The sequence below is a fragment of the Manis pentadactyla genome, chromosome 2, assembly GCF_030020395.1.
Source record: "Manis pentadactyla isolate mManPen7 chromosome 2, mManPen7.hap1, whole genome shotgun sequence".
Classification (NCBI taxonomy): domain Eukaryota; kingdom Metazoa; phylum Chordata; class Mammalia; order Pholidota; family Manidae; genus Manis; species Manis pentadactyla.
The window spans coordinates 215869891-215977384 of record NC_080020.1 but is presented as its reverse complement, the minus strand read 5'-3'; the positions used below and the strand labels follow the sequence as shown (position 1 = coordinate 215977384).

The following is a 107494-nucleotide window of genomic DNA, read 5'->3' as shown; positions in this document are numbered from 1 at the left end:
CAGAAACATACATATGAACATTTGTAGGAAGTTTATTTATAATAGCCAAAACCCAGAAACAACCCAAAATGTTCATCAGTTGAATGGGCAATGGATGTATGCCCATTCAATGGAATACTATTCAGCAATTAAAACAGATTACTGATGCATGTACAACATGAATAAATCTTAAAAGGCATTATGCTTAGAGAAAGAAGCCAGACACAAAAGACTACATAATATATGGTTTCCATTTATATGAAATTCTGGAAAAGGCAAAACAATAGTGATAAGAAATAGATCAGTAGTTGCCAGGGGACAGAAGTTGGTGGGAGGGAATTGTCTGCAAAGAATTACAAATGAACTTTTTGGAATAATAGAAATATTCTATATCATGATTGTGGCGGTGCTTGCATGTCTGCATACATTTGTCGAAACTCAATGAATTGTACACCTAAATTTTGTGAATTTCATTGCCTATGAATTACATCTCAATAAGGCTGACCAAAAAAATCAAACAAATAACTCACTTTATACATACAGGTTAACTGCTTCCCCTGTGCCTCCAGCATACATAAGAGTTTGCAATCCCTGACTAGTATTTCATGTCTCCAGAGTTCTTTCAGATACTTTATTTAATGCAGTATGCTAGTGGAGATTTGGAAACATGAGAATTTGCCTTTTAGAATGTGCCGTCTTGGCACCCAAGAAGAAGCAGAAGTTATGCAACTTGTTAAAGTGTAAAAAGAGAGGTAGGGGACGTAGGGCAAAGCCAAGGCTGCCACCAGCTGCTGCAAGTTAGAAAAAGTGTCCTCTTCTTCAAGTTAAAGGCATTTTAAGTTAGTATTTATTTATTTATTTTTGCACAATATATACAGTGGTATGTGCTGTTTCAACTCCATGGCTTGGTCTAGGCAGCCTTCCAGCATCCAGCATCCTAGCATGAAGCATCCTTAGTTGGGTGTAGGTTTACTCATACCCTTGCTCTCTCACACACAGCCCAAAACCACTATGAACTTGCAACAACTTCACTCTTCCGCCAGCCTCCTAGGTGAACTGACTGTGTCAAGTTTAGAGTGGGGGGAAGGGTGAGTGTTAGAAGTTGAATCTCTGAGAGCAGCAGATGGTGAGAGAAGAGACCTCAGATATACCACAATGTATATGAGACAAACATGGCTGTACACCGGCTATGTGCTAGTTAGTGTGTACAGGGATTTGCTCTCAAGTCTGTGTGTGTAGATGAGGGTTTACATAAATGGGGGCTCCTCCATCCAGGCCTGGAATGTCCACAATCATTGGCTTATTCTTATTCAGGTTGGTAGTTGTCTGGCTGTGAATGTTGCCTCCTTCAATGTGGTGCTCCGGTGCAGTGCACAATTTGAACCACTGTACCTGGTGGCCCTGGATAAGAATCACTAAAATCTCTCCTTCTTCCTTAAGAGAAACCCCTCAAAGAAACAAGAGGTAGGGGTGTCAAATCTCCTTTCTTCCCACACCTTCCCAAGTGCCAGTTATATGTCTCAAGGTCTCCATGCCAACTTTTCACACAGTACCAGGAAGATCTGTAAGGGGTAGATGAGTATCCTTTATTGGCTTCCTCCATCCTTGGGGTGCAGGTACAGCGTCTCCTGTGCCTCATACCTGACCCCACCCCCAGGAGCTGCCTTCTTCCCTCTGATGCCTTCTTTCCAGGAAGAGCATGCATGTGAGTCATCGTAGCTCACATGGGTGCTAACAAAGGGCAAGAGACCTTGGCCTAGCATGGCCCCTTTCTAGACCCTCCCTTTTAAATCTTGTAGATGCTGGGCCTCACAGAAGGAATAATTTTCTTATGCTTTGATACTTAAAGACTCATGTTTCCATTATATCTTGTTCCTTTTTTTTTTTTAAGTAACAAACATATGTTGAGCAACTACTATCTGCCATGTACTGGCTAGGTGTCAGCAATATTTCAGTGAACAAAACAAATATATGTATTCATTCCTTTATCTAGTACACCTGGTTTTTTAAGTCAACCTATGGACAGCTGCCTTTACCAGGTACTTTCTCCTCCCAGACTTCACTTTCAAGGTAAATCATTGCCTTTAAAACTAAGGTCAAGTAGTGAAGGTACATACCACCAAATTGCTATCAATGGTAGTTTTATGGGTGATTTTAAATGCCCTTTGTTTTCTGTATTTTCTAAAGTTTCAACATTTGTTATTTTTGTAAGAAAAAACAATAGAAATTACTTAGGAAAAAAAAACCCAAAACCTCAGTTTAAATATCCTTCTGCAGGGAAATGTTCCCTGACCACCCCTCTCTCCAGTATGACTTAGGGATCCCTCTTCTGTACACGCAGGCATTCTGCATTCACCTCTCTCCTAGTCCATAAGAGAGGCACAGGAATCATTACCGTGTGTCTCCTCCCTTGGACTGTGAACTGGAGGGTGGGGACCATGTCTTATTCATGTCTGAATTCCCAACGCTAAGCAAAATGCTTGGTGCTCAGAGTTGGGAAAGTGTCAGCTGAATGAATAAATGTGTGAGGTTATCAAATTACAGCCTAGTAAACAAGACTGACGTCCAGGCTGGAGCTATGGTGGTGGGGGAGGCAGTGGGTCTTAGGCCCCGTTATGGAAGCACAGCCTTTCAGGCTCCAGGTCAGACTAGAGAGGGCATTTTATGCTGAATCCTCTGAGACTGGCCTAGAGCTTCTTAAGTCTTGCTGGTGAGAATGAAATGGGGAAGGTTGCCTGGGGCACAGCTTAGCCTGTCAGAAAGAACTCAGTAACCCTAGTGGTGGAGTACCATAGTTTGAAATTAGCTATTGATTTGTTTGCTTTTGTGTTATGTGTCACCCCTCATAGTGTATATACTCCATGAGGATAGGAATCTTATCTGCCTTGTATCACAAGGGTTCAGACCAATGCCTGGCACATAGATGGCCCTCAATAAATATTTGTTGAATTCATGTTGAATGAATAAACTCACTCTAAACCAAACCCACAAGAGAGACCAGATGCAGCATTATTCATTCATCCTGTAAAATATAAGTGACAATAGGCCCGAAGAAACCCCAGTCAGCACATTCTTTACTCTGTGGGAATTTGTAATTCAGAAGCCAAAAGTAGATCTTAGATGGACTAAGGGAACTTGGAAGACCTTAAGAGACCGTGTCACGGACCTGTGGCACCCTGATGAGTCACACTTTCCTACATGGGGACAGACATCCCTTGCCAAACAGGATCCTGCCTTGCCCAATGCTGCCATCTCTTTCCTGTCACTGTGGGAGAAACACTGACGGTCTGCGTTCTCTCGTTCCCCCATCTCAGTGCTCCTTATCAATCATAATGCCAGTCCTTTAGGCTTGACCTCACACTTAAGTAATCAGGATTACACAGTGTTCCTGACTGGTTACATTTTCCACTGTGGCTTCCCAGTGAGATTTCAGTCACAATTTCACATATCCTGCTAAAGATGAACAATCCTAGACCCCAGATCAAGACCTTTCCAGAGTTGCAAAATCACTTATTGTCACTATACCTTGTTTTCCCTATCTTTTGAAAATGAAATAATACCTTTTCCATGGACGCCAGAGGGTTTTTTTCCTAACTAACTTCTATTGTTTTTTTCTTTACAAAAATAACAAATGTTGAAATTTTAGAAAATACAGAAAACAAAGGGCATTGAAAACCACACATAAAACCACCATTGATAAGCAAAAGAAACTGAAGTCTAGGAATATGAGTGGCTCAGAAGTTGCGTTTTGAGACTTACACTTGAAGTTCCATGCCAGATTTGCCACTAATGAGCTACATGACATAAAGTCATTTTGTCAGATACTCAGCCCAGTGTCTTGTTCTTAATAAGCCTTCAGGAGTATTGGTATGGCTGTATGACCATGGAATGAACTGATACACCTCCCCACTTTCCCAAGGAGCATGCTTAAGGAAGTTGCTTTTTGGATGGCTTTTATGCTTTTATATTCTTAGTGTGGTATATAAATCTGAGTCCATAGCTGAATGGCTTGGAAAAAAAGAGGGACTTTCAGAAGTTGTGTAGTAGGAGGATGAAGAGAAGAGACCCAGCAAAGGAAAAAAGTTTTGAAGGAAGAACAGGTCCAGCTAGTCAAATGCAGGGATCTAATTAAGTTTTGCTTTATGGTATGATGTATTCCTCTTCTCCATCTTCCCATGAAGCCTTCAGTAAAATCTCATTAGTCATAAATACTTTCGAATCTGAATGTATTGGGGAGAGGCAAACAAAGTACTCAGTCTGGCCTAGATGTGTATGATGTGTACAGGGAATGAAAGCAAAAGCCAATCATCTTCTGGTTATATTATCAATTTAGAAATTAGGAGGTGAATTGTGTGATCCTACAGGGCCTTCCAGCCTTAATGGACTTATGATTACATAAGAAACAGAATGTTGCCAGGAAATTCTGATACAGCAGGTTGGGGTGGGGTTTGGGAATTCCCATTAAAAAAATAAATGTTCCCAGATGATTGTGATGTACACCAACCTATGGGCATGACTGCACACATACTCATCATAATCTATAATCTACAGGAAAATCACCTTCCTCCCCAATCCCCAGCAAGCAATACTGCTGACAAAAGCAATTGGGGTGTGTTCAGAAATGTAAACTCACATTAATATTATTCAAGTAAAACACATTTACAAAAATAGTGTTGTGTCAAAGGGGGAAAGAACACAATTGGGGCTGGGACAACTGTTTAACCACATGCAAAAGAATGAAGTTGGACCCTTACCTCATACCATGTTAAAAAAAAATGACTCAAAATGGATCATAGACCTAAATGTAGGAGCTAAAACTATTAAACTCTTAGAAGACAGTATAGGAGTAAATCTTCTTGACTTTGTATCTGGCAATGGTTTTTTCAGATATATCGAAAGCACAAGGGAAAGAAAAACAAACAATAATTGGACTCTGTCAAAACTTAAAATTTTTGTGCTTCAGTGGACATGATAAAGGAAGTAAAAAGAAAACCCCCAGAATGAGAGAAAATATTTGCAGATCATATATCTGATAAGAGACTTGTAATCCAGACTATACAAATAATTCTTACAAATTAAAAAGATAACCAAGTTCAATACTGGGCAAAAGATTTGAATATACTTTTCTCCTTCAAAGAAAGTATACAAATGGCCAGTAAGCACATGAAAAGTTGTTCAACATCCTTAATCATTAGGGAAATGCAAATCAAAGTTGCAAACAAGATACCGCTTTACTCTAAAATTAAAATTACAAGGACAGTAACATGTTGCTGAGAATGTAGATTACTACCTCTTACATATTGCCACTAGGAATTGAAAATGGTGCAGCTACTTTGGAAAACAGTTTGGCAAAAAATTAAACATGCAGTTACCATATGGCTCAGCAATTCTATTCCTAGGTATGTACCCAAGAGACCTTAAACATATATTCAACACAAAAACCTGTTCATAAATGCTCATAGCAGCACAATTCATAATAACCAAAAGCAGAAACAAGACAAATGCACATCAGTGATGAACTTATAACCAAAATATGGTATATCCATAAAATGAAACATTCGTCTATACAAGGAATGGAGTACTGATCCATGCTACAGCATGCATGAACTTGAAAACATGCTAAGTGAAAGAAGTCAATCACAAAAGACACATATTGTATGATTCCATTTACGTGAAATATCCAGAAGAGGCAAATTCACAAAGACAGAAAGTAGATTATTGGTTGGTAGGGTTTAAAGGAAGGTAAGGAAGGTGGAAAGGGGTGGGTTGGGGATTGATTGCTAATGGATACAGTTGCTTTTGGAGGTGATGAAGCAACTCAGACTATACTAAGAATCAGGGCATTCAATACTTCAGTAGGTGAATTTTATGGTATGTGATTTATATCTCAATAAAGTCATTATAAAAATGTTGCATACACACTATGATCATACAAAAAATTCCTATACAAAATTGGACATTTTAGATTATGCATTCTATCGCTTAATGAACAGCACACACTGCATTAGTCAATACTTCTTTTGCAAGTGACAGAAATCCAGTTTAAACTGGTTTAAGAAAGAATAGAATGCATTGGCTCATATAGCCGAAAATTATAGGGCTTGTTGGCTTTAGGCATAGCTAAATCTAGAGGCTCAAGTGATGTAATCCAAGAATCCCTTTCTTTTCATCTCTCAGCTTTGCTTTCCCTTGGCTGGCTTCATTCCTAGGCGGACCCTCTCTAAATGGTGGCAAGATGGCTACCAGCATCTAGAGGATTACAACCTTCCAATTTAGCAGGGAAAGAAAGTGCCTTTCCCAACAAAAATCCAGGATTAGATTTAGACTGTTGTGGCCTGGATTGTGTGTAGTCAGAGGTGTGATTGGCCCAACATTGTGATAAGAGACAAACTATAACTAGTTATTTTTGATGCCACACATTTCAAAACTGGATTATTTAAAACAAGTGATCTTTGGGTGTTTTGGAAAAGAGAGATGGATACTTGGAACCCACTTTAATTAACTTAGGAAAATGTATTAAAACTCTTAATTAAAAAAAATTTTTTTATTGCAAAAGTGGCAGATCAGGATAATGCTTGGGTGATTACATTTTTATTTTTGCAAGGCAATAGACAAGTTTTCCATGATATCCTTGTAAACAAAGACAAGATAATTGAGTTAGGTGGAATCATGGTTCATTTGATCAGCCATTTCCAAAAAGGACTGACTAATGGCTCAACTTGGTCGATATTGGGCCATAAAGATGTCTTAGCCCTGACCTGGTTGATCTGTTTATCAATTACTTAGGTATAATTAAAGAAATCATGCATATTAGATGGAGGGAAGATACAAGGCTAAGAGTGGTTAGTATGTTAAATGACAGAGGCAAGATCCAAAATAATTTTCTTTAAGTTTTTATTTTGGATAATTTCAAACATTCACAAATATAGACATTATCATACAATAAACCCCATATACCAATCATCTAACTTTGACAGTTTTCTACTCACAGCCAGTCTTGTTTCTCTACCCCCATCAACTTCCTCTCCCTCATTTCATTTTGAAGCAAATCTCAGATATCACATTTTTTAAGAACAAAACTCTATTAACACACCTAAAAAGGAACCTTGATAATTCATTATCATTCTCAAATACCCATTGTTCAAATTTACAACTATCTCATAAATATAGTAATATTTTTACAGTTTACTTGTTTAAATCAGGATCCAAACAAAGCCAACACATATGCCACTTTTTCCTTGCAATTTATTTATTAAAGAACCAAAATAATCTTGATAAGAAAATGATATTTCATAGAGATAAGTAAATGTACCACTTAATTTAGATATTCTGAAATCTGGATCATATCACATGTGGAAGAAACATAAAATGTGGGAGAGTTTTTGGGGTGTCTTTATATTTTTTTCTGCTTTTCTCCTGAAGCAAATCCCAGAGTCTCCCAGGAAAGGAAGTCTTTTCTTTGCAGATGTTGGGAGATGCTGGTGCCCAGATCAACCTTCCTACCCAGGCAGAGATTCCAGAGCCCTGACCATCGCCAGTCCATCAGAGGTGATCTAGCTCACTTCAGAACTAAAGCCTCAGGGATGAGGCTGTGGCTCTGGATGGCGAGGGCAGCGCAGTGGTGGGAACCCCAGGTGAAAGAAAGGCAGCAAGAAGCCACCCGCTGAGGAGTATGCTAGGGCAGAGCAGGGCAGGGCTGGCCCAACCGGTTCAACCCAGCCGGGAAAGGGCAAGTCAGATCTGGCTGAGCAGAGGGGACTGGGGAGGGGTAGCGGTGCTGACTCAGGGCCTGGCAAGTCAGGTGACAGCATGGTGACAGCTGTTGCCTGGGTGTTTTTAGAAAACTTTGGCTGCCAAAGACTCATGCACTGCTTCTGCACCTCTTCAAAAGCAGGCTGAGAAAATAAGGGCATCTTCTCTATAAGCTCTCGGCATGGGGAATGAATATCTGGTCGCTCTGTTGATCCTTGCCCTAACGTATCCAGAAAAATAGGAGAAGAAATTAGTCAAGAGGCCTCTGAATCTCCTTTGAATCCTCTGAAAATAACTCATCTTTTCCTTTTAGTTCTTCTTAGGTACCTTGCCAAGAACCCAGTAGAAAGGTTAAAAAAGCAGGTGCTGGAGTCTGGAGCTGGAGGGCCTGGGATCAAAACTCAACTTTATCACTTATTTGTGTGACTTCAATTAAGTTTCTTAACTTAGAAGAAAAAAGACATTTTTTAATTGTGGAAAATCTAAAATATATACAAATCAGATATAAAAATATAATGAATTCCCATATACTTATTGCCTAGCTAGATCAGTTATTAACCCATAGCCAATCTTATTTCATTTCCTCTCCCTCCAATTATCTGGAAGGAGATGCCAGGCAGCATCTCATCTACCCCTTTTCTTGGAGCTCTTGTTTCCTCATCTGAAAGTGGGGATTATAACAGTCCCTACCATCAAGTATTCATATGAAGTCATGCAAATAAATGGCCAGCACAATGCAGGAACTCAGCAAATGATGACTTGTATTATTAGATAAAATAGAAAAATAGAAAAATTCTCTGCTACCCGCCCATCTCTCTGTCCCTCTTTCCTCCTGGTGACCCTTCCTTTTAGCATCTGAGGAAACTCTCCCCTGTCAGCACTAGGCCCATTGCTGACATTACAACAGGGTTAAGATGACTGCCCAGCTGTCCAGGCTTGGGGTTGGTATGGGAGGAGTGGGGAAAGTGGGGGGAGGGGGCAGTGGGGACAGGAGAAAGAGGGATCAAATGTACAGCAGCCCTGTGTGAGAGAAACTGGCTCATAGGGCCTAAATTTGAGCAGAGGTGTGGCAGGTCCAAGTGGCAAGGTCAGCAGAAGATGGAAAAGGGAAAGTAGACGTGGTGGGAATGTCAGGCAAAGCTGCAGTCATCCTGGGAATTCTGCCAGAAGCAATTGTGACAGACAGATCTTGGTTGCGACACAGACTGACGTTGGCAAATAGAAGCAGAAAATAAATGTGTTGAAGGGCAATTGGGAAGCTCTCAGAGTTACCGGGAAGGCTGCAGACGAAGGGGCTGGGGAGCAGAAGGAGACACGTGTGCCATCTGTTGAGGCCAAACAATGAGGCTGCCACTGACCCCACTGACGACACCACAGAGATTCCACAGCCTGCAGCACAACGGTAGCCCACAGTGGCCTTGCGTTACCATCTGGCTCTGGGGCCCACAGGTGTCCTGGAAGCCAGTGCAACTGCTGTACCCCACCGACTCCTTGGTGCACACCCCACTGGGCCTGCTTCCTCATGTCACCAGCACCTGAGTTAAGGTTTTAAGCTGGTGCTGCAGACTGGTAAAGCCAGCTCATGTCTCCATGGCCTGGACGTGTGTTTGGGGTGCAGTCCAATGGGCAGCAGGTGCTGGGGAAGGGAAGATAGCATGAGGAGGGCTCTGCATACTAAGAACTCATAGTGGAGAGTTTCCTGCTCAGAGGAAGGAGGGTCAATGCTGGTCAGCCTAAGGACTGACTGATGTGCATTACGCCAGGGAGTGAGTGTGAATATGGGTAAGGGCTGGGAGATGGGTCGAGGGGAGCAAGGCAAAGAGACATGGTCTCCACTTGGCTGTCAGGAACACCAGAGCCCTGAGTGATGAGGCAGGGCAATGGTAGTGGAATGCTGGATGCACACGCTGCATGGGCCGGCTTCCTGTTGTGGGTATTTTGGATGACAGAGGTGGCTGCCGTCTGATATTATCTTAGTAGTGTCTAACTCAGTTGGCATGCAGCATAAGGGCTGTTGATATCCCATGCTTCCACCTTCCCTCTGACTCCAGGAAAGTGGTGGGTAGCCCGTGAATGACTGGGTGCTTAGTCCAAAGAGCTAGAACCAGATGGGCGACAAGGCTGGACAAGGGCTGAAGGTGTCAGCTGAGAGCTGAGCACCAAGCTTCTTAACAGACAATGAGCTTCCACGATCAAATAAATCTATCATAAATTTAAAAATTTGCATAGCTATGGTTATGCTATGTGGCAATTAGGTATAAAAGCAAACAGATTCTCTATTCCATTTATTAAACCAAACCAAATATTTGGGTTTTTTTACCTCACTTTGCTATTATTATGAGATCTGTAAGGAGTGTCAATATCAATTTCTTCTATCTCCAAGTACAATTTAATCTCTTCCTCACTTTTGTTTAAAAATTTAGACCTGCGGGGCCGAGCACTGAGTTAGTCATTTTCCTCACTTCTTAGCACACTGACCACTGACATTTTTAATCTGAGCCCTCAAATTAAAAATTTAATCTTTTAAACCTCTCATGTTATTTCATTTCATATTTTTCCCTTCCTCTCCTCTCCTTGCCCTCCCACTCCACAGGTTCCCTTTCTAATGTGTTTGAGATTTATGTTATTAAATATGTGTGAAACTTCATAGAGTGTGTCTTTGTATCATAGAGCATATTTTAGTATGATTTTTATTCATGAATAATATTGTTCTAGAAATCATTTTCTGCTTCCTCTGTTTCAGTTCTCCATGTTGCCGAATGTGCATCTGGTTACTAGCTTAATGTTGCCATACAGTTGGCCCTTGAACACCACCAGTTTGAATTGCACAGGTCTGCTCATATGCGATTTTTTCAATAAATATATATTGGAACATTTTTTGGAGATATGCAACAACTTGAAAAAACATTTTCTTTTCTCCAGCCTACTTGATTGTAAGGATACAGCATGTAGTACATATAACACACAAAATATGTGTTAGTTGACTGTTTAGGTTATAGGTAAGGCTTCTGGTCAAAGGTAGGCTATTAATAAAGTGTTTGGGAAGTCAAAAATTATATGCAGATTTTCACCTGCATGGGGTTTGGCGCCCCTAATCCCTGCATTGCTCAAGGATCAGCTGCATGGTATTTTACAGCATGTGGGGTATGCCTTCTGTAGGCCCAATATAGAGTACAATGAATTATTTTCTTATGTGGTGGATGATAGACCCTTGAATGTTGACACAGCTCCTCCTTAAGCCTAATCCCTATAAAAACTGAGTCCTGACTCTGAACTCCTTACACCAGGTTTCCCTCTAAGTGGCGGTTTGCACTGTATATGAGCACATATACACATCAAAATTCATGAGCTATAAACTCAGATTTGTGCATTTTATTGTATGTGCTTCAATGTACTAGGAAGGCATTGTTCTTTGCTTTGCTTTTGTGCTTGTTTATTAGTAAACTAAACAGAAAACAATCCTGACTTGATCTGAGTTGTCATGTTAGCCAGTTTTCAAATCTAAGCCAAGTCTTTGTGATCTGGACTAAAGTCAATGTGCACCCACCACATTTTATTTACTTATTCACCTAGTACCAGACACTTGGATTGATTCCAACACCTAGCTTCCACAAACTAAGCTGTGATGAACCTATGTGAGAATTTCTCTTGGACACACTCAAGAGTGGCATTGCTGAGGCATAGGCACGTACATCATTTATTATATATTGCCTGGTTACTTTCCAGAACAGCTGGACCAGATTGCACACCACTAGCAAGGCATGAGAATTCTTGTCTGTCCACATCCTTGTCAACACTTGGTATTGTCCATCTTTCTAATTTTTGCTGTTCCGATGGGCAGAAAATATTATCTTATTGTTGTTATACTTTGAATTTATTTTTTACAAGTGAACTTGAACATTTCTTCATATATTCTTCTTATACTTCTGTGAACTGCCATTCTTCTCCTTTGTCGATTTTGAATTTGTATATGTAAGAAGTAGTTTTTATCATAATATATAGAATAACTTTAGTAACTTAAAAAGTGGTTACAATGGAAAGTTGACTTGGAAGGTGGTTTTTTCTCAGTCAGGTACCAAATCACTTCAGTCTTAGAGAGTATCCCAATTGGCCCTTATGTCTCTAACCTGCTAGTGGTACCCTTATCTGGGCATTTCCATAGGGTTATGTCCTCACCTGAAACATAGTGTTCAATTATGGGTCCCACATTCCAAGAGGGACATCTGTAAGCCAATATGGTGGTGCTGATAGTTATCTGAGAGTTGTCGTATATGAAGAAAGTTAGGTTGGAGCAGTTTAGAGGAAATACCAATGCTATTGTTCAATAATTGAAAAGCTGTCCTGTGAACATGGGGAAAGGGTCATTCTGTGTTACTCCAGAGGGCAGAATTAAAACAAGTGGGTGACTAAATCACAGGGATGAAAAGTACAGCATAGGGAATATAGTCAGTAATATTGTTGTAATTGTGTGGTGACAGATGCTAACTGCATTTATTGTAGCAAGCATTTCATAATGCATATAAATGTCGAATCACTATGTGTACACCTGAAACGAATACAATATTATATGTCAACTACACTTTTAATTTATGAAATTAAAAACTAAAAATAAAACTAATGGGTGATGTTACAGGGCAGCACACTTAGACTCAGTATGTCGAACACGTTTCTGTCAGAAATACGCAGCCTGCAATCAGTCCTCTTGGCATCAGCAGGCTCCCTGGCATGTATTCACACAGAGGCTGGACTGCCACTGGGAGGTTAGGGCTTTTCTCCCAGAGCAGGAAATTACTCTAGATGGCTTCTAAGATTTCTTCTAATGCAGATGCAATTCAATCTAATTAATATTTATTGAGCTTCTATCACATGCAAGGCACTGGGATTATATGCATTATATTATGGGAGATGCAATGGTGGTGCCTTAGATGGTTTATTTCTTGCAGGTGGAAGAAAATGAAATGTTTAAGGGACTGTTAGCCCCACTTTCTTGAATTATTTTAATCTTCACAATAGCTTGATTTGGTTGCTACTGATAACCCCTTTTCAGAAGAGGAAATTGAAGTTCAGAATGATTAGTAATTGTCTAAGGTGACCCAGCTAAGTGAGATGGAATAGAGATTCAAGTCAGATCACTGTGACTTGATTATATCATGCCATGAACTATGAATTTGTAAATCACAAATGTAGCTTCATATTTCTAGGCTTGGAACAAGATTAAAACATTCCCCTTTTGCCACTGTTTTTTTGAGTGTGATGGATCTTTCTCTGGTCTTGACCCTTGAGGACACAGTTTTCTGGAGACATATCTAAGGCTGAATTAGTTTCTGTCCCATTTGCATTCCAAGTCTCTCCCTGAGCAGTCCTTGGTCCTCATTTTGCCAATGCTCCCCTGAGTTCTGTCTTTTCTAACTCTGCTCTGTCCTCACTTGTAGGTACTTTTACCTTTTTTCCCCAATCTTCTCATGTAAGCCAAGTTGCCATACCCTGTGCTCTCTGCTTCTGTCTCTCTTTCAGTTTATCTAAAGTCCTCTTTGCTCTTTAGAGCTGAGTCCTGCTGCCATAAATATCCCATTTCCTCTGATGGGAGGAGTGTGCCTTATAGCCCTATTTTGCATCTGGTTTACTACATACAACCTCATGTTAAAAGAGAACTACTATGTCTGTTTATTTCTTGGTGTTCTCCATTTTTTAAGTAGCATGAATTGAGCAGTTATTAATATGTATTTGAATAGCCTATTATTAGAAAATAACCAATCATCCTTTGCCTTGGATGGTTCTTTTGTTTTCCTCTAGATATTAAAAAAAGAGGTTAATTTATATAATTACATTTTAATAGGTAAATATGCAGTCCTTGGTTGGGTAAGGTTCCTACTTGATCCGTAGTCACTTTTAGAAGAGGCATACAATTGCATAATTGTTCGATTATTGAAGTCCTTCCCTTCTAGGATACCCCCATGGATTAATAGAATGTGTTTCATGTCTCAAAATATGTGATTTTGCTTTTTACTTATGTCCCTCTAGATTTGCTTTTGTCAATAAGCCAATGATCCTCAAGTAGAAACTGTTTTTTCAGTTCTTGCGGTGGCAATAACATTTCTGAGCATTAACAAAATATCAACACTGTGTTTCATTTAATCCTCACATAGCCCTATGGTAGTTTCTCTTTTGTTTTGATTACAGATGAGGAAACAGGTTTAAAGAGGTTAGGTACTTACTCAAGGTTTCTTTTTAACAAAGTAACAAATATAGAACTTTAGGTTTAGCAGACTCAGGTCCATGCTTTAACCCAACTGTGCTGGACCAATTGCTCCTATGTACATAGGTGAGTTGGGATTCCTCTGCTGGAGTTGATGGTGGGAAGTTTTTCTGGGTGGCATGTTCTGCTGCCTTCAGTCATTGAGTCCTTCTTTTGGTCTCCTTACTCCTATTGATGATATTAAATCTTTGCAAATCAAGCCTGTTGTGATTCTTGCTTCTCCCTGTTTTAATCTCTCATTTCTGACTCTTCTGACCTATTTCTGTTCTTAGTTCAATTTTCTTGGCACCATTTTTCTTCTGGGAAGGCTTGTTGCTTTGATCATATGTAAGTATTCTACCTTCACTTGTAATTTTTCTGCTTTCTTTTTCCTTATGAGCAATTTATTGGTTTTACCTCTTAATAATAGTAACTTAATATTTGCATAGTGTTTTACACTAACGTACTTTTACTTGCATTATCTTACTTAATTTTTGAAAAAAATCTCATGCAATTCTATATCATCTTGACATATAAGGAAATTAGGCATAGTGAAGTTAGATCAATCACCCATTGTCACAGAGCTAGTCAGTAGCAGAGCTGTTTAAATCTACATTTTCTGACTCCAAGTTCAGTGTTTGTTCCACTATCTATATCATAGTTGCTCTATTAGTCTTAACAGTATTTCTTATTCATGGAAATAAACTCTGTGATGGACTTAGGTGAGCTCTCCATGTATTTTCTAAAGTTAATAAAATATTGCTCCAAAGGTATTTTTTCCCATCCCCTTCTTTTGAACTTTCAAAATTTTCCCCCAACATTTTGAAAATTTCTCCAAATTAGTATTGTTTTCCAGGAGGGGCAGGGTGAGGGGTAAGTGACTCTCTGAGTTTCATTTGCTTTTTTCCTTCTATAAACATGTTTTGATTTTCTGACATATTCAAGGCTCTGTACAAAGTAATGTATACAATAGTCACAGCTCTCAAGGAGATTCCAGTTTGCTAAAATATGTACATAAACATCTTTCATAAAATATCAAAAATGTATCATAAAATATGTTTAAATACAGAAATATGGGAAGAATATCCACATGGCTATTCACCAAAATGTTAATAGTAGTTATCTCTGGGGGGTAGAATTTTTATTAATTAAAAAAATTTTTTTTGTCTTCAGGTTCTGTTTCTAAAAATTAATATATATCAAAATATAAAATATTTAATTATGAAGTAGAAAGGGGAAAACAATTGATTTTTTAAAATATTATGGGAGTTCAGTATAGAAGTTCCTCCTGGAATGAGTGTTGGGGAAGATGCCTGTGGTGAGGACAAACAACCTGAAAGCTGAAGGGATGTTGGTGGGGTGAGGAGAGGATGCATTTTGCATGGAGAACCACATTAAACTAAGCATGAAATCAAGAAGATGCATAGTAACTGTGGGAAAGACACCAAGTTCAGTTTGCCTGAAGATTAGTGTGTGGGACGTTGGATAGGAAGTAAAGCTTGTCGGCTATGGACTGGAGCCCCTTAGGTGCCAACTGAGGAAGCCAGCATTTCAGAACTGAGGTATCCCTGGAGAAGACTAGAACAAACACATCTTGGGGAAGGCTCATGGGGCAATAATTCTCTAACAGAGGTAGAACGGAGTCAAGATACCTAGGTAGAGAGGAAGAGTGGCAGGCCATGGTGATAAGAACAGAGGTTGCCTCTGGGCAATCAGTAGTTAGCATCAGGAAGATCTAACAAGACCTTCCTCATGGAAGCCCTGGGGGAGCTTGGGAGTGTGAACTCAGGAAATGGGAAGTAGTAAACCAGCAAAGTCCTTGAGACTGGAAGGGTAAGTTTTAAGGCAAAGTGATGGCTTAGCAATGGGGATGACATTCAAGGGAAGATTCCATTTCTTAAGAACAAAAAGAGCAAAAGGCAGAGGGATTAAAGAGGAATAAACCAGGTACAGAGACTGGAAAGCACATGCAGGTAGAAGGATAAAGATGATCCTGAGTCACTACCTTTTGAGGCCGGGATTTTTTAAAAGCTATAGAAGCAGGTCCTGAAAAGATGAAGGTGAAAACTGGAAACATAAGCTGGTCAGCTGTTCATTTCTAAAAAATATACAGAAATACTACCTTAATAGTATAAATATATAAGCATACCTCTTTTCTTTCTTGGTTTTATAAATATTTGGACTAAATTCTTTGTAAAGCAACTTTTAAAAAGGCATAAACCTTAAGCTGGCACTACATTGGCATTTTCTTTCATTAAGTTTCAGCTTTGATCAAATAACTTTACAACTCTAGGTTTATCTATTAGGCCTACATAGACCCCCACTGTATTTTTTTCTACAGAGATCTTCCATGCCTTGGTTACTCCAGTTGCCTTCAGTGGTAGATGCGGCCTGATGCTGAGGCCTCTCTCCTGCAAAACCTTTAATTAACTTTAGGGAAGCAGAACAGTATTGGCTGAGCCACCCAATTCTCACCTTCTTGCAATATGAGGTCCTATGGAAGTTTTCATTCCTTTTCCGTTGTCCTGTAGAGTGGTGGCTCTGGTACTAACAGGTGTCCTCTGGCAAGCCCCTAACCTCTCTGCATTTTAAGACTAGTCTGCAAATGATGTACATGTACAGGAGTGGAATTATGGCTTAAAAGACATGACACTTCTAAAATTCTATCACCCTAACCCAATAATAGATACAATTTAATAAGTGTAATTAATTCTTAAAGATTCAGACTATGAACTCCATGGAGAAAAGGCTCTAATTAATAAAGATGTTGGAAACAACTGGGGTAAAGGATTTTATTAGATTTATTTTTCATTTTTAGTTCCCCATTATCCCCCAAATTTTTGCAGTGGACTTCATAGGTTCTCTACATTTAAAACTCATAACATTTCTAAAATGCTTTACAATGCTGGGGCTTGAGTTAGTTGGATTTATTTTGAAAGGAAGAATCACGCTAACACTAAGAATTTCCTGAGGTGCTGAATGTTGTAACTCTTAATTGATGACAGACCTGTGAGGAGCTGACCGTAGCTCATTTTGTGATTTGGGTAGTCTCTTTTAGAATTATTATCATAAGAAGACATTCCCAACTGGAGAAAGGATGATTCAGAGGATAAGGTTTAAGTTTTAACAAGAGCAATCACAGAAATAAACTGAAGATCGAAATTAGAGAAGACAAGCATCTGAAGTATGGGAAGTATTGGGAAGGAAGAATGCTAGTCTTTAATGAATGGGAGACTGAAATGTAACACCCTAAGTGCCTTAAAGACTAATTTTAAGTACATATTAAATACACAAATATTTTGGCCGTGGGGGGGGTGTAAAAATGTAATTTCTGCTTCTGTATTTTGCTTTCCAGATGTGTCAGGGTTTCCTCCTCCATCAGGTTGAACCAGCCCACCAGATTCAACAACTTTTGCAAAAACATCCCAGGTGTCCCATGAAGCACACAGAGAATGGTGGGGCAGGGGTATGAATCTTTAAACCACAGAAAGGAAGAAAGGAAAAGGGAGGTATTTAAGACTGATGGGGAGGGAGGTAAGGAAGAATGCACAAGGCAGAATCATGGTTGGGTGGGGTTGGCTTCACTATCTCTCCGTTTTGTTGGACCCCGGTGGTTCTATTTGGCGGCAGGGAGGGGCCCTGCTTCCTCTGTATAGCTCTTGGGCTCTCCAGTGTTCCAGAAGGACGGCCAAAGGCCTGCAGTGGGTTCTCCGCGTAGAGCACAGCACCGAAGTTCCACTCGGCAGGGAGGTGCTCCCTGCGCCCAGGTGTTCCTCAGTCCTCTCCTCGCCCTGAAAGGCAGATTACATCATCCCAACCGAGCAGCATGGCCAGTTTTTCCATTTCAAATTCCTGCTCTCTTGAACGCCAACTCTTGCTCCTTGAGTAAGACGGGATGGGCTGTTTTCCTTATCACCTCTTGCCACGAGGGAGGGTACTCCAGGATGCGTCTCATTTTAGCAAAGAGGCTATTAAATGACCCACGGCGCTACTTTTTCTCGCGTTTACGAGTTACAGCTTCACATGAACACACGGCCATCCAAGCCTGTCGCTGCTCCAAGACCGTAAGTGCCACAGACGCGACAAACACAGCACAAGGTATCTCGGCGCAGCGGGGAGGGAACCCTGGGAGGGTTAAGGGGGGGTTCAGAGGGCTTCTCCAGCGTGCCGCGCCTGCGCAGTCACTTAGCTGCTCCTCCCCCGCGGGGCGTGCTCGTAACCCCGCGCACCCTATCAGGCGGCCTCAGGGAGCGCGCCCGAGGCCTCGCCCTCTCGCGCCCCTCCCCTCTGTCTTGTCTGCCCGGCCTTAGGCTGAGGCTTGGAAACCCAGAGCTCCACTCCCGCCCCCGTGTGCCCCAACACCCTACAGGGCGCCTGCGCAGAGGCGGACCGCCAGGCGAGGAGGCGAGGCGGGCGGGTGTACGTCCTTGCGTGCGTCTCAGGCAGCGCGCACGCCGGCGTGAGAGGGCACGGGGAAAAGGTGGCTCTGGCCGGGGAGGCTCTCCTTGCTGTGGCTATGTATGAGCTCGTCGGCTCGGCGTTCTCCTTCGCTGCCATCGCCGCGTTCTAGCGTGGAGTTTCTGCTCGAAAGGGAGACAGGCCTCACACCCGCCGCGCTCCCTCGACGGCAGAGCTGGCTTGCTTGCCCGTGGGAGCGTCCCGGCCGAGCAGCTGAGGGGGGAGGGGAGGCCATTTTGTCCCGACCGACTCCCCGGAACCGGGTGGAGCGGCTGGGAGAGGCTGCGGAGCTGCGGTCGCCGCCCTCGGACGTACCGGACGCCGTCACTGTCGGGGCTTCCTCGACGAGGCCGTTCGTAGGTCGCCCGAGCCCTCTCGATTCCTCCTTACCAAGCTTCCCTTGTCCTCCGGCCTGAGAACGCCTGAGTGAGGAGTTGGCGGTAGTGAGAGGGACCGATCCCTTGGGGCCGCCGGCGGCGAGAGCCTGAGCCGCTCCTCCCAATGGCGAAGAAGACGTACGACCTGCTTTTCAAGCTGCTCCTGATCGGGGACTCGGGAGTGGGGAAGACCTGCGTCCTTTTCCGTTTTTCGGATGATGCCTTCAATACCACCTTTATTTCCACCATAGGTAAGATTTGTGGGAGGGTGGTGTACTGTCTGTGTAGCTGTAAACCGTTTCTTTTATTCTAGACATCTTCCCGTAATAAACGCCTTTGTTTCAGTGATTCCGATTCCAAGCGACAGATTCAAGTTACTGTTTGAATCCGCATCGAGCTTACTGGGGCGGGGTCTTCCATGCTTTCCATCCGGTCTTGTGCTTTCCAGCAGGTCTCCCACTCTGCTCAGTGCTTGCTTTACAAGATATGCAGCATTCTCAGCGTTCAAGAATCCTATTTCTTTAAGCGACTGAACTGGCTTTTTCCATATTTGTGTGGCGTTACTACAAGTACTATATTTGTAACAGATTAATTTAGTGGTTGGGATCGAAGCAATAGAAGTCGTCTGGATTTATACTTAAGGGCAGAGAAGATTCCATATGGTCATAATTTAAAGTACAGCTTAAGGATTTGTGAGAGGAATAATTAAAGCAAATTAGAGGGGGAAAGCGAGTTGCCCTCGTTGACTAATCCATTGATGTGTCAAACAATCGGAGGCTCTCCGTGCTTGGGGTGGGACTCTATGGCATGTTTGCCGCACAGTGCTTTTGCAGATATCAACAGCAGCAGTCAGTAATCTAAGGGAGATCAGTTTCTGTCCTCAAACCCGAAAGAATGACGTTCCCCCTTCTAGTTTACGTTGACGCTAGAATTTACAGCAATGTATTTGGCCTGTCATAGCCCTAGGACTTCTCATGTACTTTTCAATCATGTTTCAGAATTAGTGTGCAAGTAAGAGCTAAAGTTTGACCTTTTTAATCGGTTTCCCGTTGAGAAAAAGAAAAGGGAAGGCTCTAGGAAAGTCCTTTTTGACTCTGATTAGAAAATTTAGTAGCGTTAACACGAATTCTGTTAAATGGATTGTATGTGAAACCCATCCTCCTCCCCGCCCCCAACACACCACAAATGTCTTAAAGGATACACGGTTGTCTCTGTTACTTGGAGCCCACGACTCAGCACTTGGGGCAGTGCAGTAATTTTCAAATGTAATTATTCTACATCGAGACGAATTTAAAAAGCAACTGCAGTCGTCTTTGAACTCCGGGAATTAGCAAACTTAAGCTGATTTCAAACAATTTATAGTGTTACTGGTTTTACTGATTTGGCTTTCTTATAGCAAATATTTTTCAGCTACTTACTTCGTTCTCATAAAACAAATTATACTAAAATTGAGCAAGTGATCGTTTAAAATTTTCATTTTGCTCCCTCTGTGTGTGTTGGGGTGGGGGTGGGGGTAGTCATTGATAATCATAATCATTATTTCCGGAGTATCATACTGTTCTCTTGACCTGTTATGAATTTCGTGAAACTTAGAACTTGTTTTCTGCTTGTGGGTTAGCACTTCCTACCGCTAAGTTTGCTTTTAATATTCCACTTTAAGCTGTAGCTGGGTGGGTCAGGTGGTTAGATGTAAGCAAATATTTATTGAGCATCTAATGCTACGCACTGTTTAGGCACTGGAGATAAATGAACAAGATGCACCCCTTGAGGAGCTATCTAGTGAGGACAATGACAATAGAGTGTGGAAAGTGCTACAACCGGGGTAAGCATAGGGAGGAGGAGTAACTAGCATAAATCATGGGGAGTCCGAGTAAACTTGCATGGAGATGATGTCTAAAATGAAGGGTGAAGGACAAATAGGAATTGGGCTAGAGGGGGTGGGATAGGGCCCTTCTGGAAAAGGGACATAGGAAAAACCTTTAGTAAGATCAGGGATTTAATTCAAGTGGCCAGCTTTAACAGCCATTGAGATGGGTGGGGGGTGGAGAGTAGGAAGCAAAGCATTAACTCCACCTCATCTATTCTAGTCTTTTTGTAAGGGATACATACCCACAACTAAAACCCAACCCTGTAAGTAATGACTTAATCTGAGGCAGTCCTTTTACTAGGGGCAGTGTGTAGTGGTTTTGGATCAAGCCTGCTAAGGTTGGTATCCTAGTTCCACAAGTTACTATTTGATGGGACTTTGGCAAATTACTTTTATCTTCAACTTGTTCGGTTTCTTCTTGAAATAGTGTTAATAGTAGTGCCTACCACATAGGGAATTTGTGAGGCTTTTATGGGTCAGTGAGAGTAAAGCACCTAGCATGGTGCCAGGCATACTGTAGGAGCACAGTGTATATTAGCTACATATGGAACATGTGACCCTTGTGCTGCTGATATGTGGCAGAACAAGTTATTTTATGGATTAAATACCCTGTCACACAGGTGACAATATTTGGTCATCCAGATATTAGTGCTCTGCTGAACTCTTTTACTTTAGACTCCGAAACTTTCATTTTTGACAAAAAAGTTTGATATTTTGATATATATGTTGAATGTAAACTGAGAAATGAATTTTTTATTTTGATATGTATGTTGAACGTAAGCTGAGAAATGAATATGTACATAAGTATGAAGTTCTGAGTATGGCTTAAACATTGCAAATACAGCTCTGTGTGCAGGTTTAGATGACTTAAACTACTGCTAAGAGAAGATAACATGAGCCACATAGAAAATACTTTTTAGTAGCCACATTTAAAAAAGTAAATGAAGAATTTAATAATATGTTTTAATGCATTTTATCCAAATGTTATTTTCTGTAACCCAGATTAAAAAATTGCTGAGAGAGTTTACCTTTTTTTCTTCCAGTGTGTATGTTATACTTACAGCTCATTGCAATTTAGATCAGGCTCATTTCATGTGCTCAAGAGTCATATGTGGCTGGTGGCTACCATATTGGACAGTGCAGGTCTGAACAGTCTAAACCAACCAGTTAGCTAACGTGCAGATGACTAGAAATACCTTGAATGTGTAGTTCTCTTAGGACATTTAAAATTTTATCAGTTGACTAGGGTTGTTTGTTTTAAAATCTAGAGCATTCTCTAATTATGAATGATAGTGGAATTTGAGTTTAAACAAACCTCCTGGGGTTTAAATAGCAGTAGTTAACTTTGTAGGGGTTCAGAAGAGCCAAACTGTCAATATAAGACAGTTCTTCATTATTAGCAACAATCATTTAGTTACTTATCAGCTGTTGATTCTTGGAAAAATAATTTTTATGAGCTTATGGTGCTTTCTTAAAATGCCCACAAGTATATATTTTCCTATATACTTTAAATTCCCACACATCTATGTCAGAAATTATATATGATATAGTCAGATTTATTGCGAAATAAATCAGAGTTGCAAAAACAAATTACTGGTATGTTCCACACACACCAGTCTCAAAATGAATCCAAGGGCACTGGATCATAAGCTGCACAAGGGTAGAAATCTTTGTCTTTGTTTTTTTTTGCTGATAGATGCTAAGTACCTGGAAGCATCTCTGCATGTATTGGTGCACAGTAAATAAAGAGTGAAAGAAGGCAGGACCCTCTAATATAGAACTGGGGTAGTTAATTTTAATATTTTATTTTCTACCTATGTTTTAGCATCATATATATAAAGTAGATTGGGATCAGAATTTACTTAAGACTATTAGCTGTTTGGTGAATAGAGTAAATTTAAAACTGGTCTTGGAAATCCAAAGATTGTTTGGGCAGTATTTGCTGTAAAGAGTTACTAGCTTTGGGAGGAGCATATTTCAGCAGTTGATTTGGCCATAACCCTCTTGGCAATATCAGCTCAGGAAAGTACACTTTAGTGATATGTTACATGGACTTGTCCCAAAGCAGAAATTTTTAGTGGGCTGTTATACTGAATGGGCCACCTTTTGGTGGTGGTACTCTCCCAACACCCCTAGACTCATTATTACTTTTTCCATAGGGAATGCCTTTCATGGGAAATGGAGTTTTTGGGCTTCATGCAAGAAATGAAATTGGTAAAGGATCTTGCCTGTAGGAGAGAGAGGATAAATACATGCTTTTTGTTGTCTCTCAAGTGTTTTTGCTAAACTTTGCAAGAGTAGGATGGTTCCACTAACTTGCATTTAAGAACTGGTTGATTAAAGTGAACTGAGCCCATTTTACATGGGGAGGCTGCTTTTTAAAAATGAGCTAAACTTTTGTCATATTAAACGAGTCTGGACTTTAGTGTGATACTCAGAGTGGCTCATGATTCAGGAATGCCAGAGCACCTAAGGAATTTCTTTTAATTTGAACATACATGTTGAAATACATTTTTAGGGTTGATTAAAAATTTATCCAGATATTTTCCCAAAGAAGATACACAAATGGCTGATAAACACATGAAAAGATGTTCAACATCACTAATCATTAAGGAAATGGCAAATCATAACTACTATGAGATGTTACTTTGTACCCATTAAGATGACTGATTTATCAGAAATGAACTTTGTCATACAATTATCTGTTCAGTTAATCTGTTCAAGTCCTTGCTTTCAATTCATTTCAGTGTGTACATAGAAGTGGAGTTGCTGGATCATATGGTAATTGTATTTTTAATTTTTTGAGAAACCACCAAAATGTTTTCCACAGTGGCTGCTCCATTTTACATTCCTATTAGCATTGTGGAGAATAGTTCCAATTCCTCCACATCCTCACCAACACTTGTTATTGTCTCTTTAGCAGCATTATTCACAATAACCACAAGATGGAAACAATCCAAATGTCTATAAAAAGATGTATCCATTCATGACATTATCCATACATACAATGTAGTATGTACTTACAATGGAATATTATTCTACCTTAAAAAGAAATGAAATTATATGCTACAACGTGGATGAATCTTGAAAACACTGCTAAGTGAAACAAGCCATACACAAATGTGCAAATAGTGTGTGAAATCACTTATTTGAGGTACCTAGAATAGGTAAATTCATAGAGAAAGTAGAATAGTGGTTACCAGGGCCTGGAGACTGGGTAATAGGGAATTATTGCTTAACGGGTACAGAATTTCAGTTAATGGGGAATTATTGCTTAATGGATATAGAATTGCAGTTTGTGAACGTGAAAAAATTGTGCAGATGGATAGTGGTGATGGTTGCATACTGATGTACTTAATGCCACTGAATTGTACACTTAAAAAATGACTAAAGTGCACGTAAAGACAAATACTGTGTGATTCCACTTCTGTGAGGTATTTGAAGTCAGATTCATAGAAACAGGAGAATGGTGGAAGGTACAATGATAGTCCCCCAGGGACTGGGGGGAGGGGAGAATAGGGAGTTGTTTAATGGTTTAGAGTTTCAGTTTTGTAAGATGAGAAAGTTCTGGAGATCTGTTACACAACACTGTGTGTATACTTAACACTGCTATTATTAAATATACTCAAAACTAGTTAAGATGGTAAGTTTTGTTGTTTTTTTGTACCACAATTTTAAAAAATGGTTTAAATGGTAAGTTTTATGTTATGTGTATTTTACTACAAATAAACCTCTCAAAACAAACAAAAACTAGCCAACACAGGAACCAGCTCTCTTAAAGAGCATTTGATCACATGTGGCCCCTCCTGTTCCATATGATGGCTACTGTTAACCAGTGGTCATTGCATCGAGAGGACCCTTTTATAGTACTTTCCCATGCTTTAGTAACACTGGCCTAACTTTTAGATACTGAAAGCAGGTTTGTCTTTTTGTTGTGTGTATCTGCATAGAACTCTTTGGAACGTTAGAATCATAGAATGTTAACGCAGGAAAGAACCCTGCAATGAATTTTACTCTGGAAGCTGAGAATGGTAAGGTGAAGTAACTTCAAATGACTGTATGCCTAATAGTGAAAGAATTTAGACTACAAGCCTGATCCAGCCTTGTTCATGGTCATGTTTCTCATTCTTAGAATTTCATTTTGTTTGAAAAACATTAATGATAGGGTAATACTGCTACTCATCAATTTCCATTTGAAAAGTAGAGTTGCAGGGTTTTTGTCGTTGTTGTCCTTTTGTTTTGTTTTGACAGGAGTGGGGAAGTAACAAGTCTCTGCACCAAATATCAATGGGTTTGTTCATGTTACTTGTCCTTTGCAAACTTAGAGCTTAACAGAGCATAGCCATGCTATAATGGTAGGGATAATTATTTTCTTTTGAGAATTACAGTGTATAATGGTGTACAAGATGTGGGAAAGTAAATACTGATATTCCTGTTTAGTTTGTAAAAGGGAAAAAAATGATGGGAGAAATGCTGGCGATCTGTTTCATCTTTTAACAGTACAAGGTTATCCAGTTAGTGCTGTGGTAGCAGCTGTCATTAATGGAGAAGTAGGGGTTTGTTGAGTGTTATTTCAAATAAGATGGTTATTTAGTACAAAATATAAATTGTGTCTAGCTAAAGAGATCTGCATGAGAGTGCTGCTTATGGAGATGGTTCAGGCATAAAGGAAGAGTTTAAAGGAGCTACAGAGGGTGTTGCAGTTAATAGAACATTGTCTGAACCCATAAGGCTGATGAGTCTTGTAAAGGTCAGGGATTTGTTTCCTTCAAACAGATGGATATTGAGGGTTAATGGAGTTAAGTTCTTTAAATTGGGATGTAGCAAAGGAATTTGAAAACATGGTTAGAATAAAATTTTGGTGAAGAAAATTCATGTGAAAGGAAATCTGAAATGAGAAAAAAGATTTTCTTTGAAGACACTGCCATATATTTTAAGTTACAAGCAAAGTGATTGTTTACCCTTTTTTCCAGAGATGAAAAATGATGTTTTTTGAGGAAAACAGAATCGGTGATGGAACACTTAAATTTCCAGTATGACCCAGAAAGGTTATAAAACATTAGAAAATGGAAAAACCATTATTCCGGAGTCCCAAAAAGTATAGCATATCAAAATCAGAGCAGAGGACAGTGTTGATTTGTTTCTTTCATATCAATAGCAATGCTTATGCAGACTTTTTTAATTGAAATTTTTATTAAGGCAATTGTAGATGCACATACAGTTGACAGAGAGATCCCAGTACATTTTGCCCAGTTCGTCCCAGTGGAAACATTTTGTGAAACTACACAGTGTATTATCACAATCAGGATATTGACATCTGGCACAGTACACACCAATCTTATTTAAATTTCCCTGATTTTACTTGTACTCACTGTGTGTATGTGTATATGTATTAAAGTCTCTGCAGTTTTATCACCTGAGTAGATTAATGCCGCCACCACAGTCACAGTTCCAAGGGACAGGGATCCCTCATGTTCTTTTTAAATTATACCCCTTTTCCTCCTCTCCAAAAATTGAAATTTTTTTGGAGAACATCCTTCATTTATAAAATTTTATTATTTCACAAATGTATAAATGGAAATATACAGGATATTACCTTTTCAGATTGGCAGTTTATTCACTTAGCATAATTACCTAGTGATTCATGAAAGTTGTGTGCATCAGTAGTTTTTTATTGTTCAGTAGTATATCATGGTATGCATTTACCACAGTTTTTTTTAACCATTCACTTGTTGAACATCTTGAAGTTTTGGTTGTTAAAATTAAAGTGGCTCTGAATAATACGTGTATAGGTTTTTGTATGATCATAAGTTTTCATTTCGCTGGGATAAATGCCTAATAGTACAATTACTGGGTCATGTAGTAATTGCATATTTAGGTATAAGAAACTACCAAACTTTCCAGAGTACTGTTTTGGCTGTACTACTATGGCTGTACTATTTTACATTCCTGCCAGCAGTGTTTGATCCAGTTTCTCTGCATCCTCATCAGCATTTGTTGATGGTGTTATTTCGTATTTTAGCTATTCTGGTGTGTAGTATTAATTTCATTGTGGTTTTAATTTGCATTTCCCTGATGGCCCGAGGTGTTGAAAAATATTTTTATGCCCTTATTTACCATCTATATATCGTCTGCTAAAATGTCTGTTTGTGGTAGTTGCCCATTTTCTGATTGGCTTTTTTATTTAAACTGTTGTGTTTTGGGAGTTCTTTATACATTTTAGATAATAGTCCTTAATTGGATATGTGGTTTGCAAATAGTTCCTCTTAGTCCATAGTGTGTCTTTTCTTCTTCACATGGCCTTCCACAGAGAAAAATGTTTCATTTTGATGGCATAATTTATTAATTTTTTTGTTTGTGGGGCATGCTGTTGGTGTCTTAAGAACTCTGTCTAATCCCAGATCCAAGATTTTCTTCTGTTTTTCTCCCAAAAGTTTTCTATTTTACATGTGAACCTATGATCTGTTTTGAATTAACTTTTGCATATAGTGTAAGATTTAGGTTGAAGTGCCTGTGGTATGGATATCCAGTTGAGCCACTAACATTTATTAAATATGCAGGCTGTTTTTTTTTCCATCTAGTCAAGTTAGATGATACAGATGTTCTGAAGGCTTCAGAGATTCTTTGTAACCCTATAGGAATAAAGTTGAAGAGCATTGACTCTTTTATAATAATTTATATTTTGCCTTCTGAAAGGTTTTTAAAATTAGTTTTTATTAGTGGTATATATACACATATTTGAAATAAAATACTACTAAAGGTTTTATAATAACAAAGGTATCTCTTACCCCATCCCCTCTTCACCCCTAGTTGTACTCTTCAGAGGCATCCTCTAGCTCTATATATCCCTGTATTTTCAAATGATATACAGCCATCTTTTGAATCATTTATTTAATATTAGATAAAAAATTTTAACCTTTTATAACTTCATACCACTCTTTATCCCAATTTTTTGTTAAATTGATATTCAAGGGTTATATTAATATGCCTGTGTAAATATTCCCTGTTAAGCCAAGTAGTCTGTTATGACACTATTTCCTTTCCTCTGAAGTTAAAAGTTCTCATTTGATTTATTTCCTTTTACTCATTGTTAACCTCCAACAACCTCTCAAAATGATTTTCTACATAGTTAACCATCAGAGAAAGAACCTTTTTCTTCCTGGGCACCTCTCTTCTAGATCTTTTCTCCTCCTTTCTTCAGTAGTGGATGGTTATTAACTAAGCTTGGTGTACAGCAGTTGCCTTGGGAATTCCCTTAGCCTCTCTCCTGTGTGATACCACTTCTGATTTACTGCCTTGGATCATATTATCCTCTAGTACATTCTTGCAAGAAAGGGTGCATGGCAAAGGAAATTTTTGAGAACATTTTCCATGTTTGACAATGTCTTAATTCTTCCCTTTTCACTCAGTGGAAAGTTTGACAGGGCATAGGATTCTAGGTTGAAAATAACTTTCCCTTTGAAAGCATTACTCTGTCTTCTAGCTTCTAATGTTGCAAGGCCAATACCATTCTGATTTTTTATCCATTACTTGTGGCCTAATTTGTCTCAGGAAATTTTTAGATTAAAAAATTTTGAATTCCTGGTAGCAGATTTCACAATGATGCCTTAGTGGGTGTCTTTTAAAATAAATCTCTCATTCTGGACTTTTCCAGGTCCTTCATTTCTTGCAGGTTTTTGGTGTTTTTTTTTTTTCATTTTCCCTTTTTCCTCTATTTCTTGGCTTTTCCTTCCAAGTTTTCTGTGTTGTTTCTCCCTACTCCCCCCATCCTCTTGTGTTTATTTTATTCTATATTTTATTTGAGAGGCCTTCCTCAAATGAATAGTGATTTTGGGATGTACATTCATAATTAAGAATGGGTCATTAAAAAGGTGTTTGCAAGCTCTGTAAGCATGGGTGGGGATTTTTAATCTCCCTAATTTTAGTCTCTTCTCATATTCCATTGAGCCTTCTTCCTGAATTCAGAATATGTCTGTTACAGATTTTCTGAGAATAAACCTTTAGATGACTCCTAAGTCTTGAGGATTGGTAATATCTGGCTGTGTGAGATGGAGGCTAGGTCTTAGAGTGTCCTTACATAAGCCTTTAATCAGGCCCTTACTTTCTGCCTGGTACCTGATACCTCCTCTTGCTAAACCTTTCAGGGGTCTGAGATACGAATTGGCTTGCTCCTCATTGGTATATTCTTCAGTGGGCCCTGAGGTCATAAGCTTTTTGTCTTCATCTATTGTGGTTAGAGTTAAAATGTCTATTCATTGAAATGAAGGTAGAATTTATTTATATATCTTCTTTTCCTTACTGTTTTGGTGTGACTTTGGAGAGAAAGTGTCAGAAAGATCTTTCTTCACTATCTTAACTGAAGTTTGAAGTAATTTTTGACTCCAAATTATTTTTCTGTCCACTTTTTAACGTACAATATCCAATAGAGTTAGGGACGAATGATATTTTGCTACTGTTTTTGTAAATGTCCAGTTTATCCTTATCTAGGATGTTGATATTTAGGATAGGCAAATGAATATAGTAGGGAATCAGAGTAGTTCTACCAACTTGAGAATAGTGTCATTAAAAAAACAGCTTTAATTTAGATGTATAATTCTTGGTTGATTTACTTGGGAAAAAGAGTATACAGTCATACTTTGTTCAGAATGCACTAAATCTTAAATTTCAGTCTCCTCTTGATGCATACTGTTTTACAGGATTCTGAGTGACAGATGATTCAGCAAATTCAGAATCTCTCAGAGGATTGCAGTGTCCCATATATTCTAGCACTTGGCTTTGAATGATAAGGTATCTCACTCTTGTTTTTTGCTGGTGAAACCTCCCAGTAAACATTTGTCTTTGTAAAGTATAAGCATTGGGTTTTTCTACTTTTTATATATTCAGTCTTATAAAAAATGCCTTTGCCTTCCTTAAATTAATAGATAAATGTGAATTTATATAAATTTATAAATGTACATTTAAAGAAATCCAGTAATGTCTTTTAATATATTTTGTGTATGGGGATATATGCTCAGCATAGTAAGCGGACAAGAGTGCTACTATGGAAGGTAATATAATATCAAAATAATTGTTCAGACATTAGCTCTTTCCTAAGTAAGAGTTCTAAAGACTTTTTCTCCTTTTGAAGAGTTTCAAACCTACAGAAAAGTTAAGATACTTATTATAATGATACATGCTTACATGCTTCTTCTAGATTTATCAATTGTCAGTTTTTTGCTACATTTGCTTTTATGTCTCTTAACAGTTTATTTTGTGTATGATGTGTCTGATTCAACTAGATTAAAGATCTGTATTTCAAGGGGAACATAGTCATTAAAAAAAATAAACTAGGAAATTGAGATATAAGCCTTTGCATTTACTGTATATATTTAAAAAATTGAGTTTTATAGTGCATTCTCAGCATCAGGGCTGCAACAATGAGTAATACAGATAGATGGTCCCTTGCCTTTGTGGCACAATTTCAGCTCTAGGAGGGATTTTGAAAAGTACCAAGGTAACACTACTTTCTCAGCACCCGAAGTTAGAATCTGATTCTTAGTACCTTTGCTGCTTCTAAGACATTTCATATTGTGGGAAAATAAAAGCTTTGTGCCACCTTAGTTTTCTGTTTTGTTTTCTTATCTCCTATATAGCTTTATACCTCAAGAAAGATAAAGAATTTTTTTTATGATGGAGAATTTTAAACAACCAGCTAGTAACACTATATATATCTAGAGATTAGTCTTCCATCAGTCTCTGAGTACAATCCAAACCAAGGCAAAACATGTATTCACAAATCCCCTAAATCAAAGCCACATACAATAGTAGTTAGTGTTTTCTTAATGTCTTACTTTGATTTTTAACGCCATTTGATTAAGCGCAAAGCAGTTGAGAAGCAGGAGACTGCTGGTATACAGGCAGTATGTCCAGCCAATGGAAATGAGATCAGATAGTCATTTAGGTAGGAGACCTGAAAACTAAAATGAAGATTAAAGACTATTATTATACCATGCAGTACAGATTTGTGAATTGATGATTATCAGTGAGAAGTAATTATTTTATCTTCAGTAGTCTGTTCAGGTAGAAAGTGATGTATTTTGAAGATGTAAGAGAAATGACTTAAGTTTTGTTGCCTTACATGTAGTCAGAGCTTAACTTTTTGGACTATTTTTTCCACAAAATGCTGAATAAATAATCTATTATAATGAACATGATTTATCTTCAAAAAGATAAAAATTGGGATGCATTGATGGGAAAGTGAAGCCTGAGAGTGAATATAATCTAAAAAGATAATTATGAGCCTGGATAAGGTTAACTTAAGGACATACTCAGTGCTTCTCAAGTACTGGGATTGTTGGAGGGTTGTCATTTGGAATGTGAGTGAACCATTTTGGGAATAAATACAAGAATTTTTCCATATTGAATGGTACATTTAAAGAAATAGTTCCTCTATTTTGAGTAGTTGCAAAGAGGGTCCACAAATGTGCAAATGGCTGAGCCGTAAATAGCAGCTTCATGAAACTGGCTTTATATCTAACCTTAAACATGGACTTCAAGAGGTCAGTTATGCTCTTACCTCAGTATGCTTCCCTCAAGAATAGTGGGCTTTTTGAATCATAAGTCAGACAGGGTTTGGCAGTTTGTATTTATTTGTACAATAAAATATTCTAATAAAAACATTAAATGGTAATATATAACACAGGTAACTACAAATTAAGCAACACATGGGTTGTTTACTTTTGGGGCTGTTTGTGACTAATGGTTAATGTGTACTTAAGGGAATTAAAATAATTTCAGTGTTAACCTGATAATCTCCAGTGTAACTAATTTTTTACACTATGTATGACCTCCCCCCAATTTTTCTTAAGTTTATCTTCTAAAAAATTTTCCCTATGAAGATGTTTTTATCTTGTAGGTATCACAAATTACAGGCTTTTTTTTTTTTTAACACAGGGCATTGTAAACTTTTCTTCTTTAGCCACCAACACACACTTTCTTGAGCTGGTTTAGACTTCTTTCTAGGTTATGCTTTTTAGCAAACACTGTTTAAGTTATTGGTGATGAGGCAGTATATGTGTAAGAATGTTCTAACCCTTTGTCCTAGGTTGTGGTCTTCTTTTTAATGATGATTTCCACACCCAGAAGTGAGTGATAGAGTTAAGCAGTTTGTCCTTTCCGCACCTTCTTCAGTCTTGGGTAACATCGCCATCCTTGACATTCTGCCTACCCTTGGAATACTTTAGCCCCATAGAGTGTTCTGCCAGTGGACTATTTCCTCAAACATTGTGCCTTTTTTCCCGATCTTTCATTGAATTTTTTAGTAAGTTTACTAAGTTTAAAATTGCTTGGTTGAGTGAAAACTTTTTAGGGAAGTGTATTCTCAAATGCATTCTGTTTTATCATCTGCTATTAGGTGAATTTATTTGTTGATTGATGGGAATGAGTAACTGGAAAAAAAAAACTGGAAGTCTTAAACATTAATTTTAAGGAAAACATAGTTAAAATTTCAAGAGTAAATTAAAGATTTTTGTTAATTTATTCTTGACTCTTCTACTGTACCACGCATCTTCCAGAAAGTAGTGGGGTCGTGTGCCTCCTTGGTATTACATGATCATATGCTGTTCTGTAAATTTTGAAATGCATAGAATAGTATTACAGCTTGACTCATCTTCCTTGCTATTTGTCCGTTAAATTTTCTCACATAACTGCCATGGTCTGTTTAGTGGATGATTTGTTTCAGGGAGTATTTGGCATTCCTCAGCCATTGTGAAATTTGGTTCTATGATAGGTTGATTTTCTTTAAAGATGATAAAGAATGATCCAGTTTTTGAACTGTGCAGTGACTATAAAGACAGTGGTTCTAAAATGTGGATCTCTTAACAGCAGTACCAGCATCACCAGCAAACTTGCTGGAAATGCAGGTTCTCATGTTCTACCTCTGGTTTATCAAGTCAGAAACTCCTTGGGCAGGCTCAGCCATCTGTGTTTTGACAAAGCCCTTTAGATGATTTTGGTTCAAGCTAAAATTTGAGAACCAAGGTTTTACTTTGTAAATAAATACATCACAGAAATAGTTGTATTTTTCTTTTCTTTTTTTCCTTCCCCTTTAATGTAGCTTGGAGATCATTCCTCATCAGTGTGAAATAGGTGCTTCATAATTTTAACTGCTACATAGTATATTTTGTTTTATATTACAATTTAGTCAAACAGTCCTCTATTTATTGACATTTTGGGTCTGGAGCGTCTTGTTTAGAAATTCTGTAATGCCAGCTGTGAAGGGCCTTGTATAACCTGGCAGTAAGCCATAAGCTTTCATCCTATAGACAGGGTAGCAAATGGCAGGATTAGATCTGTGCCACATATTTCTGATGCTTGCCACTGGCTAGGTGATTGACTAAGGGAATATGTAAATAGGAGTAGGTCTTAGAGGCAGGATAGTAAGTTTTTGAGTTAAGATATGTGCTTTTAGGTTATCTAGGTTGTAAGGCCCAGTAGACATTTGTGTATTATGTCTTGAGAGGTAAGGAGTGGAATCTAGTTTGGAGAAATAAAAGCAGTTGAAGTCATAATAGCTCTAATGAATATGGGAAGAGAAGAGAACCTACAAAAACTGTAAAGAATACCAGTGTTTAAGTGTAGATAGGATAGGAACCCAGCAATGAAATTACAAAGTAATGGCCAGAGTGGTAAGGGTGGCATGGCACGGTGTAGTGAAAAGACATGGATTAATTAATCTCTCTGCTTCTACCATTTAATTTAAGGAAGGTTTTTTAATCTTTTCTGAACCTCTCTTTAGACAAGGGCTAATATACCTTGCAAAACTGATTGGGTTAAATGGAATAATATGACAAGTAGTGCAAGGCCTGGACCATGATAGATACTGGTTCAGATATTTGTTAGGGCCAAAAACCTTGGAGTTATCCTCTTTCACAAATTCCACATTAGCAGATTCTTTTGGCTCTACCTTCAGAATCTCCCTATTTCTTAATAGCTACTGCTACCATCCTGGTCCATGACATTATCATGTTGCCTGGATTATTGTAGAAATTTCTTAATTGGTCTCCCTGTTTCCTTTCTTGGTCTCTACAGTCCCTTCTTGACAAGACACCTACAATGGTGCATTTTACATTTAATCGATAGCATGCCACTCTGCCACTCAGTACCTTCTAGTAGCTTTCCATGTCTCAGAAAGAGCATACAGGGCTTAATGTTGCTTGGTCTCATGATACCTCTTTGCTCTTATCTCCTATTCTTAACTCATATTGATTCGTCCACTCTCTAGTATTTCAGCTGCCTTGCTGTTCTTTGAACTAATTTAGCAAGCATACACCTGCCTCTGGACCTGTGCACTCGGTTCTTTGTCTTCAGCCACTTTCCTTAGGTATTTGGATGACTTATTTCCTCAGTTCTTTAAATATTGCCACATTAGTGAAATCTTCCATCTCCATATTATCTGCTTACCTGACTTTTCCATAGTATTTAATACCTTTTTTGGTATATTTACTTGTTTTGTTAATTGTCTTACACTTCTAGAATGTGATCTGCATAAAGGTAGGGATTTTTGTTCTCATCTGTATTTCTAACACCTAGAGCAATGCCTGTAAATTATCGAATTTATTTAAAAGAACAAAATGGGTAATTTGTTTTTAGTGTATCTCCAGTTGTAGACCACATCTAACATAGTTTTCTGTACATCTAACACAGTTCCTTGTACGTAGTAGGTGCTTGATGAAAGTTGGCTGATGTAGCATGAAGCACTAATTGCTAATTCTTTGCTTTACCAGATGGTTTGGAAACCTGTACTTCCTGATCATTAACAATGCATTATTAATTTAGAATCCCCAACAAACTTGAAGTTGGAGAAGTGATACATCTTTGTTTGTTTTAGTATGCATTCATTCATTCAACAAATATTTGAGTGCCCACTATGTGCTAGATGTTGGGCATAGGGCAGTGAACCAAATGAAGTTCTTCCTGCATTGAATTTATATTCTAGTTGGGGAAGAAAGACATTAAATACAAATAAGCATATGCCACATACTAGAATATAATTCATTTCTAACATTTAGTCATTTAGTAGAGTTTATTGGGGCAAAAACTGAGTACTTTGGGATTAAGATTATCATAACTACTCAGAAAATTAAAATAGAACTCCCATATATGATCTAGCAATCCCACTTCTGGGTATACATCCCAAAGAATTGAGAGCAGGGTCTTGAAGAGAGATTTCCACACTGTTCCTAACAGCACTAGTCACAATAGGCAGGAGGTGGAAGGAACCCAGATGTCCATTGGTGGTTATTGGGAACTGGGAGGAGGGGACAAAGGAGTTGTTGTTTAATGCATATGGAGTTTCAGTTCTGCAAGATGAAAAAGCTCTGGAGATCTCTTGAATGACAGTGTAAACATACTTAACATTACTGAACTGTATATTTAAAAATAGTTAAGGTGGTACATATTATGGTATGTGTTTTTAACAATAATAGAAAAAAGATTATTTATAACTAGGTTGGAATTGCATCGTATACATAGTTCAGACCATACTACTATGTCCTAAGTGTACTTAGTAGTTAAAATGGAGGGTAGAAACAGATAACTTAAAGTACCAGTATTTAAAAAAATTTTCCTTATTGGCAAGAGTTTGGCAAAGCTTTTCTGGATTTAGAGTTTGTAAATACATGTGGATGGTATGAATTCTCTAATGTAGTGGGAGAAAGAGAAGGAAATTGCCTACTGAGCATCTACTGTGTGCCTGACCCTGTGTGAAGTGCATTTATTTTTAAGTTCATTCTCATAATAATTCTCTGAGGAAGGTTTTATATCTCCATTTTGCTCCTGAGAAAACTGAGGTTTAGGAACATCAGGTAATTGAGCCAAGAAGGTCTCACAACTAGTAAGTGTTGAAACCAGGATTGTTAGTGCAGGTCTCTTAGACTCCAAAGCCCATGTTCTTTCCAGTACGTATGCTCTAGAAGCTGGAAATACGGACTTGAAAAAGTTTAATTGCTAAAGCAAAACAAACCAGTGCTGGCCAATCCTAAAATAACTGGCACAGGCCTACAGGTGTACCATTTGTCACTCAATAAAACTTCATTGAAAAGTATCTTTACATGAGTGATTTCTTTGGATACATAATTTTGGGGGTGGTTGTAAACAGACTAAATGTCATTTTTTAATTGACGACAGAACTTGATTTGCTATTCATATTTTTATGTTGAAAGAGCTGGTATTTAGCTGATATTTTTTTCCCATTTATGTCTTCTTGGTAATTTTAAGCAACCATCTCCCTTCTCCACATCAAACATCATACTCCTTTTAACTGGAACTCACTGAGACCTCAGAATCTCTAACCACTAACAGCTTTGGTTCTAGGAGCTTGTAGGGTGGAGTTGGCTTTCTGTATGTGACATTTTCTTTGGTTTAGAATATTTTTATTCTGTGGTAAAGTACTATAGTAAGTGCTCTTACACCTGGGTCAGGGAAGTGATTTCCAATAACAGGTGAGCCTAGTTTCATTTGGATTATATTAATTTAAAGTTTAATTTAAAAAATAGTGCTTATTAGTTTAAAAACGTATATTAGAATGTATAACATAGGATAAGTACTGTGATGTCCCTGTTCTTTGCTCCCATCCTTTGCTGCACATCCTCAATGTAATTTTGGTGGCAAAACTTCTTTTCAATATGTTTATGTATTAGGAAGTGATAGCCCTTCAAAAAACACCCTTGCAGACTGGCTTAAACAACAACAGTAAGTTTGAAGATGTGCTACTTCCAGGGTTAGTTTATTAAGTGGCTTTGCAACCTCATCAAGAACCCATGTTTTCTCTCCACCCTGCCACTTAGTCAATTAGTCTTCAGGATAGCTTTCCTCATTGTGTGAAGATAGCTAGCAGTTACAGGTTCCAGACATAGTGAGACAACATCATTCAGAAGAAAAGGATCTATTTCTTTCTTGTGTCTCCTTTTTTCTCTTCCAGGTTTTTATTTTGAAAACTTTGAAACCAGAAAATTTGGAAGAACACTGCAGAAAATATGGAAGAACAGTGCAGCTATTTATACCCTTCATGTAGATTTTCTGATTATTGACATTTTGCTGCATTTGTATACTCATACATTTGTGTTTTTATTTCTTTTATTTGCTAGACCATTTGAAAATTTGAAAGTAAGCTGCAGATATCACAACACTTCATAAGTAAATACTCCAGTATGTATCTCCTCAAAATAAGAAGATTCTCTTACATAGTGTTCTTTCTACAATATCATAATTATACTCAAATTTAATATTAGTCAGTAGTATTACATGCTTCATAGGCCTTTTTCAAACTTCCATAACTTTATAGCCTTTTTTTTGGCAGGGGTGGTGGTGGTGGTGGTGGTGGTGGTGGTGGTATCGAGTCCAGTTAAGGATTACGCATTCAAGTTAGTTATCTTGTCTCTGCTTCTTTAATCTAGAAAAAATCAGATCATGACATTGATGTTTTTGAATGAATCTGAATATATTTATAATGGAATGTCCCACATTTTGGATTTGTTCCTTCATGATTAGATTCAGATTAAAAATTTTGGAAAAAATATTACATAGGTAATATGTCTTTTTCAGTGCATCACACCAGGAGGTACATAATGTCATTTTAGAGAAATTAAAGTTTGAGCCCTTGGGTAAGATATACTCTGCCAGATTTCTTCTTTAAATGTACTTTCCCCCTTGTAATTACCAGGTAACAATTGGCAAGGTAATGCTTTGAGACAGTGTGACTTTTATTCAACCAGTAACATTTTACCCAGTGGTTTCATCTGTGAGTGAATCAGTTACTACATTGTGAGTTGTCAAGAAACATTTTATCTTTCTATCATTCCTTTTTATCCTCTCTTAGGAATTAAAAATTCTGACCAGAAGCCCTTTGGCCAACTTACTTTCACATTTTTTTAGCCAGAGTTGTGTTAACATGGATGTAATGAAATGGGCATTTTTCTGACTTAAAACAAAACAAAAACTTGATACACCTAAGAGGGAAGTACATAGCAATATAAGCCTACCTCAAGAAACAAGAGCAATCCCAAATAAACAGTCTAAATTCACAAATAAATTTAAAAAAGAACAACAAATGAATCCCAAAGATAGCAGAAGGAGGGACATGATAAAGATCAGAGCATAAATAAATAAAATGGATTCAAATAAAACAGTAGAAAAAAATCAGTGAAACCAGGAGCTGGTTCTTTGAGAAAATAAAATAGATAAATCCCTAGCCAGACTTACCAGGAAGAGAGAGTACACAAATAAAATCAGAAATGAAGAAGGAATAATCACAACAGATACCATAGAAATACAAAGAATTACTAGAGAATACTGTGAAAAATGATACGCCAATAAATTGGGCAACCTAGAAGAAACGGATAACTTCCTAGAAAAATAAAACAACCTTCCAAGACTGACCCAGGAAGAAATAGAAAATCTGAACAGATCAATTACCAGCAATGAACTCAAATTGGTAATCAAAAAATGTCCAAAAAACAAAATGCCAGGTCTAGATGGCTTTACAGCTGAATTCTACCAAACATTTAAAGAAGAGCTAATACCCATCCTTCTTAAAGTATTCCAAAAAGTAGAAGAGAATATTTCCAACTCATTTCTGTGAGGCTAGCATCACTCTAATACCAAAACCAAAGACACCACAAAATAAGATTATATACCAATAACCCTAATAAACATAGATGCAAAATCCTCAACAAAATATTAGCAAACCAAATTAAAAAATAACATCAAAAAGATTATCCATTATGACCAAGTGGAATTTATTTCTGAGATGCAAGGATGATACAATATTCGTCAATCAATCTCATACCACATTAACAAAACAAAAACCACATGATCATCTCAATAGATGCTGAAAAAGCATTTGGCAAAATTCAGCATTTACACATGATAAAAACAAAGTGGGTTTAGAGGGTACATACCTCAACATAATAAAGGCCATATACAACAAACCCACAGCAAACATCATACTTAATAGCAAAAAGTGGAAAGCTTATCCTCTAAGATGTCCATTCTCACCACTATTATTTATCATAGTACTGGAGGTCCTAGCCTGGCAGTCAGACAAAATGAAGAGATAAAAAGCATCCAGATTGGTAAGGAAGAAGTTAAAGTGTCACTATTTGTAGATGATATGATATTACACAAGAAAACCCTAAAGAGTTCACCAAAAAACTATAAGAACTAATAACTAAATTCAGCAGAGTTGCAGGATACAGAATTAATACACAAATCAGGTGCATTCCTATATACTAACAGCAAACTAGTCGAAAGAAACCAGAAAAAACTCATTTACAATTGCATCAAAAAGAATTAAATGCTTAGGAATAAACCTAGCTGAGGTGAAAGACCTATGGTTTGAAAAGTATAAGACACTCATAAGAGAAATTAAAGAAGACACCAATAAATGGAAATATATCCCATGTTCATGGATAGGAAGAATTAATATTGTCAAAATTGCCAGCCTGCTCAAAGCAATTCACAGATTCAATGAAATCCCTATCAAAATACCAAAACAGCATTCTTCAGGGAACCAGAACAAATAGTTATTAAGTTCATATGGAACCACAAAAGACCCCGAATAGCCAAAGCAATCCTAAGAAAGAACAGAACAGGGGGTATTATACTCCCTGACTTCAAGCTCTACTACAAAGCTCAGTAATCAAAACAGTTTGGTACTGGCACAAGAACAGATCCAAAGATCAGTGGAACAGGATAGAGAGCCCAGATATAAACCCACATATAAATGGTCAATTAATATATGATAAAGGAGCCATGAATATACAATGGGGAAAAGACAGCCTCTTCAGCAACTTGTGTTGGCAAAACTGGACAGCTACATGTAAGAAAATGAAACTGGATTACTGTCTAACTCCATACACAAAAGTAAACTCAAAGTGGATCAAAGACATAAATGTAAGTCAAGAAACCATAAAACTCTTAGAAGAAAGTATACAAAAATCTCTTGAATATAAACATGAGCAATTTTTTCCTGGACACATCTCCTCAGGCAAGGGAAACAAAATAAAAAATGAACAAGTGGAACATCATCAAACTGAAAGCTTCTGTACAAAAAAGGGACGCCATCAGCAGAACAAAAAGGTATGTATGGGAGAATATATTTGTAAACAACTCATCTGATAAGGGGTTAACATCCAAAATATATAAATAACTCATATGCCTTAACATCAAAGAAATAACCCAATTAAAAATGGGCAGAGGACCTGAACAGACATTTCTCCAAAGAAGAAATACAAATGGCCAACAGGCACATGAAAAGATGCTCCACATCACTAATTATCAGGGAAATGCAAATTAAAACCACAGTGAGATGCTACTTCACACCAGTTAGAGTGGCCACTATCCAAAAGACAAGAAATAACGAGTGTTGGTGTGGATGTGGAGAAACGGGAACCCTCTTACATTGTTGATGGGAATGTAAAGTGGTGCAATTGCCGTGGAAAGCAGTATGGCGATTGCTCAAAAAACTAAAAATAGAATTACCATCGAGTGCAGTAATTCCACTTCTTTGAATTTACCTGAAGAAAACAAAATCCCTGATTTGAAAATAAACATGCACCCTTATGTTTATCACCGCACTATTTTCAGTAGCCAAGATATGGAAGCAATCTAAGTGTCCATCAAATAGATAAGTGGACAAATGATATAGTACATAAACACAATGGAATATTATTCAGCCATAAAAAGAAAAGAAATCCTCCCATTTGCAACAACATGGATGGATCTAGAGAGTGTTATGCTAAGTGAAATAAGCCAGGCGGAGAAAGACAGATACCTTATGATTTCACTTATTTGTGGAATATAAAAACAAAGCAAAACAGAATGAACCAAACAGCAGTAGACTCATAGACACTGAGAAGTGACTAGTGGTTACCAGGGGGGAGGGAATGAGGGGGATAAAGGGGCACAATAATTAACAGTTACAGTACAAGTTGGTCGTGGGGATAGCACGGGGAATATTAGAGTCAATGATTCTGCAACATCTTTCTACATTGATAGATAGTAATCACACTGGAGGGGGTGAGGATTTAATAATATGGTCAACTGTTGAACCATTGTGTTGTACATTTGAAACCAACATAAGATTGTGTATCAGTGATACTTAAATAAAAAAAAAACTTTATACACAACCATGATAGATTTTCTTGATCTATTATTCTCTTCAGGCTTTTCTTACTTTAAATAAATATCAAAAAAATTAAATCAAAGTAAGAAGCATTCGGAGTTTGAAAAAGTTAAATAGTATTATACAAAATGAATTTAAATGTATGTAATAATTATAGTGAGAAACAGAAGTCCCCTGTACTGCTCCTTATACCATGAGTCTTGCTCCTGTGACAACCTTTCAGCCTTTTGGTAATTCTGGTATCCACTATCAAATTTCTAAATAATATGATTGTACTATTAATTTGTCAATTTTAGACATTACATGTTGATTTCCTGTTGGTGGAATATGAGAGTTTGAGCCTAGACATTCTGGCCTCAGAGTCCTTGCTACTAGTCTGTCTTGTAAAAGGTGAATATTTTCTTCTAGAAATCTAGCGAGATCTTTTTTACTATATAAGTCTAATTCTTCACATCCCTTAGTATGATCTTTAATTAGCTGCTGCTTTTTTTTTTTCAGTGTTCCAATTTTGATTTCTTGATTAAAAAATATTTTTTTAAGGCAGTTAAAATCAAAGGAGGTCACTTATGTGCATACATATATACACATTAACACACAGATGACTAATGAAACAGCTGCTTAGTTTTCATTGTGGTATATTTTGAACTTAATTTTCGGAATAAATGATTTTATATATTGTCATTATATATACTTATTATTTTCACTCTTTCGTGTACAGTTTTCTCTACCTGTATGGTACTCATGTTATTTTCATGTAAAAAGTACTCTTTTTATCCACTATTATGTGCCAGGAACTTTATTTTTCATTTTCTGCATTTATTATCATTCAATTTTTGAGTACATACTAGAATTCTAAAGTAAATTATCAGTCCAGTTGCATACCTGAAAAAAATTAATTCTGTTTTTTCTTGAAAGAATGAATTAGCATGGAATCCTAAGTTTCTAAGGATGTTGACCTGGGTACTGTAATACTTAAATTCAGATAATATGACTTCTTCTGAACATGTGGTTATTTTGCCCTTGGTGAATAAACTTAAAAGCTTTTTAATTTGAATTTAACTGTATTTACTTAGAATATATTTAAGCAATGCTAAATTTTAGCTCACAGCATGTGTCAGTTAATTTTCAGATTTAAAAAAGTGTGGTTACTCCATTTACCCATATTATCAAGTCCCCACCCATACCCCAATGCAGTCACTGTCCATCAGTGTAGTAAGATGCCACAGATGCACTATTTGCTTTCTCTGTGCTACACTGTTCTGCCTGTGATCCCCCACACCATGTGTACTAAACATAATACCCCTCCATCCCCTTCTCCCTCCCTCCCCACCCGCCCTCCCACACCCCTCCCCTTTGGTAACCGCTAGTCCCTTCTTGGAGTCTCTGAGTCTGCTAGCAGACAAACTTTAAGTTAAAAATGGAACTTTAGAAACAGTGGTGATTTGGAAACACTTTTAATGGCTTATTCCCCATCTTTTTCGACAATTGAAAGGATCATAGTCAAGGTATATGTTCCTTTGTAATTTAGAGCCATCAGTTGAAATCTGAGTTATGGCAAAAATAAGCCTTGTCAACCAGCAGCACTAAGGGATTTGGTATATTCAGTAGGCACTTACCGGGCATATATTGTGTATAAGGCCATGATGGTTATGTAATGAGATGAAAGGAACAATACGGAAGTTTCTTTTTAAAAGAGCCCATAATACAGTGATCCAGTCACTCACTTAGCTTCAACAAAATGTGTCAATGATAATAAAGCTATGTAAAGATGTTACATGGTAAATGGGAGGGACTGAGAAACTGACAGAGTTATAGACTTCACAGAGGAGGTCGTTTAAGCTGAGGCTCAAAGCATGATTAATAAGGTGCAAGGTGGGTGGAGAGCATTTTCAGGTTGAGGGAACTGCATAGGAGTGGAATCATTGGTACATGGTGTATTTAGAGACTGCTGGTAGTACAAAGTGGCTAGGTTGGCAGACAAGGATATAAATTGGGACTAGATTGTAGAAGGCCTTGAAAGTCTTATTACAGAGTTTGAATTTTCTAAGGTACCATTAAGAGTTTTGATGCAAAGGAAAGGTGACTTCAGATCTAAGATACATTTTTTATTTGTTTAAAAAGTGTACTGTATATATACTTTGCTATGTGTGGAAAAGAAAATGAAGAAATATATACTTAACTACTTAACTATTAACATGGGAGTTAATGGAGACAGAGGCAAATTTGCTAAATGCTGGGTAGAATCCAAAAGATGGTGAGAGTCTGTCCTGGAACGGTGAGAATTAAATAAACTTCATTTATTGTGATTAGATGTTGGGGGCAAGACTGGTGAGAGGAAGAGACCAGTTAGGTTTCTAATGTGGGCAGCTAGGAATTGATGATACCTTTAACTGAAGTAGTTGTCAGTGGCAGAGGCAGGATGGGGTGGGGATCATTCACCCTGTCATTTGTGAATTTATTTATTTGAGGTCTCAATCTATATAACCTGTTGGAAATGTTCAGGTATGAGCTTTTCAGTTAACATACATGTTCAGTACCACTATGGGCACTGTGCTAGAGAACAAACCTAGTATGCCCAGTGGCTGGAGTGACTATGTAATTCATCATCCCAACTAGAATACTCTTGATAGTGAAAGGTGCCTTAAAAATAGTTGCATAATTGGTTGAAATATTTGATACTGTTATTATCCAAAAACTATTTTCAAAAAATTGCTGAAAACGAATATACTTAATTTAGGCAAACTGTTCTTAAAAATCAAGTCTTTGATTGTTGAAAACATGACCCAGAAAGAATATTGTGTCATATTCATATACCTTTATTTATGTATCTCTGAAGCCATGTCTCTGGGATTTGTCTAAAGAATGTACTTTTTCTGGTATAGTTTTGTTTTTTTAGTAGAATTTTCTGCAGTCCTGTAAGTTGTATTTTAGTGTTGATGTATTCGATACTGTTGATACCTTCATTTGGCACTTTTCCTGTTTGCAAACTTTAATTTTCAGTAAATGCAGTTTGCCAAAGACTTCAAAATCTGAAGATGTTTTGGCATTTTAGTTCTTTGAATACTTTGATTAAATACTTCAAACAGATTTTAAAAATGCAACCAAAATTTGAAAGACTTATTTATTAAAAAAAAAATGCCATTGTAGGACACTTAGGTAGATTTATAAAGTAGTTCTTAAAGGCTCAGTCATTTCCATAATATGACTGATGACATGTTAACAGGGAGAAATCACATACTGCCATTCATAATATGTATATATAAATGATCATCATTATTTTGATCACCTATTTTATAGTTTAGTCACTGTATTTCTAAATCTTAATATCTAAAGTTTATCTTTCAGTTGGTAAAATATTTTGTATGCAGTTATGAATACATAACTTCAACAGAATGAACTTACTAAAACTTTATTTTGATTCCATGAATTGGATGAAAGAAACCACACTGTTAATTGGATGATTTTCTGTTTGAAACATTGTACTGATATACTTGCATCAGTGATCTCTTTGTGAAGTTCTTTGGCCAATGAAGCCAACAGATTAATGATCAAGGATTCCTTCTTTTTTTTTTGAGTGGACAAGAAAACTGGAATTGAAAACAATGAAAAATTAATTTAGAAGAGCACTCATTTGATCCAAATTAAGTTATGCCTCACAGAATGTTTTGTAAAGGCATCTTTTGCAGCTGCGTGTGTTGCCATCTTCAGACACAATTTTACTTTGTGAATTTTTAAATTAAATGCTGATTTAAGTTGATTTTAAATATTTTAAATGATTAAACATTTTTAAATTAAATCCTGATGCCTCTTCAGATTTGTTTCTTCATGTCAGTGTTAATCACTTTAAACATAAACTTTCTCTTAGTGAATTTAAGATTAAAGGTTTACTACAAAATATGATTAGTTATAGAAATACACTGTATGATAAGTGATAAAATCCTGCAGCAAAAGCATTTATACTCCCTATATATATTCTGTGAAAGGAACGCTCACGCACATTTCACATATACATACAATTTTATGTGTTTCCCATTTTTATCTCCCTGACTGGTGGCCTGATGACTTCTTGCATGCTTCTTGCATCTTGTAGCAGCCTTAAACATTCTCCTTTCAGCATCTTTTAAGACCTTGAATTAGCTGCCTTTTACTGTGTTTGATATGTGCTTGCTGTGCTGAAAAGAGAAATGTCAAGTTATTTTGCATTTGTTAAAGGGTTGGGAAAGAGTGACAGGTTTTTACTGGTCATCTTTTCAGATTTAACCATGTGTTAAAAAGTGATAACTGTTTACACTGCACATTTATCTCACATAACCACTCGGAAAGGCCTTGGCAGAAGTTACTAGTACCGATTCAAGGTCTTCCAAACCCATTACACTTAGTGTAATGCATCTTTGTTAAAAATATAAAATCTGAGACTTAGTAAATTTGGACAGGACATTAAGGAAACATTAGTGGAGACTATTCTGGTCAGAGACTTAATGATCACCATACTTGAATCAGTTTGGTGAAGGTGACATATATTCATCAAACAAAAACACCAAACCAGAATAATTCTCTAGTTAATTGCTTTGAAAAGAAAATAAAAATAAAAAATAGACTGTGAAATCAGAATAAACAGATGTCTTATTAATCTATTTCAGGGCTTAGGGAGGTGGCTCAGGGAATGCAGTCCTGAGGAATTGGTATTTATGCTGGTATCTGAGATATTATTAGAAGTTAGGTAGGAGAAAAGAGAGGAAAGAGGAAGAACATTTCAGATAGAGGAAGAAGTCAAGAAAAGGTCTTTCACGAGTAATGGAATTTATCTCGTTCAGTTGAAAGAGGAGGTCTGCGTTGTAGGTGTGAATCAGGTAAGGAAAGCAGCAGCAGCAGATATTAAAGAGAGGTGGTATTGTAGAGCCTCTAGACCCTGTAAGGATTTGAATTCCATTAAATGCTTGAGCAGGGATGTGACACGGTTAGATTCACATTTTAAAAAGATATCTGGTCCAGAAAATGTGCAGAATGGATTAAAGTTGAAATTTCCTAACTAAAGTCTTATCAAAGATTTATTTAAACTCTTATTTGTATATTGAGTTATTTAATCTTTAAGAATCATGATAAACTATATGTGGAAGTACCTATCAGTGACTGTGACAGTGAGCCTTTGTTTTTGGAGGTGATCTTTTAGTGCCAAACATTAGTGTATTGAACCAGAGACAGGTTTCTAATCATAATTAATTAGCTTTGTCAGTTTGAGCAAGTCATTTAACCTCTGAGCCTTTTTATCTGTAAATTGGTCATGTTGGGGAAATGTGTATTTAACTTAATTGTGTTAATCACTTAACTGTAGTTAACATACAGGCTGAGTCTTGCTGAGTCATTTTCTTGGTGTGTGGGCAAGGCTTAATTAAAGCCAGCTAAGCAAACCTAATGACATCTCATACCTCTTCTGTAGAATTCAGGACAGAAAGAGTTGTTTCATGGATTGAATTGTATTGTTTTTTTAATAAAAGTTATTTTTTGCAGAGTAGTTAGTGTATCAGGTCACACAGAGTCTTCATTGAGAAAAGAGAATACCATACAGTATAGCTGGGTTCGGAACTCCTGATGGACTTCCTTGCATTTTAGTGGCAATTTGTGGATTTGCCTATGCCTCTGTAAGTTCATATGTTTTTAAAAAATTACAGTTAATAATACATTCTTAATTTCCCACTAAACAACACTGGGGTGCTTTGGAATTTGTACATCCAGAAAGTTGGCTTTGGTAGAGGTGGTCTTAATTTCTGCAGCAGAACCATGGTTGAAGCTAGTGGTCCTGTTACAAGTAGCAGATTGCTACCTAGTTGCATTAGCAAAACTACGTCTTTACCTCTGTAGTTTAAAAAGAGAATCCTTTTTTAATCCTCAGGATTGATGCTGGATTGCATGTTCCTCAGGATTTACAGATTTTTCCCCCCATAATTTAAATTTTTGGGGGCATATCTTGAATATATTAATGCCTTAAATAGCAAGGCATTTAAAAAACGAGCTGCTCAGATAGTTTTTTTGACAGTAACACTTTTGGTTTTGGGCCACTGTGCTTCTGTGTATGTCAGTCTTAGATTTATCTTTTCTTTGCATTGTCTGTTATATTGAGCTATAATGGATGTATAGGTATAGCTATTCTATTAGAGCTCCTTGGTTTTAGGGATCAGTGCCTTGGATTTGAAGTTATGTGTGGCTTTAAAAATCACAGGAGTTTTATCATGGGAGGTAACCTTCTTGGCCTCAAGTTTCTCTTAATTCTGGGTCTGGCTTCCTGGCTTTTCACAAGAGACTAGAAGACTTAACTTGTAGCTCTTCTGGGAAGTTCAGAAATTAGAGCTTCTCCAGAGGCTGGAAAGCTCAATAAGAAAGAGTGGAAAAGACTAGATAAAAAAGTTATGATTTGAGCAAAACAGTATTAAAACTGGTTTTATCTTTTTTACCTGCTTTAAAAAAAGTATGTAAATTTTCATAATCACTTAATAAAAGTGACTGCATATCTTTTTGAACCTCAAAGATTTTTTTTTCCCTCCCTGGAGCTGATTTTTATTTCATATAACTTAATATAGTTTAGGGAAAATTTTAGCATACTTCTACTTTCTTTCTTAATGAGCATTGTACAGTGCTATGAAGAGGGCAAGGTATGTAAACTATTTCACTTCACAGGTGAGGAAACAGTTTAATGACCTGCCCTTGATAATGCACCAGAGTCAGGGTTTAATATGGTGATGAGAAATTTTGGAATAAATACTTGGATTTGTTTTATGACTCCACCTAAATTTCCTCACTTGTTAAAAAAAAACTTTAAGATTATTGTGAGGACAAATATATATAATGAGAACTCCAACACATTGTATGGCCTGTAAATTCTCAACAGTACTCCTAAACCTCTGTGGCTGTCAAAATTTGGTGGTGAGACCCCACTTCGGGATCTTTTTTTGACCAGAAAGTCAAAAACTCTTCAAATAAATTCTAAGATGTTATTTGCTATTTTTCACCATATCGACACTTAAACTGACTGTGTGGAAGCAGTGGTGTATAAATTTGCTGGCCTTAGCACGAATCAAGACAGTAGCATCCTCATAGACTCACAGGAGAAAAACAAAGCTTAATTTTACTTAAGAATATCCTTGATGAAGCCGAAAGAATTTTTAATTTTACTACATTTGACCTTTGAGCACACATCTTTTTTGTGTGACAAAATGGGAAGAAAATATAAAACACTTAATGCCTCATTCCAAGACAGTGATGGCTGTCTCAAGGGAAAAAAAGTACTTGTGAAATTGTTTGAATTGGCCACCTTTTCCAAGGGACACAATTTATCCTTGAAAGAACAAGTGGCACACTATGCTTACTCAAACCTGAGTATTTGGCAGACACTTTTATCAAATGAATAAAATGATAGTATTTATTGCCAATGGAAAATCTCATGCTTTTAAATGAAAATCAGAATTTTGGAAAACTTGAGTCTGCAGCTATGAGCTTGACAGCTTTCCAGTACTTAAGAGATTCTCCTGATGAGGTCCATCGTGATATTAATTAATATGACTTTTTTTTTTTTTGTATTGTGTAATGAAATGTGGGAACATTTGGAAGAATGGTGTAGCTTAGTGAACCAGTATTTTCCAAGTGACCAATACCTGATAGTACAAAATCATGCTTGGATAAAGAGAGATCCACTTAGAGTGTAAAGTAACTGATGGATTTAATGTAATAGAATATGAAAAAGTCTTTGATATGGTTTCAGATTCCACATTGCAACTGATGTTTTAGAAGGGACCACTTACCAAATTTTGTAGTGTTTAAAGAAAAATGTTTAGAATTAGCTGAATAGGGTTCTTAAAATATTTCTCCCTTTTCCAGATACATATCTGTATGCAATTAGACTTTCTTCATATATTTCATATTTTTCTTATGTTTCAACCAAACAGCATATTGCAGCAGACTAAATGAAGCAGCAGATAAGAAAATCCAATTGCTGTTTGTGAAGCTGGACTTGAAAGCTACAAAACTATAAAATCATGCAACTCTTCTCCCTAAGTCTATTTTTGTTTTGGAAAATATAATTATTCATAAAAATGTTATTTATAGGTTTATTGCTATTTTAAAATACATTAATAGATATTTAAACATCTAAAAATATTAATTTCTAATATGGTAAATATAAATTGACATAACCCACATAAACAAAAGCTTGTTGGAATCCTCAGTAAATTTAGCAGGGTAAAGTGAGCCTCAGCTCAAGAAGTTTGAGAACTGGTTGTATACCTTTCATTGCTTTCATTTCTCAGTTTATAACATAGTAAGAGAAACTGACACAAAATGAAAAGTGAAAGGATAAGACATGAAATAGTGGTACTGAGAAAAGTGGTACTTAAAGAGAATCCATTCAAAAGAGTAAATAAATTTTCCTAACAAATAATGTAAAACAAGTGTTGGGAACTTCAGAAATGAATTTAAAACTTAGGAAAGCAAGTCTGTGAGAATGCTACTGTCTTGATTCGTGCTAAGGCCAGCAAATTTATTTAATTTTAAGCACAAGTGGGCTTAAAATTAAAATTACATGAATAAAGGACTGAGAGTTGCTTGAAGAAAACAGGTAAGACTTTTAAAGTTATTAGTGGCTTAGCAGTTCTCCCCTGTGCAGTCTCTTTTTGTAGTTAAGTTCACATCGTGTTATTGGAACTTCTGGTAAGAGACCAACAATGTCCATGTGAGGGGTGAGGGATAGATGCTAATTTATTAGTATTTTCATGTTATTAAAGCTTGCTTCTTTTTGCAACCTTGTAATTTGGAGTCTAGGTAAGAAGACTTGCTGTAGTGGTTTTATGGAATCACTAAAGAGCACTTAGTACATGTAGTGTGTCGACTGCAGGTGAGGTGTTTGAGGAAATGTAAAGAGCATGAATGAGGCTACTCCTTTTCAGGCTGCCATTAATGCCACCTTAGGAAAAGAGTTAATTTTAAAAGATTATAAATAGTATATTTTGTTTTTAGCAGTCTAGGATGCCTCACAGGGAAATACAATTCCTTATTTGTTCTAGGTTTGCAATGAAAGATAACCAATATAACCAGTCAATGGGAAGTTGATAGAAAACTGTAAATTAGATATGGGCCTGAACATCTTAGATTAAATTTGTGCCTTCCATCATTGTCCTGTAACGTAGTGAGTAGAAGAGGAAAGAGCAGTGGTGAAAGTACGGAATAGAGAGACTGAGAGTAGAGAAAGTGAATGAATCAGTGGATTTTTAAACAAATTCCAGAGGTTGTAAACTGAAATACTTTATTTGTTTCACTCTGTACAAGTCTTTTGGTAGTGTAAGTAATAGATGGAACCTAGTATTGGAGACAGAAAACCAGCTTTGTAAAAATGAAAAAAAAAATTTTTTAATAGGCAAATGACTTCATCTCTTGGCCTTTCTTTGCTGTCTATAATAAAAATAACATGATCTTACACTTAGGCTAACTATGCTCCAGAAACTGTACTAAGTGGTTTATATGGATTGTCTTTGTAGTTCTATATTAGCACAGTTTGAGAAATGATTTGTTGAGTCCTATGTGTGGAGAAGTAGCATTATACCAGCAGTAAGGACTTTGGGAGAGAATTAAGCAACCCAACAAGGGGTTGTGGAAGGGAACAGTCAACTAAAAGGCTGTGGTAGCACTGGTAATGTTATATTGGCTCCTGAGGAGAGGACTCTGTCACTTCCTTTAAATCTTTCCATGTTTTCTTTCTTACCAGTATTTGTGGATACAACCTAAGATTGGTTGTGTAAAGGCAGGAGCAGTATTTGCTCCAATTTTTCTTGTACAGACATTCTGTAAGTTATAAATGTTATCTTTTTCAGGTTAAAAAGGGAGCAGTAGCATTCATAGTTAAGAGCATGGACTTTGGAGGCAAACTGATAGAGTTAAAATGCTGGTCCTGCCACTTAGTAGTCATGTGACCTTGTGTAAATTCCATGTGCCTTAGCTTTCCTCATCTATAAAACTCTAAGAGCTACTATGAGGATTAAATGAGTTAATGTTTGTAAAGTGCTTGGAACAAGTCTAGCACATAGGGCAGCACTATATAAGTGTTAAGGAAAACAAAAGCCAAGAACCCCTTTAGGAGGCGTAAAAAGTTGGGGGATAAGGCAGAGGTTCTTCTCCCATGTTGTTGAGAGTAGAGACTGAGATTAATTTGGAACTCTGGAGAGAGGCCTGGTTCTAAATTTTGGAGCAGTTAGATGCATCAGTGGGAAGTACAGGATTCCTAGAGAACAGAAAAAACATGCCAAGATGAGATTAATTGAAGGTAGAATAGTGGTAAGGAACTAGAGAACATTATGCTGAAATTTTATTAGTACCTTCCCTTTTCCCAGATCAAACATTCTTAACCAGCCACTGTCCCCTAAATTCTCAATGACAAAAGGACATCCGCCCTTCATTTTCAAGCAGAGAAAAACAGTGCTCTCCTCCTCTAAGTCGTTTATTGCCTGATGCCATTTGAGAATCCTTTCTACCCACCTCCTCCCACTTCTGTGTTGGAATGAAACGGTTTTGTGCTTTGTCTAGCTGTGTCCTGAGTGGATCATTGGGGATTTAACTTTAGGCAGATACTTTGTCTCTGATTGCTTGAAAGGTTTTTTTTCTCTTTAAAAAACCAAAAAACATTAAACAAAACCTGAGCTGAAAGTTAGAGAGGAGGAGGTAAAGGTTTGGAGAAGTCAAGTTAAATTATCAAGAATTTAAAGTGGCTGTGTTTTATCTAATCCAAATAAACAAATGCCATTGCAGAGTATTGTTCTGATGTAAAAGTGTCATGACCAAATGTCAGGTGTTCATGATATTATGTGGAGAGTAAGCATTGTATTAATAAATTTGAAACAGTTAATCAAGTCCTAAATTCTGAAGATTTGGTGGTCTTCAGAGGTAGTATATGAACTCATTTAAAAATGATTTAGAAAAACCTTTAATACGTAAAGTTGTAAACCACCCATAAAAGGGGAAGGGAGGTGGAAAACAAGCAGGGGGATAGGAAATAAGTGAGCAAGTTCTGAGAAAATTAAGAAGAGAGTCACTGAGCCTAGAATCATGCTGCCTAGAGTCATACAGTTTGGGTTGGATTAGGGAGGTGTATCAGGAGATAGGGGCAGGCCCAAAAGGTGATAAATTGGCTTGCTAGTGGTAAAGCATTAGACTGGCAGAAGGCTGAAATTGAGTAGCTAGAGTAGCATTCAGAACCAATTTAGTAGCTTAACTGAGGGCTTTTATGTATTGTCCTAGGCTTTCTACATGTCTCATGTAATGCTCACAACATATTGGAGATTAAAATTATTAAATCTCACTGTAGATGGAGGAAACAGAAGTCTAGAGAGATTAAAGTTTCACCCAACACAACACAGCTAGCTGGGACGTGGTAGAACCTGAGACCGTGTTTGCTTCCTCTTAATCACTGTGTTCTATATTGCCTTTCTGTATTCCTAAAGTGAATTCACTGTCGACACTCTGCTTGTGTTGGCTAATATTGATGTGAAGTATATAATCTAACAGATTAACAAAATATGATTGGAGTAGCTTTGTAGGGATCAAGACTTATTTAAGGCAGGGTTACTCTTGATAGAGTGGTACCAAATAAGAATATAAGAAGATACTGACTGTCCATGTTCTAGAGTACACCGTCTTCTGGAAGGTACCTCCAAAGTTTCAGGTAGTGGAAATTACAACAAAAATAGAAAAACAGTGTTCATCACAGAATCTGCTTGCTCAGTTCTTTGATGTGAAAAAGTTTCTCCTTCCTTTTTTAGAAGTGTCAGAGAAGTATATGAAAGTACAGGAATAAAGGAAATGGAGGAAATTCATTAGAGACCTACACGTGCCAAATTTAAAACCACCTCTGGAAATCTGTGACTCCAGTGATGTAAATCTTAGGACTTTTATGAGACAAAGCACAAATCTCATTAATTTCTACTTCACTTACTTTGAATTCAAAGTAATCAATAGTGAGTGTGATTGTGTTTTACTTTTTCAGAAATCTTGTGAGATGCAAATATAAATTTGGTTGTATTTTTTTCATTTTTACCAAATTGGGTAAGTGGTAAAAGGCAAATGCCAAACAAATATTTTAAATGCTACATGGATTTTACAAATATAGGTGTTAAAGCAAATTTTAAACTTTCACATAAGAAAATATAACTTATTTTGGCAGGGCAGAAAAGGCATCATATCTTTTGTGCATAGAGAAACATGTAATGTTTTCTGTTTTTGTGGTGTCTCTCTCTTGCTTTTATATTGTTTATTGACTGGTATTGTGAATTCATCAGATTTCCCAGCTATTTTGTCTAACTGTATCACTTCTGAAAATCTTAATGACCTTAGGGGGGTGTCTCCAAAATTAGTGCATGACAAACAAGACTTCTTCATCCTGATTTATAGCTATAGATTCAGCAGTTCTTGAGCCTTATTATATACTGTTGTGTAATGTCAGTTTCTTTTGTTTGCTTAGATGAAATTATTTTTTGTTAGAATGACTTGTCATTTGTAATGTAATTTTTCTTTTAAATAATCTTTTGCTTTTAGCTTTATATATTTTGATGCTAATTTATTCAGCAAATAAATTTTCGTGACTATTTTATCTTTACTGTGGATTGTAAAGTGGCATCTTTGTCTCCCTTAATATTATTGGGCATGCAACAGAGTTCATTGTGAACATTGTCAGCCCTGCCGTCTTTGTTTCTGCGTTTCTTCCACGATGTGATTTTAACCAGTTTTTTCAACTTCCTTTGTCTTTTAGTTTTTTGTTGCAACAAACAAATTTGGTGTTGAGCACAAAAAGAGAAGTTTGGTTTTCTTAATTGTTGAAAAATACTGTTAATTAAATAGAATCCTCTAAAATGATCTAAAAAATGCCATCAGAAGCCTTCATTGGCAGCCCCTGTTACCCTCTCATGTGGGTTCCTCCAGGAGGCAGAGCTATGAATTGTCATTCTTTAGCCTCATTTCACTCCTAGCTACTGGTTGGAATACCTTGGTTAAGCCGGCATGCCTGTAGGCTGGAGGATCATCTGGGCACTCTTTGGACTACCTTTCTTAAATTCTCAGTCGATCACACCTTCATCTCCCAGATTCCATAAAACCTTTTTAACTGTCTGGGAGCCCACTGGCTTTTCTTATAAAATCTTAAAATTAAGGACAGCCTTGTAGTAGCCACCTAAAGTTGCTATTTCAGTCAGATGATTTTTAAATTATGGGTTTATCACAACAGATATGACTCAGGAATGGTCAGATGGAAGAGATGCAGAAGGCAAGGTATGTGGGAAGGAGCATGAGCATCTTTACCCTCCCCAGCAAGCCACCCTTCCTGAATCTCCAACTGTTCACCAACCCGGAAGCTTGTAATGTAATTTTAATGTAGTATAATGTACAGATACTTTAGAATAGAATAGCCACTTTGCTTTTTTAAAAGTTTTTATGGAGAGGGATCATGGGAAGATGGCGGCGTGAGTAGTTCAGTGGAAATCTCCTCCCAAAAACATATATATTTATGAAAATACAATAAATACAACTATTCCTAAAAGAGACACCAGTGGATGCAGTACAACAGCCAGGATACATCTACATCTGCGAGAACTTAACATCACACAAAGGGGGTAAGATACAAGTCGCGGCCAGGCGGGACCCCAACACTCTCCCACCCCAGAACCCGGCGGGAAGAAAGGAGTCGGAACGGGGAGGGAGTGAAAGCCCAGGACTGCTAAACAACCAGCTCTAGAAATCTGCACCCGGAGCGCAGACACAAGGTGCACAGGGTGCTGGATATTACAGAAACGGAAAAGCAAAACCTGCGGGCAGGTCCCTGCAACTGGCGCCCCTGAGACAAAAGAAAACCGAGTGCTTTTTCCAAGTCTTTAAGTGACAGGGACCCCACAGCTGGATGAAGTTGTCCCGGCACACTTAGCCAGCAGCTGGGAATCCCGGGGAACTTTAGGCGCCCTAAACCCCTGGGCAGCAGCGCAGCTCTGAAGCCCCTCATGGCACTAAGCAGCCTGCCAGTCATGCCCCCAACTGGCACAGACCCCGACACACTGGCCCAGTAGTGGGACAGTGGCAGCGCACGCCGGGGGCGGCGACACCGGAAGGGACCGGGAGCGGCCTGCATGTGCTGGCGGCACCAGAGGGAACCGGGAGCGACTCGTGTGAGCCTGCCGCGGAGGCGACCAAACAGCCCAGGAGCGGCCCGCACGCGCCGGTGGCAGTGGCACCAGAGGAGCCTGGGAGAGGCCCGTGCGCACCTGCAGCGGTGCCGGAGGGAGCAGCCGCGCTCCCAGCAGCCGAACAGAAACTCAGCCCAACGTACAACCGCCCGGGCCAGACCCAAAGGCTGTTGCTGGCACACAGCTACCCGGCAGGGGCGCCGCTATTATGGAGGAGTGCACCTGGTGTGCCTGCCACTCCCCGCAGGGCTCTGCGCGGCTCTGACAGAGACCCCGCCCACAGGAGCTTAGTGGATTAATCCGGTGGCTGCTCCAGGAGTGCGGGTAACCGACACAGGCAGAGGAGAAGGGCAAGGCATCCAGCAAGCAGGGAAGGACTTTCTTCTCCTAGCTGACACACCCGCAACCTGCCTACAGCCACCGCTGTCACCATGAAAAGGCAAAAAAATTTAGTCCAGTCCAAAATAGTTCAGACAACACCTGAGAGAGGATCTGCAGAGACAGACCTAACCAGTCTCCCTAAAAAAGAATTCAAAATAAAAATCATAAACATGCTGACAGAGCTGCAGAGAAATATACAAGAGCTAAGGAATGACGTCCAGAGGGAGATTACAGAAATGAAACAACCTCTGGAAGGATTTATAAGCAGAATGGATCAGATGCAAGAGGCCATTGATGGAAAAGAAAGCAGAGAACAGGAACGCATAGAAGCTGACGCAGACAGAGATTAAAAGGTTCTCCAGGAATGAAACAATATTAAGAGAACTGTGTGACCAGTCCAAAAGGAACAATATCTGCATTATAGGGGTCCCAAAAGAAGAAGAGAGAGAAAAAGGGATAGAAAGTGTCTTTGAAGAAATAATTGCTGAAAACTTCCCCAAACTGGGGGAGGAAATAGTTGCTCAGACTACAGAAGCACACAGAACTCCCAACAGAAGGGACCCAAAGAGGACAACACCAAGACACATAATAATTAAAATGGCAAAGATCAAGTACAAGGACAGAGTATTAAAGGCAGCCAGAGAGAGAAAAAAGGTCACCTACAAAGGAAAACCCATCAGACTTCTCAACAGAAACCTTACAGGCCAGAAGAGAATGGCATGATATACTTAATGCAATGAAACAGAAGGGCCTTGAACCAAGAATAGTGTATCCAGCACGATTATCATTTAAATATGAAGGAGCGATTAAACAATTCCCAGACAAACAAAAGCTGAGGGAATTTGCCTCCCACAAACCACCTCTACAGGGCCTCTTACAGGGACTGCTCTAGATGGGAGCACTCCTAAAAAGAGCACAGAACAAAACACCCAACATAGGAAGAATGGAGGAGGACGAATAAGAAGGGAGAGAAGAAAAGAATCTCCAGACAGTGTATATAACGGCTCAATAAGCGAGCTAAGTTAGGCAGTAAGATACTAAAGAGGCTAACCTTGAACCTTTGGTAACCATGAATTTAAAGCCTGCAATGGCAATAATTACATATCTTTCAATAGTCACCCTAAATGTTAATGGACTGAATGCACCAATCAAAAGAGACAGAGTAATAGAATGGATAAAAAAGCAAGACCCATCTATATGCTGCTTACAAGAAACTCACCTCAAACCCAAAGACATGTACAGACTAAAAGTAAAGGGATGCAAAAACATATTTCAGGCAAACAACAACGAGAAGAAAGCAGGGGTTGCAGTACTAATATCAGACAAAATAGACTTCAAAACAAAGAAAGTAACAAGAGATAAAGAAGGACACTACATAATGATAAAGGGCTCAGTCCAACAAGAGAATATAACCATTCTAAATATATATGCACCCAACACAGGAGCACCAGCATATGTGAAACAAATACTAACAGAACTAAAGGGGGAAATAGACTGCAATGCATTCATTCTAGGAGACTTCCACACACCACTCACCCCAAAGGATAGATCCACTGGGCAGAAAATAAGTAAGGACACGGAAGCACTGAACAACAGAGTAGAGCAGATGGACCTAATAGACATCTACAGAACTCTACATCCAAAAGCAACAGGATACACATTCTTCTCAAGTGCACATGGAACATTCTCCAGAATAGACCACATACTAGGCCACAAAAAGAGCCTCAGTAAATCCCAAAAGATTGAAATCCTACCAACCAACTTTTCAGACCACAAAGGCATAAAACTAGAAATAAACTGTACAAAGAAAGCAAAGAGGCTCACAAACACATGGAGGCTTAACAACACGCTCCTAAATAATCAATGGATCAATAACCAAATCAAAATGGAGATCCAGCAATATATGGAAACAAATGACGACAACAACACTAAGCCCCAACTTCTGTGGGACGCAGCAAAAGCAGTCTTAAGAGGAAAGTATATAACAATCCAAGCATATTTAGAAAAGGAAGAGCAATCCCAAATGAATGGTCTAATGTCACAATTATCGAAATTGGAAAAAGAAGAACAGATGAGGCCTAAGGTCAGCAGAAGGAGGGACATAATAAAGATCAGAGAAGAAATAAATAAAATTGAGAAGAATAAAACAATAGCAAAAATCAATGAAACCAAGAGCTGGTTCTTCGAAAAAATAAACAAAATAGATAAGCCTCTAGCCAGACTTATTAAGAGGAAAAGAGAGTCAACACAAATCAACAGTATCAGAAACGAGAAAGGAAAAATCACGACGGACCCCACAGAAATACAAAGAATTATTAGAGAGTACTATGAAAACCTATATGCTAACAAGCTGGGAAACCTAGGAGAAATGGACAACTTTTAGAAAAATACAACCTTCCAAGACTGACCCAGAAAGAAACAGAAAATCTAAACAGACCAATTACCAGCAACGAAATTGAAGCGGTAATCAAAAAACTACCCAAGAACAAAACCCCCAGGCCAGATGGATTTACCTCGGAATTTTATCAGACATACAGGGAAGACATAATACCCATTCTCCTTAAAGTTTTCCAAAAAATAGAGGAGGAGGGGATACTCCCAAACTCATTCTATGAAGCTAACATCACCCTAATACCAAAACCAGGCAAAGACCCCACCAAAAAAGAAAACTACAGACCAATATCCCTGATGAATGTAGATGCAAAAATACTCAACAAAATATTAGCAAACTGAATTCAAAAATACATCAAAAGGATCATACACCATGACCAAGTGGGATTCATCCCAGGGATGCAAGGATGGTACAACATTCGAAAGTCCATCAACACCATCCACCACATCAACAAAAAGAAAGACAAAAACCACATGATCATCTCCATAGATGCTGAAAAAGCATTTGACAAAGTTCAACATCCATTCATGATAAAAACTCTCAGCAAAATGGGAATAGAGGGCAAGTACCTCAACATAATAAAGGCCATCTATGATAAACCCACAGCCAACATTATATTGAACAGCGAGAAGTTGAAAGCATTTCCTCTGAGATCGGGAACTAGACAGGGATGCCCACTCTCCCCACTGTTATTTAACAGTACTTGAGGTCCTAGCCACGGCAATCAGACAAAACAAAAAAATACAAGGAATCAGATTGGTAAAGAAGAAGTTAAACTGTCACTATTTGCAGATGACATGATACTGTACATAAAAAACCCTAAAGACTCCACCCCCAAACTACTAGAACTGATATCGGAATACAGCAAAGTTGCAGGATACAAAATCAACACACAGAAATCTGTGGCTTTCCTATACACTAACAATGAACCAACAGAAAGAGAAATCAGGAAAACAACTCCATTCACAATTGCATCAAAAAAAATAAAATACCTAGGAATAAACCTAGCCAAAGAAGTGAAAGACTTATACTCTGAAAACTACAAGTCACTCTTAAGAGAAATTAAAGGGGACACTAACAGATGGAAACTCATCCCATGCTCGTGGCTAGGAAGAATTAATATCGTCAAAATGGCCATCCTGCCCAAAGCAATATACAGATTCGATGCAATCCCTATGAAACTACCAGCAACATTCTTCAATGAACTGGAACAAATAATTCAAAAATTCATATGGAAACACCAAAGACCCCGAATAGCCAAAGCAATCCTGAGAAAGAAGAATAAAGTAGGGGGGATCTCACTCCCCAACTTCAAGCTCTACTATAAAGCCATAGTAATCAAGACAATTTGGTACTGGCACAAGAGCAGAGCCACAGACCAATGGAACAGACTAGAGAATCCAGACATTAACCCAGACATATATGGTCAATTAATATTTGATAAAGGAGCCATGGACATACATTGGGGAAATGACAGTCTCTTCAACAGATGGTGCTGGCAAAACTGGACAGCTACATGTAGGAGAATGAAACTGGACCATTGTCTAACCCCATATACAAAAGTAAACTCCAAATGGATCAAAGACCTGAATGTAAGTCATGAAACCATTAAACTCTTGGAAGAAAACATAGGCAAAAACCTCTTAGACATAAACATGAGTGACCTCTTCTTGAACATATCTCCCCGGGCAAGGAAAACAACAGCAAACATGAACAAGTGGGACTATATTAAGCTGAAAAGCTTCTGTACAGCAAAAGACACCATCAATAGAACAAAAAGGAACCCTACAGTATGGGAGAATATATTTGAAAATGACACATCCAATAGAGGCTTGATGTCCAGAATATATAAAGAGCTCACACGCCTCAACAAACAAAAACAAATAACCCAATTAAAAAATGGGCAGAGGAACTGAACAGACAGTTCTCCAAAAAAGAAATACAGATGGCCAACAGACACATGAAAAGATGCTCCACATCTCTAATTATCAGAGAAATGCAAATTAAAACTACGATGAGGTATCACCTCACACCAGTAATGATGGCTGCCATCCAAAAGACAAACAACAACAAATGTTGGCGAGGCTGTGGAGAAAGGGGAACCCTCCTACACTGCTGGTGGGAATGTAAGTTAGTTCAACCATTGTGGAAAGCAGTATGGAGGTACATCAAAATGCTCAAAACAGACTTACCATTTGACCCAGGAATTGCACTCCTAGGAATTTACCCTAAGAATGCAGCAATCAAGTTTGAGAAAGACCAATGCACCCCTATGTTTATCGCAGCACTATTTACAATAGCCAAGAATTGGAAGCAACCTAAATGTCCATCGATAGATGAATGGATAAAGAAGATGTGGTACATATACACAATGGAATACTACTCAGCCATAAGAAAAGGGCAAATCCTACCATTTGCAGCAACATGGATGGAGCTGGAGAGTATTATGCTCAGTGAAACAAGCCAAGCGGAGAAAGAGAAATACCAAATGATTTCACTCATCTGTGGAATATAAGAACTAAGGAAAAACTGAAGGAATGAAACAGCAGCAGAATCACATAACTGAAGAATGGACTAACAGGTACCAAAGGGAAAGGGACTGGGGAGGATGGGTGGGTAGGGAGGGATAAGGGGGGGGGAGAAGAAGGGGGATATTAAGATTAGCATGCATGGGGGTGGGTGGGAGAAAGGGGAGGGCTGTACAACACAGAAAAGGCAAGTAGTGATTCTACAACATTTTGCTATGCTGATGGACAGTGACTGTGAAGGGGTTTATAGGGGGGACCTGGTATAGGGGAGAGCCTAGTAAACATAATATTTGTCATGTAAGTGTAGATTAATGATACCAAAAAAAAAAAGGCAGTTCCTGTGTGGTGACCTCCAATGAGTTCTACACAAGGGTATAAACGGCATATAAAAGTGTAGGCAAAGGGTCTGTTTGTGTTTATACAGAGGATCAAAGCCTAATTGGGCTACCCCGAAAATGAACTAAGATACGATATGAAAAAGAACTTCCAACATCTGCACTCTCTGGAAGACTCATGCCAGAAGATGATCATCAAAAAACCCCAACAAAGATCCACGCACTGCTACAGCTGTAGATGCACTCATCCCACCAGTTCCTGGACTTGCCATGGGAATGAGGAAGGAGATATCTAAGCTGGCCTGTGTATACAGTAAAACAACAAATTTGACTGGATCTTTACTGTTGGAACTCAACCAAGAATTTGGAGAAGTGCAAATTGTAGCGCTCCAAACTCTTACAACTACAGACTATTTACTGTTAAAAGAACATATGGCATGTGAACAGTCCCCAGGAATGGGTTGTTTTAATTTGTCTGATTTCTCTCAGACTGTTCAAGTTCAGTCGGACAATATCCACCATATCATAGATAAGTTTTCACAAATGCCTAAGGTGCCTTAATGGTTTTCTTGGTTTCACTGGAGATGGCTGGTAATTACAGATATGCTTTGGTTATGTAACTATACTCCTCTTATGTTAATGTGTGTGCGCAATTTAAGTAGTAGCTTAAAACCTATATATGCTGAAGTTACTCTACAAGAAGATTTGTCAAAGAAATAATCAATCTTCCCATGTTTTCTTCCGCCTGCTACTTCTATAGCTTTTCTTCTTCCTTCCTAATTACAACCCTTAAATAGAATTCGTGCCTCATATCAAATTTACCTAGTATCATAACTCCTCCAAGTGGTAAAGATACCTCAAGACAAATGCTGGGCATAGAAGCCACAGGGCATAAATATGCAAAGAAGTAAAAAGCTAACCTTTTCAAACAATAAGGCTTTCCTCTCACTTACCAACTTCACATTTCCCTGTATGGCCCCGGAAGATGACTGGTTAGCCAGAGACGGGTAAGATTCCTCAAGGGAGGAACAAACTAAGACAGGCACAGTCGCAGGGGGGCCATCAGGTGAGAAATTGGGGATCAACAGAGGTGAGGCTTAGAACCTCACCACCCCTGTTCTGAGAGAAATCTTCTGCATACGTGGATGTTTTATTGCTCTTGTCTAGCTTGGATTAACACATAGTCTACAGGCACACACCAGATCATCTACATTTGCTCTCTTACAACACTAAACTATGTTTTCTACCTTTATCTTGTATCTACCTACCACTTCAGCATTTTATTAAAAATAATAATAATATAGAGAGACATGTGGTATCCACATATAAATCAAGTATAAAAATCAAATGAGTATTCATATTTGAACTGACTGTTTATAGTTCGTAATGCATGAGCAAAACCAAAAGTTTCTGTGATGACTGCCCTTGTACTGTTCACCATGTAACTTATTCACTATGTAAGAATTTGTTTTCCATGTAAGAACTTGTTTGTTATGCTTCAGAAGATTGGAGACTGACGAAAATTAGGCTTGGGGTGGATTAATGATTGTGCATTGAGCATTGACTCCCCTATACAGAATTTTATTGTTGTTAACAACCATTTGATCAATAAATATGAGAGATGCCCTCACAAAAAAAAAAAAAAAGGACAGACTTCCAATTGTAAAATAAATAAGTAACCGGGATGTAATGTATAGCATAAGGAATATAGTCAAAATATTGTAACAGCTTGGTATGGTGATAGCTGGTACCTAGAATTATCATGTATATAAACATTGAATCACTGTGTTGTACACCTGAAACTAATGTAATACTGTGTGTCAACTACCCTTCGATAAAAAATTATTATCTACAAAAAAAAAAAATGGGTTTAGAGAGCAGGTATCTCAACATAATAAAGGCCATATTTGATAACCCCACTGCCAACATCATACTGAACAGTGAAAAGCTGAAAGCTTTTCCTCTGAGATCGGGACCAAGACAGGGATGCCCACTCTCCCCACTCTTACTCAGCATAGTACTGGAGGTCCTAGCCATGGCAATTAGACAAAACAAATACAAGGAATCCAAATTGGTAAAGAGGAACTTAGAAACTGTCACTATTTGCAGGTGACATGATATTGTACATAAAAAACACTAAAGACTCCTCTCTAAAACTACTAGAACTAATATCGGAATTCAGCAAAGTTGCAGGATACAAAATTAACACACAGAAATCTGTGACTTTCCTATACACTAACAATGAACTAATAAAAAGAGAAATCAGGAAAACAATCCCATTCACAATTGCATCAAAAAGAATAAAATACCTAGGAATAAACCTAACCAAGGAAGTGAAAGACCTATACCCTGAAAACTACAAGACACACTCAAGAGAAATTAAAGAGGACACTAACAAATGGAAACTCATCCCATGCTCCTGGCTAGGTAGAATTAATATTGTCAAAATGGCCATCCTGCCCAAAGCAATATACAGATTTGATGCAATCCCTATCAAATTACCAACAGCATTCTTCAATGAACTAAAAGTTTTTATGAATGAGATATGAGAGCAATATATAGAAATTAAGTATATTTCTATACACTAGCAACAAAACATCCAAAAATGAAATTGACTAATTCCATTTGCAATAGCATCAAAAAGAATCAGTATTTAGGAATAAATTTAACAAAAGAAGTATAAGACTTGCACACTAGAAATACTGTTGAAAGAATTAAAGGAGATGGAATGGTAAATGGAATGATAAGCAATGTTCATGGATCAGAAGGCACTATTAAGATAGCAGAACTAGTTGATCTCCTGATTCAGTATAATTCATACCAAAATTCTATATGACCTTGTTTGCTCAAGTTGTTAAGTGGCTTGTAAGATTCATAAGAAGATAATGGAAGGAGTCTAGTAAACATAATGTTGCTCATGTAATTGTAGATAAATTGTACCAAAAAAAAAAGATGAATGAGAAGATGGAAAAGATCAGAGTAGCCAAAATAATGTTAGAAAAGAGGCACAAAGTTAGAAGACAAACTACTTGATTTCAAAACTTAGAGCAAAGCTCCAGTAATCAAGATAATGTTATACTAGTATAAAGATAAACATATAGATCAGGGAATATAACTGAGAGTCTAGAAATAATTTTGGCCAACTGGTTTTTGATAATTAAATATCAAGCACCCTAAAATGCTGTCCTCTCCTATTTATTATTCTGTCTTTATCCTCTCAAATTCCTTCCATTACTAAAATCAACAGGTATTTATTGCTGAGTATACAGGACTAGGTGATTTCTGAGATGATATTTGTTCACATACCTCTGGCCTGATAATGCTGGCTTGTGCTTTAAGGTCTAACTGCCAGCTTTGAACAGCAGTTAGAGATAAATGAATAGGTTTATAGATGAAATACATGTTTGTAATTTAATATCAATATTGCTATTGCTGGTGGCTAGATCTGGGGTAGTAAAGGAAACTAATTTGCTTTTTAACAATTATATAATAAAGAAAGCTAATTAGGAAACCTGGTAAGAAATCCAGACTATTTCAGCTTTGTTTGTACAGTCTGTAGTGTCAACTGCCAATATATATCATCATGAAGATATGTGTGAGAAATATTATCTGCCACATGTAGAGAAAGAATAATAGCTGGATTGTTTCTGAACTTTGTACTATACTCTTAAAAAAAAAGTGTTTCCTTTGAACAAAAAGGAGAAAAGAACTTCCTTGGCTCAAATATTTTAATTACAGCCATATCAAGTTTTCAATAAATAAAAATTGGTCCTAAATCCTTGAAAGAATGATAGTGTGGTACACCCCAAAACTGTAAAACACCCCTCTGGAAAAATAGAAGGCAGGGGGCATGGGGAAGAGGCTATGAGTTCCCTGAAATTCTGTTCCAAATTTTATATGTATGCACGTTAGTGAAGGCATGGGCAAAGGATCCATGATTTTCAGTAGGTTCTCAAGTGATTTGAAACGTAGTCCAAAAAAGATTGAGGATTGCTTAATCTTTAAAAGACAATAAAGCTGTTGAGAACTTTCATTTCTGGACATTACAGAATAACTGGTACCAGACTAGCTATCTGGCCATTAGCTAGGAAATGGGTAGAAAATATGAAACGACCATTTTTAAATATTCAGTAACAGGCAGGGCAGGACTGTAATTTCTGAGAGAAGAAAAACAGAGTCCTGCCATCTCCTTGGCTTTAGTTCTTTTTTTTTTTCCCTCATTGTTCTTTTTTTTTTTTTGAGAGGGCATCTCTCATATTTATTGATCAAATGGTTGTTAACAACAATAAAATTCTGTATAGGGGACTCAATGCACAATCATTAATCAATCCCAAGCCTAATTCTCAACAGTCTCCAATCTTCTGAAGCATAACGAACAAGTTCTTACATGGTGAACAAGTTCTTACATAGTGAATAAGTTCTTACATGGTGAACAGTGCAAGGGCAGTCATATCACAGAAACTTTCAGTTTTGATCACGCATCATGAACTATAAACAATCAAGTCAGATATGATTATTCGTTTGATTTTTATACTTGATTTATATGTGAATCCCACATTTCTCCCTTACTGTTATTATTATTTTTAATAAAATGCCGAAGTGGTAGGTAGATGCAAGATAAAGGTAGAAAACATAATTTAGTGCTGTAAGAGGGCAAATGTAGATGATCAGGTCTGTGCCTATAGACTGAGTATTAATCCAACTGGCTTTAGTTCTGAAACTAGATTCTAGTGCAGGATCTAAGCAGGGCAAGGCAGTCTTGTTGGGCCAAGGAGATAGAAATCAAGGGTATGGAGAGACTGGGAAAGCTGGAATTTCCAGTGTTGATTACCATAGAAGATAAGAGTTATACAGACAGTGAGATCAAGAAATCTGCACCACAGTGCTTTTGAGTCTTTGGCTGGATTCTAAGAAGGGAGAGGCTCCATGCACTGGGCGAAGAACCAACTATTAGGGAAGAACAACTCAGTGAGCTGGTAGAAGTATTGGGACTTACAGTGGGTTGGCATTCTAGTTCTAACCAACCAGAGTAGAGCGACCTTGTTGAATATCAGGGCTGTTTGGGAGAGAACCCAGAAATGGCACTCCTAAGGAGTAGAGTTAAAGGAACTCCAGAAAAAAGATTGCTCTCGCTCTACCTTAAATCTATGCTGAAAAATAGGCCCCAAAAGGATTAAATTGATTCTCAACTAATTTAGCTGCCCACCTGAGCAATACTCACTGTTTTTTAAAAAATCTGTTACATTAACAAACTATACACAATTTCAGCATCTAATCTGAAATCACTAGACATATGAAGAAATAAGAAAATGTAACCTTTAACCAGGAGAAAAATAAGTTGGTGGAAACAGACCCAGAAATGACAGAGATGATAGATTGAGAATACAGAGATATGTTGAAGCATTTAAAGGAAAACATGAGAGAAATGTAAGATATAAAAAAGACCATTAGAATTTCTGTAATTGAAAAATACAGTATCTGAAATCAAAATCCTGCTGATGGGCTTGTACAACAGAATAGACACTTAAGAAAAGATCAGTGATAGGGTAATAGAAACTGTCCAAAATAAAGACAGTGCGAAAAATCTGGGAAGGAAAAAAAGTGCCTCATTGATATGTGGTACATTATCAAGTACTCTAATATATGTGTATTTGGTGGGAGGTGGGGTGGGGAGGACTGTGGTCACCGATATATTTGAAGAAATAATGGCTGAAAAATTTTCTGAATATGAAAGCTTAAAATCTCATAGACCTACTTAACCTAAGTAGGATAAACACAAAAGCAAACTGAGACACAGCCTAACCTAATTGCTGAAAAACAGTTATAAAGAGAGGTTTTAAGAGAAGCCAGAGGAATAAAAGACTACATTATATATACAGAGGGACAAAGATAAGAACAACTGTTGACTTTTCATAAGAAACGATGTAAACACCATCAAAATGAACCTAACTCTATTATAATGAATAACATAACCACACTGAGGAGGAAGAAAGGAATAATCAAAATAACTTTAGAAAACAACATTTTCACTAATACTGTAAGACTAAAGGTGAACTGTATACAAGTATTCTAGTTAGAAAATCTGGCGTTAGGAAATCTAGTTTCTCATAAAGGTACAGGTTAGCAGGTCTGGAACTACTTTATGTATATACTAGGATTGAACATGTAAATAAATATATTTTAGATAACGAGAGCCAGGTTGCAAATTGCTAAGGAAAGGGTTACAAGTAAGGAAAGGAAGAAAGCTAGAATGAACTCTGCTGTATAATTGGAATCAGGTATCAGTATGAACTCATGGTTTTATATATTATACATACAGATAGATAGTTATGGAACTGCAGATATGTGTATGTGCATGGGTTAGTATACATAAATATATTTCTTTGCTCTGTCCTCTGGAAGGGCCTATAAGAATGAGCATTAACAGTGTGCATACCTTATACCCAGATCTTGGACTGTATTATAATTCTTCAATAAGAGGAACCAGGGCTCTTTGAAGAACTGGTTGATTCTAGAGCTGGGATAGGGAAAATACGAGATGATCCTGGACCATCTTTGGTGCCAGAAATCAAGTAAGTGCTCAGAAAGAAATGGGAGATATCAAAGGTACATAGGAGCCAACTTGAAAGAACTTCTGATGGCTAAAGCTGTAATGAAATAACAGTATTGCATTATAGCCAATGAATGAAATATTAATGAGTTCATATTGATAAAAGTTATTGAATAAATAAATGGTAGAGGGACAAATTGTAAAAGAACTCTATAAACTGTAAGGCAATGATTACAACATGAAATCACCATTAGATAAACAGTATGGTAGTGATGGTCCCAGACGCAATCCAGTGATAGAAGGTAAGTCAGTATGTGAACATATAATCAGAAATATGGTATTTATATAGTCCCAAAGTATTTTTTCTAAGAAATTTATTAATTACAAAGGGAAGAAACAATAAATTTACAGTGGAGAGAAACTAGATACCACCTTAGTAACTAAGTTATCAAGGTAGTAACACGGTACTTAAGACATTCACAATATAATCCCTAATACGATGAACTGATGAATATAATGAAAGCAAAACATTACATGGTATTTTTACCAAAAAATGCAAAGCCTTACTCTGATTCATGAGAAGACATCAGAAAAACCGAGATTGAGGGAGATTCTCCAAAATATCTGATCAGTATTGTTCAAAAGTATCAAGATCACGAAAGGCAAGAAAAGATGGAGTAATGGAGTAATTTTCACAGATTGAAGGAAACATGACAACTAAATGCAAGGTAGGAACCTGAGTTCAGGATTCTGGAACAGAGAAAGAAATTAGAGAAAAAACTGGTGGATTTGGTCTGTAGTTAATTGCATTGTGCCAGTGTTTCCTTTCTTGTTTCTGATAAATGTACTGTGGTTATGTACATATTAACATTAGGGATGCTGGATGAATGGTATATATGAATCTTGTACTGTTTTTGCAATTTTTCTTTAAAGTCACTCCAAAAAAAGTTTCTTTGAGCTACATTTCTCCCAAAAGGAGATGTGGGGAAAAAAAGAGAAAAATAATAATGCAAACCAAAGACAATAGAATAACAATTTAAACTTATGAAAGGAAAAAACTGTCAAGTTAGAATTCAATCCTAAGAAAAATATCTTCCAAAAATGAAGGCAAAAATACTTTCTAGACAAACATTTAAAGTTGAGAGAATTTTTTTGCCAGCAGTCTTGCACTATTAAAAATGCTAAAGGAAGTTTTTCAGGTTGAAGACAATCATTCCAGATGGAAGCTCACATACACTTAAGGGAATGAAAAGGATAAGAAATGGGAAGTATATGGGGAAATACAAAATACTTTCTTCTCAAATTTTAATTTATTTAAAAGAATGTTTAAGGCAAAAAATTTAATGTTTTATAGGGTTTATAATGTTTAATAAAATTTAGTAGAATGTAGAAATATAGTATGTAGGAGTAAAAAGTAAAATAATAGCTCAATAATGAAAGGGAGAATGGAAGTACACTGCTGTAAGGTTCTTATGTTAATATGAGAAGTGTATGAGAAGTGGTATAATACTGTTTGAAGGCAGACTGTGCTAAGTTAAAGATGAATAGTATAAACACAACTGCTAAAAAAAAAAAATCTAGAAACCTTCATAGGAGTTACCAATCATGAAAAAGCTCAGGTGGCTGTTTTAATATTAAACAAAGTAGATTTCAGAGCAAGGGATATGTTTCCAGGAATAAAGAGCATCTTTTCATAATGATAAAGTATCAGTTTTTGTATTCATGCAACCAATAAAAGTTTCAAAAAATCTGAAGCAAAACTTGACAATTGGAAAGAGAATAGATAATCCACAGTTAAATAGTTGGATACTTTAACCTTCTTCTTTAGCAATTAATAAAGTAAGTAGACATTTTAAATTGAATTTTAATTTAAAATTTTCTGAAAAAAAAAAAACAAAACTCAAGGCCCAAATTGCTTTACTGGTGAGATTTATCAGACATTTAAGGAAGAAAATACCAACTTAAACTGTTACAGTAGAGAAGGAGGGCATACTTTCAGATCTTAATATGTGACCAACCTTATCTCAGACATTAAAACCAGACAAAAATATGACCTATCCCTAATGCACAATGACGTGTCACTCATTAATATTTATGTAAGAATCCTTATCTAAATAATTGCAAATCAGTTCCCGGAACTTATAGTAAAATGTTCCATGACCCAGTTGGGCTTTGTTTTAGGAATCCAATGTTGATTTCACATTCAAAGTCAATTTTAATTAGCCTCCACAATGAAATGAAGAAGAAAAATTATGGTCATCTTAAGCAGATATAGAAAAAGCATTTGTCAAAGTGCAACCTCATTTTGCATCATGATACTACAGCAGACTCTAATAGAAGGACATTTCCCCAGCCTCTAAAATGATATAAAGTTAATAAGATACTTTATTGGTGAAGCTTCAGTTTAAGCCATCTCTCTTAAGGATCAAGTACAAAACAACATTGTATTAGCAACCCTAGCTAGTGTACCATAAAGAAAGAGGAAGAAATTACAGAGGTTCAAAAAGAAGATGATATGAAAGTGCTTTTTTACCAACTACCTGATTATATGCATAGAAAACTCTCCTTCCTCCACCTCCCAAAAAGCAACTAGGGTTAAAAAATGAATGTAGCAAGGTTACAGGATACAAGGTCATTATACAAAAATAAATTGTATTCTGTATTTAACAACAAACAATTAGAAAATGAAACTTAAAAAGTATCACAGTAGCATCTGAAAAATGAAATAAGTTTAACAAAGTATGTGCAAGACCTAGGCACTGAAAAGCTATGAAATACTGTTGAGAGAACTTGTGACCCAAACAGAGAAACTCTTATCATATTCATGGATTAGAAAGCTCATATTACTGTATTCAAACCTCTATGTATGTTTCTTGAACACAACAACCATATTTCTACCTCTTTATACTTCATACCATTTGCTCTTGCTGTTCCTTCTGCCTGGAATACCCCCAAATACTCACATGGCTTGTTCCCAGGCGTTCTTGAGGTCTTTGCTCCTAGGTCTTTCAGTGTGGAATCCCCCAATTTCCTCGCAAAATATAGCTCTCTTTCCTGTGGTTGTTTCTAGTACATACCACTACTAACATTAAAATTAATTACTCTGTCTAATCTCTCTTTCCCCTCTCTGGAATGTAATAAATTTCTCAACAAAAGGACTTTGTCTCCCTATTCAGTGCCAGGTATATAGTAAGTGTGGTTTACTGTGCTGGGACACATGTTACTATAATGGTGAAGTAACTCATAGACAATACATATATAGACATAAATACCAACATGTCCTAAAAATGCTTGCATTGGTAGATATGTAGTCATAAAAAGGAATGAAGTACTAATATTCCACAACGTGGATTGACCATGAAAACATTATGCTGAGTGACAGAAGCCAGACAGGAAGGTCACATGTTACATGCTTCTATTTATATAAAAAAATATCCAGAATGGGTAAATGTATAGAGACAATGCAAACTCGTGGTTTCCAAGAAGTTGCAGGAGTAAAAAATGAAAGTAGTTGCTTACTGGGTATGTAATTAACTTTGAGTTGGTGAAAATGTTTTGGACTTATGGGTGGGTGTTGCACAGCATTGTGAATGTACTGAATTATTCAGTTTAAAATGGCAGGTTTTATGTTACGTGAATTTTACCTCAATAGAAGGTAAATAAAAATAGAGTTATGGGACCTAATTTAGGTTAAGAGCATGCATGGTCTGAAATCAAATAGATGTGGATTGAATCCTGGTTCTGCCATTTACTAATTCTGTGACCTTGACTAAATTACCTTGCATTTTCTTTTCTATAAAATAGGCACATTAGTACTTTCTCATAGGATTTTTGTGAATTTAAAATGAGAGTAGATGTGAAATGCTAAGAACACTTAGTATTAACCAGTGTATGTTGATAGTGTTAACTGCTTTTTTTGGTGCTGCAATTGGTTTTTTTTTTATTCTTCATTTGTACAATGGAAATAGTAGTATGGACTACGACTGTTCTGAGGACTTAATGAGTTAATCCATGCAAAAAACTTAAAACTATACACATTGTAAATTCCCTAAGTGTCTACCCAACTATTACTATTATATGAAAGTATCTTTAGAGGTAACTTTTTTGCATTCTGCATTTTCACATCTGCATCCTGGTAAAGAAACTAACACTCCATACTGGAAAATGGCCTCTTCAAATTTTGTATTGTTATTTTACAATAACAGTGTATTGAGCTAGGACTAGACTGTGGATTCTAAAATTCCAGACTAGGCTACATGCAAATTATTATAGGTATGTGATTAATTACATCCTCTCCTGGTGTGGTGAGAACACTTGATTTTCATTTGTTAAAAACCACAGGTATTGAACATTTAGCTGTACATTGTTAAATTTTGATGTCTGGAATTTATTAAATAGATTGTTTCTGCCTACCTTAATTACTGTGTATAGATGTGTAATCAGAAACCAACCTTTGGAAAACTTATTTATATTAGTGGTTAGAATTGCAATTACTCCTCTTGCCACTGGATGGTGCTTCTGCAACATTATTAAGGCAAATGTTTTGGCTGATACTGTTTCTCACTTTCCTGAGCAGCTGAAAATTGATAAAGAGTTAAATTGAACTACATTAAATTGAAATACTCACTTGAGCTGGGTCCTAGGGATCTGTAAAAAGTGGCCATTTCTTCTAGAGTGTTTTTACATAAGCAAAACCTAAAAAAGAATCACTGGTTGGATCAAACCCTATGATTGCTCTAGTTTGTGGTAATTTAGAAAATGATAGTGTTTTAAGGAGAGTCTGATTATTCCTAGTGGTAGAATCTTAAAGGCTGATAGATATTCTGGGCTTCTTTTGGTAGCTGATCTATTTATTCATTTTTCTCTGGTCTCTAAATATTATCAAAAGCTTTGCTACTCTATAAAGTACAAGGTTTTCCATAGTTAGGTGTGTGTGGTTGGGGCTGTGGAAGGTACATGTTGGAGTGATGAAGGTATTAACTTGGAAAAAGTGCCCAGCTGTAGAAGTTTTGTTTGAAGGTACAGGAGGAAGGCTGGAGGGAATGAGACTATAGGGGTGGCGTGCAGCCATGCTAGAAATGGAATGGTCAAGGTAAGGTGTTTAAGCAACAGAGAGAATATTCTTTGTAAACATACTGCTTCCTCTGTTACCCTTTTACTTCCACTGATGAACCAGGTACAGAGTTTTACACGTCAGGTGGTACCTGTGCCCATGACGACCGCAGCCACAAAGTCTTGTGCTCGTCTCCTTGTCACCTTGTCCCCATCATCTGTTGGCCTTCTTGTTACTCAGCCCATATTCCCTGGTCATATGCAGTTAACTTTTTTAAAAACCTTAAGATTTTGGAAATTCTCTCTTGTAACTATAGAAGATGAGAATTGAATACTTTTATGCCACTAGACATTCCTGGTGCTTCTCCCTTCATCTTTTTAAATAGTTAAAATGCATGTTTTTTTAGCTGCTAAACCAAGTAGAGTACTATATAATTCCATTTCCTTTCTTGGACTTTTTTTTTTTTTAATGGTAGTTTACAGTTCCTTTATTGTTACATTTGGTTAGATTTCAAGGTACTATCCGTACTTTATCCCAAACTCTACAACAGAATTGTCAAACCCTCTGATTCTGCTTTTCATACAAATTCCATTAATAGCATTTCTTTCCCTTAATCTCTTAGGAGGCTTACTTCTTGCAACTTCTCATTTTATGTTGTCCCATTCTTTTCTGTCCTCATTCTCTTCTGAACTGGTTGCTCTTTAGGCCAATTTGAACTGCGCTTTACCTCACTTTCTGAGCTGGGTTTCTTTTCTTTCTTGTTTAAGCAGTCTCTCCTGCCAGCTGTATAGAAAAGATGTATGGGAGCTAAAATATTTTGAGATCTTTCATGTTTGGAAATATCTTTATTTTACTCTCTCATTTGATTTTGGCTGGTTGAAAATCTTCATTTTTAAGGACATTATCTTTTTGTACTCTGGATTCTAGTGTTGCTATTGATAAATCTTAGAAGTTGAGAATTGTCATTCTTGACTTTAATATGACCTAGTTTGTGTCTCTCCAAGCTTTCATAATGTCTTTATTCCTGGTGTCTTGAAATTTCACAGTACTACTTGGTACTGATCTTTATTATGTTAGGCACTGGGTGAGTCAGTCTGAATAGATTCTTCCTTTGGTTCTGTTATGTTTTCTTGTGTAACTTTTAAATTACTTTCTATATGACATTTTCTCTGTTGTTTCTTGTACTTCTTTTAGTTAGATGTGAGACCTCCTTGATCTTCTAACTTGTCATATTTCACATATATTCCATTCTTTGTCATTTTCTGGGAGATTTCAGTTTTCTCCTAGAGCCTTTCTGTTGAGTGTATTCTTTCTGCTGCCCATGCCTCTCCAACCCCCACTCTTTCTTTGAAATGTCCAGAAGTTCCTGGTTCAGGTCCTTCAGTGGAGGACTGTCTGTGTGCTCCCCTGTCTGGTGTCTGCCAAATGCCCCCTCCGCCTTTTATCCTTGCATTGCCCCTCTTTCCTCCAGGTTCCCTTTGTTTGTTATTGCTTATCTATTTTGGCATCTCATGGGAACCTTTGTCCTTCATATTTTGGCCTGAAGCTATAGAAAGCTGATTGGAAGCTAAGTGGACAAGTGTGGAACTTTTTTGTGTGTGGGCGGGGGGTGGGGGGTGAAAGGGTTTTACCTAACTTTATTCGCATGGTAGCAAGTCAATCACTGGAATTCCATCCACTCAGAGTGAGTCTGCATGCAGCAAGCCGGGTCTCTGCCTCTGGGCCTCTCTGCCCACACAGCTGTCCTCTGGGTCTCTCTGCCCGCACAGCCGTCCCAGTCTCTGTCCTTGGCACTGCCACCACTACAGCCTCTGCTCTCCTCTCCTGCAGCCTTACAGCCATAAAGTGTGGAACTTGTCAAGTGGTTAAGTTTCACCTAAGGGTGAAGTATCTGTATGTCTTTCTCAGGGATCCTTTACTTTCTCTAGGAAACATAATTTATCTGTTTATTGAACAAATATTTTTTGAATGTCTGCTTATATGTCAGACATAGTCCTAGGTGTTGGGAATTTAACTGAATTAACATAAAAATTCCTACTCTTATGGATCTTATCTTTTGGCAAAGGAAGACAAACAATAAATGACAGGATTAAGTAAATATATACAGTGTATTTGAGGAATGTTAAACAGGGGTAGTGAATATTAATAGGCAATGGACAGGGGCTTGGGGGACATGGGGAAACTAAGGATGGGGGGAGCAAGGGGAAGGAGCCGTGGAGAATAGTGTTCCAAATTGGAAGAACAGTATATGCACAGGCCTTGAGATGGGAATCTGTCTGACCTGTGTGTGGAACAAGGAAGCCAATACAGTTAGCTAGACCAGGGTAAGATGATACAGAAAATGATGAGGTCAAGGTGGGAAGGGAGAGGTGGGCAGAATGTGTAGGGCCTTATGGACTGTTCTAAGGACTTCTGCTTTTAGTCGTTATGAAAATGGGATTTGGAGATGGCCAATAAGCAGTTTGGTGTCTTAAATTTAGAGTTCAAGGGACACGCTTGGGCTATGATATACATTTGAGAATTGTGTGTATGTCGAATTTAAAGCCATGAAATTAAGAAAAATCACCATGGGAATAGAAAAGAGAAGTTCACTTGAATTTTTTAGAAAAGGTCAGAGATGAGAAGAAACCAGTATGAAGACTGAAATGGGGTCAGGGAGGTAGGAACACCAGGAGAGTTTTTGTATAAGAAAGAATGAAAAGCTGCTTCAACTACTGCTAATTGGCTTGAGGATAGACAACATGAGATCTAGAGGGAAACTGAAAGAGTTTAGGATGAGGTTTCTATCTTGAACAATTTTGTAGATAACTTAAAACAGCCTAAAATCTTAGAAGTTCTCCAGTTGTACCTGGTTTCCATCCCAAAGAGTTGTCCTAATGTTACCTTTCTTCAGGAGAGTTTTCTGAAATAGTATTGGTTGTCAGTGTGACATTAATTTAACTGGTAGTCTTTCTCAGAGTTGGTCTTGACAACCAGGCCACTTTAGGACTACTTCCTTAGTAATTCCTAGAGAAACAAAAATACAGGCTGTATACATAGTCTGAGGTTTTTAAATGCCAGGCAGGTGGCTTTTTTGGGGGGGATGGGTATGGGAAATATGAGGGGCTAAGCTAAAGATTTTGGTTGATTAAGAAGCAGACAGGTCCTGGGGGATCTACAGTATTTCTGTTTCATGTATTTTGAAGCTCTGTGTTATTAGATGCATAAACAGTTAGTATATTTATGCCTTCTTAATGAATTGACCCTTTTATCATTATGAAATTACCCTCTTTATCTGTCGTAGTAGTCTTTTGCTCTGCAAGCTAGTGAAGGTTATTTATTTTTTCCCTACTAGGAAACAATTTTTTATTCTTTTGCGTTACAATATTAGATATTGTGAAATCTACTTTTTTATTTCCTAAAAAGTTCACTCTCCATCCCTAGTTCTTTGAACATCTGGGATCTTACATATATTACTTGTGTTTAAAATCAGACACATTTGCTCAGAATTGTATATTTAGTGAATATTCAGAGCAAACACAAATTTTTAAAGTGTTTTTTTAAAAATTTTACTGGAGTTTATTTGTTTTGTCATCTTGAATTCCGAATAAACTGGTATTTGAACTCAAATAGGAATCAGTGAAAAAAACAGAAGTTCTCCCATTCTCGCATTATCCTGGATGCCACTCTCATGCTGCCATCTTGAATCTAGGGTGTCCTATTAATTTTAGTTTAGCCAAATTCAGAGCCATAGAGATGATTTATCTTTTTCTTTTTCTGTGTTGTAGGAATAGACTTTAAGATCAAAACAGTTGAATTACAAGGAAAGAAAATCAAGCTACAGATATGGTAAGTGATGCTAGTTTATTCACTTTGTATAGTAAAATGCCAAGTATCCTGAGTGTTTGGCAGTGAAATTCTTCCCTGTCACCTGATTAGATTCTGTGAGACCTTCCTTTCTAAAGCTAGCAATTAAGTTTACCTTCTTTCAATGAAAAAAGAAATTACTGCCGTGGACGTAGGAGTTAATGAGATCTGGCTGAGTGTTTACCTTTTCCACTTACTGTATGAACTTAGGCAAGTTGTATATACCCATTATGAGGCTCTTATATCTTCATACGTAAAATGGAGATAATACCACCTCTCTTAAAAGACTGTTATAAGGATTACTGAAATAATTCATTTTTAGTTGATATTTAACTAAAAAAAATAGTAAAGCCTTTAGCATAATACTTTGTTCAAACTCAATATAAAAAGCTAATTGATATAATCCATTTGTTGCTTGAGAGTCTTAAGTTAAAATATTTATTTTCTCTAATGTGTTTATAACTTTTTATTAGTTTGTATAGGGTTGGCCCCATATAGAAACAATAAAATTCTTTAAATTTGTATTCAAGTATGAATCATAGACTTTAAAATTATAATAGCAATATTTTTCAGTGACTATTGAGTATTTTACATAATACATTTATTAACCCATTAAATACAATGACCCTGTGAGATGTGCTATTCCTTCTTTGTTTTAAACAGACTTATTGAGATATAACTCACATAAAATAAAACTGCACATATTTTAAGTGTACAGTTTGATAAGTTTTGACATACATATAAAGCTGAAAAACCATCACCACAATCAAGATAATGAACATAATCATCATCTTAAAACTTCCTCAAGCCAGGCAACCAGTCATTATTTTTCTTTCTGTCACTATAGTTTCTATTTTCTGCCCCTGTTTATTAATGCAGCCATATAATGTGTTATTTTTCTTAGTCTTTTTTTGTGAGGGGGATCTGGCTTCTTTTAATCAGCATAATGATTTTGAAAATTATCAAATGATTTTATGTGTATTGCTAAGTTCATTACTTTTCATTGCTGAGTAGTACTCTGTTGTTGAGATATATCACAGCTTGTTTATTTACCTTAAAGCTGCCACAAATCTTTGTATAAAATATGCTTTCTTTTCTCTTGGATTATTCCCCAGATCATGAAATGGAGGCATTTTGAAATAATTTAAGCAAAGTTTTGCAGCATGTAAATGGCAGAATTGGGATGCACATTACATGCTCAGAATATAGGGTTGAGAGTGGCATTTTAATTGCTGTAACTGCCTCCTATAAATAGTGCATTTTGTCAGTTGATTTTATTGCTCTTTCCAGTTACTATCATTTTTTTTTCTGCACTGCCAGCCAACAATTGTGTTAGATTTGAATACATGTGATCTTGGGTTTTACTGTAACAGGACCCTGTCATAGAAACATGAGGTTGAGTGATACATGTAAAGCACTTAGAGCAATGTCTAATGCATAATTAATGTTCAGTAATATTAGCTGTAATGAGGATCTCCCATTATGAGGCTAGAACCATAAGAATAATAACGTTCTATTTTAGGATATGAGCAAAGGAAAAAGTAGCAAAGGAGATTACAAAGCCATGGTTAGTTTGGAGAACTGGTAGAGAACAATGTCCCAGAATCCAAAAGACACTTTCAAAAAGTTAGGTATTCCCTTTTAAAGGAAGCTAGTGATTAGAAGTAGGGTGTGTTTAACCAGAATGTCTTCATTACCTGAACATGTAATTAGAAATATCTTCATAGCTTCTTTAAGTTTAATTAAAAATTTAAAGGAAATTTAGACATTTTTTAATGTTTTCTAAATTGTGTGATTCTCTTTGAAGCACAATTCACTTGTTTTTTTTTATTACTTTAACTGGGAAATAACTAAGCAAATAAACTGTGCCTTATATTCTGTTTCATTATAATTAAGTCTGATCTCAAGGGAAAGGATGTCAGTTATTATGAACTTAACCAGCCCTTCACTTTTTTTTTTTTTTTAAGTGTTATCCTGACCTTGGCCCTACATGGGGGTCTGGTTCCAAGCCTCTCCTAAGCTCTGCCACACTTACTGGTTCTGTTCTCAGCTGCATCCCCTCTGTACACACTTTAATTAAGCACTTTTAAAACTTTTGACAGTAAGAGATATATTTTATATTTTAATTCTGTGACTCAGTGTACATGTACATAACAAACAAAAGTGCATAACGATTTTTTCAGATACGTTTTTATTTATATGATATATATAAAACTTTTGCCCTGCTAAATATGTCCTGCTCCTCCTTTTACACTGTCTTGTGCAAACTTTCCCCTTTCTATTCCTTGACCTCGTGACATTAAACATTTTTTTTCTCTCTTATCATTGTAGCCTGTGTAGCTTTTAGAAGTAAACAGTAACAACTAACACTTGATTTTAAAGAGAGCTTTCCTCATAAGATGCTCTTTTGGAACAGTATGTCCTCCAATGCGGCCTTCAGGATTAATCTAGAAAATATTCCTGCTGTACCTATAAAACTCAAGCATAGCACAGAAATGGTAACACTTCTAATTTAGAGTTGTTTAATTTTTAGGCATTTTTAATAGAACCTCTCAGGTGAAACACCTCAGATGGAAATGTTTGTTTAGTTTAGGTTTTCATATATATAACTGCTTTTAATTTGAAATGTCCATTTTCCTGTAGAGATTAGAAGTGAGTGAGTGGTTATAATTTGTGATTAGTATAATTTCATTTGGTTTTGCTTCTTTGACATGTTTACATGCCAGGAAGAAAGAAGTCATGTAGCTCCAGGTGAAGAGATCTGGGATATGCCACAGTACTTCAAGAAGACTTTTAGCATGAAAAACTCATTACTTGGGAGTTTTCAGAACTCTACCCTCAACTTGAATCCTTACTTTGCCTCTAATTGCTACTGAAATGCTCAGTCATTTTTATCTTTCTCTAATTTGAACAAATACATTCAGATTTTTGTTTCAGCATGGAAATTCCTATTCTGTGATTGAATATTAGTTTTGGAAGCTTTCCTCAGTCTGTGCTAAAGCTTTGTCTTATTTTTCTTTTCTTGAATGATTTTCACTTCTTCCTTTCTTTCCAGGAATCTTTTAGTCTATCTGTTGCATAAGTGTGGAGATGGGTCTCATCCTAGCCAAGGCATATGTGTAGACCTAAAATTAGCTTGTTTGGCAGATAGAGAAGCAGCTGTGGGCTCTCTAAATCCCAGATCTCTAGAAGTTTCCACCACAGTAAGTTTTGTTATCTACATTTTCCATAGAGTAGTGGGGCCTGCCAGGAAAACAGCCAGAGTGAGTTACTTCAAGGCTGCCTTTTCTTTTCCTTTCCCTTCCCTACCTTCTCCTCCCTTCCCATCCCTTCCTTCTTTTTTAAAAGTTTATTGAGGGGACTGGGACCAGAAGTATTTCCCACTGTCAGCATCTGTATCTTTTACCAGCTGCAAATTAGCATCACCACAATCAGAAACCACATTGTAGGGTGTCACATTATAGAAGAATTAACCATTTACCTGTGTAAGGTGCCAGATACTTGGGAATCCTTTTTGATTCTTCCAATTCCCTTAACCCCAACATCCAATTTAGCAAGCCCAGTTGATTCTTTCTCCAAAATATGTCTAGAATCCATATACATTTTGCCACCTCCGTTGTTACCCTAGTCTAACCATGCCTCTCTTACCTCTTCTTTGAACCATTGCTGAAGGCTCTTAAAGTCCTTAACTTCCTGTTGTGCCTCCTTCTGGCTCTCTTCCCTCATAACAGCTAGAGTAACCTTTGTCAAATATAAATCTGGTCATGGTTGTCATTTCTTCTCCTATTTATAACCATTTTGACTTTCCATTGCATTTCAAATGAAATTCCAAGTCCAAATTTCTTATCACAGGCTATGGTGGGGACCCCTCCTGCCCACCTTTCTGACCTCATTTTGTGCTCCCTTTTGCCTTTACCTGCAGCTAATCTCCTTTCAATTCCATGAACATAGCAGGCCATTTTCCAGTTTAGGACCTTTATACATGCCCTGTAGACTTCTCTCAACCCCCCAGTCCCCCTCAACCTTATCCACATTGTGTCCCGTGTGCTGCTCCTTCCCCCCCTTCCCATACCACCACAAGGCTCAGCATTCCACTTCATTCCAGAGGCTTCCCTTTTCCACAGAAATAAAATGGAAAACTTCGGGTTTTGGCTGCTGCCCCTTCTGACCTCAGCTCTACCAGCTCTTCTCCAGCCACTCTGGCTATTTTTTCCTTCCTGAGCATACCAAGCATGTTCCCATCTCAGAGCCTTTGTACTTCAACTGTTCTTCGACTTGGAACCTTTTCATCTGATTTTTGCCCAGATTTAAGCCTTCTCTTATTCAGATCTCAGTTTGGTGTTATCCTCAGAGAGAGGCCTTAGCCTTGCATGGTGACTAGCTAAAGCAGCTCAGTTCTCCATGGGCTATCGTATTTATCCAAGTTTCTCATTTTTTTAATAATTGAAGTATAGTTGATATTCATTCTTATATTAGTTTCAAGTATACAACACAGTGGTTCAACAGTTACCCATATTATTAAATCCTTACCCCCACTAGTACAGCTTCTATCTGTCAACATAGGAAAATGTTACAGAATCACTATTTTCCCTATGCTGTACTACCATCCCTGTGACGAACCTGCATTGTGATTTATAATTTTTGTGCTGCTTTATCCCCCTCACCTTCCCCACCCACCCCAACCCCTCTTCCATGGTAACCACCAGTCACTTCTCAGTGTCTGTGAGTCTGCTGCTGTTTTGTTCATTCTGTTTTGCTTTGTCTTTATATTCCACAAATAAGTGAAATCATATGGTCCATATCTTTTTCCGCCTGGCTTATTTCACTGAGCGTAATACCCTTTAGCTCCATACATGTTGTTGCAAATGGCAGGATTTCTTTTCATTTTGTGGTTGTTAATACTCTGTTGTATATATGTACCTCATCTTTATCTATTCATCTATTGATGGACACTTAGGTTGCTCCAAGTTTATGTCTGTCATAGTATTTTTAGTATCTAAAGTTACTGGCTTTTGAAATGTGTTCATTAGTATCCTCCTATTAGAAAATAAGCTTTTTGAAGGTGGGGATCCCATTTGTCTAATTTGTGGTTATATAACCACCACCTAGAACAGAGCTTGGCAAACACAGATGTTTAGAAAATATTTGTTGACTGAATGACTTTGGTTGATTTCTGTTCATATTTTACTTCCCACTCACTCTAAGCATAACCTCTGTAGAGAAGACCTCTCTGATCATTCTGTTTTAGATTACTTCTCCCCTGCCCCTTACCTCATCCTTAACACTCCACCCTATTCAGTATTAAATACCTTGTTAGTATTTATCACAATTTGAGATTATGTATTCATTTGTTTGTTTGTTCCTGCCCCTACTGGAATACAAGCTCTGCAGGGGCAGCTGTCAGCCTTCTTACTTTGGACATTTTTATGAAGATAAGCATAATTTAAAGTTGGATGTGGAGAAATCACATATCTATGAGGAAGTCTAGGTCTTTCAAAATAAAACTCAGTGTGAGAAATTTGACGTCCTAATTTATAAACTAGGAAATAACTTCATTATGTTACCAAAAACACAAACGTAGGATATTTGGGGTCTCTGCCTTACAGACCAGATTGATGTTGTCTCTGGCCTTTTAGAGTGCTGTCAGTGTCCAGACTAAAAATAACTATCATAATAGCAGCTGGAGTACACAGCTTCCCTGAGCCTGCATGTGGGACTAACAATTAAGGAAATAAGCTATTTTAGTTCCTAGGAGCATATTACTTCTTATAATATGTCAATGGGAAGAAATAGGATTTCACAGCGTTCTCTCAACTGTGTGTCTATTACTTTGTAAGGAAAATTCTGTTGCCATTGTTCATAATTTCAGAAACCTCAATTATACTATGTAGGCTGAGAAAAAAAATTAATAATATTGGAAAACCAAGTGAGTGGTTTTGAACACAGGCTAAAAAACCTGTATTGTGAAATAAAAAGATATTCTGAACATACACATTATATGTTACTTGCTCTTCAGATATTTAACACCTGCTTTTGATCATTGGAGTCATCCTGCTGTCTTAGACCTGGTTGTATGTGTTTATGCAAACCTAAAAATAATCTGACTGATGAATAAGCAGCTGTGGCTGTTTTTAGTTCTGGGCAAAGGGTCACCAAATAGCCTAGTGGTAGTGAATGAGGACTCTGTTCTTGACTTGAAATAAATTGTTGATTGTTGAAACAACTGGTAGGTGCTGGTATTATGAAGATCCAGGCAGGACTAGGAAAAGGATGATTTGAGATCAAGGAGTCAGGGAGCCAGATCATCTTGTGGGATGGATACAGTTGTGTTGAAAAGTGTAAATGTATGAAATGTACAAATGAAAATGAGATATAGAAAGCTTTAAAAACCTTTGCAGGGAGAGCATATAAAAAGAGGGAAGATAATTGATTTTAAGAGATTTTGGAAGACATAGGAGACAAAAATCAAAGAACAGATGGGATAGCATGTCATGGATCAAAACAGAAACTTATTCTGAACCTGAATAGGGATTACCTTTCTTTTCAGAGGGGCCATTAATATCTCAATATCTTTTATATTGCTATTTCATAACTAACCAGCATTGTAATATAAAATGTCCTTTCTAGGTGCTATTGATTTAAATTTAGCTAAGTAGAATAGAGAGCCCAGATAAAAACCCACACATATGGTCAATTAATATATGATAAAGGAGCCGTGAATATACAATGGGAAAAAGTCTCTTCAATAACTGGTTTTGGAAAAACTGGATAGCTACATGCAAGAGAATGAAACTGATTTGATTACTGCCTAACTCCATACACAAAAGTAAATTTGGAAAGGACTAAAGACCTAAATGTAAGACATGAAACCATAAAATTCTTCGAAGAAAACATAGGCAAAAATCTCTTGATCATAAGCATGAGCATTTTTTTCCCTGGACACATCTCCTTGGGCAAGGGAAACAAGATAAAAAAATGAATAAGTGGGGCTACATCAAACTAAAAAACTTCTGTACAGCAAAGGACACCATCAACAAAACAAAAAGGCAAACTACAGTATGGGAGAATATATTTGTAAATTTTTTATCCAGTAAGGGGTTAACATCCAAAATATATAAAGATATGCCTCAACACCAAACAAAACAAATAACCTGATTAAAAAATAGGCAGAGGACCTAAACAGACATTTATCTAAAGAATTACAGATGGTCAACAGGCACATGAAAAGATGCTCCACATCACTAATCATCAGGGAAATGCAAATTAAAACCACAATGAGATACCATCTCATGCCAGTTAGAATGGCCACTATCCAAAAGAGAAGAAATAACAAGTGTGATGAGGATGTGAAGAAAAGGAAACTTCTGCACTATTGGTGGGAATATCAATTGGTGCAGCCATTGTGGAAAGTAGTATGGAGGTTCTTCAAACAACTAAAAATACAAATAACACTCCACCCAGTAACTCCACTTCTAAGAATTTACCTGAAGAAAACAAAATCTCTGATCTGAAAAGATATATGTACCCCTATGTTTATGGCTGCATTGTTTACAATAGCCAAAATACAGATGCAACCTAAGTGTCCATCAGTAGATGAATGGATGAAGAGGATGTGGTACATATACATGGTGAAATATTATTCAGCCATAAAAAGAAATCTGCCATTTGCAAAAATTTGGATATACAGAGGGTATTATGCTAAGCAAAATACACCAGGTGGAGAAAGACAAATACCATATGATTTCACTTATTTGTGGAATATAAAGACACAACAAAACAAAATGAACAGAGTAGCAGTAGACTCAACAGACACTGAGAAGGGACTGGTGATTATGATGGGGGAGGAGTTGGGGAGAGTGGGTGGGGAGGGGAAGGGGGATAAAGGGGCACAAAAGTGCCCAATCGTAAGTTGGTCACAGGGATAGTAGTACAGCCTGGAGAATATGGTCGATGATTCTATAGTATCTTTCTATGTTGACAGATAGTAGCTGTACTGGTGGGGGTGAGGATTTAATAATATGGGTTAACTGTTGAACTGCTGTGTTGTATACTTGAAATCACCAAGACTTTTTTTATCAACTATACTTGAATTTTAAAAACTTTAAGTTTCTTATGCAGTGTGTTCTTTCTTGGTGGAGAATCTAGTCATAAATTTGAAATGTGTTTATAATTTGCTAATTGTGTAATGCGAAGGAAGCATTTAATAGCTAGACAGTGTTGGGGGTGGAATTCATAGTACAGTGCTGTGGAAGAGCTCCCTAAATTGTTATTACTTAATGACGAAAAGTAATTATTACTGACTCAAAAATTGATTAGTCAAAAACTGAAGTGAGTCTCTCCTACAATATAGCTAGCTTTTAGGCACTACTGGGCACTACCCAGATCCTGTACACTATTTGCCTAGAATAAATACATTTCCATCCTGGATCTTAGGTAGAAAACTTTAACCCGTCTATAAGGTGATGGAATTATTAGTTAACTTATACTTCTTACTACCAGTTCACAAAATAACTATTTTACTGTGCTGAGACAAGTTTTTTACTGTTTTTCATGAAAGCATTTATAATTACATCTGGTATAAGGCCCCTTGTAATTAAATGGATAGCGTTAATAAAAGATAAAATGAATTTGGAATTGAGGAAAAGGTTCAGAAATATACTATTTCTAAAGGACTTTCAGAAATACTATAAAGAAAGGGAGGGAAATAGATCATAATAAATATAGAACAAGTTTTGATGAAGCTACTTCTTGTAATGATTCTTAATAAGTTGACATAACATTAAAGGCAGTAGAGATAAAAATTGTGTTCTAAGAATGTAAAGAAATATATAATACAAGTACGCATTCATGCGCATGCATATAGCCTCTTTCTGGTCTAACCTGATTTAAATACAACCCAGAATAATAGCATGTCTCTTAGATGGTTTTTCTTAAAGGACATTTCTTTTGGCAGTTTTTTGGATACATACTGCATTGCCTCCTAATTCTCCTTCTGCACACACTCATTTTCAGCATAGTAGACAAATGATTCTTAATTTTAAAACTCATGTTTTAAAATTAGACTCCCCATAGACTTCCCATCTCACTTAGAGGAAGAGCTGAAGCCTGTCAGTGGTCTATAAAATGCTACACAATCTGCATACCCCACAATTTCATACTAGTCTACCTGCTTTCGATCCATTCCAGCCACATTGACCTCCTTAACTATTCTTACACCATGACTTAAGGCCATTGCACTTGTTCTTCCCTGTTCTTGGAACGCTGTTCCCCATAGATATTTATATGGCTCATTCTTTATTCCCTTTACCTTGTCATGGAAACCTTCCTTTACAATTCTGTTTAAAATTTCACTTGTTTGTACCACCCCCAACATCAGTCCTTAGTCCCTTTTTGTTTTCTTTGCATTTTTCACCCTCTGAATATGTGTAATTCCAGAAATCATCTGTTTTATTTGTTTATTGTTGTTCACTCCCAGTAGAATACAAACTCCATTAAAGGAGGAATTTTTGTTCTGTTTACAGCTTTTTCTCCAGTGTCCAAAATAATGTCCAGCATGTAGTATTTGCTCAGTGAACATTTAAAGAATAAATAAATGGGATTTTATGTACTTTAAAAGGAGATGAACAAGTGACAAGGCTGAAATTTTTAAGAAAAATGAAAAGTCCAGCAAGCTATTTAACTTGGCCAAATAGAAAACCATTTTCTTTTACCTTTATACAGAAATAGGCTGCAAAGCCAGGATTTTCTTTGTTAAGCAGCTTTGAGTACACCTTAAACACAGATAATAACTTGAAAGAGCTTTGAAAATTAATAGAGCATCTGTAAAGATGGACTTTGGACATCTTGAAAACAATTTTGAGTCACATATATATGATTACACATATGATTATATATATGACATTATTGCATCTTTGCATATTTTTATAGTACAGATTGCTTTGGGGGTTATCTATAGCAAATACAAGTAAGTTAATAGAATTTTACTTTAGTTATCCCTCCTAATTGTTTGTGAATGAGGAAAAAAAAAGGTCCAGAGATGTTACAAAGATCACTCAGCTGGGAGGATTGGAACCTGAGGATAAACTTGGATCTGACTCTGAAACCATGTATATGTGTGTTCTTGCATAATGCCTGCCACACACTGAGTAGACACTCAGTACTATTTTTGAATTGATGGATAAATGAAATGTATTAACATGCTAATTGCATACTAGTGTTGAATGTAAGGAATATTGATGTATAGGTGGTTGTGTTATATTCCTGGCTACTCATATTTTAGGCATTCAAGCATTATTTAAAAAACGTGTGTTTTTAAGGGTCATGTAACTAAGTTACAGTGCTTTGATTCTAAAATTGAATGAAGAACCTGCAAGGTAAGATCTAAAATATTTACTCATTAATAAACATTTTAGTACTCATTCCTGATATAGATGCTCTGGATACTGCAGTGAACAAGACAGACAAGTCTCTGATAGAACTTACATTTTAGAGGGCATGGGAGACAATAAATAAATCCATAATAAGTGCTATACAGAGGAGTAAAGTGAGATGGAATTGAGAAAGAGGCCTGAGGCTCTCAAATGGGAACAAGCCTGTGAATTTGGGGATATGAAAAATGTGGCTTTAGCTGTCAGGGAAAGAAATGCCTCAATTAGGAGGAGCACTGGAAAAAAATACAAGTCCTGTAATGCTTTGTAAACCTTAGGCTGAGGATTTTGGAATTGATTCTGGTTATAATGAATTGCCATTGGAAATTTTGCTTGGTTTTGTTTTTAAGCTTAGTCGTGTTTTCTGTTTGTTTTGTAATTGGTGAATTGAGACAGTCCACGTACCATATAATTCACCCATTTAAAGTGTACAAATAGTTTTTCAGTATATTTACAAGATGTATTCACTGTCATCACAATTTTAGAACATTTTTATCCTCCCAAAAAGAAACCCCATACTGTTTACCAGTGACTCCCCATCCTGCCCAAACCCCTTAGCCAGGGCAACCATTTATCTACTTTATGTCTCTAGATTTTCTTATTCTGGATATTTCATATAAATGGAATCCTGCACGTATAGTCTTTTGTGTCTGGTTTCTTTCACTTAACATAATGTTGTTGAAGTTCACCCATATTGTAGCATATGTCAGTACTCCATTCCATTTTATGGCTGAAAAATATTCCATTGTATAGAATACACTACATTTTATTTATTGATTCATCATTTGATGGACATTTAGGTTGTTTGGACTTCTTTTTTTGTTATTGTGAATAATGTTAAGAACATTCATGTATAAGTTTTTGTGTGGGCATATGTTTTCATTTCTGTTGGAATGGAATTGTTCTCCAGGAATGGAATTGCTGGCTTGTATGGTAGCTTTATGTTTAACATTTTGAGGAACTGCTAGACTTTCCCATTTTACATTCCCACTAACAATGTATGAAGTTCCAACTTCTCTACATCCTCACCAACATACCTTCTTGTGTTCTGTGAGTTTTCTTTTTCATATTCTTGAATGTGTCCATTGAAGTACAAAACTTTTAAATTTTGGTGAAGTTCAGTTTATTTTTTTCTTTCATTGCTTCTGCTTTTGGTGACATTTAAAAAATAATTGCCAAATCCAAGATCATGAAGATGTTGTCCCCCTGTTTCTTCTAAGAGTTTTACAGTTTTATAATTTTTGCTTTTATGTTGAGGTTTTAGATGTATTTTGAATTAATTTTTATACATGGTATGAGATAGGGGTCCAGTTTCATTGTTTTACATGAAGATATCCAGTTGTTACAGCACCATTTGTTAAAAAGCCTTATTCTTTCCTATTGAAGCTATTGGAAGTTTTAAGCAGAAAAACGAATACTTAACTCTGGTTACTGTGTAGAGAGTATCAGCTCCTACATTTCTGAATGTTAGAATGGCAACAAAAATACTAAAAATGAGTAGTCAGTGCCATAGAACTAAGAGTAGAAACAATGTGATGTCCAAAAAGGCATGACAATAAAATGTTACAAGAAGAGAAAGTGGTCAACTGTGTGGAATCCTACTGAATGATTAAAATATATAAGAAATAAATACTGGATTTGGCAATAAGAAGGTTATTGAAGACCTTTTGAAGGATAGCAGTCTTGACAGAGTAGTAGTAATAGCAGTTGGATTAGAATTAGTTAAGTAATAAATTTGGGGAGACAAACTGGAGATAACTCTTTAAAGAAATTTGCTGAGAAGATTTTTTTGTATGTGTGGACAAGCTTGTCCTAAAATTTATATGGAAAGGCTAGAAAAGCAAAAGCAACTATGACAGAAAAATAAGTGGGAGGAAACAGTCTACCTGTTTTAAGACTTTTATGTAGCTTCAGTAATCAAAACAGTATAGTATTGAATGCAGCATAGACACATAAGTCATTGGAATAGAAAAACAAACAAACAAACAAATAGATTGAACCGCAACCTACTCACTTTTGCCAAAGATACAAACAGTTCAATAAAGAAAGTATTATTTCCTTAACATGTTCATTCAATAAATGGTGCTAGAGCAATTAGACATAAATAAGCAAAAACATGAACAGACTAGTATTACATGTAACAACTTAGATGGATCTTGAGGGCATTTATGCTGAAAAACAAAAAACAACTATTTCAAAAGGTTACATACTGTATGATACCATTTATACAACATTCTGGAAATGAGAAAATTACAAAAATGGAGAACAGATTATTGGCCAAGGCTGTAGGGACTATAAGGGGGTGGAGGGATGATGCAACAGTTCTCTATCTTGTTAGTGGTGGTCATCACACAAATCTATACACGTGGTGAAATTGCAGAGAACTAACTACCCATGCGTGTGCATACACACACAAATGCATGTTTAAAAATAGTGAAGTTTAAATAAGGTATTTAGGTTATACCATGTCCATTTACTGGTTTTGCTTTTGTACTGCAATAGAAAATGTTACCATTAGGGAAAATTGGATACACAGGACTACTGCTGTTTTTGCAATTTCCTGTGAGGCTATAATTATTTTAAAATAAAAGCTTATAAAAATTTGCTGGGAAGGGGAACATACATGCAGTGTTAGTTGGAAAGATGAGAGGTTGAGAGTGGGACTTTTTGTTTTAATTTTCCTTTTTTAGGAAAGACGGAGGATACTAAAATATGCTGATGAAATGATCCATAAAGGGAGGAAAATTGGTGATGCAAATGAGGGAAAATTATAGTAGCAAAATACAGATCTTAAATCTTTGACTTGAAGGCATTGAAAATGCTATTTACATATTTCTGTCCTATTATTTATAAATGTGGCTATCTTTACAACTAGTAAATGATTCTAAAGGCAAATGTGGCTATGGTGTAGTCCTTTAATATTCTAAAAATTCCACATGCTTTTGTATATTACATTATGGAACTGGATCACTAAATAAAATAGAATTCCAGGGTTTTTATCATGCTTGCTGGTATTCATTTGTAAGTAACACAAGAGTTTTATGTATTATACTATATGCTGTTATCGTTTTCAGGTTTTCATCCAGTATAGTCATTAATTCCTTTGGAGATTTTTATATATGTGTTTATGAGTAACTATAATTGTTTACCATTTAAAATTAAATGAGTGGTGGTTGTGTTTTGCTTTGTGGTAGATAATGGATTTTTATCTCTATCTCAGCAAACTATTCTACTGTTTCACCCTTTATCTATAATGTAGTGATATCAGAGTGCTCAATACAAATTATTGCTGTTTATTTCAGGGATACAGCAGGCCAGGAGCGATTTCACACCATCACAACCTCCTACTATAGAGGAGCAATGGGTATCATGCTAGTATATGACATCACCAATGGGAAAAGTTTTGAAAACATCAGCAAATGGCTTAGAAACATAGATGAGGTAAGACCTAGAAATTGTATAAACCCTTCACAAATATACATTTGTGTGGTTGGTTGAGAAGAAAAAGTGTTTAATGATCTTTAGAATATAATGTACTGCCATTATTAAAGATGGTCCCAAATAGAAGCTACTGATGGTTTTATATACCTCTCTTTAAGTGCTTTATGGATGAATTTTTATTGAATGAATGAATTACATTTTCAGTGGTAATTTAAAACTGATATTTTTCACTTCTAGACATTTGAAAAGATACACGGTACTAAGACAAACATACCTAACCAAGAAAGTAATGCCATATAATTTCATGTAAAGATGTCAGTTTTTATAAGGTGACATGTATGTCAAAGCCTGTCTATTTTTTGTGCTACAGTATAGGTAGCTTCTTGTTGGAATTAGTTTTCATACTTATTGCTGCTTTCTGGGCTTTGACTTTCATTAAGACTACCTTTTTTTATAGCAATTTATGGCTGGATATATGAAGACCATCTTAAGACCATATTAGACCCAGCATGACAGTGTCTTCAATGGTAGCAATCTAAGTGCTCAATACTAACTGTTCGATTGCTGCAGTAAATCTTCAAGGAGAAGCCTGTTAGTATTTAAATCAGTTAACAAAATACAGATTTTGAAAAAAAAAGGCCTCCATTTTAGATTTCCTTAACTTTATCTTATGTTACAACCAAGTAGCTCATGTAATAAAGAGCAACTTTTCAATTAAGATATCATTGATACACAATCTTGTGAAGGTTTCACATAAGCAACATTGTGGTTTTAACACTCACCCGTATTATCAAGTCCTGCTCACCCCCCACCCTACTGCAGTCCCCGTCAGCATAGTAAGATGCTGTAGAGTTATTGTCTTCGACATGCTATACTGACTTCCCCATGACCTACCTATATTGTGAGTGCTAATTATAATGCCCCTTATTCTTCTCCCTCCCCTCCTTCCCACCCACACGTCCCAGCCCCTTACCTTTGGTAACCGCTACTCCCTTCTTGGAGTCTGTGAGTCTGCTGTTGTTTTGTTCCTTCAGTTTTGCTTTGTTGTTATACTCCACAAATGAGTAAAATCATTTGGTACTTGTCTTTCTCTGTCTGGCTTATTTCACTGAGCAAAATATCCTCTGGCTGCATCCATGGTGTTGCAAATATTTGGTAGGATTTTTTTTCATAAAGAGCAATTTCTGTGGAGACTATGCATTCTTCAAATTCTATGATATCAGCTTGATGACCTATAGTTCAGTCCTGTTCTGACACTACCTATCCAGCCTTAGTGCCAGACTCCAGAGGTTTAAGGACTGAGTCCCATTAGACTACCCTTCCAATAAATCCAAGTCCTTGGTCCCCTAGGCTACCTACACTTCTTTCGGACTTGGCTACAAATTTGGGGTTCCCCATGACCCACTTTTGGTTTCAGTAGTTTGCTAGAATGACTCACAGAACTCGGGAAAGTGCTATACCTACAATTACAGTTTTATTATAAAGGATACAAATCAGGAATAGCTAAATAAAAAGAGATCATAGGCATGGTTTGGGGTTGGGGAATGCAGACCTTCCATTCTGTCTCTGAACATATCATCGTATTGGCACCTTGTATTCACCAACCTGAAAGATCCCCTATGTTCATTGTTTCAGTTTTCATGAGTGTGGTTAATGAAATCTTTGGCCTCTGGTGATTGAACTTATCTAGCGCCTTTCACTCCTGTGAGGTGGGTTAGGGGAGAAGCTGACAATAACAACCCTTTAATCAGGTGTTTGGTTCCTCTGGTGACCAACCTCCATTGTGAAGCTCTGTAAGAACCCTGCCTTGTGTCCTTCATTAACATAAAATTAGGTAAATACGAAGGAGTCTGGTATGGATAACAAAAGGCAGTCCTATCACTCAAGAAATTAGGAGCACTGTGCCAATAATGGGGACAAAAACCAAATACATTTTTTATTATACTACAAGCTTATACGTTTAACTTGGTAGGTTGGATGGCTTAGTTTCCCAGCATGATAATTAAAACACATAAAACTCAGCCATTAAAAAGAAAAAATTTTGGACATATTAAAGCTTGGCTTTGCCTAATTTTCATTTTGTTTCAGAAGTTAAAACTTGTAACTCAATGAAAAGAAACTGAATTGATCCAGAAACATTTTTAAAAGGATTATGTATCAAGATCAAGAGTAATTTACCTAGGAATGCAAGGGTAGTTCAACATATGAAATCAGTCACAGTTAATAAACCAACCATATTAATAAAAAACAAAAACAATATGATCAACAGACACAGAAACATTAGACAAAATCCAATATCTTTTCATGATAAAAACACTCAACAAAGTAGAAATAGAAGAGGACTTCTTTAGCTGAATAAAGGACATCTATGAAAATCCCACAGCCAGTATCATACCTGCCCTCTGTAATCAAGAAAATAAGGATGCCTGCTCTGGCCACTGTTGTTCAAAATTTTACTGGAGGTTCTAGGCAGAACAATTAGGCAATGGGGGGAAAAAAAGGGCACCCAGATTGGCAAGTAAAATTATGTTTGTAAAATATCTGATCTTCATGTAGAAAATGCTAAGGAATCCACACACATACATAAAAAAAAAAAACTAGTTGAATACGGTTGCAAGAAACAACAGCATACAAGAATCAGTTGTATTTCTTACATACTAACAATGAATAATCCAAAAATGAAATTAAGAGTAGACTTCTACTAAAGGAATCCTTGTGTACTATTGGTGGGAATATTAATTGGAATAGTCACTGTGGGGTGGGGGGAAGAATAGAATTTTACTTAACAATAACATCAAGAAAAAAATATAAAAAACTTAACCAAAGACATGTACACTGAAAACAATAAAATGTTACGGAAAGAAATTAAAGATCTAAATAATTGGAAAGACATCACATGTTCATGAATTGGAAGACTTCATATTGTGTTTCTCTTACTGTTTTTTTTATTTTAGACTTCTGTTTTTTATTTTGATTTGGTGGACCTAAAAATCCTTTTAGTCTTGGATTTACTTTTTTTTAAATTGATAAACAGTTTTACATTAGTTTCAAGTATACAACACAGTGGTTCAACAATTCACCTGTATTATTAAATCCTCACCCCCACTAGTACTGCTGCTATCTGTTAACATAAGAAAATGTTACAGAATCATAAATTCTCCATGCTGCACTATCATCCCTGAGACCAGTGTACATTATGATTGAGAATTACTGTGCCCCTTTATCCCCCTCAACCCCTCCCCCATAGTAGCCACAAGTCACTTCTCAGTGTCTCAGAGTCTACTGCTGTTTGTTTCATTCTGTTTTGCTTTGTTTTTATATTCCACAAATAACTGAAATCATATGGTATCTGTCTTTCTCCACCTGGCTTATTTCACTTAGCATAATACCTTCTAGATCCATCCATCTTGTTGCAAATGGCAGAATTTTTTTATGGCTGAATAATATTCCATTGTGTATATGTACCACATCCTCTTTATCCATTCATCTATTGACGGACACTTAGGTTGCGTCTGTATCTTGGCTGTTGTAAATAATACAGCAGTAAACATAGGGGTACATGTATTTTTTCAGATCAGGGATTTTGTTTTCTTCAGGTAAATTCCTAGAAGTGGAATTGCTGGGTCGAATGGTATTTCTGTTTTTAGTTTTTTGAAGAACCTCCATACTGCTTTCCACAGTGGCTGCACCAATTGACATTCCCAGCAATAGTGTAGAAGAGTTTTTCTCCACATCCTCACCAACACTTGTTATTTCTTGTCTTTTGGATAGTAGCCATTCTAACTGACATGAGGTAGTATCTCATTGTGGTTTTAATTTGCATTTCCCTGTTGGTAAGCGATGTGGAGCATCTTTTCATGTGCCTTTTGGCCATCTGTATTTCTTCTTTGGAGAAATGTCTGTTCAGGTCCTCTGGCCATTTTTTAATCAGGTTATTTGTTTTGTTTGGTGTTGAGGCATATGAGTTCTTTATATATTTTGGATGTTCACTCCTTACTGGATAAAATAATTTACAAATATATACTGTAGGTTGCCTTTTTGTTCTGATGGTGTCCTTTGCTGTACAGAAGCTTTTTAGTTTGATGTAGTCCTACTTGTTCATTTTTGTTTCCCTTGCCCAAGGAGATGTATCCAGGAAAAAATTACTTATATTTATGTTCAGGAAATTTTTGCCTGTGTTTTCTTCTGAGAGTTTTATGGTTTCATGTCTTAACATTCAGATCTTTAATCCATTTTGAATTTACTTTTGTGTATGGAGTTATGCAGTAATCCAGTTTCATTCACTTTCATGTAGCTGTCCAGTTTTCTCAGCACCAGTTATTGAAGAGACTGTCTTTTCTCCATTGTATATTCAAGGCTCCTTTATCATATATTAATTGACCATATATGCATGAGTTTTATATCTGGACTCTTTGTTCTGTTCCTTTGATTTATGGGACTTTTCTTGTGCCAGAACCTTATTGTTTTGATTACTGTAACTTCGTAGTATAGGTAGAAGTCATTGAACGTAATCCTCCCCAGCTTTGTTGTTCTTTCTCAGAATTCTTTGGCTATTTGGGGTCTTCTGTGGTTCCATATAAATTTTATAACTGTTTGATCTAGTTCACTGAAAAATGCTATTTGAATTTTGATAGGGAGTACATCTTAAAGTTGCTTTGGGCAGGATGGTCATTTTGACAATACTAATTTTGCTATCCATGAGCATGGGATAGATTTCCCCTTATTTGTGTCTTCTTTAATTTCTCTCATAAGTGTCTTATGGTTTTCCGAGTATAGATCTTTCACTTCCTTGGTTACATTTATTCAGAAACATAAAAGGTAAAAAGGTGAACATAAAACGAAGAAAGGTATTTTATTATTTTTGATGCAAGTATAAATGGAATTGTTTTCCTTATTTCTCTTTCTGCTAGTTCATTGTTAGTATATATGAATGCAACAGATTTATTTTTGTGTATTAATTTTGTATACTGCACCTTTGCTGAATCCAATTATTCAAATCATTTTTTGGTGGAGTCTTTAGGGTTTTCTATGTGTAATATCATGTCATCTGCTAGATAAGACTTGATATTGTTAACATGGCAGCACTACCCAAAGTGATCTACAGATTCATTGTAATCCCTATCAAAATCCCAGTTGCTACCTCTTTTTTTTTTTTGACAGGTTGATCCTAAAATTCATATGGCAATGCGAGGGACCCAGAATAGGCAGTCTTGAAATGGTAAATGACATTTAAGCTCAGACCTGAAGAAATGAATAGAAGTTATCCAGAAAAGGATAGGGCTGGAAAAACAGGTGTGATGGATTCGAATTTAAGATAAATCAAATCAGATTACTTTTGTGTCCAGACAACGTAACTACCTTGGTGGTAGGGATATTCAGGGAAAGGAACAGCGAGCCAAAGATACATGATTTGCATATATTTTTCCCATCCCATGGGTTGCCTTTTCACTCTGTTGATAATTACCTTTGACACACAAAAGGTTTTAATTTTGATGAAGTTTTGATTTTTTTCTTTTATTGCCTGTACTTTTGGTGTTATATCCAAGAAATCATTGCCAAATCCAGTATCATAAAACTTTTCTCCTATGTTTTCTTCTGAGAGTTTTACAGTTTTAAGTCCTATGTTTAGGTTTTTGATGCATTTTGAGTTCATTTTTATATATGGCATTAGTTACAGATCCAGCTTCTTTCTCTTGCATGTTGATATCTGGTTATTTCCAACACCATTTGTTGAAATGACTGTCCTTTTCCCCATTGAATAATCTTGGCATTCTTGTCAGAAAACATTTGACTGTATGCAAGGATTTATTGGTGAGCTCTCTATCCTGTTCCATTTGTCTATGTCTGTCTTGATTACTGTAACACTTTTTGATCACTGTCAGCTTTGTAGTAAGTTTTGAAATCAGGAAGTATGAATCTGCCAACTTTACTTTTTCCGGATTGTTTGGCTGTTCAGGGTCCCTGTGAATTTGAGGGCTGGATTTTTCTAATTGTTGAAAAGATGTCATTAGGATTTGGATGGAGCAAACATTCTTAACTGATTTTCTGTGTGGAATCTCCTTGTGTCTTGGCAGTGCAGCTTTTTGATACTTTAAGCACTCTATAAAATTCTTAATTAAAGCCTCTGTAGGGTAATAATGAACATCATCTAAAATGATGATACAGCCTGGATTTAGATTACACGTAAGAGATTCCAGTTTCAGATCTTTTGCCTGTACCCTCTTTTTTGGTGAGAACATATCTAGAAACTAGATGGTCTTTTATAGAGGGAAAATAATACCTGACATAGATATATTTTAGGAATTGTGCTTCTTTTTCTAGCTATATAAGAATTTGTGTAGGCTTTTGGCATGGGGTGGTTTTAGAATGCTTTAAAACTTTTAGACTATAGAAATGACACCATAAGTTGAGAAAAATAAAGTCATTTTGCGAGACTATTAAGCCATATGAATGGTAGTGTGTAAATTAAATTTTTATTCCATTTTAGCATGCCAATGAAGATGTGGAAAGAATGTTACTAGGAAACAAGTGTGATATGGACGATAAAAGAGTTGTACCTAAAGGAAAAGGAGAACAGGTAAAAAGCTCTGAGTGATATTAATATGTTGCTGTTTCTTTGTGAACATGGTATCGCATTTGATTGATTTTCAGCACTAATGGAGTACACTGAACTATTCATTTTTTAATTGAAATATTGTTAACAATCTTACATTGGTTTCAAGTACACAACTGTGTGGTACAACAGTTACCCATATTATTAAACCCCCCTGCAACTAGTGCAGTTACTGTCTGTCAACACAGGAAGATGTTACAGAGTCATTGGCTGTGTAACCCATACTGTACTGCCATCCCCATGACCAACTTATATTATGATTGAGGATTTTTATGCCCCTTTATCCCTCTCACCCTCCTACCCATCCCCCAACCCACCTCCCCATTGGTAACTCCCAGTCACTTCTCAGTGTCTATGAGTCTACTGCTGTATTGTTCATTTTGTTTTGATTTTATATTCCACAGATAAGTGAAATCATGTGGTATTTGTCTTTCTCCACTTGGCTTATTTCACTTAGCATAGTATCATCTAGGTCCATCCATGTTGTTGCAAATGGCAGGATTTTTTTTACTGGCTGAATAATATTCCATTGTATATATCTACCACATCTTCTTTATCCATTTGTCTATTGATGGACACTTAGTTTGTTTCCATAACTTGGCTTTTGTCAATAATGTGGTGATAAACAGGGGTGCATATATGTTTTCAAATCAGGGATTTTGTTTCCTTCAGGTAAATTCCTAGAAGTGGAATTAGTGGGTCATATGGTATTTCTGTTTTTCACATTATTTTTTAAATGCTGTTGGAAACAACAGCTTTATTATTTGAGTGGATTTTTTTAGTTCATATCCAGTGTGTATGGAAGATTCAAATCTGAGGTAGTAGTGTTTTAGCCTTATTTAAACTACAAGGAGGGGAAAGTACAAATCAATGATTCTCAGTTTTTTAACTGAAGACTTTAAGATCTGTATCAATATGATTCCACAGTTTGATATTCAGTAGCCTGTGACAAGCAGAGGTTAGAAACTGTTTTGAATTTCCCTTAGTTTTGTCCCTAGCGTAAAATACCTTGTTTAGAATATCTGAAGTGAAGTCTGAGAGTGAGAAGAGGATTCTACTTTTGTTTACTTACTTATTTTTGAAAGAGCTTGACTGTTTGAATCTTGACCTATTAAAATAATCTGTTTTTTGTAACATAGTTCAGAATGCTGCCTTTAGAATATTATTTCCTCTAAGGTGCTTAAGTAATCAGTTGGCAACCTATCCTTGATAATTTTAGGACATTTTGTTTCTATTTTAGATTGCAAGGGAGCATGGTATTAGATTTTTTGAGACTAGTGCAAAAGCAAATATAAACATCGAAAAGGCGTTCCTCACATTAGCTGAAGATATCCTTCGAAAGGTAAGCTCCTATTTTTACTTCCAAGGTGCCCAGTGTCACAGTTGAACATTTAGTCTTTTCTAAAGTAAGGGATTTAGATTAAAAAATTGGGGTTGGGTAGTAGTATTCCTGAATCTTTACCTATCACCAATATCTAATCCTCCAAAGTGAAGTAAGGAACTGAGCAGAGAGCCACCTGGAAGTCTGTAGGATCTAATCCGTGGAAACAGTGTTCTGTTCTCTCACACTTTCTCTAGTTCCCAATTTCATCCACTTTTTTACCAGCTTTCTGTCTGGTCCACAGTGTTGTACGTTCTCTGTTTACTTTTGGACTCATTCTCTTACATGTCCTTAGCATTACCATAGACATATATATTTTTTGATTTAAGATAAGAGGTGAATCTATTATGTAGTTATTGCTATAGAATCAGTATTCTTCTGTATAGTCATTTCTCAGATGTGCCAATGAAGGGCATATATACAGTTGACCATTGAACAATGTGGGGGGTAGGGGTGCTGACCCCATTGCTCAGTCCAAAATTTGTATGACTTTTAATTCCCCCAGAACTTAACTACTAATAGCCTACTGTTGACTAGAAGCCTTACTGATAACATAAACAGTCAGGTAACACATATTTTGTGTGTTTTATGTATTCCCTACTGTATTCGTAAGGAGAAAATATATTTTTTCAAATTGTTGCATATCTCCAAAAAGTTTTCCAATAAATTTTTTTGTTTTAAGGCTTATACTGAATAAGTAGAAAAAGCCCATCCCCAGACTTCATTTAGTCAGTCATTTCAGCTAGTGATATGAGGGAAAAAAAGCTAAAGCTGAAAATATGATTTCAAGGAATTCATTTTTACCTCAGGGTTGGTTTCTGGGTTTAATTTGTGAATCCTAAAACTTGCCAGTACAAGTAACTTGTGACAAAATTGGGAAATCCTCACTTTCATATTTTCCCTGAAATTACTAGATATAATACACAGATTTGGTTATGAGTCCTGAATTCTCTATTCAATCTATGGTTTATTTAAATGCAAAAAAAAGAGAAAATCTGACACAAATCCTAAAAGTGAAGCAAACGTTACATAAGAGAAAATGTCATTGCTTCTGGTAACCTCTGTTTTTATACTTGAAATACCAGTATTTTTTCAAAGAGCAACCCAAAGATTTTTTTAAGTACATGTTTATAAACATAAGATGTAATAGAAGTTGTGTATCAAATATAAATCTAGCAAAAATTCCGAGAAACCATGCAGCTTAATACTTTAGAAAGAGGTGTAGTTATAGTTAATTATAATTGAGTATTCAAACTGCAAAAATCAATTATTGCTATTCAGAGTGACTGCAAAACAAAAGTTGGGCCCTTCCATGCCTGCCAACATCCTTCACATCATGTCTGATAACAGATAATGTTGAGTAATAAGATGCAAGTTAGGTCTCAGTGTGTGTAGTATGAGCTTATTCTTTAAAATTACATGATACTGAATATACATGTGTGTGCATGTACACACATGTAAGTTTGATAATAATCAGTGAATAATGATCTGGAAAGATATATACCAAACTCTTAAGTAGTAACTACTCCAAGGGAATGATGGGGAGGGGAGGGGATAGAGGACAAACTCACTCACCGCCTTTTATCTTTATATAGTTCTGTTTTGAAATTTTAACATTTCTTTTTAAGATAATAAAAACAATTAAAAATTTTTTTAATATTCTTTCACAAGTGGATAAAAGGCAAAAAATCAATTAGAATTCCTTGAGGAAATGCATTTTTATTTTAAATATTCCCATGAGAAACAAATAAAAACAAGAAAGAAAAATGCTAAGTGGGTAGGAAAAACGGTTGTACTTTCAATTAAATGAAGGGACTAACAGGAATAGAAAATTACTTTTTTTTAAATTAGTGGAAAGCACTTTGTATTTCAGAGATTGATGGGTCATAGTGACAAATCATTCCTATACTCATAAGACATCACAAAACTTAGTGAAATAACCCTTGTTTCTGTGTTCTTTCTCCTTTCTGGATTTTTTTGTTCTTGTTCTTTTTCATCATTTCTGATTTATTTCTGTCCATTCTGTCCCTTGGTCTTCTTACCAATCTTGGCATTTTAAAAAAGAATGCTATATAGTCATTATGTAATCTGTGTCCCAGTGAGGCAGATCTTACTATCATATTAAAGGTTAAAAAATATGGATCCACCAGTAAATAAAGATCTTGGTCTAGCGTCTTCCCCATGTAGGCAGGCCCAAATATTAGGTAGCATTTCTTTTTTTCCATACACATATGTACATTTTTGATATAGTAAAGCTATGAATTTAGAACATGGAACACAAACTTGCTTTAGAATTTTGTGAAATACAGTAGTCATTCTTGACTGCAACTTTGTGTACAGGACTTTCTCTTCTGAGTTGATAAAAGAAAAATTAACTTCAGAATGAAAGCAGTTTAAACCATTTTAAGCTCAATTATTTGAATAGAAAATAGATTCAAACATTAAAAAAAAAATACAGAGAGGTTTCCTACCACATTCCCACAACTCATCCCTCCCCCAGTAACTAATGTAATTAATGTCTTAGTTATTAATGTATGATAAATATGAATATGTATTTTTATTTCTCCCTCCCCCTTTTTCTGAAACAGGGCAGCATGCTATAACTGATTGGCACTTAATATAAGTAAAATAATTCCACTTTTTCAGTAATTGAATGCTACTTCTTTGAGTGGAATATATCATTACAGAGGTTTTCCCAATCAGGTACATTTCAGTAATTTTTCAACCTTTAGATCTCATAAATTGTTTTAGTGAATAATCTTAAATAATTTTTCACAATTTTGCACAAAAATGTGCAAATATATTTACAGGAGATTCCTTTAAAGGGGCTGAAGAGCAGATATGTACATTTATAATTCTAATACATGCTGCTACATTCTGTCATGAGTATTGTATCCATTTATACACCTACTAGCTGTGTTGGCTGTGGCCAACATAGTGGATTATAAGACATTCAGATCTTTCCCAAACTGACAGATAAAAAAATATAATTTACTTTACAGCTCCCTTATGAATAAGGTGAGCATTTTAAGATATATTTAAGAATCACTTATATATTTCCTTCTCTGTAAGCTTTTTATTCTTTTGCTTCCTTTTTCTACTTAGTCATTGGCATTTTTCTTATTCTTGACTTGAAACCAGCTTAAAGTTGTATTTAATAAATTTGCTTAACACTTTGATGTTTAAGTGTTTTGCTCTGCACGAGATAATTCCCTTTTTTGAAGAGACTGTTTCAAGGATCTAAGTTAAATTGTAAAGGGGTGGACTATGAGTGAGGTGCTGAGTAAATGTAGTGACCTCCTTTCTAGTTACAAACACTCATATGTTTTTAAATGACCACACCTGGAAGTTCCCAGAGAAAGACTATTTTCCGTGCAGCCATATTCTTTTCTGCTGTGGATTAGGTGCTGAGCTTCCTCTTGCTCATATCTATATTTTTCTCAAAAGTCAATATTAGAAGCAAAATTAGTTCAGGAAAACTCACAAAGATCTTTCTAGTGCAAACTCGCAGCTTTAACATACACTACGGTGAAGTATCCCACAACGCAGTGAGAATAGGTAGGTAAGCTCAAAGTGCAAGTAAAAAATGTCACCTCAATGTGAGTTAAATAGTCTTCTCTTTGGCTACATGAATTTTTAGAATATTTTAATTTTTCCCCCTTGGGCTACTTTAATTTTACATTGTTTCCATGACAGCTAAGTTCCCAGATACTTCCTAGCTTTTAAAATTTTATTCATGATGAACTGTTAAACACAGCAGCATGGATAAATCTCACAGACTGATATTGAGTAAAAGTCAGACACAAAAGAATATGTAAAAATTTGGTTCCATGTATATGAAGGTCAAGAACAGGAAAAAACTGAACTGTGGTGATAGAAATCAGAGTACTGGTTACCTTGAGGAGGGAAGTCCTTATTGGAGAGGGGACACACGGAGCCTTCTGGAGGCGTGCTCTGTATTTTGATCTGGTAGTTTCATGGTATATACTAAAAATCCATCACGCACAGTTAAGATCTTTATACTTCACTCTATGTAAGCTACCCCTAAAAAAATTCCTCCTCTCATACATAGAGTATAGGCTGTCCATTAAAATATTAGTACAGTTGACCCTTGAACAACATGGGTTTGAACTGTGCTGGTCCATTTATGTGCAAATTATTTTTAATAAGTAATTGAAAATTTTTCTGGAGATTTGCAATAATTTGAAAAAATTTCCTTTTCTCCAGCTCATGTTATTATAAGAATACAGTATAAAATACATACAACATACAAAATAAATGTTAATCAGCTGTTTATGTTATCAGTAAGGCTTCTGGTCAACAGTAGACTATTAGTAAGTTTTTGGGAAGTCAAAAGTTATACATGGACTGTGCAGGGGGTTGCTTCCCCTAACCCTCCACATTGTTCAAGGGTCAAACTATATGTTACTCTGATTTTAAAAGGAATATTTAGGATGTTGGGGAAATAACAGGATTTTATAAAGAAGACAGTAAAATTACCCTATATAAACCCACCACCTAAGGGTTATTACCATTAATATTTTGGTGTCTCTCCTTTTGATTTTTTTCTATATCCATTTTTAATGTGAATTACACAACTTTGCATTCCACCCCACCCTTTCCCTTCCACTGGATGTTAGTATATCATAGTTGAAATTGTCTTTTTAAAGCTATGGTATATAATACAAACTTCAGTCTCAAAAGGCAAGTAACTAAACAGAAAAGGATTGTTTCAATTTGCTGTAGTTAGTTAAACATGACCCAGCCTTGGTCTTATACCTATGCTCAATAATGCTTTGTAAGTACTAAGTACTCAGGGTTAGGCAGAGATAACAAACCTCTATCCCGAAGAGTTAGGGCAGAGATGTTTTGATGGATGACAGGAGGCCTCTAGACGTTTCTTGGCTTGGAGAAAGCAGGCAAAATGAAGATAAAAAATGGAGCTTTCTGGCTCCAAATCTTTACTTTGCACAGAGGAGAAAACCTATCTTATGTCTGTAATTGCATTTTGTTGCATAAATTAACATTTTCAAAAATATTTCTGTTGAATCTTGATTTATCCATAGCAATGTTTTTTCACGGGTTACTTCCCTTGTGTGTTTGTTCCAGACCCCTGTAAAAGAGCCTAACAGTGAAAACGTAGATATCAGCAGTGGAGGAGGCGTGACAGGCTGGAAGAGCAAATGTTGCTGAGCATTCTCCTGGTCCACCAGTTGCCATCCACCACCCTGTTTTCTCTTCTTGCTGCAAGATAAACCACTCTGCCCATTTTTAACTCTAAACAGATACTTCTGTTCCTCATCTTAACTCTCCAGTCCACCTTATTTGTTCTTTCATCTGTGACTGCTTGCTGACTTATAATTTTCTTCAAACAAAAAAATGTATAGAAAAATCATGTCTGTGACTTCATTTTTAAATGTACTTGCTCAGCTCACCACTGCATTTCAGTTGTATTATAGTCAAGTTCTTCTTATCAACATTAAAACCTATAGCAATCATTTCAACTCTATTCTGCAAATTGTATAAGAATAAAAGTTAGAATTAACAATTTTATTTTGTACAACAGTGGAATTTTCTGTCATGGATAATGTGCTTGAGTCCCTATAATCTATAGACATGTGATAGCAAAAGAAACAAAAGCCAGGAAAACACTCATTTTCACCTTGAATATGTAAATGGGGTTAATTTTGTCCTGTGCCTTACATGGAAAGGAACTTCTTTGCTTTTTCCTTTTTCGTTTTGGTGGGAGCATGTGCAGGAGACATGTCATCCAAACGTAAACCATTAAAATGTTTGTGGTTTGCTTGGCTGTAATTTTCCAAGTAGTTTATTGAGGACAAAGGGTACTGCAGAAATGATCGCCTTGGTTTGCTGAGTCTTATTGTAAGTGGCCTTGACACTTTCCACTACTCCTGCCACCAGTTCTCCGCCAGGCCACTTTTCACTGTGTCTGTCTGCCTGCATGCTGCTTTATTTGCTGCTTCCTCCCCACCACTCTATGAGTTATTTAAAAATCAAAGGGGCAAACTAGTAGGTTTGTCAAATTTAACATAAAGCACTGATTTAACTTGCTGACTAAACTGAAAAGATGAAATTCTAACTGCCTACTATCAGATGTCTTCCCCTCATTTTCTCTCTCCCCTAAAACTTCTGTCCCAGATTCTGTCATTTGCTGATTTACTTCATGTTCCTCTTCTCCTTCCCTCTTTGCTCCCTTCCCATCTCTCCATGGAGTTTATGAAATGGAAGAGTTAATTGCATGCACTAGTGTTTGGAGGGTGTTGTGGTTTGTCTTTCTGATTAGGTGTATAGCCCGTTCACTTTCCTAGAATAAATCTCTTAACCTAAGTTTGGGTCTTCTCCATTTGGCAACTCCTCTAGCAGCTTGGTAGCCCAGTAAAGGTGATTTTCTAAATGGTGGGTAGGAGGAGTGCAATTGATGAACGTGTTTGCCAAATATATTGAGATTTGGCCTCTGAAGAACACTTTTTCAGTGTTAAGTTGTCTTTACCTTAAGATTTAGAGATACTTACAAATATTACTTTTAAGTCCTCTCTTCACATCCCTTCACATGGGAAACTGGGATTACCATGGATTTGGAAAAAGGACAACAAAAGGCTTTTCGTGTAAACATAAGATCTCTGCTATCTCTGATGGAGTCCTTTTTTCATTTCATTTTCCTACTTTTGCTTCATTGCTAATCATCAGGATAGGGTAAGTTAAGTTTGCTACGCTGCTAGCATCCTAAGATGATACCTTTGTTGAAATAGTTGTGAATAGCATGATTCATTTCCAGCAGAGGCTGAGTTTAGGACAGCAGCTTCCATTGAAAAGTCTGTCTGTGTCGTGGACAGCATTTTAATGCCCTCTTGACTCACATAAACAACATGGGGACGTATCTGCTGTAAAACATCCATGAGTTCTTCAGATAGTGCCCTAAAGACAAGTTTATATGCCTCACTGGTGGTTGTTCTTAGGTTTTTCCCTCACTTGACTTTATCATTGTTTACTACTAGTAAAAGAGCATTGCCAAATAATCCCTAATTCTCCACTAAGAATAATAATGAAATGTTAAGCTTCTTGAAAAGTTTTAGGTTAAACCTACTGTTGTTAGATTAATTTCAATGTGTTTTGTTGTTTTCCTTTATCTGGAATGTGATAGTAGCTTTTTATTTTTAACCCTCTTTAATCATTCAATTCAGCGACTTAAGGTTTGAGAGCTTAAACACTGGGATTTTTGGGTAACAGACTGACAGTTTTGTTGTTTGCATAATTATAATCGGCATTGTACATAGAAAGGATATGGCTACCTTTTGTTAAATCTGCACTTTCTAAATATCAAAAAAGGGAAATGGAGTATAAATCAATTTTTGTATAACCTGTTTGAAACATGAATTTTATTTGCTTAATATTAGGGCTTTGTCCCTTGTTCTGTAAGTTTCTTGGGATCCTGTGTAGAAGCTGTTCTCATTAAACACCAAACAGTTAAGTCCATTCTCTAGTACTAGCTACAAATTCGGTTTCATATTCTACTTAACAATTTAAATAAACTGAAATATTTCTAGATGGTCTACTTCTGTTCATATAAAAACAAAACTTGATTTCCAACTGTGTGGCTTGGTTTTCATTTATTTATGGAGTTGAAGATAGAGGATTACTTCTGAAAATAATGGAGAACAGCAAAATGAGTATTAGAGGAGTAGAAATAGAAGGGAAATAGCCTTCTCAACCCAGGAACAACAGAAGGCAATTTCAGGAACTATCTTTGGTAAGAAACTGCATAAAATGCAGAATCTCTAGGACACTAAAACAGAATCATCCTGGTGTCAAAAAAGATACTACAATCTTAGTCACTCCCCCGCTAACAAAACCAGAATGTGCCAAAGGCCAGCTGCAACTAAAGTCAGCTGATTACAAGGGGCACCAGCATAGGCTTGCATGCTGGATGGTGAGTCCTCGTTTTAGCAATGACTGCTCTCTAATTGGAAAAATGTGCTTTCTGTCTTTTTTTGTGAACCATAAGCAACAGCATATGTGTTATGTACATAGACAATATATTACTGAAAAGTGCTTTATTTTGTATGAAGGCCTTATTAGTCCACAAATAAAGGTAAGTATTTGACAAGATTATCTTTGTTGAAAGGATTGTATGTAGGTTTTCTCATACTCTACTGCAGGAATCACCTGGGTTGGTTTTTTTTTTTTTTTTAATGTTTCCCCATTCACTCCAATGTATTTCTATTTTGTGTGTCTAGGGTGGGGCTTATGATCCTGCTTTTGAGATTGGTATAGGAAAATAGAACATGTTATTGCCCTTGAATTTGTTTAGAAGGCAAAAGCAGTTAATAATCAGCTAAGCAGATACAAGAGCCAAATAGCTGTGATCCAGATTTTAAACACTGAATTTAATAGACAAGCAAGTTCAGTTGGTGAGAATAGTTCGGGTGGCTTCTTGAGGGTGGAGGGACCTGAATTGGTTCTTAGGCTTGTAGATGATTGGCTAAAACTGGAGAGGGTAAGAAGGGACCATGGGCAAATCAGAACAAGCTTTGCTATGTGAGAAACCAGAAGTCTAACTAGAGATTGTGAGAGACAGTGGGGTGTGCTGGTAGCCCCTTGAGAGTGGTGAGAGCCATGTGAGGACAAGTCTAGAAGGATGGAAGAAGAGAAACTGAGGGAGTTACAGAGATCCCGTAGGAGGCTGTGTTGAGATTTGAATTGGACCCAGCTAAAATGATAGCAGAGGGCAGCACGGTTAAATTTCAAATATGTAAATGGGGAAGAATGTTGCCAACTAGGAAGCCTGCCAGGTGCCTGTAGTGGTGTGTCCTTGTAGTTATGTCATCAACACTCTGGTAAAATAGTACCCACTTTACAAAAACTGCAGAGAAGTACTGTGCTTATGGTTGCACAGCCAGTTGGTGCTGGAGTTGGATCTTGAAACCAAACCCAGTACCAGTGCCCATTCTATTTTTACTTTCACCATGTAGCTGTTTCACAGGATAAGGTCCTAAGGTTTGGTTGTAATGATTGTAATGGCGGTAATAAACATGTGCCATAGCCAACAGAGAGAATGCTACAGTGTAGTCTTGTCTAGGTAATGTAACCATTTAGTCTAGTTTTGGTACTGTCTTGCCAATGGGTTTCAGCCCCGGGCAAGTTCGCTATGGATTCAGTGTGACCAAAGGAATCGACAGCAAAACGTTCTTGAGGTGAAAGGGTTGGTTTACCCGGCTTGTTCTGCAGTCGGTGGAGCACTAGCGTCTCCACCTCCGCCCAGAGCACTGGGCCGAGCTCTCTATGTAGCGCAATAATAGCTTTCTGCCTACAGGTGTGGAAGCGGCAGCCCAGCAACAGGCCAGTTACATCATCAGGTGGTTTAAGTTCAGTGAGGATCCTGGCCATAGGAACCCCAACTTCCCCACAGGTACCTTCTAACAGAGGAGTCCCCTTGAAAAGTACTTGGTTCAATTTACTACTGTTTTTACTTTAAACCCCTATTACCTCTACTACCCTG

At 36.8% G+C, this 107494-nt stretch overlaps 1 protein-coding gene across 1 annotated transcript; it reads left to right on the top strand.

Moving 5' to 3' along the window:
• Positions 1-18821: 18821 nt before the first annotated feature.
• On the top strand, positions 18822-105585 carry RAB10 (RAB10, member RAS oncogene family). Its single transcript, XM_036881658.2, has 6 exons — positions 18822-19052; positions 76037-76097; positions 89845-89983; positions 96471-96560; positions 97837-97938; positions 103087-105585. Exons 1-6 carry the CDS (start codon positions 18926-18928, stop codon positions 103168-103170), a joined length of 603 nt encoding a protein of 200 aa, XP_036737553.1. The 5' UTR covers positions 18822-18925; the 3' UTR covers positions 103171-105585.
• The last annotated feature ends 1909 nt before the right edge of the window (positions 105586-107494 follow it).

Bases quoted from the DNA above. Each gene is read 5' to 3' on its own strand.
- RAB10 (XM_036881658.2), top strand. From the start codon at position 18,926: ATGGCGAAGAAGACGTACGACCTGCTTTTCAAGCTGCTCCTGATCGGG. The intron at 76,098-89,844 runs GTAAGTGATGCT...TGTTTATTTCAG, and splicing joins AAAATCAAGCTACAGATATG to GGATACAGCAGGCCAGGAGC. The intron at 97,939-103,086 runs GTAAGCTCCTAT...TGTTTGTTCCAG, and splicing joins CTGAAGATATCCTTCGAAAG to ACCCCTGTAAAAGAGCCTAA.